General features: G+C 36.1%; 4 protein-coding genes, 2 long non-coding RNA genes and 1 pseudogene across 7 annotated transcripts; 4 read left to right on the forward strand and 3 right to left on the reverse strand.

Moving 5' to 3' along the window:
- The first annotated feature begins 10,521 nt into the window (after positions 1–10,521).
- Positions 10,522–14,553, forward strand: LOC132133569 (uncharacterized). Its single transcript, XR_009429173.1, has 3 exons — positions 10,522–10,658; positions 13,973–14,221; positions 14,479–14,553. It is a non-coding gene; the product is annotated as an uncharacterized LOC132133569 (long non-coding RNA).
- A 32-nt stretch (positions 14,554–14,585) lies between these two features.
- On the forward strand, positions 14,586–18,727 carry LOC132133360 (receptor-type tyrosine-protein phosphatase eta). Its single transcript, XM_059546146.1, has 3 exons — positions 14,586–14,739; positions 17,944–18,192; positions 18,450–18,727. Exons 1-3 carry the CDS (start codon positions 14,586–14,588, stop codon positions 18,725–18,727), a joined length of 681 nt encoding a protein of 226 aa, XP_059402129.1.
- Positions 18,728–21,759: 3,032 nt separating this feature from the next.
- On the forward strand, positions 21,760–43,731 carry LOC132133568 (receptor-type tyrosine-protein phosphatase eta-like; annotated as a pseudogene).
- An 857-nt stretch (positions 43,732–44,588) lies between these two features.
- Positions 44,589–92,425, forward strand: LOC132133183 (oxysterol-binding protein-related protein 5-like). Of its 2 annotated transcripts, XM_059545933.1 has the most exons (22): positions 44,590–45,011; positions 74,468–74,624; positions 74,927–75,000; positions 76,321–76,401; positions 77,566–77,667; positions 77,749–77,952; positions 78,030–78,114; positions 78,204–78,366; positions 79,939–80,140; positions 82,537–82,721; positions 82,815–82,896; positions 83,694–83,792; positions 84,043–84,139; positions 84,223–84,321; positions 84,886–84,983; positions 85,076–85,165; positions 85,455–85,591; positions 86,630–86,815; positions 87,964–88,090; positions 88,194–88,296; positions 91,553–91,655; positions 91,753–92,425. In XM_059545933.1, the coding sequence occupies exons 2-22, from the start codon at positions 74,489–74,491 to the stop codon at positions 91,886–91,888; spliced, it is 2,589 nt and encodes an 862-aa protein (XP_059401916.1). In that variant the 5' UTR covers positions 44,590–45,011; positions 74,468–74,488; the 3' UTR covers positions 91,889–92,425. The 2 variants fall into 2 exon arrangements, with proteins under 2 accessions (XP_059401915.1, XP_059401916.1); XM_059545932.1 differs by lacking the exons at positions 88,194–88,296; positions 91,553–91,655; positions 91,753–92,425 and having other exon boundaries at positions 44,589–45,011; positions 74,927–74,970; positions 87,964–88,159.
- On the reverse strand, positions 74,537–75,082 carry LOC132133184 (uncharacterized). Its single transcript, XR_009429136.1, has 3 exons — positions 74,960–75,082; positions 74,720–74,810; positions 74,537–74,639 (listed from the first exon to the last, which is right to left on the reverse strand). It is a non-coding gene; the product is annotated as an uncharacterized LOC132133184 (long non-coding RNA).
- A 16,384-nt stretch (positions 92,426–108,809) lies between the features above and the next one.
- On the reverse strand, positions 108,810–109,913 carry phlda2 (pleckstrin homology-like domain, family A, member 2). The gene is made up of 2 exons (XM_059545763.1): positions 109,319–109,913; positions 108,810–109,137 (listed from the first exon to the last, which is right to left on the reverse strand). Exon 1 carries the CDS (start codon positions 109,867–109,869, stop codon positions 109,345–109,347), a length of 525 nt encoding a protein of 174 aa, XP_059401746.1. The 5' UTR covers positions 109,870–109,913; the 3' UTR covers positions 108,810–109,137; positions 109,319–109,344.
- A 9,994-nt stretch (positions 109,914–119,907) lies between these two features.
- On the reverse strand, positions 119,908–134,800 carry LOC132133761 (nucleosome assembly protein 1-like 4). Its single transcript, XM_059546704.1, has 13 exons — positions 134,758–134,800; positions 134,282–134,339; positions 132,068–132,227; positions 131,563–131,646; positions 131,260–131,391; positions 129,731–129,802; positions 129,507–129,646; positions 127,448–127,593; positions 125,924–125,940; positions 125,357–125,479; positions 125,085–125,117; positions 123,946–123,996; positions 119,908–120,864 (listed from the first exon to the last, which is right to left on the reverse strand). The coding sequence occupies exons 1-13, from the start codon at positions 134,789–134,791 to the stop codon at positions 120,829–120,831; spliced, it is 1,086 nt and encodes a 361-aa protein (XP_059402687.1). The 5' UTR covers positions 134,792–134,800; the 3' UTR covers positions 119,908–120,828.
- Positions 134,801–136,209: the final 1,409 nt, after the last annotated feature.

Below are 136,209 nucleotides of genomic sequence, written 5' to 3' on the forward strand. Positions count from 1 at the left end.
AAGTGAGTATTAGCAAACTGACATATTATACCCAAAGAATCTTCATACAGTGAACTACTAGTGAAATAGATAGATATAATGTTTTTATCTCTCTATCTATATAAAAAATTGGGACCAAAAATTATTCAGCACCTTATAAAGCACCATGCATTGCTTATGTTGTTTTTTTTTTCTGAATTGCTAATGCAACCTTTTCACACCACAGTCTGAACAAAATGAAGCATTGCTCGGTAATTGCTCAACAAAGTATTGATAGTTGTATAAATATTGTAACAGTTGTCTGTAGCTTTGGTTGATTGTAATCCATTAAATACATTTCTATCAAAGTTATGACATTATCAAGACAAATTTGTTCTGACACAGTTTAACTATAAGTTATTGTCATATTTTATAACCATTTTAGAAGCAATAGCAAATAAACTGTAATAATGTGAGAAATGTTGAAGGTGTCTGAATACATTTTGGTTTGATTGTATATTTCATTTTTACATTGAAGACTATCCAGTGCTATTTTACATTTAATTATTCGGTTTCTGTACCTGGACACCTACAAACTAAAAAAAAAAAAAAACTGAAACATTGTGTAAATAGCACATCATCTCTGTGTTTTAGGTAAAAATAAATAAATAAAAATAACCATTAAACTAACACAGATTAAATAAAATAACTCATGCATGATCAAATTCCCCGCTGCCGTAATATTAACAGTTTTATTAAAATGCTACCATGTCCTATGTGACGTCTGATTTTATATTGTTTATCAACAGTAACGTTATATTGTTTGGATTAACTAGACGAGTAGACAGACATGAATGTTTATTCACAATCGTACTGAAAATAAGTAAATATTGTTAGCTGATGGTAATTTTTATAAATAATGTCCAAATATTTTATTCATAGATAGATAGATAACATCTGGGGAGAAAAGAAAGGATGTGATGTTCAGAACATGGTAACTACAGTAATTATCCAAGTGGGAAGAGATGCACCCCGTTTGGCCAGGGGTGTTTTTACACCACAGACAAGGTTTGAGAAGGAAAAAATCATTATGAAAATATAATTATATTTTCTTCAAAATGTTCTTCCTAACTTCAGGCCTTATTATCATGTCATATATAACTGTGATGTTCTGTAAGACAACAAACTTTAAAATACTTTTTACTTACTGGTGAAAATCAGATGGTCAACTCTGCTTTTTCTCAGGTAGTACATCGCAGTGTAAGCTTCACAGTGAACATTACTCTCGTCAACGTAGTCCATATCAACAACAAAATATATCTTGACTCCATATAGTGGTTATTTTGGAAAAAATCCCAGGTATTTTGAACAGTAGGATGATAAAAAAAAAAATATGTGCTAATATAAAATTAAATTAAGTAGCCTATATAAAATTGCAAACATCTATCTTTCAGTACTTTTTTACTTAAGTACATAAAAAATTTAGTACTTTTGTACTTTCACTTGAGTAAAATTGAAAAAGGAGTACTTTCACTTTTACTGGAGTAATATTTTACTATACGTATCTGTACTTTTACTCAAGTACTTGATCTGTGTACTTCGTCCACCACTGTATATATATATATATATATATATATATATATATAGATAGATAGATAGATAGATAGATAGATATATTAACTACATTAGGATTTCAGGAGTCATATTTTAATCCCCAAATGTCTGTTATTTTCACTCACAGAGCCTGACGTCATATTGAACCTCACAGCTGATGATATTACAACATCCTCTGTCTTTCTAAACTGGATTAAACCGAATGGTCAAAGCTCCCATTATCGTGTAGAATATGAAGATAAGAATGTGCTTGCTGAAAACACCTCCATCAATATAAATGGTCTGATTCCTGGAGCACAGTACACATTCAAAGTGTTTGCAGTTGCAGCTGATAATGTGACCGAGGGAAGAGCCAATCAGATTTCACTGTATACCAGTAAGAGCTCTGATTGGACGTTTAATCTGAGAGAATCTGCTGAAACTTCATCCTTGAAACCATTTCATATTTACCTGCATTGAGCAGTAAACTGTACAGCAACATCTTAAGACACCAGACTCGCTGAGTCCTGGCCTTATTACATCTGTTTTATCAATTCATAATTACACCATTAATACTTACTCATATTTACAGTCATACTTTATTCAATTCCCCTTTCATCAACATGTATTAATTGCTCTTCTCTCCCCACACAGAGCCAGGTGTGATCAGCAATCTCAAAATTACTGAAATCACAACATCATCTGTGTTTCTGACATGGGATGAACCAGTTGGAAATAGATCTTTCTTTAAAATTCAGTGGATGGGTGATAAAACAAATGGAAATTCAACAACTACAAACACTTCCTATAACATCACTGGTCTGACTGCTGGAGTCAGTTACACAATAAACATCACAGCTGTTGCAGCAGATAACTCAACAGATGGAGAATCAGTGGTTACCTCAAAATACACTAGTATGTTTTCCAATTAAATGTTTCCTGATTTTTCTGGCCAGAAACTCTTATTATTGACTGATTACTTTCATATATATATATATATATATATATATACAGTGGTGGACAGTAACGGAGTAGCTTTACTTCGTTACTGTACTTAAGTACATTTTTTCAAGTATCTGTACTTTACTGGAGTAGTTTTATTTTGAGTAACTTTTACTTTTACTTCACTACATTCCAAAGCATAAGATCGTACTTTTAACTTTACTACATTTCATAAAACATATCGTTACTCCCTATAATATATCACGTGCTCCGACACGCAGAAGCGGTGTCTGATTCATCATGAACGAGTCTTTTCAAAATAAACTTTTAAATCGGATCGCAAATCGCACCAAACGATTCGTTTACGAATTAGAATTATCCGACTGCAGCTGTTCTGGAGTCGACCACTCACTGATTCAAATGAACTGTTTAGTGCGAGTCCATAGAAGTAAGAACCGGGAGATGCTCAGTCAGGACAGTTGACGGGCCACTGCTGCGTGTCGTCACGAAAGCTTATCATTTTCACGTGTTTTTTAATTTACCACTTGTCGATTTAAACATTAAAGCATCCAAACACAAGACACAAAAAAGCTTGACAGAGTAGCTGGTTACTCGCGCGCTGTGTTCGGTACGAACCGAGCTGTCTTCTGTGAAGTTCTCCTTGAAGTCCCTCCTGCACCTGAATGAACAAATACAAATCGCAGTTTGAACAAACAAAAAGATGTGAAAGAGTTCAATTCAGTGCTCGCGGTGTTCTGGTGTTCAGGGCTCACACAGAGAAAGGCGTCTCAAAACACTTGAACACCGAAACTGCTTCTTTTTGCTCTTGTACCGACAAATACATACAAAATATGTCAAAATACCCGCCTTGGAAAGTATGCTCGAAAAATCATTATTTTTTTTCATTTATTTGTCAGTTATTTCTTAAGTGAAAATAAACAGTTGAGGAAAAAGATGAGTTCATCGTCTCTTAAAGTGACCGCGCCTAATTGAGCTACTAGCTGCTGCTGAAAGAAAATTCACTCACTGCTGTTGACTGAATTACTTTGTAGTTTTAACAAAAATGTATGCACAGTCAAACCAAAAAAAATATTCAGATTCATAATTTTTGATATGTATATTTTACTAGTAGGTACAGGACACTAATACATTTATGTAAGTGAGTATTAGCAAACTGACATATTATACCCAAAGAATCTTCATAGTGAACTACTAGTGAAATAGATAGATATAATGTTTTTATCTCTCTATCTATATAAAAAATTGGGACCAAAAATTATTCAGCACCTTATAAAGCACCATGCATTGCTTATGTTGTTTTTTTTTCTGAATTGCTAATGCAACCTTTTCACACCACAGTCTGAACAAAATGAAGCATTGCTCGGTAATTGCTCAACAAAGTATTGATAGTTGTATAAATATTGTAACAGTTGTCTGTAGCTTTGGTTGATTGTAATCCATTAAATACATTTCTATCAAAGTTATGACATTATCAAGACAAATTTGTTCTGACACAGTTTAACTATAAGTTATTGTCATATTTTATAACCATTTTAGAAGCAATAGCAAATAAACTGTAATAATGTGAGAAATGTTGAAGGTGTCTGAATACATTTTGGTTTGATTGTATATTTCATTTTTACATTGAAGACTATCCAGTGCTATTTTACATTTAATTATTCGGTTTCTGTACCTGGACACCTACAAACTAAAAAAAAAAAAAAACTGAAACATTGTGTAAATAGCACATCATCTCTGTGTTTTAGGTAAAAATAAATAAATAAAAATAACCATTAAACTAACACAGATTAAATAAAATAACTCATGCATGATCAAATTCCCCGCTGCCGTAATATTAACAGTTTTATTAAAATGCTACCATGTCCTATGTGACGTCTGATTTTATATTGTTTATCAATAGTAACGTTATATTGTTTGGATTAACTAGACGAGTAGACAGACATGAATGTTTATTCACAATCGTACTGAAAATAAGTAAATATTGTTAGCTGATGGTAATTTTTATAAATAATGTCCAAATATTTTATTCAACCACCTATATATATATATATAGAGATAGATAACATCTGGGGAGAAAAGAAAGGATGTGATGTTCAGAACATGGTAACTACAGTAATTATCCAAGTGGGAAGAGATGCACCCCGTTTGGCCAGGGGTGTTTTTACACCACAGACAAGGTTTGAGAAGGAAAAAATCATTATGAAAATATAATTATATTTTCTTCAAAATGTTCTTCCTAACTTCAGGCCTTATTATCATGTCATATATAACTGTGATGTTCTGTAAGACAACAAACTTTAAAATACTTTTTACTTACTGGTGAAAATCAGATGGTCAACTCTGCTTTTTCTCAGGTACATCGCAGTGTAAGCTTCACAGTGAACATTACTCTCGTCAACGTAGTCCATATCAACAACAAAAATATATCTTGACTCCATATAGTGGTTATTTTGGAAAAAATCCCAGGTATTTTGAACAGTAGGATTATTAAAAAAAATATGTGCTAATATAAAATTAAATTAAGTAGCCTATATAAAATTGCAAACATCTATCTTTCAGTACTTTTTTACTTAAGTACATAAAAAATTTAGTACTTTTGTACTTTCACTTGAGTAAAATTGAAAAAGGAGTACTTTCACTTTTACTGGAGTAATATTTTACTATACGTATCTGTACTTTTACTCAAGTACTTGATCTGTGTACTTCGTCCACCACTGTATATATATATATATATATATATATATATATATATAGATAGATAGATAGATAGATAGATAGATAGATAGATAGATAGATTAACTACATTAGGATTTCAGGAGTCATATTTTAATCCCCAAATGTCTGTTATTTTCACTCACAGAGCCTGACGTCATATTGAACCTCACAGCTGATGATATTACAACATCCTCTGTCTTTCTAAACTGGATTAAACCGAATGGTCAAAGCTCCCATTATCGTGTAGAATATGAAGATAAGAATGTGTCTGCTGAAAACACCTCCATCAATATAAATGATCTGATTCCTGGAGCACAGTACACATTCAAAGTGTTTGCAGTTGCAGCTGATAATGTGACCGAGGGAAGAGCCAATCAGATTTCACTGTATACCAGTAAGAGCTCTGATTGGACGTTTAATCTGAGAGAATCTGCTGAAACTTCATCCTTGAAACCATTTCATATTTACCTGCATTGAGCAGTAAACTGTACAGCAACATCTTAAGACACCAGACTCGCTGAGTCCTGGCCTTATTACATCTGTTTTATCAATTCATAATTACACCATTAATACTTACTCATATTTACAGTCATACTTTATTCAATTCCCCTTTCATCAACATGTATTAATTGCTCTTCTCTCCCCACACAGAGCCAGGTGTGATCAGCAATCTCAAAATTACTGAAATCACAACATCATCTGTGTTTCTGACATGGGATGAACCAGTTGGAAATAGATCTTTCTTTAAAATTCAGTGGATGGGTGATAAAACAAATGGAAATTCAACAACTACAAACACTTCCTATAACATCACTGGTCTGACTGCTGGAGTCAGTTACACATTAAACATCACAGCTGTTGCAGCAGATAACTCAACAGATGGAGAATCAGTGGTTACCTCAAAATACACTAGTATGTTTTCCAATTAAATGTTTCCTGATTTTTCTGGCCAGAAACTCTTATTATTGACTGATTACTTTCATATATATATATATATATATATATATATATATACAGTGGTGGACAGTAACGGAGTAGCTTTACTTCGTTACTGTACTTAAGTACATTTTTTCAAGTATCTGTACTTTACTGGAGTAGTTTTATTTTGAGTAACTTTTACTTTTACTTCACTACATTCCAAAGCATAAGATCGTACTTTTAACTTTACTACATTTCATAAAACATATCGTTACTCACTATAATATATCACGTGCTCCGACACGCAGAAGCGGTGTCTGATTCATCATGAACGAGTCTTTTCAAAATAAACTTTTAAATCGGATCGCAAATCGCACCAAACGATTCGTTTACGAATTAGAATTATCCGACTGCAGCTGTTCTGGAGTCGACCACTCACTGATTCAAATGAACTGTTTAGTGCGAGTCCATAGAAGTAAGAACCGGGAGATGCTCAGTCAGGACAGTTGACGGGCCACTGCTGCGTGTCGTCACGAAAGCTTATTATTTTCACGTGTTTTTTAATTTACCACTTGTCGATTTAAACATTAAAGCATCCAAACACAAGACACAAAAAAGCTTGACAAAGTAGCTGGTTACTCGCGCGCTGTGTTCGGTACGAACCGAGCTGTCTTCTGTGAAGTTCTCCTCGAAGTCCCTCCTGCACCTGAATGAACAAATACAAATCGCAGTTTGAACAAACAAAAAGATGTGAAAGAGTTAAATTCATTGCTCGCGGTGTTCTGGTGTTCAGGGCTCACGCAGAGAAAGGCGTCTCAAAACACTTGAACACCAAAACTGCTTCTTTTTGCTCTTGTACCGACAAATACATACAAAATATGTCAAAATACCCGCCTTGGAAAGTATGCTCGAAAAATCTTTTTTTTTTTTCATTTATTTGTCAGTTATTGCTTAAGTGAAAGTAAACAGTTGAGGAAAAAGATGAGTTCATCGTCTCTTAAAGTGACCGCGCCTAATTGAGCTACTAGCTGCTGCTGAAAGAAAATTCACTCACTGCTGTTGACTGAATTACTTTGTAGTTTTAACAAAAATGTATGCACAGTCAAACCAAAAAAAATATTCAGATTCATAATTTTTGATATGTATATTTTACTAGTAGGTACAGGACACTAATACATTTATGTAAGTGAGTATTAGCAAACTGACATATTATACCCAAAGAATCTTCATAGTGAACTACTAGTGAAATAGATAGATATAATATTTTTATCTCTCTATCTATATAAAAAATTGGGACCAAAAATTATTCAGCACCTTATAAAGCACCATGCATTGCTTATGTTTTTTTTTTCTGAATTGCTAATGCAACCTTTTCACACCACAGTCTGAACAAAATGAAGCATTGCTCGGTAATTGCTCAACAAAGTATTGATAGTTGTATAAATATTGTAACAGTTGTCTGTAGCTTTGGTTGATTGTAATCCATTAAATACATTTCTATCAAAGTTATGACATTATCAAGACGAATTTGTTCTGACACAGTTTAACTATAAGTTATTGTCATATTTTATAACCATTTTAGAAGCAATAGCAAATAAACTGTAATAATGTGAGAAATGTTGAAGGTGTCTGAATAAATTTTGGTTTGATTGTATATTTCATTTTTACATTGAAGACTATCCAGTGCTATTTTACATTTAATTATTCGGTTTCTGTACCTGGACACCTACAAAAAAAAAAAAACAAACAAAAAAAAAATTAAACATTGTGTAAATAGCACAAATAAATAAAAATGAACGAATATACAGATTAAACCATATCAAACAGGGCCCACTGGTACAACCTTCAGCGGGGCCCCGCAAACCCCAGCTAGGGCCCTGGATGTTGCTAAAAGTAATTTATTTTTGTCGAAATTTAGGATTAATTATTGTAACTGAAAATCATATTTAGGTCAAAATTGTCAGTTGTTTGGGAACTAAATCCGCTGTAAAGAGTGATCTATTTAAGCCCACTGAAATGCTCGAGTGCAGACGATGCAGACACATCAATCATGGCCAGCAGCCATATCACCCTGGAGCCCAAGACCGGTTTCCCACTGAAGCTAAGCAGGGCTGAGCCTGGTCAGTACCTGGATGGGAGACCTCCTGAGAAAACTAGGTTGCTGCTGGAAGAGGTGCTAGTAAGGCCAGCAGGGGGTGCTCACCCTGTGGTCTGTGTGGGTCCTAGCGCCCCAGTGTAGTGATGGGGACACTATACTGTCAACAAGCACCGTTCTTCGGATGAGACGTTAAACCGAGGTCCTGACTCTCTGTGGTCAGTAAAAATCCCAGGATGTCTTTCAAAAAGAGTAGAGGTGTGACCTCGGCATCCTGGCTAAATTCGCCCACTGGCCTCTGACCATCATGGCCTCCTAACAATCCCCATATCTGCTGATTGGCTTCATCACTCTGTCTCCTCTCCACCAGTAAGCTGGTGTGTGGTGGGTGTTCTGGCGCACTATGGCTGCCGTCGCATCATCCAGGTGGATGCAGCACACTGGTGGTGGATGAGGAGATAGCCCCAGACTATGTAAAGCGCTTTGAGTGCCTAGAAAAGCGCTATATAAATGTAATGAATTATTATTATTATCATCTCTGTGTTTTAGGTAAAAATAAATAAATAAAAATAACCATTAAACTAACACAGATTTAATAAATTAACTCATGCATGTTCAAATTCCCCGCTGCCGTAATATTAACAGTTTTATTAAAATGCTACCATGTCCTATGTGACGTCTGATTTTATATTGTTTATCAATAGTAACGTTATATTGTTTGGATTAACTAGACGAGTAGACAGACATGAATGTTTATTCATAATCGTACTGAAAATAAGTAAATATTGTTAGCTGATGGTAATTTTTATAAATAATGTCCAAATATTTTATTCAACCACCTATATATATATATATAGAGATAGATAACATCTGGGGAGAAAAGAAAGGATGTGATGTTCAGAACATGGTAACTACAGTAATTATCCAAGTGGGAATAGATGCACCCCGTTTGGCCAGGGGTGTTTTTACACCACAGACAAGGTTTGAGAAGGAAAAAATCATTATGAAAATATAATTATATTTTCTTTAAAATGTTCTTCCTAACTTCAGGCCTTATTATCATGTCATATATAACTGTGATGTTCTGTAAAACAACAAACTTTAAAATACTTTTTACTTACTGGTGAAAATCAGATGGTCAACTCTGCTTTTTCTCAGGTACATCGCAGTGTAAGCTTCACAGTGAACATTACTCTCGTCAACGTAGTCCATATCAACAACAAAAATATATCTTGACTCCATATAGTGGTTATTTTGGAAAAAATCCCAGGTATTTTGAACAGTAGGATTATTAAAAAAAATATGTGCTAATATAAAATTAAATTAAGTAGCCTATATAAAATTGCAAACATCTATCTTTCAGTACTTTTTTTACTTAAGTATTTAAAAAATTGAGTACTTTTGTACTTTCACTTTAGTAAAATTTAAAAAGGAGTACTTTTACTTTTACTGGAGTAATATTTTACTATACGTATCTGTAGTTTTACTCAAGTACTTGATCTGTGTACTTCGTCCACCACTGTATATATATATATATAGATAGATAGATAGATAGATAGATAGATAGATAGATAGATAGATATATTAACTACATTAGGATTTCAGGAGTCATATTTTAATCCCTAAATGTCTGTTATTTTCACTCACAGAGCCTGACCTCATAATGAACCTCACAGCTGATGATATTACAACATCCTCTGTCTTTCTAAACTGGATTAAACCGAATGGTCAAAGCTCCCATTATCGTGTAGAATATGAAGATAAGAATGTGTCTGCTGAAAACACCTCCATCAATATAAATGATCTGATTCCTGGAGCACAGTACACATTCAAAGTGTTTGCAGTTGCAGCTGATCATGTGACCGAGGGAAGAGCCAATCAGATTTCACTGTATACCAGTAAGAGCTCTGATTGGACGTTTAATCTGAGAGAATCTGCTGAAACTTCATCCTTGAAACCATTTCATATTTACCTGCATTGAGCAGTAAACTGTACAGCAACATCTTAAGACACCAGACTCGCTGAGTCCTGGCCTTATTACAATTGTTTTATCAATTCATAATTGCACCATTAATACTTACTCATATATACAGTCATACGTTATTCAATTCCCCTTTCATCAACATGTATTAATTGCTCTTCTCTCCCCACACAGAGCCAGGTGTGATCAGCAATCTCAAAATTACTGAAATCACAACATCATCTGTGTTTCTGACATGGGATGAACCAGTTGGAAGTAGATCTTTCTTTAAAATTCAGTGGATGGGTGATAAAACAAATGGAAATTCAACAACTACAAACACTTCCTATAACATCACTGGTCCTACTGCTGGAGTCAGTTACACATTAAACATCACAGCTGTTGCAGCAGATAACTCAACAGATGGAGAATCAGTGGTTACCTCAAAATACACTAGTATGTTTTCCAATTAAATGTTTCCTGATTTTTCTGGCCAGAAACTCTTATTATTGACTGATTACTTTCATATATATATATATATATATATATATATATATATATATATATATATATATATATATATATATACAGTGGTGGACAGTAACGGAGTAGCTTTACTTCGTTACTGTACTTAAGTACATTTTTCAAGTATCTGTACTTTACTGGAGTATTTTTATTTTGAGTAACTTTTACTTTTACTTCACTACATTCCAAAGCATAAGATCGTACTTTTAACTTACTACATTTCATAAAACATATCGTTACTCACTATAATATATCACGTGCTCCGACACGCAGAAGCGGTGTCTGATTCATCATGAACGAGTCTTTTCAAAATAAACTTTTAAATCGGATCGCAAATCGCACCAAACGATTCGTTTACGAATTAGAATTATCCGACTGCAGCTGTTCTGGAGTCGACCACTCACTGATTCAAATGAACTGTTTAGTGCGAGTCCATAGAAGTAAGAACCGGGAGATGCTCAGTCAGGACAGTTGACGGGCCACTGCTGCGTGTCGTCACGAAAGCTTATCATTTTCACGTGTTTTTAAATTACCACTTGTCGATTTAAACATTAAAGCATCCAAACACAAGACACAAAAAAGCTTGACAGAGTAGCTGGTTACTCGCGCGCTGTGTTCGGTACGAACCGAGCTGTCTTCTGTGAAGTTCTCCTCGAAGTCCCTCCTGCACCTGAATGAACAAATACAAATCGCAGTTTGAACAAACAAAAAGATGTGAAAGAGTTCAATTCAGTGCTCGCGGTGTTCTGGTGTTCAGGGCTCACGCAGAGAAAGGCGTCTCAAAACACTTGAACACCGAAACTGCTTCTTTTTGCTCTTGTACCAACAAATACATACAAAATATGTCAAAATACCCGCCTTGGAAAGTATGCTCGAAAAATCTTTTTTTTTTTTCATTTATTTGTCAGTTATTGCTTAAGTGAAAGTAAACAGTTGAGGAAAAAGATGAGTTCATCGTCTCTTAAAGTGACCGCGCCTAATTGAGCTACTAGCTGCTGCTGAAAGAAAATTCACTCACTGCTGTTGACTGAATTACTTTGTAGTTTTAACAAAAATGTATGCACAGTCAAACCAAAAAAATATTCAGATTCATAATTTTGGATATGTATATTTTACTAGTAGGTACAGGACACTAATACATTTATGTAAGTGAGTATTAGCAAACTGACATATTATACCCAAAGAATCTTCATACAGTGAACTACTAGTGAAATAGATAGATATAATATTTTTATCTCTCTATCTATATAAAAAATTGGGACCAAAAATTATTCAGCACCTTATAAAGCACCATGCATTGCTTATGTTTTTTTTTTTTTTTCTGAATTGCTAATGCAACCTTTTCACACCACAGTCTGAACAAAATGAAGCATTGCTCGGTAATTGCTCAACAAAGTATTGATAGTTGTATAAATATTGTAACAGTTGTCTGTAGCTTTGGTTGATTGTAATCCATTAAATACATTTCTATCAAAGTTATGACATTATCAAGACGAATTTGTTCTGACACAGTTTAACTATAAGTTATTGTCATATTTTATAACCATTTTAGAAGCAATAGCAAATAAACTGTAATAATGTGAGAAATCTTGAAGGTGTCTGAATAAATTTTGGTTTGATTGTATATTTCATTTTTGAATTGAAGACTATCCAGTGCTATTTTACATTTAATTATTCGGTTTCTGTACCTGGACACCTACAAAAAAAAAAAAAAAAAAAAAAAACTTAAACATTGTGTAAATAGCACAAATAAATAAAAATGAACGAATATACAGATTAAACCATATCAAACAGGGCCCACTGGTACAACCTTCAGCGGGGCCCCGCAAACCCCAGCTAGGGCCCTGGATGTTGCTAAAAGTAATTTATTTTTGTCGAAATTTAGGATTAATTATTGTAACTGAAAATCATATTTAGGTCAAAATTGTCAGTTGTTTGGGAACTAAATCCGCTGTAAAGAGTGATCTATTTAAGCCCACTGAAATGCTCAAATGCAGACGATGCAGACACATCAATCATCTCTGTGTTTTAGGTAAAAATAAATAAATATAAATTACCATTAAACTAACACAGATTTAATAAATTAACTCATGCATGTTCAAATTCCCCGCTGCGGTAATATTAACAGTTTTATTAAAATGCTACCATGTCCTATGTGACGTCTGATTTTATATTGTTTATCAACAGTAACGTTATATTGTTTGGATTAACTAGACGAGTAGACAGACATGAATGTTTATTCATAATCGTACTGAAAATAAGTAAATATTGTTAGCTGATGGTAATTTTTATAAATAATGTCCAAATATTTTATTCAACCACCTATATATATATATATATAGATAGATAACATCTGGGGAGAAAAGAAAGGATGTGATGTTCAGAACATGGTAACTACAGTAATTATCCAAGTGGGAAGAGATGCACCCCGTTTGGCCAGGGGTGTTTTTACACCACAGACAAGGTTTGAGAAGGAAAAAATCATTATGAAAATATAATTATATTTTCTTTAAAATGTTCTTCCTAACTTCAGGCCTTATTATCATGTCATATATAACTGTGATGTTCTGTAAAACAACAAACTTTAAAATACTTTTTACTTACTGGTGAAAATCAGATGGTCAACTCTGCTTTTTCTCAGGTACATCGCAGTGTAAGCTTCACAGTGAACATTACTCTCGTCAACGTAGTCCATATCAACAACAAAATATATCTTGACTTCATATAGTGGTTATTTTGGAAAAAATCCCAGGTATTTTGAACAGTAGGATTATTAAAAAAAATATGTGCTAATATAAAATTAAATTAAGTAGCCTATATAAAATTGCAAACATCTATCTTTCAGTACTTTTTTTACTTAAGTATTTAAAAAATTGAGTACTTTTGTACTTTCACTTTAGTAAAATTTAAAAAGGAGTACTTTTACTTTTACTGGAGTAATATTTTACTATACGTATCTGTACTTTTACTCAAGTACTTGATCTGTGTACTTCGTCCACCACTGTATATATATATATGTATATATATATATGTATATATATATATATATATATATATATATATATATATATATATGTATATATATATATATATATATATATATGTATATATATATATATATATATATATATATATATATATATATAGATAGATAGATAGATAGATAGATAGATAGATATATTAACTACATTAGGATTTCAGGAGTCATATTTTAATCCCCAAATGTCTGTTATTTTCACTCACAGAGCCTGACGTCATAATGAACCTCACAGCTGTTGATATTACAACATCCTCTGTCTTTCTAAACTGGATTAAACCGAATGGTCAAAGCTCCCATTATCGTGTAGAATATGAAGATAAGAATGTGTCTGCTGAAAACACCTCCATCAATATAAATGATCTGATTCCTGGAGCACAGTACACATTCAAAGTGTTTGCAGTTGCAGCTGATAATGTGACCGAGGGAAGAGCCAATCAGATTTCACTGTATACCAGTAAGAGCTCTGATTGGACGTTTAATCTGAGAGAATCTGCTGAAACTTCATCCTTGAAACCATTTCATATTTACCTGCATTGAGCAGTAAACTGTACAGCAACATCTTAAGACACCAGACTCGCTGAGTCCTGGCCTTATTACAATTGTTTTATCAATTCATAATTACACCATTAATACTTACTCATATTTACAGTCATACTTTATTCAATTCCCCTTTCATCAACATGTATTAATTGCTCTTCTCTCCCCACACAGAGCCAGGTGTGATCAGCAATCTCAAAATTACTGAAATCACAACATCATCTGTGTTTCTGACATGGGATGAACCAGTTGGAAGTAGATCTTTCTTTAAAATTCAGTGGATGGGTGATAAAACAAATGGAAATTCAACAACTACAAACACTTCCTATAACATCACTGGTCTGACTGCTGGAGTCAGTTACACATTAAACATCACAGCTGTTGCAGCAGATAACTCAACAGATGGAGAATCAGTGGTTACCTCAAAATACACTAGTATGTTTTCCAATTAAATGTTTCCTGATTTTTCTGGCCAGAAACTCTTATTATTGACTGATTACTTTCATATATATATATATATATATATATATATACAGTGGTGGACAGTAACGGAGTAGCTTTACTTCGTTACTGTACTTAAGTACATTTTTCAAGTATCTGTACTTTACTGGAGTATTTTTATTTTGAGTAACTTTTACTTTTACTTCACTACATTCCAAAGCATAAGATCGTACTTTTAACTTACTACATTTCATAAAACATATCGTTACTCACTATAATATATCACGTGCTCCGACACGCAGAAGCGGTGTCTGATTCATCATGAACGAGTCTTTTCAAAATAAACTTTTAAATCGGATCGCAAATCGCACCAAACGATTCGTTTACGAATTAGAATTATCCGACTGCAGCTGTTCTGGAGTCGACCACTCACTGATTCAAATGAACTGTTTAGTGCGAGTCCATAGAAGTAAGAACCGGGAGATGCTCAGTCAGGACAGTTGACGGGCCACTGCTGCGTGTCGTCACGAAAGCTTATCATTTTCACGTGTTTTTAAATTACCACTTGTCGATTTAAACATTAAAGCATCCAAACACAAGACACAAAAAAGCTTGACAAAGTAGCTGGTTACTCGCGCGCTGTGTTCGGTACGAACCGAGCTGTCTTCTGTGAAGTTCTCCTCGAAGTCCCTCCTGCACCTGAATGAACAAATACAAATCGCAGTTTGAACAAACAAAAAGATGTGAAAGAGTTCAATTCAGTGCTCGTGGTGTTCTGGTGTTCAGGGCTCACGCAGAGAAAGGCGTCTCAAAACACTTGAACACCAAAACTGCTTCTTTTTGCTCTTGTACCAACAAATACATACAAAATATGTCAAAATACCCGCCTTGGAAAGTATGCTCGAAAAATCCGGTTTTTTTTTTTCATTTATTTGTCAGTTATTGCTTAAGTGAAAGTAAACAGTTGAGGAAAAAGATGAGTTCATCGTCTCTTAAAGTGACCGCGCCTAATTGAGCTACTAGCTGCTGCTGAAAGAAAATTCACTCACTGCTGTTGACTGAATTACTTTGTAGTTTTAACAAAAATGTATGCACAGTCAAACCAAAAAATATTCAGATTCATAATTTTGGATATGTATATTTTACTAGTAGGTACAGGACACTAATACATTTATGTAAATGAGTATTAGCAAACTGACATATTATACCCAAAGAATCTTCATAGTGAACTACTAGTGAAATAGATAGATATAATGTTTTTATCTCTCTATCTATATAAAAAATTGGGACCAAAAATTATTCAGCACCTTATAAAGCACCATGCATTGCTTATGTTTTTTTTTTTCTGAATTGCTAATGCAACCTTTTCACACCACAGTCTGAACAAAATGAAGCATTGCTCGGTAATTGCTCAACAAAGTATTGATAGTTGTATAAATATTGTAACAGTTGTCTGTAGCTTTGGTTGATTGTAATCCATTAAATACATTTCTATCAAAGTTATGACATTATCAAGACGAATTTGTTCTGACACAGTTTAACTATAAGTTATTGTCATATTTTATAACCATTTTAGAAGCAATAGCAAATAAACTGTAATAATGTGAGAAATGTTGAAGGTGTCTGAATAAATGTAGGTTTGATTGTATATTTCATTTTTACATTGAAGACTATCCAGTGCTATTTTACATTTAATTATTCGGTTTCTGTACCTGGACACCTACAAAAAAAAAAAAACAAACAAAAAAAAAAAAAAACTTAAACATTGTGTAAATAGCACAAATAAATAAAAATGAACGAATATACAGATTAAACCATATCAAACAGGGCCCACTGGTACAACCTTCAGCGGGGCCCCGCAAACCCCAGCTAGGGCCCTGGATGTTGCTAAAAGTAATTTATTTTTGTCGAAATTTAGGATTAATTATTGTAACTGAAAATCATATTTAGGTCAAAATTGTCAGTTGTTTGGGAACTAAATCCGCTGTAAAGAGTGATCTATTTAAGCCCACTGAAATGCTCAAATGCAGACGATGCAGACACATCAATCATCTCTGTGTTTTAGGTAAAAATAAATAAATAAAAATAACCATTAAACTAACACAGATTTAATAAATTAACTCATGCATGTTCAAATTCCCCGCTGCGGTAATATTAACAGTTTTATTAAAATGCTACCATGTCCTATGTGACGTCTGATTTTATATTGTTTATCAATAGTAACGTTATATTGTTTGGATTAACTAGACGAGTAGACAGACATGAATGTTTATTCATAATCGTACTGAAAATAAGTAAATATTGTTAGCTGATGGTAATTTTTATAAATAATGTCCAAATATTTTATTCAACCACCTATATATATATATATATAGAGATAGATAACATCTGGGGAGAAAAGAAAGGATGTGATGTTCAGAACATGGTAACTACAGTAATTATCCAAGTGGGAAGAGATGCACCCCGTTTGGCCAGGGGTGTTTTTACACCACAGACAAGGTTTGAGAAGGAAAAAATCATTATGAAAATATAATTATATTTTCTTTAAAATGTTCTTCCTAACTTCAGGCCTTATTATCATGTCATATATAACTGTGATGTTCTGTAAAACAACAAACTTTAAAATACTTTTTACTTACTGGTGAAAATCAGATGGTCAACTCTGCTTTTTCTCAGGTACATCGCAGTGTAAGCTTCACAGTGAACATTACTCTCGTCAACGTAGTCCATATCAACAACAAAATATATCTTGACTCCATATAGTGGTTATTTTGGAAAAAATCCCAGGTATTTTGAACAGTAGGATTATAAAAAAAAATATGTGCTAATATAAAATTAAATTAAGTAGCCTATATAAAATTGCAAACATCTATCTTTCAGTACTTTTTTTACTTAAGTATTTAAAAAATTGAGTACTTTTGTACTTTCACTTGAGTAAAATTTAAAAAGGAGTACTTTTACTTTTACTGGAGTAATATTTTACTATACGTATCTGTACTTTTACTCAAGTACTTGATCTGTGTACTTCGTCCACCACTGTATATATATATATATATATATATATATATATATATATATATATATATATATATATATATATATATATAGATAGATAGATAGATAGATAGATATATTAACTACATTAGGATTTCAGGAGTCATATTTTAATCCCCAAATGTCTGTTATTTTCACTCACAGAGCCTGACGTCATATTGAACCTCACAGCTGATGATATTACAACATCCTCTGTCTTTCTAAACTGGATTAAACCGAATGGTCAAAGCTCCCATTATCGTGTAGAATATGAAGATAAGAATGTGTCTGCTGAAAACACCTCCATCAATATAAATGATCTGATTCCTGGAGCACAGTACACATTCAAAGTGTTTGCAGTTGCAGCTGATAATGTGACCGAGGGAAGAGCCAATCAGATTTCACTGTATACCAGTAAGAGCTCTGATTGGACGTTTAATCTGAGAGAATCTGCTGAAACTTCATCCTTGAAACCATTTCATATTTACCTGCATTGAGCAGTAAACTGTACAGCAACATCTTAAGACACCAGACTCGCTGAGTCCTGGCCTTATTACAATTGTTTTATCAATTCATAATTACACCATTAATACTTACTCATATTTACAGTCATACTTTATTCAATTCCCCTTTCATCAACATGTATTAATTGCTCTTCTCTCCCCACACAGAGCCAGGTGTGATCAGCAATCTCAAAATTACTGAAATCACAACATCATCTGTGTTTCTGACATGGGATGAACCAGTTGGAAATAGATCTTTCTTTAAAATTCAGTGGATGGGTGATAAAACAAATGGAAATTCAACAACTACAAACACTTCCTATAACATCACTGGTCCTACTGCTGGAGTCAGTTACACATTAAACATCACAGCTGTTGCAGCAGATAACTCAACAGATGGAGAATCAGTGGTTACCTCAAAATACACTAGTATGTTTTCCAATTAAATGTTTCCTGATTTTTCTGGCCAGAAACTCTTATTATTGACTGATTACTTTCATATATATATATATATATATATATATATATATATATATATATACAGTGGTGGACAGTAACGGAGTAGCTTTACTTCGTTACTGTACTTAAGTACATTTTTCAAGTATCTGTACTTTACTGGAGTAGTTTTATTTTGAGTAACTTTTACTTTTACTTCACTACATTCCAAAGCATAAGATCGTACTTTTAACTTACTACATTTCATAAAACATATCGTTACTCACTATAATATATCACGTGCTCCGACACGCAGAAGCGGTGTCTGATTCATCATGAACGAGTCTTTTCAAAATAAACTTTTAAATCGGATCGCAAATCGCACCAAACGATTCGTTTACGAATTAGAATTATCCGACTGCAGCTGTTCTGGAGTCGACCACTCACTGATTCAAATGAACTGTTTAGTGCGAGTCCATAGAAGTAAGAACCGGGAGATGCTCAGTCAGGACAGTTGACGGGCCACTGCTGCGTGTCGTCACGAAAGCTTATCATTTTCACGTGTTTTTAAATTACCACTTGTCGATTTAAACATTAAAGCATCCAAACACAAGACACAAAAAAGCTTGACAGAGTAGCTGGTTACTCGCGCGCTGTGTTCGGTACGAACCGAGCTGTCTTCTGTGAAGTTCTCCTTGAAGTCCCTCCTGCACCTGAATGAACAAATACAAATCGCAGTTTGAACAAACAAAAAGATGTGAAAGAGTTCAATTCAGTGCTCGCGGTGTTCTGGTGTTCAGGGCTCACGCAGAGAAAGGCGTCTCAAAACACTTGAACACCAAAACTGCTTCTTTTTGCTCTTGTACCAACAAATACATACAAAATATGTCAAAATACCCGCCTTGGAAAGTATGCTCGAAAAATAATTTTTTTTTTCATTTATTTGTCAGTTATCGCTTAAGTGAAAGTAAACAGTTGAGGAAAAAGATGAGTTCATCGTCTCTTAAAGTGACCGCGCCTAATTGAGCTACTAGCTGCTGCTGAAAGAAAATTCACTCACTGCTGTTGACTGAATTACTTTGTAGTTTTAACAAAAATGTATGCACAGTCAAACCAAATAAATATTCAGATTCATAATTTTGGATATGTATATTTTACTAGTAGGTACAGGACACTAATACATTTATGTAAGTGAGTATTAGCAAACTGACATATTATACCCAAAGAATCTTCATAGTGAACTACTAGTGAAATAGATAGATATAATGTTTTTTTCTCTCTATCTATATAAAAAATTGGGACCAAAAATTATTCAGCACCTTATAAAGCACCATGCATTGCTTATGTTTTTTTTTTTCTGAATTGCTAATGCAACCTTTTCACACCACAGTCTGAACAAAATGAAGCATTGCTCGGTAATTGCTCAACAAAGTATTGATAGTTGTATAAATATTGTAACAGTTGTCTGTAGCTTTGGTTGATTGTAATCCATTAAATACATTTCTATCAAAGTTATGACATTATCAAGACGAATTTGTTCTGACACAGTTCAACTATAAGTTATTGTCATATTTTATAACCATTTTAGAAGCAATAGCAAATAAACTGTAATAACGTGAGAAATGTTGAAGGTGTCTGAATAAATTTTGGTTTGATTGTATATTTCATTTTTACATTGAAGACTATCCAGTGCTATTTTACATTTAATTATTCGGTTTCTGTACCTGGACACCTACAAAAAAAAAAAAAAAAAAAAACTTAAACGTGTAAATAGCACAAATAAATAAAAATGAACGAACATACAGATTAAACCATATCAAACAGGGCCCACTGGTACAACCTTCAGCGGGGCCCCGCAAACCCCAGCTAGGGCCCTGGATGTTGCTAAAAGTAATTTATTTTTGTCGAAATTTAGGATTAATTATTGTAACTGAAAATCATATTTAGGTCAAAATTGTCAGTTGTTTGGGAACTAAATCCGCTGTAAAGAGTGATCTATTTAAGCCCACTGAAATGCTCGAGTGCAGACGATGCAGACACATCAATCATCTCTGTGTTTTAGGTAAAAATAAATAAATATAAATTACCATTAAACTAACACAGATTTAATAAATTAACTCATGCATGTTCAAATTCCCCGCTGCCGTAATATTAACAGTTTTATTAAAATGCTACCATGTCCTATGTGACGTCTGATTTTATATTGTTTATCAATAGTAACGTTATATTGTTTGGATTAACTAGACGAGTAGACAGACATGAATGTTTATTCATAATCGTACTGAAAATAAGTAAATATTGTTAGCTGATGGTAATTTTTATAAATAATGTCCAAATATTTTATTCAACCACCTATATATATATATATATAGAGATAGATAACATCTGGGGAGAAAAGAAAGGATGTGATGTTCAGAACATGGTAACTACAGTAATTATCCAAGTGGGAAGAGATGCACCCCGTTTGGCCAGGGGTGTTTTTACACCACAGACAAGGTTTGAGAAGGAAAAAAATCATTATGAAAATATAATTATATTTTCTTTAAAATGTTCTTCCTAACTTCAGGCCTTATTATCATGTCATATATAACTGTGATGTTCTGTAAAACAACAAACTTTAAAATACTTTTTACTTACTGGTGAAAATCAGATGGTCAACTCTGCTTTTTCTCAGGTACATCGCAGTGTAAGCTTCACAGTGAACATTACTCTCGTCAACGTAGTCCATATCAACAACAAAATATATCTTGACTCCATATAGTGGTTATTTTGGAAAAAATCCCAGGTATTTTGAACAGTAGGATTATAAAAAAAAATATGTGCTAATATAAAATTAAATTAAGTAGCCTATATAAAATTGCAAACATCTATCTTTCAGTACTTTTTTTACTTAAGTATTTAAAAAATTGAGTACTTTTGTACTTTCACTTGAGTAAAATTTAAAAAGGAGTACTTTTACTTTTACTGGAGTAATATTTTACTATACGTATCTGTACTTTTACTCAAGTACTTGATCTGTGTACTTCGTCCACCACTGGTAACAACCAATAACACATGGTATAACATCACTGGTCTGACTGCTGGAGTCAATTACACATTAAACATCACAACTGTTGGAGCAGATAAATCAACAGAAGGAGAATCTGTGGTTACCTCTAAATATACTAGTATGTTTTCAACTTAAATGTTTTCTGATCTCCCTAGCTGGATATTCATATTGACTTGTGCCATTCATATATTTAAATCTTCACTATGTTAAGTTTTCAATATTCACATATTAATTCCTAAATATCTGTCATTTTTACTCACAGAACCTGACATCATTATGAACCTGACAGCTGATGATATTACAGCATCCTCTGTTTTACTAAACTGGACTAAACCATATGGCCAAAGCTCTCATTACCGGGTAGAATATGAAAATAACAATGTGATTACTGAAAACACTTCCATCAAAATAGATCATCTGATTCCTGAAGCACAGTACACATTCAGAGTGTTTGCAGTTGCAGCTGATCATGTGACCGAGGGGAGAGCCAATCAGATTTCACTGTATACCAGTAAGACCTCTGACTGGATGTTTAATCTGAATAAATCATACTCGGTTACTAAACGTAACCTCGGTTCTCTCTAGAAGAGCGAACGAGTACTGCGTCTTAGCTAAGACGCTACGGGAAAAGTCTCTTTTCACGAAATACTGAAGCAAAAAAATATCCTTAATTTTGTATTTTTGTAAAGCGCATTTGCAGCATGCGCTTCGCGCCCTTCTTGCCACTTCCCGCCGAAACGGGTGTGGCCCAACCTATAAAAGGAGCTCGAAAAGGCTGACTCACCTGATTTATTTCATCGCCGAAGCGAACCAGAGTGAATCGTGCGCACGGCAAAGAACGCAGTACTCGTTCGCTCTTCTAGAGAGAACCGAGGTTACGTTTAGTAACCGAGTACGTTCTCTTACGAGAGCTCTCTCATACTGCGTCTTAGCTAAGACGCTACGGGAACCCAATGTAAAACGCCGTGCGCGCAGGGATCACACACCAATAAACCTGAAGCAACACCCAGGATTTACAGTGCACAGTCACCTGAGGGACTCACAGAGAGTCCAGGACAGAAAAGGGAAAAAGCCCTCCGTCCTATATCTAGCAGCATCCGTAGATGCGGCAATATGACATCACACAGCCGAGGCAAGGCCTGACCAATGTGGCAATGCGGGTCTTACGCAATACTGCCCATATAACAGTCGGCAGCGCATAGCGCTCGTGAACTCAGAATACCGACCACAGCCTTGCTTGCAAGGCGGGGACCTCCAGGTTATAGAACCTGATAAATGTAGACGGCGAGGCCCAACCTGCCGCCATACATATATCCTGCAAGGAGATCCCAGTAGACCACGCCCACGACGAGGCGACGCCTCTTGTGGAGTGTGCTCTGACGCCCAATGGGCACTGAAGGCCCCTGGAAGCATAAGCTAACGCTATGGCGTCAACTATCCATCTGGATAGAGTCTGTCTCGAAACAGCCATTCCCTTGGAACGTCCACCGAACGAGACAAACAGCTGCTCCGTCTGCCGAAAGGCAGCAGAGCGAGACACATAAGCTCTTAAAACCCTGACAGGGCAAAGAAGACTCGAGTCTCCATCCTCCCCTGACACCGGCAGGGCAGACAGGGCAATAACCTGAGCCCGAAACGGTGTGTTGAGGGATTTCGGCACATAACCGTGCCTAGGTTTGAGTATGACCCTTGAGTCATTGGGCCCAAACTCCAAGCACGACTGGCTCACCGAGAGCGCGTGCAAATCACCCACACGCTTCACAGAAGCGAGAGCCAACAAGAATACTGTCTTGAACGACAGATGCTGAAGGCTAACCGATTGGATAGGCTCAAAAGGGGGACCCTTCAAGGCCTCCAAAACCGCCGCGAGGTCCCACATAGGGACTGACGGAGGTCTGGGAGGTTTCAGCCTCCTAGCTCCTCTGAGGAACCTGTGTGCAGGGCTGTGCTTACATGTGGAGATGGGCACTGAGGAGTGGGCATCGTCACTACATTTATAGCACCATCGGCCGTGGCCGGACGAACGTGCACGGGATTTCGTTTTTACAGAAACCACATGACGCGTGTGACATAGTGATTGTGGGCACTGAGGAGTGGGCACGTCTACTATGTAGTGCGCATGATCGACTTGAGTCGCTTTTATGGGCGCGAGCCCTGTGTGAAGGGCTGTGCTTATATGTGGAGATGGGCACTGAGCAGTGGGCATCGTCACTACATTTATACCACCATCGGCCGTGGCCGGGACACCAGAAATTACACCTTTTTCGGGAAATAACTGGGTAGCCGTGATAACGGTTTTCGTGTGCAGGCAAGCGGGCAACCGTACAGGCTTGCGCATTGCAAAAAACGCTGAGACAGTCACAATTCCTGGAACTGAAACAGCGGCACGCTTGGGTGAGAGCTCGGCCACAGCGGAACTCGTACACCTGCGCTTCGATGAAGCAGCCATCGTTAGTAGTGCCGACGCAGCGTCACACAGCAGGCTTTAGATGGCAACACCGCTTTTGCCGCCGTCCAGCAGAGGGCGGACAAAGGTGCGTCGCTATCGCCTGTTCCTCCGGCGGAAGTGAGTGGTAGTTCCTGTTTTTAGCATCATCAGTGTGGAGAATGCTAGTGAGATAGACGAACGAATTCGCGCTGAATATGGAGCGTTCCAAGCCTTCGCCACCTCTTCGTGAAGCTCAGGAAGAAATGAGGCGGGCTTTGAGAAGTACGCTCATCCGAAAGGGAAATACCATCCAGCCGGGAACGAGAGGGGGGGCGCTGGTGCAAACCACTCGCGGCCGAGACTCATCGCGGCCAACACGAGCATTCGCCCCGGCTCCTTCTCGATGTCAGCTCGTCTGCTGGGCTTCTGAGCAGAAGGCACGAGATCCTCGGAGCTCGCCCAGCCCTCACTGCCCGAAGCTAGCAGAGAGCGCGTGTCCTCTTCCCCCGACGCGGCCCTGAGATCGACTTCCTCGGACGACGCGCCGGCAAACAGCGGGCGCTGCCCCCCGGGAAGCGATGCAGGGGGGGGGGGGCGGTGAAGCAGGGCGAACCGGCGAGCTCGGTTGAGCTGAAGACGGTTCCGGAATCCGCTGGAAGCGATGCTATTACGGCGCCTCAGCGCAGCGGAGAATGCAGGCTCAGAGAAAAAGGCCAGGCGAGTCCTCAGAGTCACCATGGCAACAGCTCGCAGTGGGGGCATCCGCCGTCAGCGAGTGCGAGCGCTGCATGATCTTCACCTAGGCAGGAGACACAGATGACGTACCGGTCTCCCTCGCTGAGTGCGGCTCTGACGAGCTGCAGGAAGGCATCTTAAAAAAGACGCGAGCTCTTTTACGAGTGTGTGTCGCAGGGCGAACACACACACATAAAGAACAGCTTGGATATAACAGAATTGAAAGGATATAGGCGCCGGATAGCGCAGCAGGAACGGCAGTGGAAGGCGGCGATGCCAGCAGCTTCAGAATGGCTCGTCCTGCTGATGTGCTTTCTCAGACGGCGCTTGCTTCCTCCGTGATCCAGCGATGCGTGAGCTTCGCTGAAGAGATGAAAAATCAGGTGAGTCAGCCTTTTCGAGCTCTTTTTATAGGTTGGGCTACACCCGTTTCGGCGGGAAGTGGCAAGAAGGGCGCGAAGCGCCCTTATTGGTCTGATGTTGCATCAGCCCGCGCTCGATAGGCTGTGCAGTTGCCGCAGAACAAGCCAATGAGCGAACGAGCCGTCTCGCATATGGCTGTGTACTGCTGCAAATGCGCTTTACAAAAATACAAAATTAAGGATAATTTTTTGCTTCAGTATTTCGTGAAAAGAGACTTTTCCCGTAGCGTCTTAGCTAAGACGCAGTACGAGAGAGCTCTCATAAGAGAACTTCTGGACCTTCAGTCTTCTCACATTTACTTGCTTATTGCAGAAAACTGTACAGCAACATCTTAAGCACCTACAAATTTTTCAAGTGCTTTATGAATTCCTAATTGTATCAATCTATTGTTTTACATCCATCTCTCACAAGCATTTATGATTCGTCCTTCTCTCCTCACACAGAGCCAGATATGATCAAGAATCTCAGAGTGTTTGAAATCACAACATCATCTTTGTTTCTGACATGGGATGAACCATTTGGAAATAGATCTTTCTTTAAACTTAATTGGACCGATCAGAAATTTGACTTGATCAGAAATGCAATAGAAACTACTAACACTTCCTATAACATCACTGGTCTGATTTCTGGAGTCAATTACACATTCTGCATCACTGCTGTGGCGGCAGATCAATCAACAGAAAGTGAATCTGTCTGTATCTCAGCATGGACCAGTAAGTAGACTTTCAAAACATTTGTCCTTTATGTACTCCATGAGCCTAACTTTGGACACACAAACAATTACTATTGTAAAATGGATATGTTAAATCTGTTTTTTTAGTTTTGCTTTTGATTAAATTTCTGAGATTTTAGCATTGCTGCCAACCGAATTTTGCTATATTAGTGGAAGGATGTACAATTACATCTCATTGATGTACCTGGAATATAATAATTTATAATAGCATTGTTCTAACAGTTGCTTTAATTCATTATGACTAATTATTTGCTGTTCTCTCCCAACACAGAGCCAGATATGATCAAGAATCTCAAAGTGACCAAAATCACAACATCGTCTGTGTTTCTGACATGGGATGAACCATTTGGAAATATATCTTTTTTTAAACTTAATTGGACTGATGAGAAAACATCTAATCATGTAACAACCAATAACACATGGTATAACATCACTGGTCTGACTGCTGGAGTCAATTACACATTAAACATCACAACTGTTGGAGCAGATAAATCAACAGAAGGAGAATCTGTGGTTACCTCTAAATATACTAGTATGTTTTCAACTTAAATGTTTTCTGATCTCCCTGGCTGGATATTCATATTGACTTGTGCCATTCATATATTTAAATCTTCACTATGTTAAGTTTTCAATATTCACATATTAATTCATAAATATCTGTCATTTTTACTCAGAACCTGACATCATTATGAACCTGACAGCTGATGATATTACAGCATCCTCTGTTTTACTAAACTGGACTAAACCATATGGCCAAAGCTCTCATTACCGGGTAGAATATGAAAATAACAATGTGATTACTGAAAACACTTCCATCAAAATAGATCATCTGACTCCTGGAGCAAAGTACACATTCAGAGTGTCTGCTGTTGCAGCTGATCGTGTGACCGAGGGGAGAGCCAATCAGATTTCACTGTATACCAGTAAGACCTCTGATTGGATGTTTATCTGAAATAATCTTCTGGACCTTCAGTCATCTCACGTTTATTTGCCTTTTTGCCGAAAACATGTCATGTCGGTAACCGACGAAATTTGAATATCACCTCGATAGACCAATCGGTAAACAATCTACTTTGAGTGTAAACTAAACGAGCCAATGCACATTGGCATGCAATTATTGCATCCAGCTGCCGCTGATCACAGCATGAGTATAATAAGGCAGCAGGTACAATTCATACCAGGTTTTCTCTGAGGAGCCGGGCTGATGACCCGGTGGCTCAGCGGCGGTACAGCAACCATGGCGACAGGACAGCCGAAAGTCTCTGTTCCCTCCTTCAGGGATCAAGGGTTACCATACGTAACCAAGACGTTCCCTTTCAGTCGGTCACTCTCGGCGTCACGTAGGTGACTGACAAAATTGGGATCCCTACCAAACCTTCCTGCCCCTTCCATTGCCCTGTGCGAGACGCCTGCGCCCCTATTAAGTGTAGGCCGGGGCTCGGAACAAGTAGTTCTACTAACCATTGTCAAAGCACTACATCACTGGGTGAGATTGGATAACTCTGGGACAATGTACCCGTTCTGCGTGGAACAGGGACACTGTGGAAGAAATTTGAGGTGTTTAAAACCCTCTTGGGAAGGCAGAAGTCTGCCGGGGAAACACAGGCTCTAAAGCTGTACCGTGGGCTACACATATACGAGTACCGCTTAGGTCTCAACAGTGTTGGGCAGTAACGCATTACTTAGTAAAGCGTTACTGTAATTTGATTACTTTTTTAGTAACAGAGTAATCTAAAGAGTTATAATTAGAGTATAGTCACAAGCCGAGGTCTCTATACGTTACTGCCGCGTTACATTGCTGACAGAATGCAGTGTTTTATAATCAAGAGATAGTAAAAAAGAAGGTAGCACATGCACTGTCAAGTCAAGGAGAGACCTTGTCCTGTGAGACCCGACGCAACAGAGTGCAGAGCATGGGACAAGACTTTCATAGGCGAGTGCAGAGACTCTTGTGTGTGCCGGGTTTAGGAGAATAAAATGATTCACAGGAAAATATCTAAAACAAATAAATTGCTATTCATCTATTGCACAAAAGCAACATGAACTAATATAAAATATAAACGATTAGCAGGCACAAGTGTATGCAGAGTTTCTATGTAGGCTATACGTGTTTGCAGCATTAAACAATGCAGTGCTGAAATTTGAATGCTCACATTTCCTCTCATTATAACACATGAATTGTAGACATTATGAAATATTAATTATGCATATATTTATTGTGTTATAACAGAGATTTGTGAGATTGCGATGAACTGAGATGTCTTTTTGAGATTATAAATGCAGCGCTCTTTGCTTGCATTCTGCCAAACCATGCAGGCAACAGCCGCTTGCTTTAGTTCAAAATAACAGTGTTCTGTGAATGCTGATACTTTAATAACAAATATTTATCGGGAGCGTGTATACTGGGATTTAATAAATTTCATAGAGAAAAAAACTTAATGTAACTAGTAATGTAACCAATTACTTTTTAAAAAGTGATCAGAACAGTAACGTGATTACTTTAGTGAGTTCAGACAGGACCACTTTAGCAAGTTTACTTGAGTTTATTGAACACAATTTATCTTTGGCGGTATGGTTCCTTATGGGGGTTCTTGCTCCCAAATTAATTGAACATACAAGAGCTTAAACATTAACCCCCCGGAACCATCAGCTTGGAAATACATGATAATTAAAGGGTTAGTTCAGCCAAATATTAAATTTATGTCAATAATAACTCACCCTCATATTGTTCCAAACCCGTAAGACCTCCGTTCATCTTCAGAACACAGTTTAAGATGTTTTAGATTTAGTCCGAGAGCTCTCAGTCCCTCCATTGAAACTGTGTGTACGGTATACTGTCCATGTCCAGAAAGGTAAGAAAAACATCATCAAAGTAGTCCATGTGACATCAGAGGGTCAGTTAGAATATTTTGAAGCATTGAAAATACATTTTGGTCCAAAAATAGCAAAAACTACAACTTTATTCATCATTGTCTTCTCTTCCGTGTCTGTTGTGAGAGAGAGTTCAAAACAAAGCAGCTTGTGATATCCGGTTCGCGAACAAATGAGGTGACAAAAAATGTGCCTGCAAGTCATTGCAGTTGCCTAAAGATTCGGATGCAGCCAATAACTTTTCACTAGTGATTCCCCATGGTTTTAGAGGACGATTACTCCTTGTCGCCCCCTGTTGTTCAGAGTATAGTACACCAGGGTTCTTACACCTTCCAAAGTAAAATTCAAGCACTTCCAAGAACATTTAAATTTCCAGCACTTTAGTGTTTCCAGCACTTTACAACTGTGGTAAATTACCTGTTTACATACATACTCTTATCTTAGTTAAAGCACATGCACAGATACAACACAGACATACCTTACTTTGTAACTCATTTGGATTTTTGAAGGCACATTAGCAATTTGCATTGTTCTAAACAAAAATCAGCAAATAGCCAGCAGGCGGCGCATTTGGACCTCTACAAACAGTTTGTATGGACGTCCTTACATTTGAATATCCTTAGATTTTAGTCACAATGACGATTAATGTCGCTTATATTTTTGGTGTGGGAATGACACGTCATATTCATACATCCTTCAATAGGTAATTTTAGTAGCATGAAACAAGATGGTTAATCCATTCGGGATTTAAACATACAGAACCAAGCAAAAACTTTCCTGATTAATGACTGATGATTCCACTGCATCTCGGGACTACACCACAAACTAATTCTTGTTTACATCGTTTCCGCTGTTTATGATGACGATATTCGAGAGAGTTCAGTCCAGTGTGCGCATGATCTGAACACAACTGTAGCGTTCAACGCCATGTGTGATTAATTATAATGCCAATAATACCCACCCTAATGCTGGGGAACCCTGCATGAAGATTATATGCATTGTGAGCCGATCTTAAATGTATACCACAATAACACTTTCATTTTCACTTTTCTCTTTAATCGCGACAGTCTTAAGATTCAGTTTAACTGAGCAGGGAAAATTTAGTTTACCTTTATATGCTCAAAGCACACACTCTCCCATGGAAAACAAAACCAAGCAGACTTGACGGGGCTACTCAAGTAATTAGTTCTCGGTTTACCATAATTTGTAATTTTCGTGCCATCGCTGACTGAAGCAGCAATTTTTTTTAATTAAACCTTGAAAATGCTGCATTAAATTTTAAGCATTTTCAGGGATTTCAAGCACCTGTATGACCCTGTACGACAGCGAACGTGACAACTATAAAGCCTTGTCCATTTGGGAAGATGCTCGCGCAGTCAGTGGAGGCTCGCAAGTGGAGCCAGGCGAAAGTATAAATCCTGCTTGTGCATTGGCAGGTCTAGCACGATATGGTACTGGACACAAGATAAACCTCAATACTGGTCAATACTTATTGACCGACAAATTAAGACAATAGCATTAGCCCTTGTCCAGATAACATTTAGCATTGATACAAGCAAAATTTATGATCTGTACATTTAAGTATCAAGCACTTTATCGATACACTAGCTTGAGCAACAGCATATCACTAATTTAAACACAGTGTGTTGGAAATAGTCAGATAAGTTTAATGAAAGCCTCCCCAATAGATGAGCCTGAGGCAGCAGCCCATTCATATCGACAGCCTTGACAACAGATTAACAAGGCTCGTTGGTAAATTAACTGGTAGTGTTACCAGTGTGGTAATATGATGAAATGCCTAGCAAACATAACTGAACATAACTCATAACTCTTGAATAGCTTGCTTCTTCCAGCAAGGAAGCAGATCTCATGTAAAGTTGTTGGGTCAGTCGTATTAGTAGGCTAAAACTTTGTAGAAGAATCATGGGCAAAGTGTCTATATCAATTGATAGGAGCCGTGGTTGCTCAGATCACTTCCATTCCATCGCTTGACAAACAATGTGGTGAATTCGGTTAAGTTCACGACTTTAAATCTGGTGAGATACTCAGTGGGAATCCTATCAAAAAAATAAACAAACAAAAAAAAAAATGCTGATTTAACACTTCCTATGGAGATGGATTCGCTGTCTGATTGTTCCTGAGCGAGCGATAGCTCTTGCGAGCAGTTTGAGTATTGCAAGCCTTTTGAGCATACTTACTGAACAGTAGTGCCATGTATATATGTCCCATGTCTAATAGGAGAATAGTAGTGATGGGAGCTATTTGAAAGTTGACTGCATAACTGGTCGCTGCCTATGCCTCCATGGCCTAACTAAACGAATGCTGTGCTTGTAAGGTCCAGGCACTCGGCCCAAGGAAGGTATCCGGTGCTGGATGAAGGTTTCCTGCGTGTTCTGTCTTTCAGCACGTATATTTATTTAATTTAGGTTAAACTCAAATCTGACTACATTTTATTATTTAATCTGACTCCATTTTAGTATGACCTCGAATTTAGGTTGGAATTCAAATTGGTTGTACGTCTGTTTCTAATTAGTAGGCCTATTCTTCTGACATTTGATTATTCTAGTTAAACTCTTTAGTTTATATTAACTTGTTCATTCGGGTGCTCGTGTCTCTAACAAGGATTCAACGTAATCTACTAGAGTCAATAATTACAGAGTAAAACAGAATAAAATCAAATGTAACAATTTATTATCAGTCAGGTAAATATGAATTCTGCCAATTACATATCCAATTGAAACACATCAAATCATATCAATACAAAACATCAAATTCTCAAAGATGAATCTAAAAGTAAAATATGCATACCTGACCTTAGAAAATACATAGTATGAAGTGAAGAGACACACAACACACTACGGGCTTTCTGGCTACAGAAATCGCCCTGATCCTTTTGCTGCAATCCTTTAAATACCTCAGAGCAAGACAACATCCCCCGAGATGAAGACAGAAACTAACAATTGGAATTTGATTAGGTCAGGTCCCAGACCAGGGTAGTTTACACCTCAATGGGAACAGAAGGTAATTTACATGGAAGACCCTGGAAAAGGGCACTCCCATTACAGTAATCAAATTATCTCTTAACTCTTAAGATCTGTATCTTTTAATCTACTTTTCTAAGGTTGAGACCATTGTACCAGTTGCCCTGAGACAATACAAGTGACACCAAACATGACTGTAAATATAACTTGCATTAATGCAGAATATTATACTATTGGCAATTCCAGGTGAAACTAAGTAGAGGGAGTGTGATGGTGAGGTGTGAACTGCTAGGTGTGGTGCACCTTCGATGGCACCGTTATTTATGATGGAGGGTATTCAAGAGAGTGTTCAAATGTTAATTATCAGGAAAGTCCTTTAGTTTCTTAGAGAGAAGTCTTCCCTCAGTCCAGACGGTCCGGCTCCAGTCTTACAGTGCTCAATTAATTAGGAATCAGTAATTTGATTACATTTTCAGAGTAACTTGCCCAACACTGGGTCTCAATATGGAACCCAGCCTTCCATGGTTCTCACGGATTCATCATGAAGACCTGGCGCCGGACATTCTGCTGCATCCAGCTGCCTAGGGTGATGGAGGATCTCAACAGGGTCTACAGTATGGACACTCTGAAGTAGTTTTAGCAAGCCAACACTAACTGGGGTCCCTCAGTGCCACTACCCATTTTAGGTGAGAACACAGGAGGATACCGGCTCTACATGCAGGCTACAAAACCTAGTGAACTTGTTAGGGGTAGCCCAGCCCTCAGCTCTACATATATCTAGGAAGATGCAACACTTTTAGTTGAGTGAGCACTCAACCTGAATGGGCAGGGCACACCCTGTGCATGATAAGCCAGGGTTATGGCATCCACAATCCAGTGGGCCATCCTCTGCTTAGAGATGGCATTCCCTATCTGCCTGCCTCCGTAACAGACAAAGAGTTGGTCTGAGGTCCTGAAGCTTTGTGTCCATTCTGCATAGAATCTCAATGCTCGGATGAGACAGAGCAAAGCCAGGGCTAGGTCTGCCTTCTCCAGGGGAAATGCTTGCAGCTTCACCACTTGGTCTTTGAAGGGTGTAGTGGGAACCTTGGGCACGTAGCTGGCCCGGGGTCTCAGGATTTCCTGGGTGTCTGCTGGCCCAAACTCTAGGCAGGAATCGTCGACTGAAAATGCATGCAGAACCCCTACCCTCTGGAGGCCAGTGCTAATTAATCTAATTATTTGTGGCATAGATTCAACAAGGTGTTGGAAACTTTTCTCAGATATTTTTGTCCATATTGACATGATAGCATCACGCAGTTGTTGCAGATTTGTCGGCTTCACATCCATGATGTAAATCTCCCATTCCACCACGTCCCAAAGCTGCTCTATTGGATTGAGATCTGGTGACTGTGGAGGCCATTTGTGACCCTTTTGTGACCCCAAATTCTGACCCTACCATCTGAATGTTGCAGCAGAAATTGAGACTTATAAGACCAGGCATGTTTTTCCAATCTTCTATTGTTACATTTTGGTGAGCCTGTGCATGCGAATTGTGGCCTCCGTTAGCTGTTCTTTGCTGACAGGAACGTCTTCCGGTGTGGTCTTCTGCTGCTGTAGCTCATCTGCTTCAGGGTTTGACGTGTTGTGCATTCAGAGATAATGAGTAACGAGTGGTTATTTGATTTACTTTTGCTTTTCTATCATCTCTAACCAGTCTGCCCATTCTTCTCTGACCTCTGACATCAACAAGGCATGTTTGTCCACACAACTGCCACTCACTCAATATTTTCTCTTTTTCGGACCATTCTCTTAAACCCTAGAGATGGTTGTGTGTGAAAATCTCAGTATATCAGCTGTTTTTAAAAAAGAGTCTGGTTCCAACAACCATTTCACATTCAACTAAATGCATTGAGTTGCTGCCATGTGATTGGCTGATTAGCAATTTGTGTTACCAAGCAATTGAACATGTGTAACTAATAAAGTGGCAATTGAGTGTACGTGTATATATACAGTCCCCTCCATAAGTATTGGAACAGTAAAGACAAAATTGCTTTCTCTGCTGTGAAGTCAAGACATTTGCAAATATAATTAAAAGATGAATATGCGACAAACTACAGAATGTCACATTTTATTATTAGGTTTTTCGACACATACATGTTTTGCCAAAATAAAAAGGACAGCACTTTTAGAGTTCACCCCACTATTTGATGTGAGCATAAGTATTGGAACAGTTAAATTTAAGGCAAATGTAAAAGATTAAAAGCTAATATTTAGTTGCAGATGACTTGCATGCAATCAGAGCAGTGAGTCTGCAACCCATAGACATCACCAGACTCTTGGTTTTATGCATTGAAATTCTTTTCTCCAGCTTTTAATGCAGCCAATTCAAACTGTTGCTTGTTTTGGGGAGTTTCTGTCTTTAGTCTCCTCTTCAGCTGGTAAATTAAATGTTCAATTGGATTTAAATCTGGAGATTGATTTGGGCAATCTAAGACTACATTTCTTTGCCTTGTCCTTGACTGAACTTGCAGGGTGTTTTGGGTCATTGTCCTGATCCAATATAAAGTGCTTTCTAATGAGTTTGGTGCCATTTTTTTGAATATTGGTAGCCAAGATGATTTTGTACCCTTCCAAATTCATTCTGCTACTGCCATCATACATTACGTCATTATTAAAATGAAGAGGTCCTGTTCTAGAGACAGCCATGCATGCTCATAACACCACCTCCACCAAGCTTTACAGATGAGGATGTATGCTTAGGATCATTAGCAGTTTTTCTCCACACTCTCACTTTCCAATCACTTAGATAAAGTGTACTTTTTGTCTCATTGGTCCATCAACTCAGTTCCAAATCTCTACTGGCTCACATCTGTGAAAAATCTTGCCTTTCTATTTTTGGTGCTGATCAGAGGTTTGCATCTTGCTGTGTAGCTTCTGTAATTCTGTGTCAAATTCTTCTGGAGAATTTCTGGAGGTTGTTGGTGATTTTACAGACATGTGTTTTAGTGTTCATTTTCACAGCTTTTATGATTTGTCTGTCATCAACTGCTGTTGTTTTCTCAGTCCATCAGGTCGTCGTTGGTTGCTGATGTGGCCGGCAGTTTCTAAACTCTTGATTTCTCCATGCCTTTTGTTTTTCCTATAGTTCTAATTGACTTCCTCTTTTCTTTTAGCATCAAAATTGCTTGCTTTTCTTTCAGAGTCGGTTTCCTTGTCTTCATCCTGGTTTGTGTGTGTCATCATCGAATGCAAGACTTAGAATGCAGAAGCAATGGCCATAACTGATAAGACACATTCCCTGCTTTTAATATCTGAAGAATTAATGCAACAGGACACGGATGAACACTTTGAAAGACCTGTGAGGCAACTGTTCCAATACTTCTGCTCACATCAGATAGGGAGACTGAAACTCTAAAAGTGCTGATCTTCTTAGCTGGTAAAACATCTCTGTGTTGAATCACCCAATAATACAATTTTACATTCTGTAGTTTTATCTCATATTCATCTTTTAATCATATTTAAAGATTCCACAGCAAACTGAAGAATTTTGTCTTTACCTTTCTAATACTTACGGAGGGCACTGTATATATATATATATATATATATATATATATATATATATATATAATGTTGATTTTCTTTTTGTACAAATCTCAATCAAAAACTCCTGTTACAGAGTAAATTTTAAAGTAGTGGTGTGACTCAATGTATACTTCATTAAAAAACTGTTCTGCATCTTAATTTGTGTTAAAGGAATACTCCGCCCCAAATAGAAAATGTTGTCATTAATTACTTACCCCCATGTCTTTCAAAACAAAAAGTTCCATCTTCTGAAAACTATTTAAGATATTTTGGATGAAAACCAGGAGGCGTGTTACTGTCCCATTGACTGCCATGTAACTTACACTGTCAAAGTAAAAAAAAGTATAAAAGACATTATCAGAATAGTCAATCTGCCATCAGTGATTCAACTGTAACGTTATGAACATTATGAATAATTTTTGTAAGCAAAGAATACCAAAATAACTTTATTCAAAAATGTGTGTCACCTCTGTGTCTCTCCGCATCACCGTAGCGCCATTTTGGAGATTATGAGCTGAACGCAGACAGCTTATGCTCTTCTGTGTCAGAAATAGGGTTGGGTATCGAGAATCAAGTATCGAGTGGAACCGGGACTATCTTTGCGATTTTCCCGGTATCGTTCAAAAGTTTTAATTTCGATTCCTAGTTTCGATTCCTAAAGCTTTAAAGAAAGAGAAAAAAAAGTTTCGATTCACAGTTCGCAGTGTAATTTTTTGAAGTCATTAGGTATGCTGAGACAGATATCATGTGCGTTACAAGCTTCTGTTTGAAAAGAGCGTTCATGTGTATGTGTAGTGTATGTGTGTGTGCAGAAATAAACGATTACAACATTATAGAACAAACCTGAATTAAATTAGCCTATGCACTTTACATATGCATCGCATTTCTCATCAATATGGTTAACAATAAAGATTAATAATAAGGAAAAGAAGCACATCACAAATAGCCTAGTTAAATCCCGTCCTACTGTAGATAAACAGAACATTTCCACTTATTAACTACCTAATCATGTGCCTAAAAGAAGCACAAGTAAAGATATAGGTGCAAACAGAATACAGTGACGTCAACCTTTGTTTTGATAAGCTATTTATATATTTATATAAGTTATTTTATGACACAGAATGAATTGGTGAAACTCATGCATCTAGCGTGAACTTAATACACAAAATAATCATATTGATTCAAGCATTTAACGTTTATGAATTAATTAAATGTCAGTAATGAACAAGACTGCACAAATTATAGCGATCACGAGGAAGGTCCGCGTACAGAAAGTGGATAGTGTACAACACCCCATCAGTTATATTCAGGTCTATAGTGCCACCTGCTGGCACAGTTTTGTAACTTCTTAGAGAAAATTAAGTCGTTATAACGAGAAAACGACTTTGGTTATGTCAAGATAACGAGAAAATTAAGTCATTATAACGAGAAAACGACTTTGGTTATGTCGAGATAATGAGAAAATTAAGTCATTATAACGAGAAAACGACTTTGGTTATGTCGAGATAACGAGAAAATTAAGTCATTATAACGAGAAAACGACTTTGGTTATGTCGAGATAATGAGAAAATTAAGTCATTATAACGAGAAAACGACTTTGGTTATGTCGAGATAACGAGAAAATTAAGTCATTATAACGAGAAAACGACTTTGGTTATGTCGAGATAATGACAAAATATACCAGTATGTAGAATTATAAAAAATATCATTATTCTTTCTCTTTGTACAAATTTCATGCACAGTTCCTGTTACAGTGCAAATACTATATATAGTGTGACAATGTCATTTGAAGTTAACAAGTGCAGATAGGTTTGTGTCTGCCTTTACACATACACACACATCTGGAAACTAACAAGAGGGAGCTGGAAACAGGAACAGAACAAACTTATACACTTCAAGTCCACAAAACATCAGTGTGAAACACAGAATTGATACACTAGCATGTCACTGAGTGATCTGATAGGGCTAATATAATTAATAAAGACTTTTTCCTTTATATTTTTAAACCCATTACAAAATAAACTCCTCCCTGACCTTGATGAACGAACAACAAAAAAATATATATGGAATTAGTTACGACAATATTAGAGGCTTCTGAACTATCTCTTTTGGGAACATTGAAATAATTTTACCATATTCTCATGCAGAATTGGACAATTGGCTGATTGTTGGTGTAGTTTTGGCAGCGATCTGTTTTCTCTTCATCATCATTCTGATTCTCTTCTTCTATTCAAGAAGGTGAGTTGTCATTATATTCAAGAGTAGTGATGATATAGAGTTTAATATACAGAAATCGTCTAGATTTTAGTAACAAATCTCTATTACTTTCTGTTCTAGAAAAACAAAGGAACAGTATCCTGACATCCCTTTACACATTTTTAGGTAATTTTGTGTGATATATTTATTTGGTAATTAATAATTTCTTTCTTCAGGTCTACAGAGATAACAATGTTATCGATTATTATTTCACTTTTTTTCTATTTAATTTAAAATGTTGTAAATTGATCCTTTCCTGTATGTTTTTTGTTTTGTTTCTTGGTATGCAGTAATACTGCTATGAGAATAGATGATTATGAAGAGCAGTTTAAACGGAAGCATGCAGATGGTTTTGCTGAAGAGTATGAGGTACTGATGGGAGATATTTGTAAAGATTTATGATACTTACTGGGATAGTATTATCAAACAGCTGTGCAGACTTAATAGTTATTAATGTCTAGGTCTGAGAAAGTTGTTTGTATTGTTGCAGAAGTTGAAAACTATTGGAATGGCACAGTCAAAAAATGCAGCCCAGGCTATTGAAAACAAGGAGAAGAATCGTGACGGCAGTGTGTTACCTTGTAAGCAAACCAACTATTGCATATTGTACAGAAAAGGCCAGCTCCAATTCCATTAGCTCTCTGCTATGCAAATGAAAGACTCTTTGAGCAGTGCAACTGAAATAAAAGATGTGCTTTCAATACCTTTTTGCATAGTTGTTACTAAATTTTGAAACATCACACTAGGCTTCTAAAGACTGCATGTTCATATGCTGAATTATAGTGCAGAATTATAATGAATACAAAAAAAAAAATGCATGAATATGAAATTCCATAAATTTTACCCAGATGATTCATACTGACACATTGTAAAGAAAAAACAAATCAAGTACATTTTTTAGTTAGGTTACGCGTATGAATGTGGTTCAGATTGAAATTGCAAATTGAACATTCATGAATTTTACTACTTAACATTCATTCATAAAAAGCTTTTGGTCACATGTGGAGAAATACAAATTATAAAAAATTGATGTTGGCCAAAATTAAAAAAAAGAGAGGCACCTTTTGACACCTTTGGATATATTTTATCTTGTTTTTCTTCAAGCTTCATAAAGATATGAAAAGTTTTGCTTGACAGAATAATTTATATTTTATTGATAGTTTTCATATGACGTCCAACCCATACCAGAACACCCACATGGACGGCAAAATAAAGCTTTCCTCAACTGACCACCAGTTATTTTTAGGATGATTGCATTTAGTAGTAATGTAGTAAGACAGTGATATTTAAAGGCCAAATTCAGCATTTACTTCACTGAAGATGCATACTTTGTGCATACTTTGTGCAAGCAGATGAACCCAGAACATAAATGCAATGTCCAAAGTTTAATATTAAATATTTTCTCATAGAACACCATTACAAATAAGAAACTTAATCATTTAGCACATTGCACCCATATTTTGGGCTTTTAGTATGACTGTTTTAAAGCACTTTAAGTGTTTTCGCATTAATTAACATTAGGAATGTACCGCTGTTAGTGATTGAAATATGGCGACAGGTGCTTTATGGATTGCTAATGGCCAAAACTTGCATTTTGTTCACACATCTTTGTTCTATTCTTTGAGAGGTGATCTAAAAACTTTTAATTGTAACAGAAAGAAAACTGACAGTCTTGTGCTGCAATTCTATGGATGTTTTGCCCGCCAGGTCTTTGAACCAGTCACGTGACTGAAAACTATCAATTGCCATTAATAAGCTTTGTACCAAATTTCAGTTTTTTCAATCAGTTTTTTTTTTTTTTTTTTTTTTTACTGAATAACTGTCTGATACTAATTGCATTGTGTTTGCCTTCTTGAGATGATGCTTCAAGAGTGAAGTTATCAAAATGTTGCAGCCCCTTTGATGATTACATCAATGCCAGCTATGTCCCAGTGAGTACATAACCAGAAGAGAAATTGACGTTTATTTCAATTATGTATGTTTTTCAATTTTGATATATTTTGTGGTCAGGGCTACAAGTCAAGAGAAGAGTTTATAGCTGCTCAGTGTCCATTGCCCACCACAGTGGATGAATTTTGGAGAATGATATGGGAGAAGAACGTCTACACCATAGTGATGCTGAACAAATGCAAAGAGAAGGGATGAGTGATTTCAGAATTTAGTATTGAAATATTATTAGTCATGTTGAAACGTAGTGAAATGTGAAAATGTATATGTACAGTAAAGTCAACAAATACTCTGTCATTTTCTCCAGGTAATGAAATGTGAGAACTACTGGCCATCTGGAACTTATAATTATCATAACATCTCTGTGACAACCACCTCAGAGACAGACCTGGAGAGTTGGATCATAAGAGACTTCAGAATAAAAAATGTGAAGCAACACTTCCTGCATCTAATATCTCAATTTCTCTATTCAATAACATACAGAAATTGATGATTTATTTGTTGTTGTTTCTTAAATCAGTAATAATATGATTAATTTATATATAATAATATGATTATGTAGGTGAAAACAGAAGAAACTCGTAACATATGCCAGTTCCACTTCACCGCGTGGCCGGATCATGAAATTCCAGCATCCACTGAAGTCCTCATTGATTTCAGATGCCTGGTAAGAAAACACATGGACCAGTTCTCACGCCACTCTCCAGCTGTGGTGCATTGCAGGTAAACTTACTGAATATAAGTTTTTTTTTTTATATAAACTAGCTTTCATGAATTTATATTACTTTTATGGCTGCAGGAGTATGAAAAGTGGTTATGATCTAAGTGCAGCTTTATAAGTAATATGAGTAGATAAGGAAATAACAACACAAAGATCATTCAAGGCAAATGAGTGTTGCCTGTAGAGTGCAACTGTGTGTAGTAGTAGGTAGAGAGAGCAATGACCTTGTAAAGGAAACAGATCCGTAAAGTCCAAGTGGGAGCCAGACAAACTGGAGATTTTGGCAAAAGTCATTGGATCAAAGCAGAGCTGCAGGATCTGAGGAACATATTGGAACTGGTTGGATGAAGGACCAAAGGGGGCCGGTTGAGCGGAGGACAAAGACTGACCCTATGGGATGGAGAACTAAGGAGAAGCAAGTCGGACAGAAGACCAAGGTGGAGCTAGTAGGATGAAGGGCCAAGGTAGAGCCAGTAGGAAAGAAGACCAAGGTAGACCTGGTAGGATAGAGGACCAAAGGAAGCCAGTGGGAAAGCAGACCAAAGGGAGTCAGGGGGAAGGAGGACCGAGGCAGAGCTGCTGGGACAGATGATCAAGATGGAGCTGGTGGGACAGAGGACCAAGGGAAGCCAGTGGAAAAAAGCAGAGCCTGTTAGATGGAGACCCAAGGTGGATCCATGTAATTGGAGGGCCAAGGGGGAAAAGTGGGATGGGGGACCAAGAGTAGACAGTGGGACAGTGTACCAAGGAGGATCTGATTGGATCGAGGACCAAGGTGGAGCCAGTGGGATGGAAGACCAAGAGGAGCTAATGGTATGGAAAACCAAGAAGGAGCAAGTGGGATGGTGGACCAAGACCAAGCCAGTGAGACAGAAGACCCAGGGAAGCCAGTTGGACAGAGGACTAAGGGGAGCCATTGGGACTGAAGTTGGGGATAGGGGGATAGTGCCAAGGTGGAGTCATACATTCTGATGTCTTTTAATAAGGTAATGTATCAGAAGACCATGGTCAAATTGGCAGGACAGAATACCCTGACTGAGTCGCTGGTTTAGGGAAAACTGGTGGAACTGGAGAATAAGGGAGACACAGGGAGTTTGAAGACCTGTTTGGAATCATGAAATCTGGAGAAAATACTGGAATAGGCTCCAGAAGGACTGGAGTACACTCTGGATGTCATGATCTGGTCTATGAACTTCCACTCACCCACCACCAGAGGTCACCCGCTCACTACATGAACTCTTGCACCACACTAACTGTTGCACGTCACCCTGGACTACAGTTTCCATAATCCATTGCACTAATTACACACATACAGCTGATGGCACTGATTATACACACACTTCTGAATGCACTGATTGCACACAGCTGTAACCCATCACACGTTTACTATATAACACCCACTTAGATCACTTTCAAACTGCCAAGTATTGTTCTGCACATATAGCTTCTAGTTTTCATAGTTTAGTCTTTTCCATGCCTTGCCATGTTACTCGTGTTTTGACCCTTTTGCACTGGATACTGGATTACCCCTCTTGCTTAGCCCTCTGGATATTGTTTGCTCATCAAAGATCCACGCTTGCCCTAGGAATATTCTTTGTCTTGCCCTCTATATACCTTGTTTGCCAGTGTTTGACTCATGCCCGTTACGACCACGTCTCTATCTAATAAATGCTTGCACATGGATCCGCACGTCTCACTACTCATCGGCTCCCACGTTACACGGGAGGCTTCAGGCAAACTGGATTATTGAAATTAAGGTCCTCCTCCACCACTCCCAAAGTGAAGGGGGATCTATTTAATAGCAAGAGCTTACACTTGAGGACCATCCATGAACAGCACTGACTTGTTTAAGCTTGATTGAATAATGCAAGAAGGTAATTTGTCTTAAAAATGCACTGAAATTATCAGACGTAAAAAATCTTTGGTGAAAAAGGTGAGTTGTACAGCCATTATATGCACATTTTTATTACATTATAATGAGATCTTACACAGACAGATTTAACCAGACGTTAAACACAGTGTCCTAAATGAAGTGATGATTGACAATAGGTGAGAAAGGGCACATGAAATAAAAATATGAACGAAAAGTCTAGGAATACTTCAAAAATAAGAGTCCTTTGAAATGTATCAAATTTGCATTTTTTTTCAGTTCTGGAATGGCAACAGGGGTCTTCATTGCCATTGACCACCTGATCTTCCAGATTGAAAGAGACAGTATGGTGGATGTCTATGGAATTGTTACTGATATGCAAATGCACAGGCCCCTCATGATACAGACTGAGGTAATATATTAATATAATATATTAATATAGAGGAATATTACAGGAACAGTACCAGTTAAACTCAACTGACAGCAGGTTACAGTGAGTGAAGCACCTAAAGGGTAGAAGACACTGGAAGACCCTGGAAGAACTGAAATTACTCTTTGTTTTTTATGGGTGTTTATTAGGCTGTAAAACTGTTATAAAGTTTGTGAAATGGGCTCATTCACTTCAAGTGTATCAGTGTAACACAAAATTATGTTAAAGAAAAGTAGAGACAAGTAATTGTGGTCACCAACATTATGCCACAATGTTTTCAATTGAGCTTACCTTTTACTGAAACCAGAATATTCCTTGACATTATTAGTAAGTGTGTACTGACATTTGTTTTAGTACTTCTACTAAACTGCTAATTATAGTAAACAAGACTCATATTTCTTTTGCACTATTTTATGTTGTTTTACAGGCACACTATTCTTACCTCCACCAGTGTGCGTATGACATAATTCGATCAAGAACTGGAACTAACATGGATTTAATTTATCAGAACACAGAAGCACCCCAAATCTATGAGAATACAGCACTAAAGCAATAAAAGGCCCTTGCCGATTGATCAGACAGATTTAAGATTGTGTACAGTACATTTTAAACTTGATTTCAGAATGAAATCCGCATTCTACATTTAGCTGGGTGTAATTTATTTCCTGCACAATATTCAAAACATGAGTAACATTTTCATTTGAATGAATAAATTAAAAAGTTCAATACACTGAAAATGCTGATACACTTGATTATGTAAATATGTCTAAAATCAAAAGATTTGTTTTCATAATTTTATTTTACTTTTCAAAAGATCATATTTGTATAATTTTACATTATATATTCACCGTAACCCCTCTACATTTTTATAAAACATCTATCACTTCTCATGTTATTTAAAAAAAATACATTAGGCTATATATGATACATTTTTATAGGGTTATTTAAAAAGAAAATTGCTGATCAAGATTATTTGCTTGGGATTTGTAATTTATATACTTAATGTTGCACTGAATATCAGCATAGCTATGAATACCTGCACTCTTACTCATTTTATATTGCTTAAATATATTTTATATATAAACTCTATTTTCTTTTTTTTCTTTAATCAACACTTCTAATATAATACATTTAAAAAATATTGACGCCTTTTATTTTTGTTTCAAATACATGACTTGTTCAACCATGGCTTCTATATCTTTTTTGAACATAGTTGTTTGTATGTTTATATGGATCATTTTCTTCTTCTTTCACTAGAGGGCACAAAAGCACTTTTCCTGTCTTTACACCTCATAAAGTTAAGCAGAGAAATCAAGCAGTCATATTTCACACTCAGCTTTATAGTCACTTAAGGAATATTAGCCCTCCCTTTTCCTGCTGGTCACCTGAATTATGCAATATTTTGCTAAAAAAATATTGATAACTATCAGTTAATTCATATCAAATGACAATAAGTGATTTGTAGTCCTGTTAAATCAATCACTAAAAACAACATTAAACAAATAAAGAATCGTTTCATAACCTATATTCAGATTATGGAAATTGTGTCAATTAATTGGGATTCTCCACTTTTTGATAATAAGTAATATTATCAATAACTAATAAGTGTATTTCCATTACCCATTTTTACATTTTGTTACATTATGCCATGTTTAGTTTTTGTTTGTATGCAATAAAAGATCATTGATAAAACGTTTGATATGGACATGTCTTAATATGCATTTCTTAATAAAAATCTGATACTCTTTATAAGTAGACGGGTGAATCAGACAAGAAGGCTAAAAGTTGTGCTGTCCAGCTTGACGTCAGGCTTCACGAGGGTTAAATCCAGAGCACGCGTTTCCACTCTGACTGGTTAAGCGCCTCCTTTCCTCCAAAGGCATTTCCTGGCGTCCGTGCGCGCTCCCGGAATACACAGCTGCACGCCAGCGGTTATGGCATGCTATGGACCGCTATTTTATCTCGCCTTCATCATCCATTTCTTAAAGATGCAAGTGTGCGCGGTAAACTCCCAACTTTCAACCGTATCGCGTTTGGAAAACAGCTTTTAGAGCGGCCTTTCCACATTTGAGACGGCATAAGGCGCGAGCGTTACTTTGTGTCGGGACAAACGGGAGCGTCGCACAGTTCCGTTCCATTTAATACGTGATTGACGGCTGCTGAGGTGTGATCTGAACCCCGTCAAACCCAAACCGAGCCGTTCTAGACCCGATGAAGTCGTTCGGATACGTCTAGATCTCCTGCCACGTTTCGCTCTTCGAGGGCTGAAGTTGCGACTATAACAGAGGTAAGACAAAACGATAGAAATATGAAAATATGACTGTATTACAGCTGCTGTGCTTTGAAGAGGGAAGGAATGATGGGTTGCTGTTCAGAATAAATAACCACAAAGAGCTGCACTGATTATTGGATGTCCTCTGAGGCATCCATCCATCAGTCCATAACCAGCACGAGTCCTTTGCAGCACTGCATTGTTCCGTTATATATTTCATATGTGACACACATTTCACATAAAGTCGCTTGCTGTCCGCCTCCTCCCTTATTTAGACATTATTGAACCGAATCCTATCGGCAAAAAGTATAGAATTGCTGTATTTACATTAAACACTGATGCGTTAACAACTATATTTGTTAACAATATTTCAGTTATTAATTGAAATATTTAAATAACAAAACATTTGTGCGATTAAGTATAAATATTCTAATTGGCAGAGTATCAGCTCAGTTCACTATACACAGTATATTTTATATCATATAATATTTAATTGATTTATAAATTAAAGTAACCTAATGAAGCCATAAAGTATGAGGCCTTTTAGGATTGTTACTTAATTGTTCACCCACTGTATGGGTGAACGCTTTATTGACCAATCAGCATCCATAAGTATAATAATAATATATGCATATTTAATATTTTGTTAACATTATATGAATTATATTCAAGGAATAGTTCACCCAAAGTTGAACATTTTCTGAAAATGTATTCACCCTCAGGCCATCCAAGATGTAGATGAGCTTGTTTTTTCATCAGATTTGGAGAAATTTTGCCTTTCATCACTTGCTCACTAATGATCTGCAGTGAATGGGTGCCGTCAGAATGAGAGTCCAAATAGGCTATCAATAAAAAAACAAAAAAACAACCTCAATAATCCACAAGAAATCCACTCCACTCCTGTCCAGTTCATCCGTTAATATCTGTTGAAGTGAAAAGCTGCATGTTTGTTGAAAACAAATCCATCATTAAGATGTTTTTAACTTCAGCATACCTTAATCCGTAATAATGCTTCCTCCATTGAAAATCTCCAAATTATTCTGATAAAGAAACAAACTCATCTACATCTTGGATGGCCTGCCCTGTGGGTGAGCAAATTCTCATCAAATGTACATTTATGAGTGAATTATTTCTCTAACGTTATTGCTGTTTTTACATCTGATGCTATAAATAGCAACACTTCTGTTTTTATCATGTCACGACCCCGCTGATATAAGCTGAAGTCATTTCATTCACCACCAGCAGTAGGGGGTAAATACTGTGTCCAACTAACCAGAGTTTGCTTGTAAGTTTCTCTTTCATTACAAAGGAAATGTATCTTGAGATAAGCAACGGTAGTTCAACCCTGCTCATTAAAACGGTCGACCGCTAGTTCACATTCAGTACCAGATTGCTCAGACAGAAATCAGTCAGACAGTGATATTTTGGGAAGAGCAAACCAAGAATCAAGCTACTCTAACAGCCCAAGTGTTTGTTCCTTAATTTATTCGTACCCTCCTGTTCCAACTGTGGCTTTTCTCGCTGATAGCTCTTTGTAAGAACTCCAGACAGCTGAATTCTTTTTAAGGAGTGGTTGGCCTTCCTGTCTGAACAGCTGAGCTCTTTAACGTGGTTTCGGATATTAGAGCCAGAGCTGTTGCTGGATTGTAAAAAAAAAAAACCTTGATTGTTGCTTAAATAAGCCATTTGTAAGTCAATTCTCATGAAAAAAGGGAAACAATGTTTGGCTTCGTGACACTATCCAAAAAAATAAAAATATATAAATATACACGTGTACAGTATATATACAGTATATAGTGAAACTTGATAGTGTTAGTTTTGGGCGGGACTATTTGTTTTTTCGACCAATGGCAATTGGTAAGTAGCAATTGTAGGTAAGTAGTTCCTGGTGGATAAAAAAGAAATAAAAAATCGAAACAATTAACAAGTAGAATCCTATGTGTTTTTCTTGTTGATCATCCCGTTTCCCTTGGAAATGTCGTGTAATAAAACTGTTTTGGTGTGCTGTTTCAGACTAACTTCAAGGTAACACGATTGTCGCTTTTATTTTAGCATTATTGCAACATTTTTAACAGAGCTCTGTGTTAATTTGCTTGGAGCTGCTACATTCCAGCAGTGCCAAACTCTTCATATTTAGCCTTTCATCCACAAGTACTGCATTCCAATAGGAACTGCTGATTACTCATGCTTGGCTCATGCTTGAAAGCTTGAAATATGGACAGGTTGTTTCTAGCAATGCATCTGCTTGAGAGTGGTCTTGAGTGGATTTTTAATTAAAATTTTAATTTTAATTAAAAAAAATTTAATGTGCATATATATGCTTTTGTACAGAAATGCAATGCAATGTATTAATCATCTATGTTGAAAGCTTTAAAAGTGTGCTGATCTTTGAGTTTAGGAGTTTAATGTCAGTCATGCTGTATTTGTTTTCCATTGAGTAAAGTAGCTTATGGCATGTTTACGCAGCTATGTGCATGTGTGCACATACACAACCAAACCTCTCTGTCTTCTTCTTTTACAATTCATAATTTGATTTAACATTTACCATGTTTCTTTAACCCTAGAAGTATGAGTGTCGAGTCTCCCATCTTAGCCCATGGGACAACAGAACTCTGTCAATGGAAAAATATGGACCTAAAATCTTGTAGTTGTGGCATTTACCAGAAGCTGCTATACCTGCTAATGTTAAAACCATCCAAATGCAGACCCCTTGGTACATGAATATTTTAAATAGGCTACTATAGATACACCATATGTCATGTAGGCTACCTCATCTATCATTATGAGTAGTTAAATTTTTATTCATTATCCTGTTGAAATTGAATATATCAGCTCATCCTGATATTTATTTCTTAATGCTACAGTCGTAGTGCATTTACTCAAATCATCTAGCACTATGTGTCCAGTAAATGCCTGGCAGGAGGATTTATTTTCTCTTGCCTGTATGCTTTCTTAACCACTTGATTTGTCCATTTTACATGATTTAGATAGCAATGATTGACATCGTCTGTAATTTACAGTGGAAGCTTCCAGATTACTCTTCCTTCCCACATCAAGTCTACATGGCATCAGATGCTCCAGGCTGCTGTTCAAGTTATCTTTGCTTTGACATTCAGTGTATGGAGCTTGGAAGACATCCTGCCCTACTTTCCCTCCTCTGAGGCTGCAGTCTGACTATGTTAAAAGAGTGCATGCTATTCTGCACACACTCACGAGGGGGCTTATTACAGAATGACACAGCACAGTACAGAGAAAGGTGTGGGAAATATAAAGGACATTTAAGACATAGTGGAAAGAGAACAGGAAATGATAGGTAGAACTGGAAAAAAGAACCGAAAACAGAAACGAAATGGATTTAATATCTTACTGCTTTTAAACTGCAAGTTGTGATAACTGCTAGTTCATTACAGTAAGCTACAAAACATTTAGGGTAGATAACCATTTCATGCTACAGTTTTATTCTAGCTAGTTGTTTTAGGTACTGTATCTGCATGCCTGGTCTCAAAAATACACTTACTACATGTGAAATTGTTGACTTAGACCCAAGTGCTAAGGCTAAATGTTTTTTAGCATGTTTGTTATGTTAACACGTGCACACACCTTGCGTATCTGTACATGCTAATTAATGCTAGCTAGCTAGCTGTTTTAAACATGGTGTCTGTGTGAGCTACCTATTTGCAAAGATTCCATGACTTAAACCTATTGCAAAGTCAAAATTCTAAATTAGACCCAAGTGTGATATAGCTCAACATTTCAGACTAGCCATTAGCATGCTTGCTACATTATGTTAACATTTATACCCACAACATATTTCACACAAGTATGTAAACTTAAATGGTGTAAACTGATTTATGCTAACTAGCTAGCTTGACTAAAAAATAGAACCCGGTTGCAAATATTTATTATAGCGAAATAATTATATCCAGCGAGCACCATGGATCAATGTTAGCAGTTAACGTGTGTGCTACATTACATATTTTACTCAAGTATGTAAACTAAAATGCTTTATGCTAGCTAGCTGTTTTAGATTCTGATTCTGCCAATATAAGCTAGTCATAATGATTTCCATCTCTAGAACCTGTTTAGTAAGTGAAATTGTTACATTAGAGTGCAACAGCTCAATGTTTTAGAGTAGCGGGTAACACGCATGCTAAATGACGGTAACACGTCCACAGCATATTTTACACTAGTAAAATGTTTCAAACTCGTGCTTTATGCTACCTAGCTGTTTTAGACAATGATTCTGCCCATAAACCTAGTCATAAAGATTTCTATGACTCTTATTTAGCAAGTGAAATGGAGCAGGAGCGTGATCCAAAATTGGTCACAGATTCAAAGAAACTAAACAGTTCACAGTGTTCCCTTCATGTTATGCCTTCTGGAATTGGAGATCTTTGAGCCGTAGCGGAGAACACTTCCTCAGAGATCGGGCCGTCCTGAGCTTTAATTGGCCCCACCAGATATTCTAAGGTAGCTTACTGTACATAAACACTCCAATCAAGTCTGTACTTAACGCCTGACTGTGCTTCATGAAGGGTAAACAAGTCTGTTCTGTCCTCCTTATGTCGGAAGAAAGCTAAGGGAAAGAAAGAAAAAACAAACATACAAGAGGTGAATTATGAGGAGGACGAAATCCAGGCAGTTGTGCCAAGCTTACATTCAAAGAGCCTGTACAAAGTTATCAAATAGCTATATCGCTAATGTCAAGAAATGTGATTAAAAACCATCAGAGTGATCTCATGTAGCATTGCACACATGCAGAAGGGCGAGGGACGAGTTTCACATAGCCCTGTGCCAGAGGCGCGGATGCTCACCAGCCCTCCCTGCTTATGTTTACCTTGGCAACCAGCGCAGGGTGTAAACAAACACACCAGGTGTGCACCTTTGCAGTGCGTGTGTGTGCGGTTGGTAGGGATGAGTATAAAAACGTCCCGCGGGGAGTTGATGTATAGAAAGAGGTCAGCTGTGCTTCCCCACAAACCATCATTTCAGCAGATAACTCTGATTTCTGTTATGAGCAGCCTGGTTTAAACTGCTGTCTACAAAGTTTCTGTTCTGAACTATTGGAGTTAAATTTATATCTTGTTCTATTACATTGAAAAAATATTTTTTTATAGAGAATTTTTGTAGATCTTGATTGGGTTCTTGAGTTGTTACATAAATCTTTAGAGATTTAGTTTTTAGTTCGTTTTTTCTTTTGCTTATGAAGAATGAAAACATTCATTTTTGTAATATAGCAATGTAAGTGAGCATAAATAATGGTATTCAAAGTGAAATGTAGCCTAATTAAAAAAAAGTCTGAACATGAAAAACTTTAATCATTTAAAAAATGGAGAAACACACACACACACACACACAGTATTTATACTAACCCTTGTATTTTTACTTATATCATCTATATTTTTAAAACAAAAATTGTCAGAATAGGAAAATTCTTAAAATAATCTGAAAATAGAATACACAAACAGTTCTATTAAAATGTTATATATGTTTTAAATAAAACTTTATAATATTCTAATATTATTATTAATGAAACTTTGTTTAAATTTTTTTTTAATCCAAATATTTTATTTATGTATTTTATTATTATTTATTTTTTTACCTATATTATCTAATAAAATAAGCATAGCAACAGTATGCTAATCTAAAGATTTCCATCGTGGTCAGTTTTCATCCATGCATTGATTAACTGAATTGCTGTCATTATTAATCAGCATTACAAACATTTCAATGCCTCGAAGATAAATAACATTTAGTGACACAAAAATTTTGCATTATTTTAGACAAATTGAACGCCATACAATTGATTTTATATTTACATGGAATAATTTAGTTGATGTTTAAAATTTGTTTAAAAAGTTAAAAATCGTTTTAGCCCCCTTGAAAGTCATTGTATAATTCACACACTCAGTGTTTTTACATACGACTCACAGGATTGAGAAATACTTATTTCTTTGCATCTTTTTTTTTTTAATCAGAACTTGCTTTAAGATTAAGCTTATCCCACCCATCGTTTTTCTCTGCTGTTGTTTGCTCGTGACCCCATTTTGAAGGCATTTAAAAGGTTAAACAATACCAGGAACAATGAAGGAGCTGAAACAGTCCCAGTATTGTTAGAACTTGAAGACATTTGGAATCCAGGTTCCACCAATGCAATTCCTCCAGGATTTACTGTCAGCCGTGACTGTATGTTTTGGTTTGTTAGAGGTGTGTGTTCAGTAAATGGGACATTTAATCATTGACCAAGCAAACATGATTTATGTTATGTTTGCAGAGTTTTATAGCACTTGGTAAAGGTTTAACGGATTTTATCTTGATAGACCTAGATTAACTGTGTGATAGGTTAGTATACGGGGCAGCTGACTTGTGAATCCAGTAGATGATCAGAAGTTTATTGAATCTAAAGGTTTTTCCAAACCTGTGGAGCACAAATATAGATGTTTTGAAAAATGTACACAAAAATACAGTGAAAGTCTATGGTGGTCCAATCCTTTGGACTGTATGGAGAAGAAGAAGAAAGAAAAAAAAAAAACAATAAAAATATCTTTCTTTGTGTTTCACAGATAAAATAAGGTTTTGAATTAACTGAGCATGAATAAATGTTTTTCAGGAGTAACTATCCCTTTAAATTAAAGAAGGTCAGTAGGTCTCTTTTAATGTCCCACATTTCTAAACTGATATTCTCACATCACTTTTTAACAAATTAAGATTGTCTTTTGCATTGTAAGAATCATTACAAATAGCAGTTAAAGGAATAGTTCTTTTAAAAATAAAACGCATTTGCTCTCTCACAAACCATTTCAAACCCATATGATTGACTTTCTTCTGAGGAACACAAAAGGAGATATTTAGTAGAATACTCCAGCTGCTCTTTTCCGCATTGTCAAAAAAAAAAAAAAAAAAAAAAAAAAAAAAGTCGATTTTACAAAAATAAATAAATAAATGCTGTTTCTGCCATTTCAAAATCCCACATTTAGCTGGATGATTATTCATTAAAGTTTGTGATCTTGAAAAAAAAAATTTGATAGAAACACTGATGTTTGATTGTAAATCCATTTTAATAATGTGGCTTGATGATTCACTTTAAAGATTGCATCCTTTACATTGTTTGCCATTAGGTGGTGACAAGTGACTGTTTAAAAATGCATTTGTCAATGTCAGTCATTCAAGAGATTAATTAAAGAAATATGTATTATGAGAATAAGTATCTTTATAAGTCAAAATCATTTTGTTCCCCAGTAGATTTGTTCGAAAACGATTATTCATTCAGTAATGAAACAAGTAAATGCGGTGTCCAAAATCGCATACATTCTTGAGTACATACTTTTTTGAAAATTAATTAAAATGCCTACTCTTCTATGAGTACTATGAACGGACAAACTTCTTTTGTCACACACTGTTTTTCGACTACTATAGTAGGGAAGTATGTGATTTCGAATGCAGCCAAAGTCTCAAAGTGGGTGAGTGAGCCATTGATTCATTCTTTCAAGAGATTTGTTTAAAAACACTGATTCATCCAGTCTTTTGGAGTGAGTCATTGAATAAATCACTCAAACCATTTTGTTTTCTATAAATAATTTATTCCATATTATTATTATTATTATTATTATTAATAGAATGCAGCATTTAACTTGTTGAACATTTGGTAAATTACATGCTTTTTTGTTTAGGGAGAAATGTGATCTCTATTTTAAACAACAAAATCATGATTATAAGTTGTTGTTACGTTCTAAGTAGAAAAAAAGAAAAAAAAGTACCTAAAAAGTAGTTCATAAAAATGGTTTGCTCTATTTAAGGTAAATGTACGGTGCTTTTCAGTCCTTTTTGAACTTGACAGCTTATAGATTCGTAATGTATTGCAAAAAAAGAAAGGAAAAAAAGCAGCACAGATATTCTAAAATATATTTGATCTATATTTTGAGAAAGGAAATTATACAGTTTTGCAAAGAAATGAGTAAATGGTTGTTAATTCTTAGATGAACTGTTCAAATCATTATTCACCATGATCCCTTTAGATGGACTCCCAGTGGAGAATCAGATTCAAACAAAGTCAAACCTCACAATGGGGAGCAGAGCAGGTGTTTGACCTCTCAGAGAGGAACAAGATGTTTATAGCTCATAATTCCAACCCCACTAACATTTTAATTGAGTGATCGCCAATATGCATGTTATCTACACTTAGAGCTACATTAGCATTTTCTAAAACCAAAAGACCATGTGTTAATTTTTGCAGCCCAGAGCTGGTTTCTATTGGCCTTGATTCAGTCAATAGCCTCAGAGGACATCAGGATAAAAATAGACATATGCCACTCTGGAAAAGGACACTAAAGGTCAATATCTTGATGTTTTTTTTCCATCACATTGAAGCCAACCATCAGTGATCACGTCCATTAGCATTTGTTCTCTTTCAGGTCAGATTATAAAGCATAACACTTGGGTAATCCCTCCTCTGCTTTAACACTCGAGCTGGTATTTGCAGGATTATTCCATCATTACTTGCACATGTGCAAAACTCATTTGAATCTAATACTGCAGAAAGACTGTTCTTTTTCTGTAGGAAAATCTGGATTTGGGGTCAGTGCTGCATAGGGTTGGGAATCGTTAGAAATATTCCGGTTCCGATTCCGGTTCCATTAAAATCATTAAACAACTATTAAAAACATTGTGGTAACTACTCAATGCTCAATAGTGTTTATTACTTACCGTCAACTTAATTTAAAGGTTGGCAATGTCAAAATTCAACATATTTTACAGTATACATTTTTTGTAGGTTCCGATTCTGGTTCCATTTAAATGAACTATTATTATGTTATTTTTACCATTTTACCTTCATTGAATGTAGTTTTGCTGGCAGGTGGTAAGTAAAGTTGTGTAATGCTAGTCCATCAATCAGCATTTGCTTCAAAGTTATAATTGTTTACACTATCAATAATAATAATAATAATAATTTTGCTTTTCAAGCAGGAATAAGCTGGTTGGCCAAATAGTCCCTTGAGGGCTAAGACACTTGTTAATTTCCCTAAATTAATGAAATATAAACTGTTATACTTCTAACCATGTATACACACTCTCCATAAAGCCTCTATTTTACAAATAATAATGAAGTCAGGAGATGGTGTGATGCAATGAGTGGTTTCCACATTTTTAAACATTTAAAATGGATTAAAATAAATATCTTCTATCACTTTGTTTATCACACTCTTGAAATGACCTGTACACTAAATAATCCATCTCTCATACTTACATGCTTTTAGTGGTCCAAGTTGAAGTCAGTATGTATATTAATGACAATATAATGTTCTTGGTCATGTGTTGCACCAGAACCGTTTTCGGAACCGAAACTTAGAAATTGCTCACGTTTCCGGTTCTTTAAAAAAAAAAAAAAACGTTTCGGTTCTCAACCCTAGTGCTGCATGTGCACATACTCCCTCTGACTCTATTAGACGATCAGAACATCTTATCTGTCTTTTGGCACTTTAATGACTTAGTGAGCCTATTAGTGTCATCAAAACAGGGGAAGTCGTGGCCTAATGGTTAGAGAGTCGGACTCCCAATCGAAAGGTTGTGAGTTCGAGTCCCGGGCCGGCAGGAATTGTGGGTTGGGGGAGTGCATGTACAGTTCTCTCTCTACCTTCAATACCACGACTTAGGTGCCCTTGAGCAAGACATCGAACCCCCAACTGCTCCCCGGGCGCCCCAGCATAAATGGCTGCCCACTGCTCTGGGTGTGTGCTCACAGTGTGTGTGTGTGTGTGTGTGTGTGTGTGTTCACTGCTCTTTGTGTGTGCACTTCGGATGGGTTAAATGCAGAGCACAAATTCTGAGTATGGGTCACCATACTTGGCTGAATGTCACGTCACTCACTCAAAATGTTAAGAAACAGATGCTGTTGAGAAGTTCTCTGCTAATAAGTCATATTTGAAAACTTCGAATATTCGAGCAGTCATCAAAGTCATATTTCACTTTTTCCAAAACCAAAAGAATGATTAAATTTCATTTTATTTCTTAAATATTTTATTTTTTATTTTTAGCATTGTATGTAACATTAATTCTTTATTTTATTACATTTTAATTGTAACTATTTTAACATTATTTTAATTGATCACAAGCACATATGAAAAAGAAAATCATATTTGTAATGTAAAAAAAGCATGCATGGTGGTAATGAGAATTTGGAGAAGCTGATTAATTTTCATTAACAGAATTTATTACATTTATTAAATTAAAGCAAATATTTATAGGATTTTTAGCGTTGTCTGTGACATTATTTCATTACTTGAATTGATTATTATTAAGCACAATCATCATTACTTTAATATGAAAAATCATTTATAAATGTAACAAAAGCATGCATGATGGTAGTGAGAATCTGGAGAAGCTGTGTTCAATTGTAAAAACAGAAATTACATTTTTAAATAAAAAAATGAAGTATATTTTTAGGATTTTTTAAATTTTCTGATTCTCATTGGTTTAATATGAAAAAAAATATATATATTTCTAAATGTAAAAAAAAAAAAAAACAACTAAAAAACCGTACATGATGGTAATTTAGAGAAGCTGTGTTTAATTGCCAGAAATTGTCAGAACATAAACATAAACCTATGTTTTCACAGTTTTTTCTGGTGTATGTTCTCCAGTAATTATAACAATAGTAATGCAATAATATCATAATAATAATTAAGCAATAATTTCTAAGCAAAGTAGAAATGATAATAGTCATCAGTGTAATAAAAGCAGTTGTAGTTAGAAGCCATATTGTTTAATGATTTTATTGTATGTGCATCATATCAGTAGAATGTCTGGATTGCACTGATAACATTCTCTGGATATTGATAACTAAAGGTTGATGAGGTTGAACGGGAAATGGAGTGAAAGAACTAAAATCCTCTAGATTGTACTGGATGTATGAAGGGAATTTGTAAATATAATCCAGACATGTGTAATCAGATGTTAATTATGTATATCGCTGCACTTGTATGCAATTGGTGTTAATGGGGAGGATAAGAAACAAGGTGTAATTTCAGAAACCGGAATAAACTGCAGAAATGAGGTTGTGTGGTACTGCGGGAGAGGGAGGGAGACCTTTTACCAAAGTTTTTAAAATCACGTTCATCTGCTTTGACCTACATAAGACACATTAAAGTCTTTGTTAAATGGAGTGTGTGATGTGATGTTGGGTTATGATGGAAAGACACAGCTGCTCGAAATAGCGCTGAGGTACAGACACACCACCATTAGCTGGTCTCTAATGTACAACACGCCAATGAATAAATGAAACTCCCAGACTAAAACTCGACCTCAGCAGGGGCCACAGTAGGCTAAAACTCGACCTCAGCAGGGGCCACAGTAGGCCTAGTTTCAAAACACAGCTTGTTCTTTACTGGGTGTTTTCTTGAGTATATGTATATGTATATGTATATGTATATATTACATGTGCCGGTATTCGGTAATGCAATATATCACGGTAATTAATATGCACAATATTGTTATCGTGGGCACTTCTAAATACCGTGACTAATTATATATAACAAATTATTCCAAATTTGGAATGCATTTTAAGAATACTATTGTCAGGGATCGAAAGAGAATTATCAAAATAAACAAAAACACAACTGAAACCACACCGAAGGGGAAAAAACAGAATAGCATTCATGCTTACAACTAGAACATAGACAACTAGACTGAACACAGGAAAGCCAGATATCCAAGACATGAACCAGTACATACGTGAGACAAACGAGCCCAAAACAGAAAACACAGGAAGCTTATAAAGGAAAGGCAATCAGGTAAACAGCTGGGACAAATTAAGTCAAGGAATAAGGTAACGAGAGAACAGGTGAGTGGAGTTTAGGGGAAATAGAGTCTAGAGGAAAGGGAGAAACACAGGTGGAACAACTAAAACAATAATGAGATAAGATAGCCGGGGTCAGAAAATAGACAGGAGAGAGCACATGGCACCAAATAAAACACAACACTCACAAAAAGACAGTGTCAGTGACAGTGAAGACTGTGACTACTATTCCCATCAACTGGCCAAAATGCACAACACCGCTGTATGCTGCTTAAAAGATGCCTGTGTGGTCTGATGTAAACAAGCACGCATGAGAAGCACATGGGGGAACACGTGAGAACGCACATTCACTCTCTGACAGCAGATGGTGCTAAGCTGCAGAAAAAAAGCAGCCTTTACTCCGGAAACCCCCAAAATAAAGCAGCTGTGCTACTTTCTAAAATGTATTTAAATAGCCATTCAAATTTGTGGGTTTGCTATGGTGTTCATCACAGCCGAATACTTAAATGTTTATACTTAATAGGCTATTTATTTTCAAACTTTTTTCTTTCATTTTAATCTGGACTACAACATTGATTCTTTATTGTTTGTTCACACTTTACATTAGGGCTTCATTAGTTAACGCTGCATTAGTTAAACTGCCAATTAAAATTTCTTCTGAACATTGATTCATCTTAGGTATTCCAATATGTAATAACACCTTGTTAAAATCGAAAGTTGCAACTATTGTTTAATGAGCTAACATGAACAAAGTTTTTTTTTTTTTTTTTTTTTAACAAAGATTAATAACTTCCATAGCAAATGTAGCTATTGCTCATTGTGAATGTTAATGCATTAACTAAGGGTAACTAATGAGGTCTTATTGTAAAAGTGATATTTATGGGTGCTTATAGTTCTTTAATCTGTGTAAAACTTTTAACTTTATATATTTTTCTGTATTGCTTCATAGTATTTAAATGTCATTTAAATGACCACTTTTTAAAACTTAATTAGAATACCGTGGTAATACCGTATATCGTGATAAAAGCATGAGCAATTAATCACAACAGGAAAATTTGATACCGGCATATCCCTAATATATATATATATATATATATGTGTGTGTGTGTGTGTGTGTGTGTGTGTGTGTGTGTGTGCAATCACAACAAGAAACACTGGAATATCTTGGAAGATTCACTTTATAATGTTATATTTTAAGTAAAAATATAGTTAGTAGAACAATGTAAGAAATGTAGGATAGTGTTTGTGTTGGGTAGAGCTTTTAAGCTTAAAAAGGACATAAAAGTATCACAAAAGCAGTTCATGTGACAATATTTCACATCTTCTGAAGCTGAATATATCTATATATACATTTTATTAATTATGTCATCACATCATTTACTCACGTTATTAACATCTGACATAATTTACTGTTACAAACCTGTGAGAGTTTTCTCTTCTGTTGAGCATGGAAGATTTTTTTACTTTGACTGAGAAGCCATCGTCTTCTATGCGGGGAAAATGCTATGGAAGTCAATTGTTGTCATCAGGTGGTTCTTCATCAAGTTATCGTTAAGTGGTTCTTTGGTGTTTAGCAGAAGAAAAAAAACTTATACAACTACAACTTGAGGGTAGTAAATGGTGACAAAAGTTATTTTTTGGGGTGAACTATCCCTTTAAGTCATTTTTGAACATCTTGAGAGTTCTTTAGGGTAGTGATGTCTCATTTTTTTTAATTAGATGTGTTCATTTGAACAGAACCAGCCTGAAGGATTCATTCAGGAATTAGACTGACGCTTCTGAAGTTTAAATCAAATCAAATTAATTAACATATGGTTTGGAACTAAATGAAAAGTAAATAATATCAGACTTTGAAGAACAGTGATTAAGTCAACTATCCTTTTTTAATAATTTTCAAACCTGAGTTTGTTTCCAGACTTCTTTACGATATGTTTTTGCAGACCCTTTGGCAGTCAGGTCACAGTTTTCAAGGGTTACCCTGGCCTTCAAAAACAAGGAGCTGTAATTGCTGCTTTTCAGACAAGAAAGTAGGACTGAGCACTGTCATCCCCCAGCATGAAGGTACAAGCTGGCCTATGACCTTGTTATTGGTCACGGTCGCCTACGAGGCTGAACACATCATTAGTAGAGCTGAGAGCCTGGAGGCCATGCTGTCGGTCTATTTAAAGTGGCTGCTCAGTGCGAAGCCAGCTAGTGCTTTTAGACTTTCCCCATGTGAGGGCCTGAAAATACCACCCTGATCTCCTTTTAGCAGACTTCAAACTTCAGTCAGACTTGAACACTAATATGTAGGTGTCATCTTTATTTTTGCCTTGACCTGGAGCAGTGTCAGGTCTGAAGCCAGTTAAACCAGTTTAAAATCATAATGGGTTGGGATTTTGAGTTTTTGTCGTGAGAAACCCAGCACCTTGCCCTGGTTGTTTGAAACCGTTTACAACCCCAAAAAAGGCAGTGTTATTTTTGGCCAAGTCAGCATAAAACTAGAGCTGCAACTTGCAGTTATATTGATTGATCGATTAATTTTGCGATTAATCGATTATTCGGTTGATTTTTTTTATTTTGTATTAATTGGATAAAAAGCTATTTTTTCTGTATTTTATGCTTTATATTATGCACTTCAAAGAAACTCATAGTTTAATGTAAATGACCTTATAAGATGCTCAGGCTTTTCCATGCACAGCATATAGATGTGATTCATTGATACTCAAACTCACTATCTGATATCTCCATTATTAATTATTATGGATTTTGTTGCAGCTCTACATGAAACACAGTTTGCATTTTACTTCTGTAATGGGACTTTTTTCTTAGTTAAATAGGTTATTCAATGACAAAAGCCATTTTTCGATTATGAATTATAAATTATGTAAGCTATATGTCACGAGTCATTAATTTTTTTTTTGTCATATCCATTATTTTATTAAAAATACATTTTAAATGCAGTTCATGCATATTTTAAGCAGCCAAGTCTAATACTTTAAGCTGCTGAGGGATGCTGGATGGTGTTTGTAATGGACGCGCACGCTTGGGTTACTATTAACTGGAATGTCCACACAAGATGTTAAAATTGCTCATTGTTGTTGATTTATTTTTAATATATATATTTTTATTTTATATATTGTTGTAGTCTTCATTTCCATATAGGCAAGAATCCAATGAACAGTCAGTAAATCCACCAATCCTTCACCTTTACAATGACTTGCCTAGCATGACAAACAACCTAGCGTAGCGTAGCGTAGCGGTCAAAAACTGTGTACACCTTCCCTCCAGCAACACCTGTTCCCTGAAGGAAGGTTCCTACCTATATATTGTGAACAATCAAGAAAGAGTGACACCTACTGGAACATAACTGTACATAAGACCAAAATGGCTCTTACATACCGGCCCCTAATTGGGATGAATCAATATACCAATTCCCAACACATAACATAGAGCCATAAACAAACATACACACATGATGCTTGTAACAAACCCCTGAACCAATTGACTCATGTAAAAAGCAAAGTTTTGCTACAGGCCTGTCAATAACACTTGACTTAGTTTGTAAACGAACAGAGCGCACAAGCCCCTTCTTGTCAGGGAATGTTTCCAAAACTCTTCCGAGTGGCCAGGATCCTCGAGGTGCCGTTGGATCCATAATGGCCACTATGTCTCCAGATTTAAGGCTATTTTTAATCTTGTTCCATTTCTGCCTCTCCTGCAGCAATGGTAGGTATTCCCTCAACCATCTCTTCCAAAAAAGGTCTGAAATGTACTGAACCTGTTTCCACCTTCTTTTTATGTAAAAGTCATGAACATCAAACAATCCAGGAGATAAGGATGGTTTTCCCTTTAACAACAGAATATGATTGGGATTGAGAGCTTCAAGATCTATTGGATCGTCAGACAATTTGGTGATTGGTCGATCGTTCAAGATTGCCTCCGCTTCACACAAGACTGTATGGAAACTGTCATCATCAAGTGTCTGCTGTTGGAATACTGCAGTGAGAATCTTCCTCAACATGCGGATGATCCGCTCCCAAACCCCACCATAATGGGATCCAGCTGGAGGGTTGAAACTCCACTTAATGCCCTTCTGACATAGCACTCGTTGAATCTTAGCCTGATTCAATGACAAAAGTGCCTCCCGAAGTTCCCTCTCTGCTCCTACAAAATTTGTGCCATTATCTGAAAGAAGATGCTCCACTTGCCCTCTTCTACTGATAAATCGACGAAGAGCATTAATGCAGGCATCTGTGTCAAGAGAATTGGCAAGTTCAAGATGAACAGCTCTACTGGCCAAGCAGGTGAAGATGACACCATAACGTTTCACTGTACCTCTTCCCTTCTTCACCTCTATTGGTCCAAAATAGTCAACACCTGTGTTGGTAAATGGCGGATGGTCTGGCATAATCCTCTCCTTAGGCAGATCAGCCATCTTCTGTCCCATCATCCTCCCATTATATTTTTTACAGAAGCAGCATTCTGCTACGACCTTCCTCACAGCTGAGGTTGCACCTGTGATCCAATACCTTCTTCTCAAAGCAGACAACATGTGATTACGCCCACTATGACCAAGCTGTTGATGTAAATCTTTCAGTATGAGGGTAGCCACATGCTGATCTTTAGAAAGGAGTAGCGGATGTTTTGTGTCTTCTGGCAATGAACCCCGTGTCAGCCGCCCTCCGACTCTCAGAAGCCCATTATCCAACCATGGATCCAACTTATAGATGGTACTCTGTTTGCTCACCGTATGCTTTCCAGAAGACAAAGCAGCAATTTCCCCAGGGAATCTTTTCTGTTGGCAATACCAAATTATAGCTGTCTCGGCTCCCATAAGATCCTCTATCGACAAGGTTTTTCCTCCTGTTGTACCTTTAGCTATTTGATTCCCTTGCTCCAGGACATTCCGTTTATTGGCTTCAGCAGTATCTGACTCTCTCCTCTTGCAAATCCTTCTCAACAACATCCTCTTCAACTTAAGAAACCAGGCAACTGATACTCTAAGTCTCTTCCAATCTGAGAAGTAAGCCATCAACCTATTTGTACCCTTTGGTGAGCCTTGAGTATTTACCACATTGACAAATGCTTCCTTCTTGACCTCAAGGTCCCCAAACGCTACTGCAGTGTCCACCATATTTACAGGCCAATACTCTTCTGGTTTGTACAGAAACTTGGGTCCTTCTATCCATCTGTTGTTCTTGATAAAATCTCCAGCCCTCCTTCCTCTGGATGCATCGTCAGCTGGATTTTCCTTTGTGCCAACATATCGCCACTGTGATGTCTCTGTGGCTTCCCTGATGATGGAGACTCTGTTGGCAACAAAAGTATGAAACCGCTTGTCCTCATTCATGACATACTTGAGTACAGATGTGCTGTCTGTCCAGAAGACTGATTCTTCCAATTGAAGCCTCAGCTCTTTCTTTAGCATCAGATCATTAACGCATCTCTCAACCTTGAATTCAGAGAGTGCATTAAGTTCCTTCAACCACCATGTCCAACCACGCAATATGTCATAGGGCACAGTCTCATCCCATCCAAAGTTCCTCCGGCATAGCTCATGTAGCATGATCTTAGCAGGTAACACTACTGGTGCCAAAATCCCAAGTGGATCGTATACTGAACTGGACACTGACAACATTCCACCTCTTGTGCAAGACTTCTCCTGAATCTCCAGTTTGAACTTAAATGAGTCAGTTTCCGCACACCACAACAAACCAAGAGCTCTCCCAACAGGCAAGCTGTCCTTGTCCAGATCCAGCTCTTTCCACTCCTTGGCTCAACACTCCTCAGGAAAGGTTTGCAGGACAGTGCGCTTGTTGCTTATCCATTTTGTCAGAGTAAAACCTCCTTGCTGACAGAGATTGGAAAGATCTTGAACTAAAGAAACTGCTTCCTCTTCAGATGCCACACTCTTAAGGCAATCATCTACATAAAAATTATCTTTGAGAGTTTGAACAACCTCCTCATGGAATTCACATTGATGATCATCTGCTGTTTTTCGCAACGCAAAGGCAGCGCAACTTGGAGAGGAGACAGCCCCAAAAAGATGGACGGTCATGCGAAACACTTACACTTCTTTTGTAAAATCTCCGTTCTGCCACCACAAGAAATGGAGGAAATCCCTGTCCTCTTCTGCCACCCTAACCTGATGAAACATTGCCTGTATGTCTCCCATGACAGCTACCGACTCCTGCCTAAACCTTAGGAGAACACCAAGCAATGTACTTGTAAAATTGGGACCTTGCAGAAGGACTTGATTTAATGATGTTCCTTTGAATGCCGCACCACAATCAAAAACCACCCGTAGGTTCCTCTTCCTGGGATGACGTACACCATGGTGAGGAATATACCACACCTTGCCGCTGTCTCCTTTCAGCTGCTTAGTGGGCAATTGCTCTGCATATCCTTTGTTAATCATTTCTCTGACAAATGCTACATACCCCTCATAAAACAGCTCGTCTCTCTGAAATCTCCTCTTCAATCCAAGTATCCGCTGTTTTGCCAAAGAGAAGTTGGTAGGAAGATACACATTTTCCCTTTTAAATGGCAACTTCAAGGTATAATGATGGTCCTCAAGCTTGACAGCAATCTCTCAGACAATCTCCAAGAATCTAATATCCTCTCTTGACAATCCTTGCTCTTCTACACCTCGCTCATTGAAGTCATGGTTGAATTATTTAAGCAACATCTCCAGTCTACACACAGAAATCCTGTTAACCACTGCAGAACGGTCTTCCTCCTCAAGGCTGCCTGCATTCAAAGGACCATTGATAACCCAACCTAATGCTGTTCTTATAGCATAAGGGCCATCCCCATGGCTATTTATGACTTCCCAAGGCTCCATCATCTTGGGAGCATTGTTTCCAATCAACAACTCAACGTTAGCCATTATACGGGGAACTTTAACCTTTGCCAAGTAAGGCCACTTGGACAAATCTCCTTTAGATACCATGTTATCAGAACTTACAGGCATTTGTTTCTGTGTGAGTGTTTGTGGAAGCTGATAGAAGATGCGATCATCAATAGCGGATACTTCCAAACCTGAAAGTATGTATGCAGGTACAACTCTTTCCTGTCCCATAGTTTGTAACAGAAACTGCGTTTTCCTACCAGAAAGATTGAGCCGCTGCATAAGGCTTTCTGTACAAAAGGTCGCAGAACTGCCAGGATCCAGGAATGCATACGTCTGGATTGTATGATCTCCCTTACTGGCCTTGACTTGAACTGGTAAGATAGAAAGAAGACAGCAATCCTTTCCGGCCCCTGTATGACCACATGTTTCAGTAGATCCCAAGAACTTGTGTGCCTCTGACTCCTTGGAAGCTTTGTTGTAGTTGGCTGTATTTCTGTCTATATGACGCACAGTGGGATGGTGCTGACTACATATCCTACAAGTCAACCGCTTGCCACAGCTACGACTCATGTGCCCAGCACTTAAGCAACCAAAGCAAAGCTCTTTCTCATTTAGAAATTCCATCTTTTCCCTATGCTTCCTCCCTTTATATTGTGGACAGTACTCCAACAAATGATGCTTAGCACAACACAAACATAATGGCAATTCCCTTCTCACATTCTTAGTAGTTTCCCCAGATTCCACAGGTGCAACGGTAGTGGCAGATATGTTTCCTTTAACTCTGCCTTCTGAACGTAGCTTTGACCGATTAACAGGCCTCATGCTAGTTGGCAAGTCTCTAATATCACCAAACAAAGGATCCATTAGGATACTAACCTGTCTTTCAACAAATTGAACAAGATCTTTGAAAAAAGCTCTGCATTCAGTAGTTTCCAGAATGTTATGTGCAACAACTCACCACTGTTCTCTGAGCTTGAAAGGAAATATAGATATAATGACTCTCATATTGCTTGGCATATTTAACTCCTGAAGGTACTGCAGCTCCTCAGTGACATTGCAACAACCACGCAGAAAGAGAGCATAAGACTGCAAAGCATTAACATCCTCCCCCTTTATTGAGGGCCAAGACAACGCTCTTTCTAAATAAGCAGTGGCGATCTTATACTTATTGCCAAAATGTTCCTCCAATAACTGTTTTGCCTTAGCATAGCCAGAGTTAGGGGTTATGTGAAGACAACTGCGGACCAGCTCCCTAGGCTGCCCCCTAGTAAACTGTTCCAGATAATACAAGGAATCACTATGACTTGCCTTCTCCTCCACTCCCTTTTCAAATGCTCGTATAAATGAAACATAATGAAGAGGATCTCCATCAAACAAGGGAATGTCTCTTGCTGGTAAAGATGTGCAGTGTTGGTGTTGGACAAGAGCTGCTGTTATTTCATTTTGCCTTTGCATTATGGTGACAATGTCACCACCCTGACTCTCAATTTGTGGTTGAGAAATCACATGAGATGCAAGATGTCCATGAGACTGAACTGATGTCTGTTGAGAAATCCTATCGGGTGCAAGACATCCATGAGGTTGCACTGATGCATACTGAAAAACCCTATCAGATCCAAGAGGTCCATGAGGTTGAACTGAATGATGCTGAGAAGTCCTACCAGATCCTTGAGGTCCATGAGACTGAACTGACTGAAGCTGAGAAGTCCTATCAGATCCAACAGGTCCATGAGACTGAACTGACTGATGCTGAGAAGTCCTATCAGATGCAAGCATAGACTGTAAAAAAAGATGGACGACTCGCCTTCGCTCTCTTCCATTGGTCAAAACTGAAGCCGCCAGTGTCCCGATATGGCGCTGACATCTTGGACTTGCGCCTGCGCAGATAGCGATCTAGGGACCAGTTCTGCGCAGTAGCTATGCGCAGTAGCAAGCAGGAAGTAAAGCCTTAAAGCCGCGAAATCAACGGCCCCGCCCCTGTGCCCCGCCCTCACTCTCCCTCGCAGAATGCACATACCGTAATCTGCACTGTTTTGGAAGTGGAGTCCTGCTCCTGTGAACTCTGTCTGCTCCGTTCCAATCCAATCTCATTAAAATAAGGTAAATGCAATCTCCTCAGTCCTCCGAAGATCATGAAAAAAGCCTGTTGACGCTTCAGTGCCTCCTCCAGCTCAGAGAGCTGTCAATCACGACGTCACACCACCGTTTTTAGAGCATTAAATAACTATCTAAAAAACAACTTATTTTAAAAACGAACACTTGAATTTACATTAGCGTGATACAAACTACAGTAAATGACAAAAAACAGCTTCGGAAAAAAGATATTTGAAGGGTAATTTAATTGTTTAGTTGGTCTCGCGTCCCATTGAATAACATGGGGAGGCGGGGTTTATGACCTATACTAGGACCACTCACCAGGGGGCGATCAAGACATTTTGGCTTCACTTGTCAGGGCTTGTGCGGCACGCTTGGATGCAAGAGGTCCATGAGACTGAACTGACTGATGCTGAGAAGTCCTATCAGATCCAACAGGTCCATGAGACTGAACTGACTGATGCTGAGAAGCCCTATCCGATGCAAGAGGTCCATGAGACTGAACTGATGTTTTTCGTAGTATATGCTGGGAACTTGGTCTTTCTAAGTCCGTACATTCCTGCCATGTCTGCTGACAAATGTCCTGATACGACACAGAAGATGCCAAAGGAGGATCCACTACTGATACTTGGTTTTCCATTTTACTACTTACAGCAGATTCAAACTCCTCTGCCATTGGATTCAATATAATTGAGGTAGCTTTCTCCCCTTCCTTTTCCAATTGAGGATGCATATTATAAGAGGCTTTAGAAACACTGTGACATTCAGAGGCCTGTAAAACTGCAAGTTTAGCAGTAGATTCTGCTAGCATTGCCTTCAACTCCAGTTGCTCCTTTTTCCTCTTTATCTTCTGCTCTTGCTCCTCCAAAGCGTGTTTTTTCTTTAACGTTGCCATACGAGCGAGCAGTGCAGCCTTATTTGCCTCAGCTATAACTCTTGCAGAAGAAACACTACTGCATGTACTCGCTTTACTTGAACGTTTACTACCAACATTTGAAATACTATCATGTGGATCAACATCATCACCTTGGCATGCATGACCTCATTTAAAGTAGGCCTAACTTCATTCTCAGCACATGATACCCACATTTTGACTTCAGCAATAAAATCATTATTCACAATCATTTTTGCTTTAAACCATATGTCATGTTTTTCCTTCTCACTTTCAGGTAACATACCCATCAAAGAATCATGAATACCTTTTGCTTCATCACACAAATTTAAAAGATCATCAAAAGCACTTTGTACATCTTTTACATTTGTTTGTTGCATCAGACCTTGCATATTTTTTCTTAAATTGGTAGCTTTAATTAACACAGATTTTCTATCACTCTGTAATTTTTCAACCTTTGCAGCAAATGCTTTAGAAGTTAATTTCACAACACGTTTTTCTTTGTCCGTTTGAACATCAAAGTCATTTAAAGCACTCAACTGTGGCGTTTCCATAGACCTGTGCTCACTTTCAGATGTCTCCATAATACACAGAGAGTCAAAAAACACGATCGAAACTATTGAAACTAGTTCGCAAAGTTAGTTTTTGTCTTTGACGACCAATGCATTGGATTTATGTCCCATGATGTGTACACACAAAGTTAAATGGCCATTCAACATTAAGTAGCGCTACTAAACATACCTGTTCACGTTGGGCGCCATTGTTTAAACACAGCTCCTCTGCTGACGTTTATAGAACAGCTCCGATGTCTTTCGTTGCGCTGATGAATGTCCGTAACCCAGTAGGAGAGACGTGCGTGTGTAATCAACAGTTGCGAACGCTGCGATGTCCTCTTGTCACGATTGCAGCTGACCTTGGTCGTTGGTAAAGTCGATGCGAAGCTCTTCCAATAATACTTTATTCCCTTCGGCCAATTATGAAGCCCCAAAGTCACGTATAGGCTAAACACAGTTCCTTTTATGTCGATATACAGTTTTTGACTAAATGTAAGCGGCCAAGTCTAATACTTTAAGCTGCTGAGGGATGCTGGATGGTGTTTGTAATGGACGCGCACACTTGGGTTACTATTAACTGGAATGTCCACACAAGATGTTAAAATTGCTCATTGTTGTTGATTTATTTTACCGTTACTGGTCTTCATTTCCATATAGGCAAGAATCCAATGACCAGTCAGTAAATCCACCAATCCTTCACCTTTACAATGACTTGCCTAACATGACAAACAACCTAGCGTAGCGTAGTGTAGCGTAGCGTAGTGTAGCGTAGCGGTCAAAAACTGTGTACACCTTCCCTCCAGCAACACCTGTTACCTGAAGGAAGGTTCCTACCTATATATTGTGAACAATCAAGAAAGAGTGACACCTACTGGACATAACTGTACATAAGACCAAAATGGCTCTTACACATATAGTGACTTGAATACACCTCTTCTATAACAAACATGTTTTTAATTTCTGAATTAAAAAAAAAATGAACACAAATTCTTTGCCGTAATCTTTTATTATTTATTGGAAAAATAGATTGCCTGTTTGTCAAGTCTCCTAACTTGATATTTTTATTTTATATTTCAAGGCCAGATCAGGGAGTGAAATGTAATGCTCTAAATGTAACTCTCAAAAAGCTTAATGATAATTATTAATAAATCATTCTTGATAAAAATGGGGTAGAATTACTATTTTTTTTATGTCACTTCAAAAGAAAGTTGCTTCAGAGGTAGAGCAAACTACATTTTGATAAAATACTCAGATTTTTTTTTCTTTTTTTTTTTTACATTTGAAATAACATGCACCAGTTTACATGTACAATAAGATCAGGAATGTGTATTAAGAGCAGTTTTGATTTCATGTTGACTTCATGTTGTCGAAGAAGTAGCATTGACAGTCTGTTACAATTTAACCAACACTAAACCCATTTGTAAATCTAAAAGTCTCCATCGTTTATTTATGTTTTATCCAGTCCCATGTGTTACTTTCTGCTTGAGTGGCAGCTTGGCTTGCACCTCTATAATGGAAATGAGGTCACCACGCGATTCATGTTAGAGAACTTGTCTCGTGAGATACGCCATGCCCTGTCTGCTGTTATGCTGCCAACATTAGTAAATAGGTCATTTGGCCAGGCCTTAAATCCAGTGCTTGGAGTTGGATTAAAAGCCCAGTAAGGATGGAGATAAGCCAGAAACTGAAAGCGTAAATTCAGTCTGGACATGGTCAGTCCATTGATCCACAAACATTCAAAAACACAAATTCACTCAGCAGTCAAAAATAATTTTGTCACAAAGCAAATGGATATTGGATGGGTGAAAACATGGGGTTTCCTTAAGGCTAACACAGAGGCAGCTAGCTGTGAGGAAAGTAAACTACTGTTGTTAGCTAGACAGTGCATCAATTGTGTCCTCCATGTTTTTTTAGGAATCTCTGGGGTCAAAGAAAATCCATAGTTTTATATAAGAATTTGTGGTGGCATTCTAAATGATATTTTAGCAAATTCCAAAATAGATTTTTGGAATAGATCCCATGGCAGAAAAAAGTCTGCTAACCAGTTGACTGCAATAAGAAAACTGTTTTGGTGCAAAAGTTTTGGCACCCCCACGGGATCTAACTTCACTGGTACTTTTACACTGAGATCCATTCATTTGTCATAGCTGAGCAACGTCAACCTCTCTCTGGATTAAGTCTCTTTGCTGGCTTTGTTAAGAAGCGATTAAAGATGTCAGCTGCCAAGATGAAGGGTTGTTTTCTTCTGAAGTCTCAGTAGGGAGTGTTTCGAAGCTGCTGTGGAGTGCCAGACCTTAAATCAGAGTTGTGGGGTCACAGGAGGACGCTGGTTAGACTGTGCTGACAGTGGCTTGGCATCGCTCTTGTGTTTCTGCTCAGTTTTTCTACGATTAATTTACTCAGCTCTGTTTAAAGATTACTGGAATAGATCATAGGGCAGGCATGCAGGGTCGAGACCCTCATCAACATAACAATGGCTGCCAGTTATGAATGGAAACATTTAAACAATGGCTGTATGCTGTTTAAATGAATCAGGCATAGAACATAGAACAAGCCTTTTTTACAGTTTTGGTCTGTAAATATGGAGCCTCCCAAGAGTGTCACCATAAATGAATGGCTTGTCTATAACACATCAGGCTGTTTTTGTGTGAATAATTGCAGTGTATTATTTTCCTGGCATTTTTATTGCAAGACACTGCTGGATCTCTTATACACCAGCTCTTAATAATGTTCTTGCTCGTCTCAATCTAAAATTGAGTGTAGCGTTTTGTTAAATTTAGAATTGCAATCATTATTAGCAATGCCCCTTTCGATGTAGGAAGTGTCACATCAATAAATTAGCTTTTGAAATTCTTAATAAGACAATGAAATGCCTCTTGCTCCATCAGCCAGGCCTTTATGCCACACACAGAGACAAAGTTTCACAAAGTTTTATTTAACATTAGTAACATGTTTGTTTTTGGATTCATGTTCATTTCATATTGTGATTTAAGGACATTTGATGACTCTGCAAATGTAATCTGCTGTAACCATGAAGTAAAATATTTAAGCCTGGAATACATTTGAGTGTACACAACTAATTTTCGAAAATGTTTTTAAATATTTTTTCTAAAATAATATATATTTTTACGCAAATATAATAAATTATTAATTCATAAATATTCATAGATATTATGAGAGACTGATCTTGACACATGACATGGTGTTTTTAATTTATACATTTGCAAAGATAACCAGCAGACCCTGGAGAGGAAGGAAGCAGAGGATCAATATATGGTTTATGGTAGCATCAGGCTGGTTCTTTTGTCTCCAAACTGCCCTCTGCAGGTGGATGAGAGCAGAGTTCCAAACCCTCTCACTGTCCTGGAACCAGTGGTGGATAGCTGGAATGTCAGAAGGCTTACCTGGCCAGGAAAACGAGGGGTTTGGTAGCCGAGTATGCACTGGAAGGGTTTTAATCTGGTGGTGGCTTGACACAGGGAGTTCTGTGCATGCTCTGGGATGCACTAGGGTAGGAGCGGCACAGAAGGCTTTCTTGAGTTGGATGAAGTCATTGGATGCATTGGATGCTGTTTGAGGACAGAGATTTGGCTCAATGTTTCAGTAAGGAGGTTAGAGGGGAGCGTATCTTACTGAAGTTGTTGATGAACCTCCTGTGGAAGTATGCAAACCCAAGAAGCATTGTAGTTCCTTAATGGACATGGATTGTGGCCAATTCTCAGCTGCCTCTACCTTCCTCTGGTCCATGCGGATACCATATTGGTTGATGACATATCCAAGGAAATGGAAAAACTCACATTTCTTGAGCATGAGGTACAGTATAGCTGGAATTCTTGAAGTTTCTGGACGACCTGCATCAGTTGTTGGTGATATTCAGCCTGGTTCCCGGGAATAAATGAGGATATCATCAATGTAGACAGTGACGAAAATGTAAAGGAATTCCCAGAACACCTCGTTCATAAATCACTGGAAGACTAAAGGTGAGTTTGTCAGCCCATATGACATAACAGAGATCCAGGCTCATTATTCTCACTGGTTGCTCTTTTTGTTTTTTGCTACAACATGGGATTAATCAATGCATGCTGATGAACTTTTATCATAATTTATAGTTATATGGAAATGAAAGTGGTTAACATTCAACCCGTTCATTTTCATCAGTAGTATTATTTGTGATTTGATTTTGTGAACGGGAGATCCTCGTTTGCTGTGTTATAAGCCAAACTTCGGACACTTTCACTTTCGAATTTGCGATTGTCTCACGTTTTATGAGAAAAGATAATGGTCTGTTTTGCTTACATCTACACACCTTTCATTTTTTAAGACTAAAACAAAATATGAATTCATTGTTATTCTTAATTAAAAAGCACAACAACAATAAAACAGTATGCTGCAATGGCAAACTAGCTTACAAAATGTTTATTAACAAAAACAAATAGGATGAGGCATGGCAAACACAACATTCTGTATTTAGGGATGTAACCATATGAAAATTTCATACCACGATTATAGTGAACGAAATTATCACGGTTATCAGTATTATCACAGTATTATTAAAATATGCTGGAGGTGTTCAAAAGCAAAATCCCATAAGGATGAGGAGCACAGCTGCCTTGCTGTACCACTGTTTTCCTCACAGTTGCTCACTTCACAGCAATAGCCTTTAATATCATCCTTGGAAATAAATCAATAAAACTTATTCAGATATGCTATTAAATACACATATTTTCTTCAGACATACAAACATTCTATACATATGTATGTGAAAGGAGTATGTAAGTATGTGATAGTAGAAATGTATGCATGTGAAAGGAGAATGTAATGCTGGGTACACACTAGGGCTGTGCGATTAATCGAAATCGAATCGTAATCGCGATTTGAGACATTGCAAATTGCTAATTGCAAAAGCCTGCGATGTGGACGCGATATTATGCATGACTGTCAGCCTTGAGTGGCAGTCTTACTAACTAATAGAGTGAGTGCACCTCCGTTCTCCCCAGTCAGCTCTGCTCTAGCCAACTGTCTAAACTTCCACCATTAAAAAAAAAAAAAAAAAAAAACTCCGGAAAGCAGGAGAGAGACAGAGTGAGATTATGGCGTCTACAGGGGCAGGTCAATAGTTAGGCAAATGAAAACTAAAGAGAAATGTTATGTAACTTAAGCTTTGAAAAGACAGACAACGAACAAAAAAGATAATTTACAAGAGCTGCGTCACAATGCATATCAAGAGCATCCTTTATTGCATGTTCGCTATTCCCCATTCAGAAGATCGCACACACAGCCTGTCTCTGAATGCTTCTCATACTCGCTCCTCTCTTCCCCACGCAGCGTGAATCCAAAGTCACGGACGAGCCGTTCACACTTGCCGCACTCACGCAGCCTGTTTCGTAACGCTCGGTTATATTCTCGCGTGGCCCTGCACCGCAAATCTCCACGAGCGCATCTGGCAGTATGGATGAGGCTTGACGTGCGCTGTCTTTGCCACATCATGGCACACCACACACTATAGGAGCAAAACGGTTGAATCGAGGATTTTTTATCCTCGTGTTTGTGGTCTATCACATTTTGAAAATCTTATAAGATGTAAAAAAATTTTTTGGTGTGTACCCAGCATTACTGTGTGAAAGCCAAAAAAAATGTATGTGAAAGGAGAATGTATGTGTGTGAGAGTGCCAGAGAGTATTATGGCTTGTACGGTCCCTCATAAAAATTAATAGATAAAAATCACTTTACAACTTGGGCACTTTTGGAGTCTTTTGGAGAGGGACAGCACTAGTACTCATTCATTTCCATGTTTTGGAAAAGAGCAGCCAGGATGTTCTTAAAAAAAGTAATAAATAAAAATCTAATTTGGTGTTCCATGGAAGAATGTTTGTCAAATTAATTCTTTAACACTGAAAAAATTGCACATTTGGCATTAAAGGAGATCTCTTTTGTGATTGTCTTGGTTTTTCTTTCTTCTTTCTTCATTCTTCTTGCAGGTGTTATTTTTGTTTAGTCTATTCAGGATGTGTTTTTGTCTCTCTGCAACTCATAGTCTTGTAAACAGAGCAAACTGAACAGCAGCCAGATGCATGGCCAATTTAATCCACCCGCCCTGCCCTATAGCTGTGGCTTTGAGATGTGATTGGTTGAGCCGACTGCAGAGCTCTAGGGAGAGACAGAGAGGTAGAACAGACTTGGTAACTGTTCAACTTATAGACAGCAGCTCCCACACCCCACTCAGACTGACACTGCAGCACAAAGACTATTTTTAGATCATTTTCATGAGAAGGGAGGATGCTGGGAAGTTGATTCAGATGCTCTGCAACTAAAAGCCCATGTTCTTTTCATTTGCTCAGTTGATTAGTGTCATCTTATGTAACCTGAAATCTTTAATTTTGCTACCCTACATTTCAAACCTGAATATTTAATGAATGCATCTAGCAAATTTAGTGAATAACTGCAGGTAAATGATGTAGTTTTTAGGGTTAAAATATTTAAATATACAATAAACTGAAATCATGTCATGTCATGAAATCACTGAAATATATATATGATGGATGGGTTGATGGATAGATATTGGACTAGATGGTTGGATGGATGGAAAGATGGATAATGGGTAATATGATATCATTGGAAGGATGGATGGATAGTGTATTAGATCATTGGATGGATTGATATATGTGTAGCGGGCTAGATTCTTGGATGGATTGATTGTTTGGTGGATGGATGGATGGATGGATGGATGGATGGATGGTGGGTGAATAATAGTGTGTTAAATTGTTGAATAAATTAAATTAATTTAATAAATTGCAGTTGGTCAGTCAGACAAAGTCGGTCAGATTTTGATTCAGATTTAATCAGCAGAAGTATTTTCAGTAAAGGACTGATTCAAACTGAATCAGTCTTTTTGAATGATTTGTTACAAGAATAGGCTCATAAGAGTCATTTGCAAGGAAAACATAACAGAAAGCTTTACGCCATATTTTGTGTTAGGTTGAATTTTTTTGTCTCTTTAGAATCAGTTTAATCTGCAATCTCACATTTACAGACTTCAACTTAATGCACTTATATTCTGTCAGCCGCATGTCTCATTTAGCATAAATCTTTATGTTGCATAAGCTTTCTGGAAGCATTTGCATCCAAGTTGGTGTGGACACTAACATTCGCTTACATCTACCCACTTTGCTTTGATGATTATCTACTATTAGTAAGGAAAAGGACTACATAACTGCTGCATTAATGTTGAGCAGTTATTGCAAACTATATTAACAAATATAAATTAACATTCCTAAACTATATTAACATTGCAAATTTTTCCTCCAGGTTGACAGACTGGCTGGCACAATGAAGGAAGAGAACTTGTTCCGCAGACGGTTCTCTCTCTGTCCCACAGCCGCCACACCTCCCAAGATCGACCCACGTTTGTTGTCTCGTAACCTGTCCTATGGAGGAGACAATGAACTCTACCCGCTCAGCCCAGGTATCCATTCAATTCCTAATTGTGTGGAAACACTAGATTATTAAAGAGACACATGCAAGAGATTACTGCTTCTGAATCACTACGGTCATTTGCACCTGTTTGGGATTCACCCAGAAAGCATTAGCAACCAACTAAAACCCTAGGAACTTTAGCAACCACCAACCACCTGGAAACCACCTAAAACACCTGATAGAAATGCAACAAAATTGAACAAACATTAAAAAATCGTATTGACTCTTGTGATTGATGTTAATGCTGTGTTTGTGTGGGTGTGGGTGTGTGTGCGTGTGTATGTTCTGTAGGTAATGAATTGGAGAGGAACGTTTTGCCCTTACTGAGGGACGAGGTCAGTCCGGTCCGCTCGCCCAGCAGCGCGGTATTTTCAGCTTTCTGTTAACTACGTGCATTAAATATGATGGCATCATAATGCAGATGGGAAAGAAAATAGCCTGTACTCGTGGTTGAAGAGCTTTTCCATAACACACCTGCTACTTCAGCCCACTTACTACCGTATTTTTTGGACTATAAGTCGCACCTGAAGTCGCATCAGTCCAAAAATACGTCATGATGAGGAAAAAAAACATATATAAGTCGCACTGGACTATAAGTCGCATTTATTTAGAACCGAGAACCAAGAGAAAACATTACCGTCTCCAGCCACGAGAGGGCGCTCTATGTCTTCAGTGTAGACTACAGGAGCACTGAGCAGCATAGAGCGCCCTCTGGCGGCTGTAGATGGTAATGTTTTCTCTTGGTTCATGTCAAATTAATTTTGGTAAATAAGTCGCACCTGACTATAAGTCGCAGGACCAGCCAAACTATGAAAAAAGCGCAACTTATAGTCCGGAAAAAACGTTAGTTATTTATTTGTGGAAACTTGGCTTCAAATGCTGAAACTGAAATGTTTTCATTTGAAAAAAAAGATTTCAGACCTTGGATATTACAATGAAAACAAGTTCATATTCATCCTTAAACTACACAATACTAATGTTTGAGGTTTGTTTGATGCCTTGTGAAAAGCTTCCTCTTAGCCCAAAATAATAACACATTTATGTATTTATTCATATATATATATATATTGTTTTAATTATATTTTATTATCATTTTATTATTAGTTAATGCTCAATATTATTTTTATTAACAAAATATTTTATGTTTTATATGAAGTTTACAGTTGATGATCTTTATTACTGATTTTATTGATTATTTGTTGCAAAATAACTTTACTGTTGTTTTGTGTAGATGATTTGGTTTAGAGGCTAATTTGGGTCTAAGAGGAAAGCTGTCTTCTCCATATTTTGGTCTGATCTTCAACTGACACAGACAGCTGCCCAAACAGACCTGCTGCATTTAGCCTGCAGCCTTTTGCTCTTAGTGTAAAAGAGTTGTGGCTGGAAGTAGCTTTCTTTACTTTACAATTACTATATTAATATATTTACTTAACATAAGTTAATATACTTATTACGTTAAGACTTTCTAAAGTCAACATGAAATGGCACAAGCAACCCATTCGACTTCCGTAATGTGATATGTTCTTAAGAAACAGGATATTCATTGAGAAAAAGATATCAAATATCATCATATTTAGTCCGGGATCCTGTATGAAGAAAGCAAACAGTGGCGATTTTGATCTCATGTTGACGTCAAATGAAAGTTAAATGGATATTCAGTTTTGCAATCTCTTCTTTTGCTTCAGTCGGAATCCAGGATGTTTATCGGTTTGGAGAAGGAGTCTTCCTCGCCCACGGATAAGCTGGCAAGGAAAGAATCGCTTAAGGTACGAGAGTTCCTGACCCAGTTTCTCTAAACAGCGTCTTGTTCGCCGTGTCAGTCAACAGGTGGACGGCACTGGACCTGCGTACTGGCACTTCTCTACTAGAGGAAATACTCTGAAACATTTCTGCAAATATTTAATGCATCTTTTCGTCTGGCCTATTTTTTTGTTTTTACTCTGGACAGCTACAAATTGTATCTAAGTAAATTTTGCATGCATGAAAGTTCTGTGGCTAATATTTTTTTTCATTTTTTTCAACTTAAATTTGCAATATATAAAACATCAGCCCCACTTCCTATAGAATACTTTTTTTTTTACAGGAAACACATTTATTTTAGGGGCAAATACATTCTGTCACGAAAAGATTTTATTTTATTTTTTAACCCAAACTATTAAAAAAATTTGAATTGAAATAAAATAAATAATAAATATTTTATTTAAAGTTTTACTTAAAGTTTAAGTTCTGAATTTACTAAAGTACTAAAATTACTAGCTAAAACTGAAAGCAAAATTTGAAAAAGTTAAACTAATAAAAATGACAGTTTCATAACAAAAGTGCTAAAACAAAATAAAACTGAAAAAGTTACTAAGAAAAATATTTATAAAATTCTATAGTATAAATAAAAATAAAATAAAGGCTTTCATACATTTAAATACAGTTCCTAAATGTAACATTTAGATAGAAATGTTGATTTGTTTTGTGAATCTGACTTTATTTTAAATGAGTGACGTTTGTCTTGTCCAATCAGATTGCTTCTCCACAATCTAAAATTAAATCATTAAAGTAGAAACCAAAGGTGGTATATAAGTGGTTTATCTGGTGTATGCAATATGAAGTGACATCTGTGATATTATAAAAATACCCAAACTCTATTCAAGAGGCAACAGATAAATTATTCAATAGAAAGATTTAAAAACGAATCAAAACCTGGAACTTCAAATGGATTTTAATTATGAACGCAAGAGTCCAGTTCATCTAGGTTTTAACTGGTAGCTCCACTGTTGCTGTATTTTTTTAGCTCTGTGATGTCGTTTATGGTGCACTCTTGTGTTCACGAGAGTCTACATTTATTCACAGAATAAGAGTAGACATTTGTCTTACTGCCCACTTGCACCCCCTAGCTGATGATTGAGCAATGCACTAAACCTTGACCTAACATATCTTAGGTTCAGAAGAAGAACTATCGACAGGAAAAGAAGAGGGTTGCAAAAGAGCTGTTCAGTGCACTTAAGGATCCAAGTGTGGTTATTATGTCCAACTGGCTAAAGGTCGGTAAACCTCACTGGTTTTCATTTGAACCATTCGAGTATTTCTCAGTAGCTTTGAGATGTGATTCTGGGATGCATCAGATTCGGGGGACTTTGAAGAGTTGGACGAAATTGTGGTGCATCCTGAAGCCCGGCATTCTCCTGATTTACAAGACGCCCGGTTCAGATCACTGGGTGGGGACAATTCTTCTCAATGCCTGCAAACTCATTGAAAGGCCATCGAAGAAGGACGGATTCTGCTTCAAACTCTACCATCCGCTGGACAAGTCCATATGGGCCATGAAGGTCAGCCCACAGCATCGCTTGAAATGTGACGTTTGCTTGACCTCATCGTTGGGACTGATGGGTTTGTGTTTTTTCAGGGTCCAAAAGGAGAATCTGTGGGCTCCATCACACAACCCTTACCTAATAACTACCTGATCTTCAGAGCAGCATCCGAATCTGATGGTGAGCATTGGCATTTGTCTTCTGTAAAACTGTCTTGTCAGTATGGAGTCCATTTGAGGAGCACAGCCACAGCCTGTGGTTTTCTCCAGGACGCTGTTGGATGGACGCTCTGGAGCTGGCTCTCAGCTGCTCCAGCTTGTCGAAGATGACGGCGAAGAGTGGCAGGGATGGAGATCTGAGCAGCTCCTCTGAGTCCTCACACATACTGCAGCTGCTGCAGAGCTCGCCTCTCACCGACCAGGACCTGCTGCAGTGAGTCTGATCTCCTTTATGTAATTTTTTATTTATAGATCCCTCTTCTTGTCTTCCCATTGTTTTGTTTACCGATTAAAAAGCTTAAAATAGATTTTTGTGTATTTTAAACCTACGTTAAAGTCGTCCAGCTTCACAGTGGTATTGCAAAAATGATTTATTGTTGCTCTTACAAAACCTTTAATGCATTTAATTCTTACTTAATGACTTAATGGACATTAAACGACAACAACTGCATTGTGTCTCTACATGCACAGAACTGTAGAATTGCAACTCAATTTTTACAACACTTTACAGCAAATTCCGCATAATCTTGTTGTATAAGTGTATTTCCATTATATATTTATTATTTATTCTAATTTAGTATAAATGCTAAATGGTTAAATACAAAAATACAGTAAATATATGGTACAGTACTTAGACATGTGATGTTAATATTGTGTGATATAAAATACCATCAGTCAGAGTCAATAGCTATAATCACAGGCATATCCATGACTAATTGTGATTAATCACCATAAATTAATAGCAGGTTTACATGATAATCAAATAATATTCCACTCAGATTCAGTGTATTTAAATGACAGTGTTTCTGAATCGGAGAGGAAGAGAAATAGTAGACATTGTTTGCTAGTGATATCCTTCAGCTGTCAATCATTTGTATATTCCAAACCCCACCTTTTTATAGCTGCTTTGAAGGTCTCGTCCAATCAGCTGTGCCCTACAGGTTTACGTAACAGGGAGAGGAGCAGGAAGAGATGAGCGGAATGTAAACCTAACACCACTCTCAACACACACACACACACACACTCGTACAAGCACGTCAGACAAGCTATAAAGCAGGAAAAACAGCTTTGCAAAACACGTTACTACAGAGCTTTCTGGTACAAACATCAATCCAAACAGGAACTACAGAGGGAAATCACTGTATTTTGACTGTACTTTTTCTGAGGTTTTCTTAGTTTTTTTGTTTACCAGTCTTTGGAGTTTCAAGAATAATATATTCTTGGCAAGGTAAGGACTAATTTTTTGCTTTGTTAGTTAGATGATTCATATTTCTCTTTAGAGATGCGTTGCCTATTGCAGAAATGTAGAAAATAACGTTCCTGCTCGTATAATGAACCTCTGGTGACCATGGTAACGGCCCTGTCAGTCAAATTACTCATGAAAATGGCCATCATGTGGTTTTTTGCTTTGGCAACTAATCTCGACGAGCTTTGAACATGAACCTAATAACAATTCTCACCGAGATAAAGCAGAATAAACAATTTGTATTAAAGAAAATAATAAAAGTTAAAGAATACATAATAAAAATGTTCTTCCTGTGGCTCAAGTGGTAGAGCATTGCGTTAGCAGCGCAAGGTTGTGGGTTCGATTCCCATGGAACACATGTTAGGTAAATAATGTTAGCCTGAATGCACTGTAAGTCGCTTTGGATTAAAACATTTAATAAATGCATAAATGTAAATGTAAAAACCTGTTTAAATGTGTATAGAATTAATAGAATGGACTAATTGCTGCCGAATCAAATCTCACATGGTCATTTGTTTCGTTTGTGTGTTTTTGTTAAAGGTTGAATGACTCCATGTTGGAAAACCATATGGAGAACGACGCCAACTCGGACAAATCAGAGAGGGAGGCGCATGAAGACTCGGACAATGCGGCCAATGAGAACGGTGGCAGATTGACGGAGGAGAGCGATCTGGACCCATCAGATGACGTGTGCCTGCAGGCCACCGCGTTTGTTGAAGAAGCCCATGAAGAGATGGGAGAGGTGATAAATTAATATGGCTTCATCACAGTCTCTGTTTGGTCTGAATGAACTGCTTTGTCCAACAAGAGCTAGTTAATGCGGTGACATTAAACACGGTCATGTCGATGAAGACATGCTAAAACAAAAAGAAACTGTGTTAATCAATTAAAATGTTCCCGGAGGACTTTTCTTTTGGCTTAAACCTAAAGAAATGAATAAAACTTCTGAGTCGGCATTAAACAAGACAACAATTCATTGATTTTTTTTTTTTTGGTTGTTGTTATTTTCAGCAAAAATTTAGTGGATCATGAAAAATGGATGCAAATTATTGTCTGATTTGAAACATATCTGAGAAAAAAATGATTTGCTTAAACTAAAATATGACTAAATTTGATGCGTTAAATATTGGCCAAATTTTTGTTGTTCTGTAAAAAATTGCAATTGAACATTTTAAACAATATGTTTGCCACTGGAACCATTCATATCAGGTCTAATGCACTTAAATTAGTTGAATGCATGAATTACTTGCAAACAATTTCTGTCTCAAAAACGATATGCATAAACTACTGAAGGACCTAACGGACATAAAAGTAATAAAATATTGAAAAAGATTTTGGCACCAAACTGTTTACATCAGGTACAGTGCGATGTACATGACAGTATAATTGATAAATTTTTTTGTAACAAAAACATTCAGGTTAATTTGTTATTCACTGAAGAAAAAAAATGGATGCTGCAGTTGAACATTTTATTGTAGCCTCAAAAAAAATTATTGTAGTGGAATATTTTTGAAAAATGAGTGCCAATTATTTTCTATCTGAATTAGTTTTTTTTTTTTTTTAGAAAAAAATATGAATAAATAAACATTAAATATAAAAAATACCTTATCGACATTAACTTCAATCAGAACCTCACAGAGTTCTGATCAATTTCTGATAGTTTTTGCTATAAATATATATAAAACATCCATCCATATGCACAAAAAAATCTTCCTGAATGCATATAACTTCATGAATCACTCAAATTAGTGCTTTTTTTCAGAGAATTATACATAATAATAAGAATAATTTTTGTTGTGTCATAATTATCACAAAGCATATATATATATATATATATATATATATATATATATATAATAAAATTTGTTTGTCACTTTTTACATAGGATGAAATCCATAGAATTTAGGATCAAATCCGTTATTAAGTTTGTTTTATCTATTTCTGGTCTAGAAATAGCTTTTATATTCTACATGGGGTGGTCCGCTTCATGGTGGCAGCCATTTTGAGATCACATGACCAGCCGAGTATTTCTCACTTTATTTTACTAACCCCCGAATATTAAACAGTTTTCATTGCAGGATAGGTTAATCATGCCTGTGAATGTGATATTTCCATGACTGCATTTTTAACAAAACGTTTGGTTTAACGTAATTCTATATCTACACCAATAGGGGTCAGTATAACATCAAAGAATTATGTATTATTGGCCTGTGAAACAGGCAAAAAAAAATTAATTGGTGCACCTTTAAATCAGTTAATAACACAAGCAACTTTAATGCAAAAGAATATGAATGAGAATAAGTATATTTTACATTCATATTGATGCATTTATCAGATGCTTTTATCCAAAATGACTTGAACTGCATTCAAAGTATATATATAGTCCGTGGTGTTCTGAAATAAGGAAGAAAAGTCCTTTTTTTATCAAATGTAAATTCTTGTCCCAGTCACATGTACTTGGTTAAATAACCATTACTTACACTACCAAAAATATATATTTTTTACATTAACAATGTAATCAATACTCTGATTATTATAGCCAAGTATGAATCTCATCAAGTTGTTTTTAAGCATTTCACATTTATTCCAAAATAATAACTCAAGGCAGTAACCATTTAAATAATATATTTGATTTGTGTACGTAGGTTCAGGTATTCTTTTAATAGTTAACTTTTAACAAGTCGGTTAATCATGCATCAAAGCTTGGTTAATATTGCTCACGGACACAGAGATTTACTAAAAATAATGTTTTCAGGGCATTTCAAGTCTTATTTTGACGTAACAAAGTGGTTATATCTAAGTGTGTGAGTTGTTCACTTTCTTTTTTAAATAAGTCTTCCCTTTAACACCATTATATTGTTCATTCAGACTGATTTGTGAAAGCAGAACGCGCATGAACACAACAAGCTGAGTTTACCGCATGAACCAGTCATATCCAATCATATCGCGGTGGAGGCATCTGTTAAAACTCAATGGGCTCAGGGGAGTCGAGAGAGACGCAAAGTGATTCATGTTATATTTTGATATATTGGCATTTATATATTTTTTTCTCATCCAATATTTTGAGGGGACACTTCCTCCCTTGCCTCCTCTGAAGAAACGCACCTGTATACTGTATATTTTCTGCTGTCATTATAGGTTGGTGAGGCGTCCCAGGTCGAGACGGTCACAGAGGAGAATAAGGGTTTGATTTGGACTCTCCTGAAACAGCTGAGGCCCGGGATGGACTTGTCTAAAGTGGTTTTGCCAACATTTATCCTGGAGCCACGTTCATTTCTGGACAAGCTGTCGGATTACTACTATCATGCTGACCTGCTGTCCCAGTGAGCAGCTCATTATCACTTTACTGAGACTAGCGGTTTTAGCTTTCATCAGGTGTGTTGGAGAAGAGATAATGGTGTATATTTGTGTTTCAGGGCTGTGATGGAGGAGAGCCCGTACTGCAGGATGAAGCAGGTCTTGCGCTGGTATCTGTCCGGCTTCTACAAGAAACCAAAGGCAAGTTTAGATTGAGAATAATGAGCCAGTTCACTGTTTCCATACATGGGTTTTATGCATATTTTGGGATTTCAAATAAAAACACCACCATTTTTTCATGAAGTCTCCTAAGCACATCATTTTTTTATAAAAACTGTAAAAAAAAAAAAAAATGTAATTTGTAATTTTATTTTCCAGTCTTTGGTGTCACGTGATCCTTCAGAAATCAGTCTAATATGCTGATTTGCTGCTCAAGAAACATTTCTCATTATTATCAATGTCGTGCTGCTTCATATTTTTGAGTTATTTCTATGATAAATACTAAGTTCAAAAGAATAAGCGATATTTATTCTAAAATAAAAAAGTATTTCTCATAAAACAAAAATATTAAATAAAATACTATACAGTAAAACGGGATAATTATTATTATGAAGCAAAACAGTATATTTAGTGAAAAATAAAAATGTATACGATTACAAATTCAAATAAAGCCTTCAGTGTCACAGAAATCATTCTATTATGATGATTTTCTTCTCATGAAATATTTTTTAGCTTAATATATATTTTATTTTTGTGCAAGTGATGAATTCTTTTTTTTTTTTTGTTCAAAAGAACAGCACTGAGTTGCTTTCCTGGTTTTATTGTTATCATTTTATTTGTTTTGTAACATTATAAATGTCTTTACTGTAACTTAAGGCATCCTTGCCGAAAAGATGTATTCATTTCTTTAAAAAAGTATACTTCTTAAGGCATGTATCTATCATTAGGGTGTGTGTGTGATTAATATTAACACTAATTGTGCAGTTCGTGTCTTCCAGGGTCTTAAGAAACCATACAACCCTATTTTAGGAGAGATGTTTCGATGCTGCTGGCTGCATCCACAAACAGACAGCTGTACATTTTACATCGCAGAGCAGGTGAGACTCTAGAATCAAGTGGTAACAATTCAAATATCTGACATTGCACTAAATAAAATAAAGATGATCAAACCAAGTGGCATTTTAAAACACTGACATTCAAACAAGCTTGTGGACTCTTTCTGGTTGTCTAAATGTCTGTAGTCTGTAGTCTTCCTCTGCATACATTGTAAACATGACAAGCTCTGTTTGTAATGAGAATGGAAACTGATAAGCTCATGTGATAAGCAGTTGACTTTTGTACTTTCAGGTTTCTCATCACCCTCCCGTTTCAGCTTTCTACATCAGCAATAGGAAGGACGGATTCTGCATTAGTGGAAGCATTCTGGCCAAATCCAAGTTTTATGGTATATAAGGTTCATTCTGCAGTTCAAAGCTCTGTGCTCTTGTTATGTGATGCTGGTTCTAAGTTCAGTGTGATTTCTTAAAGGGAACTCTCTGTCTGCTATTCTCGACGGAAAGGCCAGGCTCTTGTTTCTGACCCGAGATGAAGAGTATATCATCACAATGCCATACGCTCACTGTAAAGGTGATGGACTCTTAGTTTCATAATTAAATGATGTGCTCATTTTTAAATAATGCCTAAAGATATAGTACACCCGTAAATAATAATAAAATGTAATTATTCTTTATCATCAAAGAAACAAAAGCGACATTATTTTATCATTGTTTACTCACCCTCATTTAATTCCAAAAACATATGCTAATATTTTTTAGGATTATTATTTGCTGTTTTTAATATTATTTGCAATGACATTAGGTGAATAATCAACGTATTAAATAATGTCATAACTGTCAATATTTTTTTTTCTTAAACAAATGAAGTCTTTATTATAAAAAGTAAAAAAAAAACATAGACTAAGAAATTCAAATGAAACATAAACAGTTATAAAATAAAAATCATTTATTATAAAAAAAATGGATATTAGATGTAACTGGTGTATTTGTTTTATTATTTTCTTTTTATATATATCATATGCAAATAATATTACTAGTTATTTGCAGCAACATAAGGTGAGTTAATAATAAGAAAACTGTCAATGTTAATGCTTTCGTGAAACATTAATAAATGTAAATTGTCTGTTTCTCACAGGGATTCTGTATGGTACAATGACATTAGAGCTTGGCGGGAAAATCACCATCGAGTGTGAGAAAACACAGTGTTACACAGAACTTGAGTTCAAATTGAAGGTATTTTGGAGACCCAAAGTGAATTAATGCAGCTATTTTAATTTTTTATTGTTATTATAATCTTACAACTGTTGTCTTTTTCTCTGTTCCAGCCTTTTCTTGGCAGCTCTTGCAACGTTAACCAAATTTCTGGAAAGATCCGTATTGGTGAAGACGTTCTGGCTACAGTAGATGGGCACTGGGTGAGAATCCTTTCAAATACTTGCATAAAAAATATATACATTTATACCCTATAAATTCCTAAATATTTTATATAAAATGACATATATTATATATATATATATATATATATATATATATATATATATATATATATATATACATTAAGTATTTTAAGTATTATGTATTTTTGGCTCGTTTCATCAGTAGCTTAAACCTTCAAGTGTCTCTTCAAAGATAAGAGAAGATAAGACGGATCTTTATTGATCATGATTGATCGCAGCAGCTGACAGCACATGATCTCTTTCTCAGGACAGTAAAGTGCACCTGACTGAGAAGAGGACGGGCCGGCAGGAGGTGCTGTGGGACCCCGGTCCAGACATACGGAGACAGCGGCTGAAGAGACAGGTGGTGCAGGTGGACCAGCAGGAGGCGTTCGAGTCTGAGAGGTGCACAAACCCAAAACACCAAACCAATCACAAAAAACACTCAAGACAACAGGGACAGAGAGTGCTGCAAAATAGATTACCCATATGCAGTTTGATTTGTGATTTACCATACACCTTTTTGTTTATTTTAATTACTTGTTTTATTTACTTTTTAAATTGATATATTTTTATCAAATGTATATTAAATATATCTTATGCTATAAAATATATTATTATATTATAAATAATAACTTATTTAAAATAAATGTTGTATTATATACTGTAATATGTTTACATTTTGAAATTGTAATATATTTTCTCTATTATATTAATATGTGATATTAAGTACTATATTTATGGTTAATGCGTTTCTTATTTGAATTTATAAAAATAAATGATCATTATGTTTTTGTATTTTAATGGTTTTATTGGGTATTACATTTTACATATTGATATGATTTGAATAAATAATTGATAATTGTATCTGTGTGTGTTTAACTGACACATATTTATATAATTGTAATGATTTATTGAAAATATTTTTAGGTTTATATAGTTTTTGCTATGCATTTTAATCTTAAAATTGATCAGTTATTGCTTTTTATTTCTAAACCATTTATGTTGCATAAAAGCCACTAAATCTATTTCAGAAATCTGTTCCTTTTTTTTTTTGTTTTTTTTTTCAGAAACTCAAGCTCTGGTAAAACATGTACAAAAATTAAATATTTTCAATGTATATTTTGCCTGCCAAAAAGACGTTGTTGTTGTTGTTTATTTTAGGTGTAGTTACAGATCTCTACCAGCAGGAGCTAAAGTTACTGCTAAAGTTAACCAGTCAAACCTTGATGAAGACTACATTTCACAAATCACTCTTAAATCTCTTTAATCTTGACCTCTAAATCAACTTTGCAAACAATAAGCCTGATTCAAACTGATCTGAACTCTCTGGTTTTTATTAAACCAGATCAAAGAGCTGTAAAATACGTTATGACTAAACAATATTAGCTGTTATTAGATGTTGAGCTTCTAATGGCAAACTGCCGGTGTGTTTTCCTGCAGGCTGTGGCAGCATGTGACCAGAGCGATTCGAGATAAAGACCAGATGAGAGCCACGCAGGAGAAGTTTGTGCTGGAGGAGGCTCAGCGGCAGGAGGTCCGAGAACGAGAACGAGCCGAGCAGCTCTGGAACCCACGCCTCTTCACCTTCAGCACAGACACCAATGAGTGGCACTACAAATACCCAGAGTACATCTACAATAACACACTGAGGCTCTCATCAGTTACCAGACACAAGCGCTACAGAAAAATAATGCGCTTTAAAATAACTAAATTGACATATATGTGTTTTATTTTATTTTTCTGGTAACACTTTACAATAAGGTCACATTAGTTAACATTAGTGATTTGCATTAGTTAACGTGAACTTACTGTACAATGAAAAATAATCTTGGTTCATTTTTTTTTTTTTTGCATTTACTAGTATATTATTCAAATCACAAGTTTTATCTGCTAACATTTAATGGAAGTGAGTTAACAATGAACAATTAATGAATGTTAACAAAGATTAATAGATGTAACGCAAAAGTATTGCTCTTTAATAATGTTAGTTTAGGCAATTATTAATGTTATCTAATGTGACATTATAAAGTGTTACTTTTGAATAATTATTATATATTACTAAATTATGAATTATTGTAAATATTATATATGTATATGTTGTTATTTTATTCAATCATCATCATCATCATCATCATTATTAAATTAAATAACGTTATTTATATTATTAACAATTATATGAAATTTTATGCAGTTTATTATTTATATATACATTATTTATATATATAAATACTATAATGTTATTCATATTTATATACAATTGTATATATTTTTGTTATTTCTTATGAATATTAATTTATTATGTGTATATAAATATAAATATATATCCTGTGATAGATAGATTAGATAGATAGATAATCCTATTTTAATTGATGTCATTTATATTAATTATCATTCAGAAATATTGCAAAAATTTGATTTTAAGCCAAATTAAGTGATGCTCTAATTTCCAATGGTGTATATGTGTAATTTTATTGTAGATTTTATTACATATAATATTTTAAATGTATTTATTGTTATTATTAAATACTATAATATTCTATAAAAGTTTATATATTTAATAAATATTGTTTTTTAATTAATCTTCAGAATTTAGTATTAATTCATGAATTACACAACTTTCATTTATTGTTTTTATAATATAGATTTTTATGTAGAAATCATTGCTTTTATTTTCAAGCATTTTTTTGTTGTTGTTAATAAATGCAAATTAAAAATCCAAAAGTTTGTCAGTATTCCAGTAGCTAATAATCTCCGGGTCCTGATTCTGTTCTCAGCACTAAGCCATGGGACCCCGAGCGCTGTCTGGTGCAGTTTGAGAAAGACGGCATCATCCAGACGAAAGAGAAATCAAAGGGCCAACGCAGAAGCTTCTACAGCCAGAGCTGGGCTGGACAGCAGACGGTGAGTCACGCGGGATGGTTCCTCCCTCAGGTTCCTGAGGATTTATGCAGCTGACCCGCTGGCCCTTCAGGGTGTGTTTGGCTGACAGACATGTGTTTCTCAGGTGCGGGTGAATGGCAAACACAGCCAGCCGTCCAGCTGCAGTCAGAACACAGAGAGCAGCAGCAGCACACCAGAGCCCAACCATGAGTCATCCGACAATGAAGGCAAGTCTTCAAGCCATACACAAACACAGCTCCATCTGTTCCATCTGTTCAAGAGGTGAATAAATAGTGCCTCTGGCAATTAAAATAGTCTGACTGTCTGATTGTGGACTGTTACAGAAGCTTCAAACATGAAAGAGTGTATCAGATCCACTATAACAGACTAAAAATATCTGACTTTATGCTGTACATTACATTTACATTTACATTACATTTATTCATTTAACAGACGCTTTTATCCAAAGCGACTTACAGATAAGGACAGTGGAAGCAATCAAAAACAACAAAAAGAGCAATGATATATAAGTGCTATAACAAGTCTCAGTTAGCTTAAACACAGTACACGTAGCATGGGCTTTTAAATAATATAATAAATAAAAAGAAAACAGATTGAATAGAAAAAGAATAGAGCAAGCTAGAGTTAGAGCTCTATACTGTATATATATATATATATATATTTATACACACACACACAATGTATATATATATATATATATATATTTATACACACACACACAATGTATATATATATATATATATATATATATATATATATACATATATATTAGGGATGTCCCGATCAGGTTTTTTTGTCCTCGAGTCCGAGTCATTTGATTTTGAATAAAGAAGAGCGAAAAAACAGATCCAGGATCTTCAATAAATTACATTTTGAAATATATTCAAATATAAAACAGCTATTTTAAATTCAAAATCTTACTGTTTTGCTGTACTTTGGATCAAATAAATGCAGTCTTGGTGAATAGAAGGGACTTCTTTCAAAAAAAAAAAAACCTTAACAAGCTGACTGTTAGTATAGGCAACTTACATTTTTCTCTAATTTCTAGCTTTTAATTGGCTTAGAAATCTATAAATGCTGGACAATAACAAATAATAATGATTTGTTTATATACTACAAATACTGTTTATCACATAATAATGCAGAATAGTTTCTATACTGTAATAAATACTATGTCAATCAGCACTGCATTTTTCATACTTTATTTATCACCTGCTGGAGATGACTTGAAGAACAATTTATTGTCGTGTTCGTATATTAATGTCTTCGTGTTTGCATAAGTTTCTGTTTTCCTGTGAGCACCACAGCATAGCTGGACGCTTTTGTCCACATTAGGAATTTCCTGATATCAGCGCGAGAGCGCGCTCCGGCTTCGAGTATGAATGAAACACACACTGCATGAGAGTTTAGCGCTCTGTGATGTTCATCTTGCTGTATCCTGAGTCTGAATGAAATATCAGGTCATGCGCAAACTATCATGTCTCTTTGAGTTTGAATCTATATTTATTCACACCAGCTCTTGAAAACAAAGTGATGTCATGCCGCACGCGTCGCTGTTTCTGTGTGGAGTCAAAAGGGTCTAACTCTGTGCCACTGCATAACAAAAGATGTGTTAAAAATTAATGAGAATATATATATATCCGAGTCCTGATCGGGAGGTAACGTCCGATTCCGATCGAGTCTGAAACCACGCGATCGGGCCCGATTTCCGATCACGTGATCGGATCTGGACATCCCTAATATATATGTATATATTTGTATAATAAATTAAAAGAAAATACAAGACAATACTTGAACAAGGCGTTGTTCAGCATGTCCTGAAAGAAAGGGCTTGATCTTCTTGATGTTGAATAAAGCAAATCTGCAGGATCGGACAGTTTTAGCAATGTGGTCTGAAAAGTCAGCTGATCATCAATATTAACTCCAAGGTTTATGGCTGTTTTTGAAGGAGTTATGGTTGATGTGCCTAACCTGATGGTGAAATTGTGATGAAACGATGGGTTTGCTGGAACCACAAGCAGTTCTGTCTTGGAAAGGTTGAGTTGAAGGTGATGGTCCATCATCAAGCAAGATATGTCTATTAGACAACCTGAGATGCGAATAGCTAGCGTCGGATCATCAGGATGGAATGAGAGGTAGAGTTGAGTGTCATCACTATAGCAGTGATATGAAAAGCCATGTTTCTGAATGACAGAACCTAATGATGCCATGTAGACCGAGAAGAGAAGTGGTCCTAGAACTGAGCCCTGAGGCACCCCGGTGGTTAGATGTTGTGACTTGGACACCTCACCTCTCCAAGGTTCTTTAAAGTACAAGTAGTAGGATTAGAAAAAATGAGTTTGGAGACTTCTGCCTCAGAGAGTGAAGAGAAGGACGTGAATAAGTGTATGTTTGTTAGTGATATGAGCTTGACGGATTGTGGTGTGGAAAACTGTGCACTGATGTTTTTAATTTGATTAATGAAAAACGTGGCAAAGTCATCAGCTATTAGAGATGAAGCAGAAGGAGGACAATGAAGCGAGGAAAATGTTTTAAAAAGCATGCAAGAGTTAGATGAATTGTTATTTTTGTTATGGTAGTATGTCATTTTAGCAGTGGAAACATTATTACAGTAAACTAACTGCATTTATGAAAAATTATTTAGACACTTAAACTTTTAAATAACTGAACAAAAACTGATTCAATCCAGAGAACAGCTTGGAAAAAAATAAGTGGCTTTAGAACATTGGCTGATTACACATGATAAAAAAAAATAAATTAAATATATAAATAAAATAATAAAACAATATAAATGTATTCCCAAATTAGCGTTTTACTCTAAAATAAATATATTTGTTGTAGAATAAAATATAAAATATTTATTTTATATATTTAAAATATTTATTTAAAAAAAAAAAAAAAAAAAATATATATATATATATATATATATATATATATATATATATATATATATATATGTATATATATAAAGGGTTTTAAAATAAATAAAAAATATTTACAATTATATTTTATGATATAATTTATATTCATATTTAATAAAATAAAAGGTAAAACAACTAAATTAATATAATATTAATATAAGTATGTAATAAAATATTTATTTTAAAAACATATGAAATATATGTTTTAGATAATTTTATATATTAATTAGATTTATTAGAAATAAAAAATATCCTAAAATATATTTAAAAAAATTAAGATAAATGTAAAAAAAGACCAAACAAACAAAAATATTTATCAGAAAACAACAAAATAAGTATTATAAACTAGTAGATTTTTTAATAAAACTTGCATTAAAAAATAAAAAATAGCATTAGCACTATAAAACTAAATAAATATCTATTTTAAAGCAAATATATATATATAAAATATTTAAAAAAATTTAAAAAAATAAAATAAAATTGAAAACCTATTCAAGCCTTTAGATTGCTTTTTTTATTTGTCTCTATTTGACTTTCTCAGGCTTCATGAAGCAGTGTGCAAGATGCACTAAAGAAGTGAAGGACATCGCCCTCATAGAGGCCTCGGTAGCAGCTATACAGAAAACACAGCAGGACATCCAGAGGCAAGTACAGCCTGACACATACTGCATTCAGCAATATGCTATTCAGTATCATCTATTAATAACACTGATCCCTGCATCTCAATCCCTGTATCTTCAGAAACCTGAGTTCACTGGGTCGTCAGATCACGCGGCACAAGACAGCAGAAGAGAGCAAGTCCTTGAGCGGCCGCCACTATCTCATCCTCTGCATGCTGTTGCTCTTCCAGCTACTCATCAACTACGTCTTCCCTTGAGATGCTGTCACCTAGAGACCATCGCCTAGCAATAAACACAGCCAAACTATCACCGTTACATAGCCACTTGAATGCCCCGCCGTGTTGTTGCTACTGTCTGTAGCCACACCATTAAGCACTAAGCACTTCAATTAGAGAGAAAGAGACTCTTGTTTTAATAAATATGACCGATAATCCTTTCAGAGTGGATATAAAACGCTTTACTGCCACTCTCGGTAACTGACGTGTTCCCTCTTTCCTATGTACTTCTCTTTCTCTGCAATATAGGTCATGTATTTGTGGCATTTTTGAATGCAGTTGATTGGGTTAGTGTCTATGTGTTCGCGTTACCCACAAACTCCTCTTCCATTCATACACCGGGCCTTAATACTGATGCCAAAAAAGAAGTGAAAAGTCAGTGAAGTCCGCCAGTGCAACTTTATTATGCTTTCATGTCAACGACTGACCACATAAATTTGCTTGTTTTATTTGACCAAAACAGTGTTTCTGTATAGAACAATACAAAGAGTAAATGTTTACAAACTTGATTGTACACAACGGAAACCATGCTCTGACACCAAATGTGTTGTGTAGATTTAGATGAAGTTAACAGAATTGGAGAGAGCACTACGATAGCAGAATGAACAATCAGCCATAAGACTGTGGCAAGCTGGTTTTACATTTAATCCTTAAAACGTACCAGTATCTAGTTTCATACTACTGGTTTTATATTTTAGCCACTAGTATCTATTCCATTAAGTACTAGTACTTATTCATTAGGCACTTCTTATTAGCTACTAGTTCTTATTCTTTGCATAACTAGTTCTTATTCATTAGCTACCAGAGCTTATAGTTAATAGTAACTTTAAAGATACTAGTACTTATTCATTAGATACTAGTACTTTTTTCAGCAGCAACTAGTAACCATTATATTGTTACTAGTAACAATTTTTATTTTTTTTTTGCCATTGACTTGTATGGGATCTATCATTCACATATCTGAATAGTATGTATTCCACTAGTGAGTAGTGTTTTTTTTTTTTAATGTTACTAGTAAGAATTCATGTATCACAAGTACTTATTCATTGAATACTATTGATTTTCATTAGATAACAGGACCTACATAGGTACCAGTATCTAATAAAAAGTATGCATACTAGTAGTTATTCATTAGACACTAGTACTTGTGTTTTAGGTGGTAATATATTCTATCTTAACTTTTTTTTTATGTTATGACTAGTCAGAATGGCCACTGTAGAGTTTAATTAAAAATCTTACTAGTAATATTTGGTATAAGTACTAGTATCTAATAAAAGTGTATGGATTGAATAAATACTAGTAGCTCACCAATAAGTCCTAGTATCCAGTAGATAAGAACAAGTATCTAATAAAAGGTACTAGTATTTAAATAATTAGTAGTAGTACCTAATGAACAACTACTAGTATATAAAAAGGTACATCACAATATTTTACGTTACGTTATAGCCAATATAGAGTTCAATTAAAAATCGAAATAGTAACATTTAGAAAAAGTACTAGTATCTAATAAATGTAAATATTTAATAGGTACTAGTAGCATGAAAATAGATACTACATTGTAGGGCTGCACAATAAATCGAAATGAAATCAAAATCGCGATTTGACAGAAGATGTGATTGCCCTGCGTATCTTTCAGTGAAGCACGATTCTGTGATCAGTGGGCAATCAACATCCGAGGTCCAGAGGGCGCTCTCGCAAGTGAAAATTCCAAATACGACCCGCAGAAGAAACCCAGGAAATGCCTATAGCGGTTGCTGAATAAACAGAAAATTTAAATGCTTTCATTGATTCAACGTGACAAATAAACATACAACTACGGCAATACATGGTTTATCTGAGTTCTTATTATTATCATTTTCATTATAATAAAGTATATCTATATCGCAATGCTAATCGACAGCCTTTATCACAATTTAGAATACTATGAACTATGTTGCGTGCATTATTCTGTGTAACAAGCCACATCATCTCACAGAAGGATTTATTTCAAACACCCAGCTGAAATTATGAAGTGAGATTGGAGTAAAAACATTTTATTAAATGTGATATTTTCACGTGCTTTCAGATAGAGCAGCATTTACTACACAGAGCCGTAGTTCACTGAGAAGATACGCAAACAGCTGTCATTATCGCAAACAATTTCTTCAATTTCATAATCATACGATTATATTGTCTGCGATTGTTTTTTTGTTTTTAGCTTGTCAGAAAACTACGGTTCTAATTTACTACTAATTACAGAACCGGCTTTTCTGACAATATGTGCATGACAATTGCATTCGATTAATTGTGCAACCCTACTACATTGTAAGGATTAAATGTTAAAATGGCTTGCCATAATAAGAATATTCATATTCATGACTGTTTGTTGTGCATTGGGTAGGTCAGTCATGATAGGGACACGTGAGGCCTTCTGGGAAGTTCCAGTTCATTGATTTTTTACGTTCAGTAAGGAAGGTGTGACTGAGTAATCGAAAGTGTAGATATAGTTTGGAACATTTGAAATTCAGAATGTATTTATTTGAGCGTTTCACTTGATTTGTTTTATATATAAAAAATTTTATTGTTTTGAACACATTCATTCAGGTTTTCTGGGAGCAAGTACAGTCAAGCATCAATCCCTTTCTCTTCATGAGGTTTTTTGTCTCCTTAGTCGGGAAATATTAAAGTACCAAACTTCCAATTCAAGATTCATATAGGAAATCTGTGCTTGAATGATGCTTGAGCTCCTGAGCCATAGTTCAACCCATTGCAATTTACAATTATTTTTCATTTACTTTTTCCTTTTTTACAGAGCACGATACAATGTTATCTTGTCTGACAATTGAAATGAATGAGATGTCAATGCCTCACTGTTTATTAATGATTGTTGCAATTACAGCACCTCTGTAAAGTTTTACATTTCGACATGTTGCTTTGTCCTTTTTGAAACATTCACATGCACAATAAGGAACACATTTAGATCAGTTTTACAAAGAGTTTTACCATTTTTGCCACTATTTGATCCATAAACTCCCTAAAAGTTTTATATGTATTATATGTAGACAGTGTTGTGTTATTAATTTGAAACAACCCAATAAATGTAGAAAGTCACCTCAGCAACATGGTTAACATCAGAAGACATTAGCAGCATGCTAGCAGTAGGTGCATCCAAAATCGTTTATTATCTTAATCGTCTGAGTACATTCTACATTTGATAAGAAATAAACTTAACATTAACATAGAATGAATGAAATCTAGATGTACTGCTACTACTAGTCTTATTGCTATTGTAATGACGCTTTGGGTTTTGTCCCTTCACTGCCATTCACAAATTATTTCCATATGGCCATATGGGATAGAAAAGTTTCCAATCACTGCGCATTTCAGATTCAGAAATGGTGATCTTTGTTTTCCGTCTACTGTTTTATGAATACTGTGAATTTAACCAGTATACTATATATTAGGGAGGTACACATATTTGAAAGCAACATTAGAACACCTTAGCAACATGCTAATGACCACTCAGAACACCAAAGTAACTGCTTCGCAATGCCCTATCACTCAACTAAACACTAAACACACTAGCAATCATCTGTGCATAAGAGATGGGTAGAAATCTTTTTTTTCTTTTTTGGTTCAAAGGCCTTCACAGTTGGAGTTTTCTTTTTGTTGTCACAGCAGGCAGTCCTAGGGCTTGTCGGGACATGGTAAAAAAGTGTGTAGGCCTATAAAATCCCCTTCCTTCATCCACTTCCTTGAGTAAATGCAGGCCCGTGCATTGAAATGGCAATATTTGCGGTCTGCTGCCTGATCTGTTCAAAGGAAAATAGAAATAAGAGACAACCTGCCTCAACCTACCTGTGGGTATCTATTAAGATTTTCATAGAAACTATGACTGTAGAAAAAGTCTCCAGGCGGAGGTTGGGTGTGTTCTTTTTTTTTTTTTTTTTGGAGTGTATGAGTCAGTGATCCACTTTTAAGCAATACACCATCAACATACAGCTGTAGGTTAGAAGACGAGTGCTATTTTAGTTCAACATCTTATCCATTATCCCTTGGTTTCAGGATGTTATGTTGCACAATGATGTTAATCCAGTCTTTAGGGATACCAGTAGAGAAACGTATAAAGATAAGTTACTCCTAGCCAGCATTTTTTAGCCTTGAGCAGTCTGATAAACATTTAGATGGTAACTGTTTTTTTTTATCTTCATGGTGATCATTGAGTTTATAATGCCAGTTGTCGGCCTATCACGCTGATGGACAAGTCTAGGAGGGACAACAGTAGTTGCAACTACCCCAAGGCCTACAGGCTACATATCTGTGAGTGGGCGCATACACTGGACCTTTGTGCTCTGATACGTGCGGGGGAAGACGGAAACGCTCGGAAAATGCAAGGCTTAATTAGGTCACATGTGTGCTGGACTCTACACAAAAGAATTCCCTCCTCCTACAGCTGTTTAATATGCTTTCTGGGACAACAAAACGTGAACTTAAGATTCGATGCCTGAGGACAAAGTGTCTATTAGATGTTAGAACCTCAGTAGATCCTTTTTAGGTGGACATGACCCATACATGACTGACAGTAGATTGGACGTGGGTGCTTCTGACAGTACTTCTGTAAGTCAAGACCTTTGGAGGCACGGTGGGACTCCTGGGTTCTTACTGTCACACCTTCCTTTGTTAGTGGTTTTTGGATGCTCTTGGCATTACTCCAGTCCCAAGACCTGCAAAGAGTCTTTGTTCGGCTGTAATATCCCCTGAGTAGTCATACATTTGGAGATTTGTTCTTTTGGAATGTGACTTTCCACAAGGTGGTCTGCATTGTCTTCTTTGTGTTGCTATGCCTGTACACAATACACAATGTCCCATTCAAAGATTGTGGTAAAGGGATTTTCTTAGGGTAGCTAGCATTTACTGAATGTTTATGTAAAATTAATAGGTCTAGCATACCCTGATAGTACATGTACATCATGGAAACATCTATTTGACATTTGTTTAAGTGTTTGCTCATCTGCAATATGTCAATAGGACATTTCCTATCAGATGTCATATAGACGTTTAGAAGTTGTCTTTAAGATGTTTATGATTAAGAATGAATGTAAAACTGACTTCTTATGTCTATCAGATGTTTGTACACAGCAGATGCTTTCCAGATGAAGCCATCTTTAACAGACATCTTCCAGCTTTACATGTGCTATCTGGGTAGCATCTTGTAAGTTTCTGGTTGAAGTTCTGCAAGGTGAAAGCCATGAGCTATCATATTTGTGTCCATGAACATTATGTCTAACCTAGATCTTTTCATAAATGATTGGTCAACAGGTTTTCTGGACAACTAGTCATTCTTAGGGAACTTAAGGCCAAGGTCTTGTAGTCCGATTAATGTGCATATACACTTGACAAAATCAAGTTGCAGTTATCAAGACCTGTTTGTTCAGCTACATGATTCAGTGGGTGGAACTGGTGCTTCACATCAAAAAGGTCCTGGCTGACTCAGGAGGTCTTTCTGTGTGGAGTCTGCATGCTCTCCCCAAGTTTCTGTAGGTTTCTTCTGGATTCTCTTGATTTCCCCTCAATCGAAAAACATGCAGGATATGTGAATTGGAAACTAATTTGTCTATAGGTGAGTTGTCTATAGGATGGAGCAGCCATCTGTCCAGGGTATTTTCCTGCCTATGGCTTGAGAGGCTGGTATTGGCTCAAGCATCCCTGAGACCCTACACAGAACAGGCAAATGGAAAATGGATTGTTGGATGTTAGTCCATCTAAAAGTCCCAGCCCAAACAGCAACATAGTGTTGGCCCAGATCCGGCTCACAGTTTGCCAGATGTGGGCCAGATCTGTGCCAAAACTATTAAAGAACCATCCACAATATTAAAGCTAAAAAAGGGAAATTTAGCCTCATTGATGGACAAGTTGAATGTTGGACAACTGATTCAACTGGAACACTAGTCTGAACTCCTGGTCGCTCAGGATAAAATTATCCACTACACTGTTGGAGTGCTGACCTAGTAGTTAGTACACGTGTTTGGAAATGTTGAGCAATGGTGCTTTTGAAAGTGATGCGAGTTTGAAACTGAATTTGTATTTTCCAGAATCCATTCCCCACTTTTCTCGCCAGTTTTGAGAAAATCATATTGAAAAGAAAGTCTGCTTTCTTTCATTTAATAGAAAGTGTCAAACCTTTTATTTATTATGGACCACTACAATGGCTTATAAAGTGAGAGGTGAGAGGGCAGGATACTAAATCTAGACTTAGGTGTGTTGGGAGGACAAGGTGTTGACTAGTTTGGGTTGTTCTTGTGGATGTTTGCCCAGTAATTACCACTCCTGAGCTTCCTCTGAGCCATCTCAGATTACAGAGCACAGGGAGGCGTCAGAATCATGCCTTGACATGTTCACTGGGTCAGAGCAGGGATCGCTTGCATACAGAAACACCCACAACCGTGCTCAGCCATGAATCACAATTTCAGACACATTTACTATATTTTAGTCTACAGAAGCAATAAAAAATCAGTTTGTTTTTAATAGAGACCTTTGTAACCACAGAGTACAATAAGTGACACTGTGGTTTCTGTACAGTATAATTAGGCATAAAAAAACATAATTATTATGTTTGCTCAGATAGGATTTGTTCAAATTCTTAATCTTTAGTAATCTTCTTATTTCTTAATTTTTTGCTGCAAAACTTGTCCTGCAGTGTTTGTGCTACATCACACAGAAATTGCATTTATGCTTTTTCACTTGAATTATCATTAAACCAAAACTGAATTAACACACTATAAATACTGAATCGAAGTTGAAACAATACTCATTCAACATTTAAACAATGCTGATTCAGTGACTCACACATAAACTGCTGAATCAATGCAAATCAATACTCAATCAACATTAAACACACACAGACCTAAATGCTAAATTAATGCTGTATCAACACTGAAAGATTAGATTTGCATGCAAAAAAAAACAACAGAAGTGCTATTCTTTTGTGCATGTTAAAATGACATGTTAGGGTCTATAATCAAACAGGCCTGACTGTCATATCATCAGTCTTGGAAATGCCGCTTGGCCAATCAAATTTAAGGAACAGAACTGATTGTTGTATGATAAAGAATTACACTGCAGTGTTCATAATTTACATTAGATTATCTAGTTTATTCTCACAATTTAATCTAAACTTTTTCTCTCTCTCTCTAAATTTAAGGATTTCTTTTCTCAAAACACAACAACATTTAAAATTTAATAATATAATTTGTCAACATTTTATTTTGACAATTTTGTTGAAATTTAATAAATGTAATCTTGTATTATGATGACTTTAATCTCTTTTTTTTATTCTTTGCCCTAATCCTCCTCTGTAATTATAGGATAAACTGTTTTGCTAAAAAAAAAGTCAGGCCTTAACCTTATGACTACATTTTGTGCATGTTTTCAAGCAGCTATGATGCCGGGGTTAGGTTAAAATGGCTTTTTATTATAAGAAAGGAAATGATTCATTAGTTGAGGGTTTGAACTCTTCACTTTGCAGGAATGGTGGAGCTGTTGTAAAAGACAGCAATTGTCTTTCATTGCCAGTTAGTCATAATCAGGGTATTTTATTATTATAATTATTAATTTTTGCCTTGTTTTCTAGTACAAATATCCCAAAATCCTTAAAATATGTTTATTTGAGAAACAAAATTGCATAATATATCAAAATCTGTTTTCTTGAAACTAAGTCTATGTCCTTAACAAACTAGTAATCAGAACTGCCTCACTCAGCTAGGACTCGAACCCGGGACCTTTTTGCTGTGAGGCAAAAGTGCTGTCTGTTGAGCCGCCACACTTCTACAGCTTCATTGCAAATGTTTTTATTTTTTTATTTAAGATTTAACCTTGCTAAACTTTGCTGCAGCTATACCTAAAACAAAACGTGTAGAAATTCCTTGTAATGAGTTGTCAGCTACCCATATTTCAAAGTACCGCAATATGAGCTACAGTGGGCATCATAAACAGAGCCTCATTTGTCTTCTTCAATCATGGCACCCTGCCTCTCTGTTTCCAACACACTGCTGTGACCTGTTTCGAAAGATAAATGGAGCAGCTTCCTTTAGCAGGGTGGGCCATGACTGGCTGAATTGAGCTTGTCAGATCTTGTTGCAGAACAAATGACTTCAAATGCAGAGCGAACTGCTGTGATGCCTGCAAGAAAAAACACATGATGGTGCTACGATACACAGTCATAATAGCACACCCACAAAGAAAAAGGACAGTACAATACTTCTTATTCTGACTAGTACTTAAAAAAGATAAAGTGTATTTCATCAGTTGTTGTGAATCACATTTTCACAGAGATTTCGACAAAGTTTTTTGAAGGATTTGTGAATGTATAACTGATAAAGATCAGTAGTAATCCTATTACTTATTATAATAAAACATCTTATGTAAGAAGATACAGACCTTAAACTTATTTTATGCCAGCCAGCTGCCAAGAAATAATTTCTTCCTTTTTCATATAGTTTAAGTCACTGTACAAAACTTGATGCACTAGGTAAAACTGAAATAAAAGTAATAAACAATATAATTGATCAACTACTGTACATTAACATATAAAAAAATAAACAATAAAAAAAAAGAAATGGAAAAAGTATAAATAAAAAAATATTTCAAATTATTAATAAAATCTATAACAGTATCTCAGTTAAAGTAAAATAACACTAATCGTTTGACTTATGTTTTATATAAAATAAAAGCATGCAATTTGATTACCTACATTTGCAATAGAGACCTATTCAGGTGCAAATTGTCATGCTGAAAGAGATATCATAGTACCTCAGAAGAAGCTGTGGAGGAATTAAAAGGGTTTCTTAGCACTTGGTCCTTGTTAAGTTTACAGGATGATTAACAAATGGATGATATTCAATACTGTTACTACTCTCATAGGTATTCTATATAGACTAGTTCAAGGACATGTCACAGAGTCTTCAGAGAAGTGACCACAGAAAGAGCCCTAGAGGGACATCTAAAGGTCTGATGGCTTCTCTTACACTTGGTAATGTTGACATTCTTGAATCTACCACTAAAAACAGCTTATCACAGGATGCATATGTAATTATATTGCTGCCTATGTCAGGATTGCTTATGAGTTACTGGCTGTAATCTTTTCTGCATGTACCTGTAGCTCAAACAGTATTGCATTAGGCTTGGATTGCTTGGGTATAACGTTAAAGCTGTGGGTTTGATTCCCAGGTAATTCATGAATAGATCAAAAAGATCACTTGAAAGCAATGTAAGTTGTTATGATAGGGAAATGTCCTCTAAACACTGCATATCAACAGCAAAACCACCCTAATCCCAAATACGGGGTGTAATGGACCCAAATCAACTTACAGCACACATATTTTAGAGACAGTTCAACTGGAATAACCAGCCTTATTCAAGGGCACAGTGCTGATAGATCAATGATTGCATCTTGCAGGAACTCTCAACCCTTTGTTGACAGCCCAGAACTGAACCCACTACAGCAGGAAGTATTATGTTGTGAGACTGTGGGAATGATTTTGACTTCCTGGGTGTATCCAAATGCAGCATGTCAGGACAGGCCTGTGAACTCAACATGCAAGTGAGATTGGGTTGTGCAACATAAAACAAGAATATAATTACATGCTGATCTAATCAAGAAATTGCATTATTATAGGTACAGATCAATATAGTCTGATCAGTACAAACTGTGTGTTCTAGTTCTTGTAATTTTCCTGAAGTGATTAGTCACATGATATTTATGGCGTATGATTGACTAAAAAAGTTCAGTGGTTCTAAGTCAAATTCACATATTGTCAGAGTATGTACTGCATTTGAGAACTTGCTTTGGGCACATATTATAGTACATAGAATATGGTAACATGCAAATCAGCTAATCAACTCAAAACACCTGGAAAAGTTTCCTGAGCCTTCAAAATGGTCTCTCAGTTTGGTTCACTAGACTACACAATCATGGGGAAGACTGCTGATCTGGCAGTTGTCCAGAAGACAATCATTGACACCCTTCACAAGGAGGGTAAGCCACAAACATTCATTGCCAAAGAAGCTGGCTGTTCACAGAGTGCTGTATCCAAGCATGTTAACAGAAAGTTGAGTGGAAGGAAAAAGTGTGGAAGAAAAAGATGCATAACCAACCGAGAGAACCACTGCCTTATTAGGATTGTCAAGCAAAATCGATTCAAGAATTTGAGTGAACTTCACAAGTAATGGACTGAGGCTGGGGTCAAGGCATCAAGAGCCACCACACACAGACGTGTCAAGAGATTTACTGTACCACAGACAACATCAGAGGCGTCTTACCTGGGCTAAGGAGAAGAAGAACTGGACTGTTGCCCAGTGGTCCAAAGTCCTCTTTTCAGATTAGAGCAAGTTTTGTATTTCATTTGGAAACCAAGGTCCTAGAGTCTGGAGGAAGGGTGGAGAAGCTCAAAGCCAAAGTTGCTTGAAGTCCAGTGTTAAGTTTCCACAGTCTGTGATGATTTTGGGTGCAATAACGTCTGCTGGTATTGGTTGATTGATTTTTTTGGAAACCAAAGTCACTGCACCCGTTGCAGATGAGCTGAAGGCCACTGTCAAAGAAACCTGTGCTTCCAGACCACCTCAGCAGTGCCACAAACTGATCACCTCCACGCCACGCCAAATTGAGGCAGTAATTAAAACAAAAGGAGCCCCTACCAAGTATTGAGTACATGTAAAGTAAATGAACATACTTTTCAGAAGGCCAACAATTCACTAAAAATATTTTTTTTTATTGTTCTTATGAAGTATTCTAATTTATTGTGATAGTGAATTGGTGTTTTTTTTTTGTTGTTAAATATGAACAAAAATCATCACAATTAAAAGAACCAAAGATTTAAACTTCTTCAGTCTGTGTGCACTGAATTTACTTAATACACGAGTTTCACAATTGAATTACTGAAATAAATGAAATTTTCCATGACATTGTAATTTATTGAGAAGCACCTGTATATGGGAAGGTTATCAAGAAAGAGAACATTCCTTCAACCCATAACTGAGAATATAGGAACTAGTTTTCACCCTTCCATCTTGCTTCCGTCACATTTCCTCCTGCTTGCTACTTCTTGTCTTCTGTTTAATCCTCCGCTTGCAGTTGCCGTCCTGGACAGCTGCACTGGGTACGATAAACAAGACCCTGCCGGCTCAGAAACAGCTGTGGGGGTGTAGTATTTACAAAAATGTATGTACTGGGGGGGGGGGGGGGGGTGGACTGAACTTGTATGTGTTTGTAATACAATCTTATGCTTTTTCCGAGACCTGAGACATGAGCTGGTGGCAGTAGAGAGGTGTTAGAAAGACAAGACTGACCCTGACATTGCCCAACCTGTTGAAGTTAATCCCCAACCCTCTCCTGGATCCTCTCTGAGCTTCTTTTGGCTCATTAACACTGTCTTTTGAATGAGTCTGAAGATTTGACTTGATCAGCTTGAGTCAATGTGCTTTGTAGATGGCTAACGATCATGCATGCCACTGGTGAAATAACTAATGTATACTCCAGTTGGTGTAGACTCATTTGGAACTGACATTGGCTATCAACATATCTGAGGATGAAAGTGCGCCTTGACGTTATTATTAAAGTATATTTAAAAGAGGCCAACTAGTAAGGGCTATGCAGATAAACCTCACTCCAGAGATGCACTAGTGACGAATGCTTAGAGACTGTCATCTTTAGCATCCTTCAGGAACCTTCAGGATTACTAGAAAGTTACAGGCAGGTAAACTTGATCAGGGCTGGAGCTCCCAATCCACTAGACATGGTGCATAGTGTTTAAGGAAAGCGAACGGTACATTGCAAGTATTCTTATAAGTATTTCAATTTCAGTTATAAAAGTTCTTGTTTTGCGCACACAGACTCGTTCTTCTTTAAGTTGGAGTTGTCAGAACCTGCTGTCTGAATTACTCACATGGAGAGCAATTAAGAAAGCAATTTTTAGTTTGATCCTAAAATTTGACCATTCCTTTGGGAAGTGGGAAGTCATGGCCTAGTGGTTAGAGAGTTTGACTCCTAACCCTAGGGTTGTGGGTTCAAATCTTGGGCTGGCAATACCATGACTGGGGTGCCCTTGAGCAAGGCATCGAACCCCCAACTGCTCCCCAGGCGCCGCAGCATAAATGGCTGCCCACTGCTCCGGGTGTGTGTGCACTTTGGATGGGTTAAATGCAGAGCATGAATTCTGAGTATGGGTCACCATACTTGGCTGAATTTCACTTCACTTTCAGTCACCTTCAGGTTCACAAGAAAAGGTCTTCCAATTGTGTTGGCGTATGTCCTGGATTCCATTGAATCTGTGTGGAATATGAACGTATAAAATGCTTGATTTTTCCGGGTTGATTTTACTATTGACCATGGAGAAGGATACCTTTTCGGTTTCCCATGCAGACTCTTAAATCAAATAACAGTCTGTTCTTGAAAACTCTCTCATGGGAGGAATTTCATTGTCTGCAAACTACAGTAATTGTAACAACAGAACTGCACCAAACATTCCATTACAGTCTCTTTGGGGAGCTTCACAGATAGCCATGTGGAAAAGAGACATTGTATAATCTGAACTGTAGCTCATAAGATCATATCTATTGATTTTCAGATCCAGGATGACTTGACATTTCAATTTACCAACCTGCCCAGACCTTCATTCATTTTCATGCACATCCATTCTGGCAAAAGAATAGAGATATATAGACTAGCTATTGTATCTCGGATACAATGGTGCACATCCTCTGCGGCTGGACCCCTAATGTGCAAATTCCTCCTACGCTTTCACTGTTACAGCCCAGCCGAGCCCAAGTTAAACAGAGGCAACATAAATCATGCTTTTATAAGAAAAGACACAGCTGCTCCTAGCACAGGTGCATGACATTCCCAACCACAGAACAGGACAAAGTGTTGGAAGAGGAAATGAGGTAGTGGCTTGCTTGCTGATTGTGTCTGGGTGAGAGCACATGTGCATTCGTCCGCGAAATAGACAATTACTGCCCCAGGAAATAATACATCACCAAAATCCGTGTACAACCGACCCATTTTTTTGCAGTATCATTGCATTTTCTCTAGAAGAACAAGAGTAGAGTAATCATCAGTCATCAAAACCATGATTATTTTGGTCATTACTGTATATCTCATACAAATGATCAGGGGTTTTCCCTGACTAGGTAACACCCAAGACACCCTGTTTAAGGTTTGCTTTATTTAATTCACAGAAAGCAGGACACCGTACTGCTGGTGGAAAGAAACATATTGAAAAAAAAGCTTGTGCCAGAGACTTTCCACCCAGTCTTAATGCATTTCTCAAAGTACTTGAGCTAAGCTGTAAAAGTGCAAATATATGTAATTTTACCTCAGAGAGATTGTTTCACTTTCTCATTCTCTCTCCGTGGCATTCTAGACAGCTGCAGAATATGATACATTTATGTTGTAGATTTATAACAGCTGTTATAAAAAATTACCACAAATTTTCAGACGCATCAGAGAGTATGTAAGTTTAAAGCATACAAATACCATAATATGTTTGCAGATATTTAAGAAACATGTTACTTGTTTGTCTGAAAAACAATGCTACAGTCAGTTATTCTCCTTTAAAAATGTGTGTTCTGGGCCGGAATGTCAGTCTCTATTTTGGTTTGTGAAACCCGCCCACCGCCAGTTTACCCAATTGTATTGCCAGTTGCTGGAAAAGTCAAATGCCTTGTTTGTGTCGTCAATCTGGCAACCTGCGTGTGCGTCAAGTCTGAGGAGGAGGGGCCGTGTGAAAAAAAACCCTCTCCAATATTTTGAATTTGGACTGCAATACCTAGTTCAACCTCTCTTTGTCAATCCTACATACAGCACCTTTAAGTTATATGTATTGTATGAATTTCAACATAAAATCAGATTTGTAAAAATCTATAATTTAAGGACGGAATGCAGGTGGGTTTTTTGGAATTCAGGATATGTAACATCATATGTGATATAATATATAGATATTCTATAAAATATATAATATCTATAGTGTAACCAAAAAATACAAATACTGAAATATAAGAAATCTATTTAAACTATAAAAACTACATTTGGTAAAGATTTGTGTGAGAAAAATAAAACAATTCTGTGGGGGGAAAATCACTCAAGTTGACCACTTTTATAATGATATTTAGGATGTGGCTCTATACTGATTTCTTTGAAATCTGATCTCACAGGAAGGAACTTGTCAAGTATTTGTCAAACCGAATTTAATTATCAGGTTGCATCTGAGTGTGGCCTGAAGCCAAACATTCAGGTTATTTCAGCACAGACATGTACACACACAAAGAATTAAAGTGCTGCTAAAAATTAAAAAAAATAAATAAAACATGTACAGGACGCATTACATGTAAAAGGACACAATACCTCTACACACACAAACATTTCACTTCTACTGTACAATAGATGAATGACTCCTTTTGCGAGCGCAGTTGAATGCCACTTTAGGAGTTACATTCTTTCATCGGGTCTCTGATTGGCTCTTTTTTACTCGTGCGGTCACAGGTAAAGAATGAGAGGTATGACTCAGGTGAGGGCTCACCTGATTGTGAGGGCAAATTCCCCCTAAAATAATTTTACCATATATGTCTGACATACCTAAAATGTTTCAAATGTGGTAAATATTGACTATATCATACAAGTGGGCTCCTACAGTAAATGATTGATTTTTCACAATAATGGTATATTTACTTTAATCTAACTGAAGAATGAATTGCTGCATGCTGTGAAGAGAAGTTGTAAAGATAATAGAGTATTAATGTCATAATTTTCTAAAAAAGAGATGCACAAATGAGATGGTGCACTTGTGTTGAAACTTTCTAGCGACCATCTCTGATTACGTACAAAGGGAAAATGTCGTTATGGTCCAAACTAAAGGCAGGTAATGTTTCCTCAAGAATCAGTGCGTTGTCATATGATTGAGCACTAAACAATGACTTTGGACTGCAGTAATGATTCATAAGGGTATGGCAATTTTAAGATCAAACAAGTGACTGGTGGGTGCAGCTTATCTTTTAGATATGCGACAAAAGATACATTTCCGGCAGTAAACCCAACCTTAAGTATACAACACTCTGCGGTTCCACCTGCATGACTCTGAAGTTTGATGTTCACAAGTGTTTTATTCTGAGACACAGACCACTGCAACACATAACACACCTCAGGACTGTACATCTGTAAATAGCACATATGCACATTCACAATTGTCTATTGACATTTTATTTTTCTCTATATTTTATTACTGTATTGTTATTTATAATCGATTGTCTATTCTCTTTATTATAAGTGTTTTATTACCTTGAATTATAAGTATGCCAGCACAATGTTTGTACTTTCTGTACTGGAAGCTCCTCACACCAAGTGTGTGTAAATGAATACACTTGACAATAATTCGGATTCGGATTCTAATAAAAAAATTGTGCAGTAAATACAGTAGTAAGACACTCGGGGCTGTGTGTTAATCCTGTATAGCTGTGATTATATTCACGGTATATCACAGCCTCTACACCTTATCTACTCTACTTAGCCTAATCTGTAATCAATGAGTTTATACTTCCTAAAAAAGTAGACCTTTAAGTAATTTCAAGTCTTAACTGTTATAACTAAAAATCATAGATGTGTCATTAATGCTGCTTCCATCCTTCGAAAGCGACTTAAAACACAATAAATAAGACGATCAACTTTAAATAGCTATGACATATGCAGGGTTTATGGTCCCGAGTTATAAATGTCTCCATCCAGATATCCGCACACATCCAGACCTCCAGGCCCCACGAGAGAATACAAAGTGAACCTGAGCCTCCGAGTCTGTCAGGAGCCCATAGCTGAGGGGCCAAATTAGCCAGACATATTTCTTGACTGTATGCTGCTCCTTAGATCAGCGTGTCGCTTTGATCCGTATAGTAGCTGGATACGACTTCAAAGCCGAGCCTCGATAATCTGTAAAGCTGCGTAATTCCACAGAGAGCTCTGGTTTTCTCACTTACTCTATTGACACTTCAACAAAGAAACCTACACTGATAGGTCTACATAACCAAAACCCATATTATTAGTTATTTTGACCCTTTTATGACATGACATGTATATGACATGTAATGATGAGCGGTTTCCAGTTATCACATGACTTATTTGATAAGACCCCGGCGTTTATTGTAGTTTGGGTGGATCACACATTTTGTAATCTCCATAAGGGCAAATGTGAAGATTACAGCCGCAATAAAGCTTTAAAAGAACCTGAAGGAACATCATCCAGCATTTGAGGGTTTTTTAATGAAAATGTTGGTATGTAATAAACGTTTTCAGCGGGTGTGGCTCACAACACAATCATATTGCTATGTTATACAACAGGTCTATTGAGTTTTCATCTGACGCACAATGACGCCACATTTCTGAATGAACAAGCCGCCTCTACTACAAGGGACTTTCCACTCCTTCAAGAAATGCGTGGGTTTCTTTCAGAAATAACTGAAGTTATCATCAAATAACTGAAACATCACTATGTCGATATGGCTAGTAAATCTTCTGGAAACAAATGCTTAAATGTTTTATTATTATTATTATTATGGTGTAACTATTGTTTAAGGACTACAAAACTAGTGCACATCAACGTTATGACATGACAATATTGTAAAATATAATGAATAATGTTTTTAATAAATAAAAAAAGATAAGACTTTTTACTCGCTCAAGAAATGGCTGGTTTTCTTTTGGAAATAAAAAAGCCACAAAATATCAATACTTTTATGTAAATGCTGAAATACCATATTTTTTATAATTAGGACAGTATAACCAACTGTTTAGGTGAAGAGCACAACCAAACTCTCAATTTAAATCAATTAAATTAAAAACAGATTTTCGGATGAATTCGTTAATCATAAATGAAGTCCAAACGCAAACTCAGTTTTATGCAAATTTATTTAAATAAATACATACATCGTGAAATAACTTAAGACAACGTTGGTACTTGCAGCATTCCTTTGTAAAAATAAATAGATACATTTCCACGTACATATCCGAAGCCTTATGGAGGCGCTTAAGAAAGTTCAAGGGTTCAGTCTTGAGTGTTTTTAGGGGGTTTTGCTTGTTGAAATCATTGCCAGGTTTATTCCGAAGACCTTCACAGACCAGCTCAACGTCAGTCCAGACTCAGAGCTCATGAGCTCCGTTCAGTCACGCCGACATGCTCCGCTTTGGTCCAAGCTTCAAGATTCAGTTCGCTGTATCTCTAAATGAATCAAAACAAGGAGAATGCAGCAATTCAGGTTTCCTTCAATTAATAATAGGCTACTATTCATCTATAACCAATGATCTAAACCACACCAATTCTGTCAATCAAGCACACATCTCACACACAACCTTTGTTCAACAAATATCCACATTTCAATAGAAGCTAGTTGGTTTCTCACCATGCGTGGCTTGGATTGGAAACATCTCAAGGTGCTCTAGCCATGCACCTCTCCTGCTGTCCCAGAGAAGTGTCCTCAGATTCCTGTCGTGTTTTAAAGTCCTGAATGGCTTTTCTGTTCTGAAAGTCAATCAGAGCCATTGTGATGACTGCATTCCAGCAGTTCTCCTCGCCTGGGCACCTGAAGTCGATCTCTTTGTTGTCTGTGGTCACGATGGTGAAGTACACGAACTTCCCAGTGCGCTCCACACAGTCCACCTTCCTGATGGACTGCAGCTTGAGCTCTTTGCTCTTGTTCTTCTTCTGGTTGTCCGTGTAGATGTTCAGGCTGTCCGTGGTGAGGACGCAGGTCTTCCTCTTCCAGAACTGGAGGAGGTTGTCGCTCCTCTTCTCCAGCTCGCCCTCCTTCAGGACATGGGAGATCTCCGAGCCCGTCATTTTGGCGGCGCTTTTGGTAATGCTCGGGTTTTGAAAGAAAAGGCAGGAATACGAATGTTCCAGAGCCTCGTATAATCTCCGCTGAAGTCGCCGACCGACGCTGGGCTTCTTCATGCGTGCGTTAAATCCAGGCAGACGTGAGTGAAATGCGGCGGAGACCGGTGACGTTTTATAAGAGACGCCACGTGCGCCCGTCCCTCAAGGACGTCATGACAACTGTTGCTGGGGTGTATGAATGGAAACGTGTGGGCGGCAAACTTTATACCTCTAACAAGTCCAAACTGCGATTCTCATACAATTCAAATGATTTATTTAGACTCCGAGTCGACTCAGAACACTATAATACGGTATTATATAGCCCAATATAACATAATTAATTATTTATTAATACAATTACACACATATTTAAATATATCATACATTTATTTTATTTTATTAAAAAAAACTAACAAGTGTCATACACATGAACTTAAGTCCCAGGATACAGCTCATGAATTTAGTCCGTTTGCTTAGTGCCGTATTTAAAAATTATGATGATGTAACTATTGGTAACTAGTGCACAACCACAATATGACATGAAAACATTGTGAATTATTTATTAGTATTTTATTATAATATTATTATTATTATTTTATTCAAATTATTTTATAAAATAAATATAAAAATAACGAAAAACTAATTCAGAAATAACGGAGGATGTTCTGACAAAAGCTAAAAAGTTATTAATTAAATTAAATTAAATGGTGATTTTAATACAAATCTATACTTTGTTTTTACTACATTTTTGTAATTCGTAAAGTGTATATTAAAAAGTAGCATTTAAAAAAAAGACAGAATATAAAATAGACATCATCATATTAAATATGTAAACATAAGAATATAACAAATGTGACAGACACCCAAAGACAAGAAAATTCACTTTTTGTATTTATTTAATTTTTTTATTATTTATTTATTTATTTTATATCTGACTTCTTAAGTAGCTGGAAATTCAGAATGAGAATTATACATATTTAGAAATAATTTTAATAATAAAAAATATTTAATGAATATATTAATATATAATATGACCAATAGATAGATAGATAGATAGATAGATAGATAGATAGATAGATAGATAGATAGATAGATAGATAGATAGATAGATAGATAGATAGACAGACCGTGTCATGATTTCAATAACGACTCGCTTTCTCAAAGTCAGATTTCAGTTTTGCTTTTATTCATGTCTCATGTACAGTATGCGGATGGACAGTAAGTATTGCTTCATATCATGATGGTTATAAAGCTTACATGTGTATGGATTTATGGGTGTGATACATTATAAGCTTTTACAACTATTCCTCAAACACAGAGCTAAGTGACTTATAAATGAAGTAATATGAGGTGGGAGTGTATGTAAATGTTATATGAAGTCATTCCCTACATTTGGTCTTTGAAAAAAAAAAAAAAAACTGTGACAAAATCCTGACTGGGGTAATGGATTGAAAGTATCATAAATCCTATCAAACATCCTTTGAAGAACCATCTTACCCTTTCCTTTCATTTCCACTCCTCAGTGGGCTCTTTAATGGTTCCAGCCGGGTGTGTGTGTGTGTGTGTGTGTGTGTGTGCGGAGTCATGAAGAGACATGGCATGTCTGCCGGATGACTCACATGAGTCCTGAAACCTGAGGGAGGAGTCCTGCCAAAAAAGGAGTGCTGGGATTTTGCCACCTCATTCTAGCTCTGGCCAGAGGTCACTTCTGGTCCCATCTCAGCCATGTCATAACTGATTTAGGATCAGAGGAAAGCACATTCTTTAGAGGAAGAACTTGTTGCTGCCTTTTACCAGGTTTATTTTCAAACGTTTTGTTTCTAGAGCCCAATATGGGTGCTGGTGGGTGTATTTAGATTTCAGGCAGTGACCTCATTATCCGTGGGAAGTTGTTTCAAGGTTTTGGGACATCAGTGGGATGAGGGTGGGGATCTTGGAAAGGAAGTTTAGACTGGTTTTGGACAAATCTGTTTCAGCAAGTTGTATTTTTCTGGTAATTTCCAAAACGAATGAGTGAGGGTTTGTTGGTTTGTTGCCTTTTGGAACAATTTGGACTTTATACAGAATCTGGTTTAACAAATCAAGTCTGTTCAAGCCCAGGTTATGGCTGCCCTGTTTATGAATAACTACAATGAAGTGATTCATACTGTAATGAGTCTCCACCTTCACTTCACAAAAGCTGAACATAAGTTGCTCTAGTTTAATAGATCAAGCAGCTGTTGCATAACTGCGTCACTGCATATAGTGTGAAAAAAATAAAAAATAAATATTCAATCAATATTTCAATATTTCCTTATGAAGACCGACAAAGAAGAAGTTTGTTGTTTTTAGAATATGAATAGACATTTTCATGTTAAATATTTATAAAATTTAGATTGTAAATAGACAGAAAAAAAGAAATGAATTGTTTTTTATCACCTAAGTAGATAAAAAAAATACATTTGATATATAATTTAAAAATATGTACAGTTATAATATTTAAAATACTTACAATCTAATCATTATTTAAATATAATATCATATAAATAAATACAAAATTGGTTGAGCAGTTTTTATTATACATTGTTATAGAATATACTATTAAAACTATTTTTGTTCATTGAAATAAAGAGAAAAAAAATAATATATATATATATATATATTATGGAATCTATAAAATATAGATATATATTAGATAGAAAAACGTTATTAGAAAATTAGAAGTTGAAGTTCTAAAATTACAAAAACTAAAACACGAGTTTATAATAATTACAAAAGCCTTAAACTAAATTATAACTGAAAATAAAAGTTTAGTAGTTGAAAAATATGATTACATTTGACTTACAAATCAATTCAAATAAATATATAAATAGCACTGTGTTCTAAAAATCACCTTTGAAGTACCATGGAAACTCTTTGGTAGATGAAAATGTACTGTGGTTTATATCAGAATCTTTTAGAACATGCCAGTGGAACCTCTCTAGGACATGAGCTGGCCGAGGTGTATGGAGTGGGAATAGGTTGAACAGAGTTGTGTGATGCTATTATTTCTTATATTTCATTTACTGAGCGCCACAGTGCCACAACAACACTGCAGCTGTTACCTGACGCTTCTCAAACAGGATTCCTCGCCTGTCAAAGCCCTATCTCTGTCAAGAGCGCTCCTCTCCAATTGTTTGGGGCAACTATTTTTGGCATCTTGATCTCCAAAGCTTGATCTCTCGCAAAAAAGCTTCAGCTCTTTCCTCGCACTCGTAAACGTAATGTAGCCCTCTTGGCCGGAACGTACAGCTTTGAGTCCCCATAGATATTCGAAGCATTGTTCAGATAAGCCAGGTCTGACGAGGCCAGAGCAAGTGCTACCATACCGTGGGAAAAACAACAAATGGCACAAACGTCCAAGAGAGGCATGAGAAACTATTGTGAAACAATGCACAGGGATGAGAAGTGCTGACACATATGAGTCAAGAAGCCAAGTGCCATAACAAAGCCTGATAGCTCTTAATATAAACTTAATTCCATACAGGACTCCATAAACAAGCTATTGGCTGACCATAAAAAAATCCAGAAAAATGCCTTGATAAATGATAATAGCCCTTTTGACAAAGCTGTACATTGTATTTCATTGGTTGGACCTACTGAACGAATACAGATATGCCCTTTATATCTCTAATTTGTAAATGAAATGAACAAATGAGGCATCTCGTTCATGATTAAGAATCCACTAGCCTACTGAATGAGAGTTGCTTGTATAGCTTGGCGTCAGCAGTGGAGTCAGTCTCATTATTAAAATGATGTAAGTACATTATTGAAATCAGTTGATGATGTCTTTTTTTAGGATTATAAGTTATGCTAAATAGTTGACTAAATGGAGGAAAGTGAAACATTTGCTTTGACCTTTTTGGTGAATTGTTCAATGATTCAATGATTCATTTAAAAAAAATACTCATGTGTCGCCACCTACTGGCCAACTTTGATTTAGCCTGCATAAAGAGTCAACAAACTCATCCCTCAAGTTATTATTCCTGGTAAATGAATTCACAAGATTCGAGTTAATGGAATTAATCAAATTCCCTGTGAGTTATGCTGAGTAGTGAAAAAGGAGTAAAGACTTATCACGTCTCACTCTATTTTTAGTGAATTCAAAAATGTGTAATAAGACTTAAGTCGTGAAATACAGTGAATCATTTCAGTGATGCAATAACTTGCTCAAAAAGACTCACTTTACTGGCCACCTATGATTTAACCTGGATAAAGAGTCACTAAATGGATCTGTGTGAACTAATATTTTGAGTAAATGGATTCAGAAGTTACAGAAATTAATTGAAATCTCCAAGAATATTACTAAAGGCACAGCATATTGGCAAGAAAAAAAAAAGTCTATTGTCAATAGTGTCAATGTCTGAAGCACAGCTCGAAATCAAAAGGGCAGCCTAGAAACCTGCTGCTCAACATGTTTTTATTACTAAATGGTTATTTATAAGACTGATTCCTTTAAACTGGTTAATATGTTAATTTAAAAAAATATTCTCTTCTCTTTTAAATGAAAAAAATGGAAAAAACTTGCTACCTTTTTCTTGTCAATCTGGATCTTTAATCCACTACAATAATTCCAGCTCAAACTTGCATCTTTGCATGCATGTTATATTGTTATTGCAAAACCAGTTCAATAAGAAAAACATTATTTTTTTCTTAATATGCAAAAGGCAGAGTAAAAAAACGATTGTCTCTGTTTGCAATCAAGCGTTACACCTACTTAACATGCTTAAAGACTGCTCAAACACTCATGCATGAATCAGATAAAGTCTGCTACACCCTCCACACAAATCTCATTCATTTCATTCACGCTCACTGTAACGTTCAGAAAAAATTGAAGTGGCTGTATCTCAGTGTCCTGTGCAAAATATGACTAGAATATGCCTTGCATAGACTTTAATAGCATTTAAATTTATACAAGAACTGATTAATAGCATTCAGAAAGATCATTTGTTTGCTTCAGTTCACACTGACTGCTGTACTTATAATGTTTAGGTGCATGCATGTTCTTTATTATCTCACTCAATATCTCAGTTTTACTTTTTCACAATCCAAATCAACCTTTACATTCTTCACATCTAATATAGCGAAGAGCAGTGATGTTGCAGAATGGTTACTTAAACATTAATTGATGAAAGGATCTGTGCTGGGACCATTTTCATTTTATTCCCAGGTGAAAGTGATTTTTTTGAAGTAACTTATGGAACACACTTAATCATTGGTTAAGCCTAGAAGGCCTGTAAGTTTAGTTCTATTGTAAGTTGCTTTGTATAGAACGTGTCAGGCAAGTAATACTTCACTATTGTTTCAATATGAGCATATAATTAACCCCTGACACATTCATGAATCAACCAAAATTTCAAACTGACTCAACATTTATGTCTAAGATTATCACTGTGAAAGTCACTCTGATGATTCATGAAGGGTGTGCAGATATTAGATAAGTCTAATGAATGATATTTGTCTTTCTACTCTTTTTTTCGGGGGAAAAAGAGATGGTATGATTCACCCAAAAAATAGTTTGGTTATCATTTACTCACTATCATGTTGTTCAAAACCAGCATGATTTTTTTCTCTCTTTTCTTCTGCAGAACCTTTTTTTTTTTATTTTAAAACTTTTTAAATGTTTCAAATGGATTTTAAAAATAAATGCGCTGCAGGTTTCAAAGTGAAGTGCATCACTGTGTTCATTTACTCTCTGATGATGCAGTATTTCAACGTCTAAGAATGGTTTGGTTCTTTTACAGTAAACCGAGATGCAGAAAAAACATCGTTGCATGTGTGTCGATGAACACAGTGCCATGCTTAACTTTCAAACCTGTAATGCTTATATTTAACATATAAATATTATATTTTAATAACACAGGCTTTCGTGATTTGATATTTGCACTAAACCATGTTGTGATATAGTTTTTATTTCTATTTATTGAGCAGCCCCACACTGGACCCTACTGACCTTCATTGTTCATTCTTAAAAATAACGGTTCCAAAAGGGGTTTTCACAGCGATGCAACTGGAGAACCATCTTTGGTCAACTAAACCTCATTTGCAATGGAAAGATTCCATGGATGTTAAAGATTCTTCAATGGGAAATGCCAATAAAGAACCTTTATTAAGAGTGTTTGGACAAAAACCCTGATATTTGCCTTTATAGACAACACATTGTAAACTGTAGTAATCTCAATATGTCATAGAACAAGGGGATCCTTCATCAGCCCTGGGGATCTGGGCTTAATCCCAGGTAAACCTGTGCATTAATGTGGCCCTGCATGGAGACCAAAAAGCACTAGAAATAATAAGACAGAGGTTTATTGTGTTTAAATGTGTGGGAACATACTGTACACAGTAGTAATGTATTTTTATACCCAGTGACGGTAACTGTCAGCAGAGATAAAACAGCATCATCAGCGGCAGCTGTGTGCGGTAATATGGTGGGATGAGCTTTTACATAAACTACCAGATGGAGACAATATGAATAACTGGTATATAGTTTTCCATAACAGAGATCTTAAAAGCACTTCTTCATTGCTTTCAGTATTACAGTGCAGTCATTTAGTGCAGTTGGAGATATGGCGCCTTCTTGCATTATCAGATATCTCCATGCTACAATAAAGCACTTATTTTAAGGCCGCCCAGACCGCAACAGAACACAAATCTCTCTGTTGAGCTCTTAGTGGTGGTTGTTTCCGCTGTGGGACATTAAATGAGCTCACACAAGAGTTTCTGTGGGGGCTAGTCAAGCAAACCATGCAGCCATAAAAGGCAAAGGCAGTACGACTACAAGGGCAACAGGGAGAGTATGTAAGGTCACAGTCAAGTGTGACTTGAGGGAATGGTTTAAGACTTGAAGCTCTTGAGTTTTGATGTGAAGTGGTGTTAATCCACTGAGGACAAACACATGAAACTCAAAGACAAACAGAAGGCATTCTGGGTATTGATGCAAAGGGTTCAACTTTTCATGAATAGGATACACATTGAAGTTCCATAACTTTAAAGTAATACAAAAACACGAATTAGAGCTATTTAAAGTGAGAAGTATTAAATGTTAGATAATTATTAATTCTAACCTAATAGTAACATAGTATGAAAAAATTATTACATAACCATGTTAAAAATCAACCATGTTACTTAATGGGTTCCCCCTTAAAAAAAGGATAATTATGTACAATTGAGACACCCAAGATGTAACATAATTCTGGATAAATTATCTTACATAAAACTATAAATAAAAAAAAAAAAAAAAAACATAGCTTCTAAAAGTGGCAACAATAATATAACTGTGTTAAAAATCAACCCCATTACCATGTGATTTCACCCTGATTGCATAATTTTGGGACACCCAGGAGGTAACAATTTGTGTTAATAATGTGTGAATAAAAAAATGAATAATTATTTAATAAAACAATGAACAAATCACAAAAACTGTTTTAATCATAAAACTCCATAAAATTCAACCCAGTTACAGCATAATTTAACTGATTAATAAACATTGATTATTCTATAAAACTGTGACACATAGGAAGCATCATAATTTCACAAACAATTATCTTACATAAAATTAACATAGCATGCAAAAGTGGCAACAATAACATAAGTGTTTAATTCAACCATGTTACCACATTTTCCCCTAATTGCCTACCTTTGGGACACCCAGGAAAAAATATGTTTTGGAGACAAAAGTATATTGCATACATTAATATAGCATCTACATTTTGCAACAATATGTGTTAAAAATCAACACTGTTACCATATAAATGTTTCCCCTAATTCCATAAAATTCTAATAACCAAAAAGTAACATAATTTCGATAAACTATTATTTAAAGTAACCGTGAACACAGCATGAAAGCTGGCTGTTATCATATAACAGTATTAAATTCAGCCCAGTTGCTTCATAATTTAACTACTTGATAAACATTGATCTTTCCATAAAACCAACACCTAGGAAATAACATAATTTTCATAAACAATTGTTTAGCACAAAATTAACATAGTATGTAAAACTGTCAACAATAATATAACAGTGATAAAATCAACCCTGATACCACATGAATTCCCCCAATTGCATAAATTTGGGAAGTAACATTGTATGGATATGAAATGATCTTGCATAACTTGACATGGTATATAAATGTGGCAGCAATGATATAAGTGCTTAAATCAACCCTGTTACCATATGAATTTCATAAAAGTGTAACACCAAGAAAGTAACAAATTATTTAACATCACAATACATCATTAAAAAAATATTTTTATTTTGGATCATTATTTTATTGAATTTTTACACAACAAACACAGCATGAAAAGTCATTTTAATCAAACAGAATTAAAATGTTACAGGAGTTTTACACCTAAGTAGACATTCCATAAATCCTAAAAATAACAAACATTTGAACCCCTTTGAAAATTCGGAATTATTTTCAGCCATTCAACCCTGTTACCAAAGTTATTGTAAGACAAATGATCGAATAAATATTTTTCTTCCATTTATAGGAAACAATTAAAAAAGCCTTTTCTAACAACCTAATATAGACTAATTCTATATTAGGAGGAACTATTACCCATTATTACATTTTAGCCTTTATTTCTAGAAAAATCACACAAATCAAGGTTTTAAACCAATGTTTCATGATTTTTATAACAGGATTGTAAAAAGGGCAACCTTATATAATAAAGAGAAAATAAAACAGATAAAATAAACTCGAGAGGGAGAACGCAATGGATGTGACATTTCAAACTGTGGGGGCGTTGTTGGAACAACAAATAACAGATTCTTTGGTCTGTCTTTTTATGAAATTGTCCAATCTGTTACAATACATTCATAGCTATAAAATATATTTACTGTACGGCAAAGTTCTTCTTCCATGAGTTTAGGTTGTTGTATGCTAAAAGCGCATATCCACAAAGCAATTTAACGTTATCCCCCGCCCCCCCATAAAAGTGCAGTATGCAGTTTTTGTTGCTAAAAAAAATATCTCTGTAGTGTTGCAAAATTTTATAGTAGTCGGGTGGTCATGTGATCCCAAGATGGCCACCACCGCGAGGGTGGACCACCCTTACGAAAAATAAAACGGCTTTTAGCTTCCTGCAAGGACTTGAATCTCCATCACATGTGGGTTTACATAATCATACATTTGTAAAACTATTATACATTTTCTAGTTGTAACATTTTTGTGTGCATTCTTATCTGATGTTTGCATATGAAACCGTGAGAAGTTTTTGTAACTTCTTTTATGACCTTATTCACCACAAAACCAGAACGACAATAATGTCATTCCAACCGTGCCATGATGATAAAAAAGCAGGAGACAAATTCTGCTCATTCCACTCTGAAGTATTACAAGACTTTGAGATAATTTTGAACCACATCCCCAAACTGCCAAAAGAAACCAGAGCAAAAGGTGCAAAAGTGTGAATGATCCCTCACAGAACCGCTCCAACTTTATGGGTTCTAAACCAGCAGATTACACACTTGAGAAAGTACTAAAAGAATGCCAGGCAGCAAGTATTTCACACAAAGCAGCCTCACATTGGTGAAGCAGTCTCAGTGTTGAGATTCCTCACATAGCTGATGCTTACTGGAATCTGGTTCAATGGGGATCGGTTTCCCGCTCTAATTTCCATCTAATTACACTTACAGAATAATTGTAGACTTCCACAGTCATCTCAAGCATTATATTTCTCTTAAACAGGAGAGAATGTGGTGTACATGAGGTGTGGAGAATAGAAATATCATGTTTAACAGAAAATTTTGATGTTTTTACATGTCCTGAATGGAATGTGAACAGTGCTTACCTGTGCAAAACCCATGGTCATCATGCTAGGGTGTTGTAGGTGGTTGTCAAAGCATTGATATTTGTTTGCTAGGGCATTCTGGATGATTTTAAATGTGGCTATATAATTGTTAGGGTGTTTGGGGTGATTCTAATCATGTTGCTTTGCAGTTGCAAGGGGGTTCTGGGTGATTGGTTACTGACAGCCTACCAGCAGGTTTCAGAGGTATTCTGTTCCTTAAACATGGCTCAATTCTTCCCACTTTATCCACCAGGTGAGAACGGGAAGTCAGAGCAAGAGCACAAAAACAGAGCAAGACTTCGCAGCATCATGTCACAAAACATTTAATAGAATTTTTTTGTCTAGTTTGTACAAAATTGAAACAATGCTTCATTACAAACCAAAGAAGTTCCATATAAGGCTATGGCTCGCACACAGTTCAAATGGAGAGTAAACCTGCAATTTCTTTAAGATCTACTTGGTAACATTCCCGATACTCTAACAGACGCAATTCTGTGCATGACTGCAAGCAATTTGACACATAACCACATGGCCAAATAAAATACTGTTGAAATTCCATGTCAAAGTGCATAGCATGGATATGCATTACGTCGCTCAAAGATGGGAAATTCGATGACGCCCAACCCTGGAGACAAATCAGAAGTATTCTTAGACCACAACCCACATCGTTCGGCTACCATTGACTTAAATGAAAACACTTTCGTAACTACATTGTAACCGCTAAATCGGAAATGTAAGTTATTTCAGATTCATGAAGACAGCAGGTTCATTTTGTTGGCAAAGCAAACCCTGAGTGATGCTACACTGGACGACGCCTGGAGTTCATATCATGACGAGTGTCCAAAATCCTGCTATGTTGCAAAAATGGCCATGGCTGCATATGGACTTTAAGAATTCAAAACACACATGGCATCTTTGCTAGACCCTCTTACACACCAGCTCTAGGCAAACTAAAAATAAAAGAAAAACATAAGTCTTTATACATGTTGCAGGTTCAGTTATGGAGTGCGAAATCACATGACTTATGAATGAGAATACTGAGGTCATCCCTGTTAAAGTAAACAGTAGCGAAATAAACAAACAAACAAACAAACATGCATTTCCTAAACAGCGTTTGGTTTCCTATTGCATTAGTGTGGCGAGTCCATGAGGAAATTAGGCCTATGTCCAAATCGTCATATTGTATGACAGACAGCCGAGTTGTGCCGTGGCTATCTGTTCACCAGTCTTACTGCTGTTTGCACTCTGCAGGAGGAGGGTCTTTCTGTAGGAACACCAAGACAGAGATACAAGATAGAAGGAGAGTTAGGAATATTATTTCAGGCACTGGGGAAGTAATGATTTGCCTAATGATGGTTTGATTCATAACACATGCTTTCTTTGGTAAAAGTGAAGTGTGTAATTTCTGCGCCAATAACTGCATCAAACATAACAGAAAAACTACTGTTTTTGAACAGGTATTGGCATCGCCCTCACCTGCCATTGGTCGGTAATTTGGTTTGTCCCAAAATCACACTATAGAGTGCATTAAGGCTACCCACTTTTTCAGCGGCACTGGATCTGGAAGGATTTTTTCCATTCATTTTTCTTTATTTTTGTTAAAGTGTCATATGCCAACCAACCAGCTAGCTACAAACAGCATTTTAAAATTTTACAAAAAGACAAAGGTACAAGTGTATTTAATGAGTTAAATGAGGGAAAGAACTACGATCCCACGAAGCACTGCGAATGACAATCAAAAAAAAAAAAAAAAAAAAAAAAAAATCGAAATAAATAAATAAATAATTTATTTTAAGTTTATTACAAAATAAGCATTTAAATATTGTAATATTTGTGTGTCTTGAGAGTGTGATGAGACCGACTCGATTAAGTCATTTGCAGTGCTTCAGGGGAGTGGGTGGAGCTCAGTGCATGTTTGGCGGAATTTGGTCATTGCGAGTCTCTGATTGGTTGAATTTTATGCACAGCATCATGGGGTAATGTTTTTCACCAAGAACTCGGCTGTTAAACACTATTATTTAAAACATGAGTTGAAATAATGTAAACTGATGACTACAGCAAAAACATACCATTGATTAACAACTTAAGAGCAGTAGGTCTGTCTTAAATGTTAATCAGTTTTTCCATGGAGAAAATAAATGGCATTTTTACTTCCAAAACCCAACTATTATTACACACTATTAATCCAGAAATTGATAAGTCAGACCACTTAGTATTTTAATGTTAAAATAATTAACACACTTCACTTTTAATGTTAATTTAGTGAGAGTAAGTTGAGAAGTTTAGTCTTAAATGTCATTTTCACACTTTCGTTTGTTTGTTTAATTCAAATTTGACTGTTGCGTCCTCCTGGCTGATCTGCTTTCATAATATTACATAAAAAAACCCTAACATGTCAACATTAGAAATATGAAGAAAGTGTTTGTTTCACTCTAATTGCATTCATTTCCCAATTCACATCTCCAAAAGTTTTTGGCACAACCCTCTTCTGTCATTGCTCGGAAGGTTAGCCCCGCCCCAAAATCACACTATTAAGCTATAAGCCATGTAGACGATAGTATCGTATATCGACTATATCGCCTGTGGCTGATATTTTTAAAGATAGAAAAACGATTATTATTAATATAGGGCTAGTAATACTATCTAATAAACATTAGGGTTAATTTGTTCCATCATTTGTTTTTCCGCGTTTTTACAGTTTTGCGAGTTATAACCTATAACACAGTTTATGAATATGGCATCCAATCAAAGGCGTTCAGGCGAGTCATCGCTAAAACCATAGATATGCATATGTAGATGCCTCATTAGTGACTGCTTCTATGGGCCGCTATACGAAAGCCATCAGCCATATTGGAAGGGTCATCTTGAGGTCATTCAGCATTATTATCAATGAATATTCGGAGATGCCACAATCCTAATGGTTCTGCCCCTCTCTCACATTCTCACCTGTGAAAGGTTTTACCGTTTCTTTGGGAATTTAAATCTCAGCTGTTTTTATAACCATCGGCTGGGCAGGATTGTGTCATCTTCCAATGTTCATTGATTGTTACGGTGAATGACGTCAAGTAGGTCAATGTAAAATGGCGGATGCATCTAAGTGTTTGGAGCTGTCGAATGAGGCATCTACCTATATATAACTATGATTGAAAAAAATCAATAAATTAGCACGATAATATTATGTATCGCAATCTCACAGGCTGACACAAAGAGGATATGATTATGGGGCATATCGCTCAACACTAGTATTGAGCATCAATGCTTTTTATATGAGCAAAAACACTTTCTTCGCATTTCTAGCTTTCAGATGTCAGGATTTGTTGTTGTTTGGTAATGATAAATACTTTCTGAGAATCAACAAAACCTGACATTGGAATTTTAGAAATGCGAAAAAAAGTGTTCATTTCATTTATTTTTATTAAAATTTTTGATTGCAAATTAGACATAATTAATAGAAGTTTAATCCTCCAGGCTGATCGATTTTCAATTGTTTACATTGTTTCAAACTGTGATATGTTTGCAAAATACGTCTATTAGCAAATAATTTTTTTTAATCATACGTAATTAATAAAAGGTATGTAGTTATGCAGCTACAGACTGCACTGAGGTTCACATGAACCAAAATCCACGGTTTTCAAGCAAAAGTTAAAAGCACACAAACCTTTCTTGTGAAAGTGACATAAGAGTGAAAGCAGAGGAGAAAGACTATAATAATGAGGGGAAGACAGTTTAAAAGATAAATGGGAAATAGCACCACATCCCTTCAGGTGTCTCTTACCTAGAAATGCATGAAGTGAGAAATGAATTATGCCTGTAATGGAGAAGTGAGGGGACAAAAACAGGTGTACACATCAGACATGCAGCTGATCATGAAGCATCATACAAGTTAATGTTTTCAATCCAGACCACCTCAATCAAACCAAGATCAGCAATAAGGATCCATTCAATACAGTGATTCAGAAACGACTATGTTTGGAATACAATGCAACTACTACATTGCAGTATGCAGTGTGTAGGCTACACGGTGCACAGCACACAATATGTGCAGTATAAAACTGAGCACAGTGGGAATATTGTATTCCACTATGCAATGCACTCCATGCCAAATGTCAATAGTTGATACACATTAACATGTTGCAAATTTATGATAAATTTGATTAATATTGATTCAATCATTTAAAAAAATCTATTAAGAAACAATAAAAACAATAACATGCTGGTTAATGTGACCTACTAAAATCTCAATGCTTAAAATGCTCAAACGAATCATAGCAAAATAAAAAAATAATATAATAATGAATGATAATTAATAATGCATGATAGGAAAACAGGTGATTTAAATGCTCACCGTGGGATCATAATCTCCCTCATCCTCTTCTTCACCTTCCTCATCCAAGTCCTAAATGACATGCATAAATTTGCTGTTATACTGCAATTGCCCATAAATTTGGACTATTACAGTTTTTCTCAGTCACTTTAATGCATTTCATCTAGTCATTTATACACACCATAAAACCAGTTTCTCATTCTTCTGAACAAGTTGCGATCGCTTTTGTACATTCGTGCAATTAATTACGCACATTTATCTGCAGTTTCCTACATTATCATTTGCTAATGTCATGTTGCTCAAAATGTATTATATAGTTTTCTGTGCAATAGTCTTACCCCTCAAAACATCTAGTCTTTAGTTCATCGTATAAGTCATTAAATGTAAAATGGTTAATCTAGTTGTCATATACTGCCAAGCACACTTTTTATTTTTACACGTTATTATTAGACTTTGGTCAATTTGGCATGAATTGTGCAAGTGAATCTTTACTAATGAAGAGAATGTAGATGATAAACCAATGATAAACCATTTCTCTGAAATAGCTCAAAGGTTCACCTCGTGAATCTTCAGTTGGAAAGCTTATACTGTATAGAGAGGACAACACAAGAGTTACACATTCTGACAATGGACTTATTTTCATCTTTGCGCCCATATTTCTTTTTCCTTTTCGATATCACAATGGCATTGTAAAGGTTTTTTTTTATTATTATTATTATGTTTTGGGTCAGACCACTAGTAAAAGTGTAATGGGGAATTCTATCCAGTCTCTTTCAATCAATATCCCACATAGTTTTGAAATGGATATATGGCATACATAAGCATAAGGAATACTGTTCAATACAGTAGTTTACATCAGAACATCCCTCCAGAGTACACTGTTAAAATGACAACATGACTAAGCAATTTGACTGTCTTATCCGTAAACTATGACATGGCACTGACATGTTCATTGACACAGATATTAATTTTTGAGAGATGAATAAGGATTTTGAGCAAGAGATTGGCTTTTGCAGGTAATTCATGGTGTTTTGCTATTTGTACGAGTTGTTTTGAGAAATGCACTTACTGTTTTGCAAATCTCAAGGATGATTCGAGAAATCATCGCGACTCAGAAAAACTGTATTAAATGATAAATGTGCCTATTAAAGGAACCTTACCTCCTCTTCCTCTTCAAGATCCTCCTCTTCATACTGCAAAACAGCATGGCATTACATATAATTAATATTTAATGCACTTTTTGGCCAATTATTTGTGATTTAAAACTATGTAAATATATATATATATCAATAAAATAACTCGTATTACAATTAAGTGAATGTAAAGCAAATACATACATCAAGATGTATATTAAATATTTTCCTTTATTTCTTTTTTTTTTTATTATAGTCAATCCCAGATTTCCTTGTGATAGTGAAAAGAGCAGACATACACTCTCGTCGTCGTCGTCTAAGGCCTCTCCTGTGAAATAAAGCACAGCTCTGGGAATGACCCGCTCTCGGAAGAAGTGTCCGATCTCAAAATCTGTAGCTAGAGTGCACTCCAAATCTTCATCCTGTACACAAACACACACACACACAATGAGCATCCGGTGGAAGGTGTTTTTTTATTTTTATTATTTTAATAGAAGTAAATTGCTGCATTAAAAACTTGAATGGGTCCTTCATAAATTACAGAACTGAAAATAGCATCTTCGGATGTCATCCTAATGCAACACTTGTTTAGAGATGTTATCGTGCGCCAACTGAGAAATCATTGTGCAATGACTGTGCTTGTGTTTTGTTAAGCAGCCACGTTACTATTCGACGAGCAGAAGCGTTACTGACGCAGAAACTCTCTAGATGTTTCTTGTTGGTGACGTGTTTTCTAAACTCGCAGAGGAGGATTGAGCTGCAGTGTGTGTTTGTGTAGGCAGCCTAAAGACGTGTGCTGCATATGGCCATGATTCAGAGGTTTACAAACACAACAAAACACCGAGAGCGCAGGACGTCTCACTCACCATCCCATCAGCCGACACTAGAAAAGAGAAGAGGAGAAAACTCCATTAATTCTAGCACAAGACAGGTTTTATTTATATAAGCCTGAATCCCACCCCACCCCCCCAAAAAAAGACCAAATAGCAAAATGACTTTTTTTTTTGGTATAATTAATCATTTTTCAACTGAATTCTCATTACATTAATATATCCTGGTTTTGTTATAGTTGTGTACTTATTATACATTTTATGCTAATTAATATAGATTTTAAGAAATAGAGGGAAATATGACCCAGACTTATTCATGACCAGTTTTGTGCGATTCAAACGTGCAAACGCAAGTCGTTTCGTTTTTTTTCCGAGGATCTGATCAAAGTCTGGCCTGAAGGAGACGTCTCTTCAGAGTCTTTCCGGAAATCCGTCGAGCCCTAAAGCATGACATCACTCAGTTATAGCTTAACTTCTGTCGTTTCAGAGCAAGTGGCGCACCTTGGACGGGAATGTTGTGCAGATCACCTCAGCAACAGATGAATTACACACATCCTGTCGATAAGAGCGCCTCTTTCCCACAGTCCGTGTTCAGGACGGGCGGCATTCTTTACCTGCCGCTCCATCAGAGGGGTTGACGGGAAAAATAGCGCGTAAAATGCAAAGCATTCAAAGCTCAGCATTTTTTGAAAAGGGTGAATGAAGTGAAGGAAAAGCAGGTAGATTTTTAAGAAAAAAATAAAATCGTCTCTGTGACACTATGTTGTTTTATCGTTATGTTGTCCTTAATTACTCGCATAATAAATGGTTCCGTCATTTTTGTCTAGACCACTGCTGAAGATGCACACAGATGCTGTCATCACGTTGGATTTCCATTTGTTTGCCAATTGAAAGCTGTAGAATTATTCGATTCACATGATTATACTTTTCACTATCCAAATGTTTCCAATAAGACAGAGATCTGAACGGAGCTCAATGGGAGATTCAGTTATCGAGCGCCTTCTGGACGACGAGAGTTTGTCTTACATACAGAATAGTTAGGAGGAAGAAGGATGTTTGTTCCATCTATTCACACAAAAATAATGGTGTGATGCCCCCTGCTGTTCAGAACACACTGAAAAGTACATTTGCACACAACTATACTATAATTAATCACACATATCCAATCAAAAACTGAATTTCAGAGGACTTTTTTTTACGTTGATATTCCTCATGACACATGTAGCTCAAATAAGAGAAAGATTTGTGCCTGCTTTACATATTTCCATCAGTTAAAATGATGAATTCAATCATTAACCAGCAACTATTTGGCCAAACCAACAAACTGCCATAGCACATAATAACAAAAGCCTTTTCATGGATGTCAAAGCATTTGAAAACAAGCTCAATTTTCTAAATCCAAAGATTTGAGTCTAATTAAATCACACTAAGAAGATCGTATTACTCAGTCTGGGTCACGTTACATTATAATAAATGATGAGATAGGTTTAGTTTTATTTCACTAACTGAGATAACGATTATTCTCTGTTCTTCTTTCTTGGAAACCAGATTTTCTCTCACCTTTAACCGGACTGAAGAAGTTGAAGAATGAGTCCTGTGGAAGCTCTTTAATGACCATCCGAACCGTCCCTGTGCCTTTGTGTTTCTGCTTCTTCTTAACGATTTTGACTGTCACATCTTTGCCTTTTTGCCAGTCAATCTTACAACTATAAAACAATGGCAAGTGCACCAGTTAGAAACACTGGTAATCCAGATTCACGAGAGAACTGAATCGAATGTAATCGCAGAGTGACATCCTCTCATCATAAACAAGCCAGACAAACTGAGGAGCCAGTTATGTCAAATCTGAGCAGTTTTCTTGGTTTTGCAATAATTAAGATTTTTTATATTTTTGAAGGAAGCCTCTTTATGTTCACCAAGGCTGCATTTATTTGATAAAAAATACAGTAAAAAGAGTAATATTGTGTAACAATATTACAATTTAAAATAACATTTTTTTATTTGAATACATGTTGAAGTGTAATTTATTTCTGTGATACAAAGCTGAATTTTTAGCAGCAGTCTTCAGTCACATGATCCTTCAGATATCATTATGATATGCTGATTTGCTACTAAATTATCTATTATTATTGGTGCTCAATTATTAATAATAGTTAATTGTTAAGATTTTGCTGCCTTATATATTTGTTTCTCAGGATTCTTTGTTGTATAGAAAGTTCAGAAGCACAGCATTTATTTGAAATAGAAATCTTTTCTAATTATTAAAGGTACAAATTGTAAGATATTTGCAGTAAAAAATCCAAAAACAACTAAACAGCTGATTACTAACAATATCTCTAATGTTTTCAACTACTTGTAAATCATGAGAAAATTCCCATTCTAAACAGTGACACGGGGCAGTGCAGTCACCTGTCAATGACGTTAGTTACCCTTTGTTACCGCCTTTACTGACGTAGAAACCACATGACAACAGTGTCCTGCACAAATGCGGAAGTAGTGTCTAGCGTCCAGCAAACCACTAGATTGCTTCAAGCAGTTCCTTATTTACTTCTTCTTGCACGTTTTATGGTGGATTTTGTTACTTATTTATGGAACATAATTACTGTTTACCGTCTGCCGCTGGTTCTGTCGACAAGGACAGTTCCCGTAAACGTAAGCGTACGGGCCAACCAAACGACCCAAGAAGAGTTTGGGACAAGAGGAGAGAAAGAGCGAGGATCAATATCTGTTGCATTTTCTAGATGGAGAGAGCTTCGCGACAAACTTCAACTAGAAAGAGATGCCGATCTCGCTTGTGTTTTACTCGACAGGTGAGTTGTTTTCATTCGTATCTTTACAAAAAACATATGCTATCATAACGATCAACAAGATTAGTATTATGGGGCATACACGCCAAACCTGGGGCATCGCGTCTCTAGACCCGTGCGAGGACGCGTCTGATCCATAGTCTGATCGCGTCTTTGCATTGACTTTGTATGTAATCTACTCGCGCAAATCATTGAAACTCGCGTTAAATCCATGATTTATCTTTCCGTGATTGATTTGATTGATGGCCGTCAGCGGTTGGGTAGAAGACAACAAATCCCATCATTCCACGCTCCTTCTTAGCGTCATCAAACCACGCGATTGTTATTGTTTTGGTAGTGCGCCCTCTAGTGGCAGGTCCTACAACCTGTACCTTTAATGTCTTTACGGTCACTTTTGATCAATGTCATGAATCCTTGCTGAATAAAGTATTAATATAGCATATCATGATTTAAAATAAAATATGAAGCCGTTTTCAACCTTGATAATATTAAAATGTTTATTAAGCTGTAAAGCATCATATTATACTGATTTCTGAAGGATCATGTGACACTAAATACTGAGGTAATGATGCTGAAAATTAAGCTTGCATCAAAGAAATTAATTGCTTTTAATAATATATTCAAATTGAAGACACTTAATTGAAACTATAGTTTTTACTCTATTTTGATCCAATAAATGCTGCCTTGTTGCACATAAAAGGCTTCTTTCAAAAACATCTTAATTATTTGAACCTTTTCACTGCTCTATATACTGAAATGCTTTTGGTTAGGATTTGTATCAACGAGCACCATGGGTCATTTCTCCATCGTACCCTTCACAGTCGATGATCTCCGGCCCCTCGAATGAGAACGGATCCTCTGCGTCCGGCTCTGACTTCATCTTGTAAACTTTAGTGAGGACCGAGTTACTGAAGTAGCTGTTGGGCTCGAAGTGGAACTCTAATGTGAAACTCTGTTGTGACACACAATTGAACATTACTAAATCTGAAACCTGTATCCATTTGTAAACAGAAGCCTGTTTAGCTGTTTGACCAACCATCGGCTGTCCAGGCTCCGAAAACTTCACAGTGATGTCCTGCAGGTGCTTCAGGATCGGCTCATCATGATCCTACAGGAAACAGAAAGATCCCAGAATGGTTCATCTTCAGTCGGCACTGATTTCAGGGAGGAATCATTGTGTGATGTGTATTTATAAGGTAAAGCAGAGCTGAGAGAATCCACAGAAAAATCAATGGATGAACTCTGAGGATGCAGACGCTGTACAGTCCTGCTGATCACTAACATAATCACAAGACATTTCAAGAAAATTATACATTAAATGACATGTGATACTGCGTGCACCAATACAAACTCACATATCCTCTATAATATCCTCTATAAGCCTCCTGTCACATCCTGTGTGAACCAACAGGTCAAAGCAGACACTTTCTATAAATCACACATTAATTCAATTATAAAAATGTAATTATTAAATGTATAGCCCCAGCTCTAAAATCTGGCTACAGTAAAACAAACCATATTATACATACCTCTAAGTCTACAGGTGATTATTATTATGCTCATAAAATGTAATTATTATTATTATTATTTACAGAAATTATTGATTTATTATTCGTGTACTGATGTTGTGCATGTCAACAGTCCTAAACCTCAGCAAATGCAATGTAATCACTGTAACTATTCACTGTAATTATTGATTTATTATTTTACCAAATTACTGTTCAGTTCTAATTTCAATTCTAATTAAAACCCTATTTATTTTATTTATTATTATCCAGTGATTCATATTGTGCATAACAGCACTAATGCATGGTAAATTGTAATATTTTATTTACAATAAAACAAAACACATTTGAGAGGTTATTATTCTTATAAAATGTCTAATACTACTACTACTAATAATAACAATACCAGTATTAATAATAATAATAATAAACATGAAAAAAAACATTTGTGTATAAAAACAACCCTAATCTGTGGCCTATAAAGCAAGGTTACTGCTTTATTATTTTACCAAATTATTGTTAAATTCTATTTAAAATTCTAGTTAAACTCCAAATTATGGGTCATTATTATAAATATTATTATTATTATTGCCCAGTGTTTCATGACGTGCATAACATCACAAAAATCTAAGTAAATGAACTGTGCTCCAAGGGTTTATTTTGCTTTATTAAAAAAAAAAAAATACTGTTAAATTCTATTTAAAATTCTAATTAAACTCCAAATTATGAGTCATTATTATTATTAAATGTATAATAATAATAATTGCCCAGTGTTCATGTTAATAACATCACTAAATCAAAGTAAATGACCTGTGCTGCAATGGTTTATTTTGCTTTATCGCACCAATTCATTGTTAAATTCTATTTAAAAATGTACCGTAATTAAAAACCAATTTATCCAATATCTTCACACCATTCTACCATAATTAAACTAAACTCAGAAACTGACCCCAAATCTAGAAACGGTGCTTAGAAAAAAAGTTCCAAAAGTTAATCTGACTGCAATATAAACATGTCACTAGATATTAAGATATTAAGCAGAATTAACATGTGCGTTCACCTGCAGCATTTCTCCCAGCATATCCACACGTTTGAAGATGGTGAGCCAGAACTCCGGGACTCCTTTCGGATCATCGGCCCCAGCTAAATCTGCCTGCTTCTCCTCCAAAGCAGCTTTCTTCTGCAAATCTTCCTGTCGGTCAAAATCTTTTTGTTAAATAGACCGTCATCATCCTCAAATTGGACATTCACGAACTCAGTGCTTCCACAGAAAGGGTTGCCAAGAATGTAGAATGCTAGAAAATTGAAATACGCAATAGATATGACGTTTTTTTTTCCAGTATTCTCACAAGCATCCACTTACAGCGAGCTCCTCTTCCTCCCTGTCACTTTGCCATTCGCATTCCTCATCTGTGGGTTCAATGGTGCTGGCCACAATGTCTCGTCTCTGAACAAAGGAGCAACGTGTTATGTGACATCATCATTTCAAGGGCAGAACACTTGTAGCATTCATTTCGTAAACAAGTGTGTAACACAAAACCAAAGCAATTAACCCTTTCTTTGGACGGGTCTGTAACAGGAAGGCTGACTTCACTTTATATGCATTGTGGGTAAAAGTTGAACTACTAGCTTGTCTCCAGACAAGGAAATGGCTAGGCTTGAATTAAAGCAGCTGGCCATTCGTTCTGCTGGATTTACTTTAGCACTCATATTGATTACGTACAGGCAACGGTAGGGCCTGAAGGTCAACTTTCGTGCTGTAGGTTTGGGAGGGGTTAAATACTGCAGTGAACCAGCTCCAACCTCACTTTGGTACGCGAAGCGTGTTTGAACAGAATGCTTGTTATTACAGAGAGTCATTAGCATGCCTTGTCAAAGATGGGCTGGTAGAGGCCAGCGTACTTCCTCTCCAGCTCATGGACTTCTTCATAGAACTTGGCCTCGATGTTGGCGCTCTGGAGCTGGAGCCTCTTCAGGGCATAGACTCTTCTCTTTACCATCTTGGGCAGGAGCTGGAAATTTACTGTTCTAGATAGCCAAGAGTCAGACAAAGTTTAACAACAGATTTTTACAAGCTTGAAAAAATTATGAAACACATTAAAGAAAGATTGCAGATGTTTACTAACACAAGTCACTAAACTTAACAGATGAAACTAAAGTTTACAGATGCTTACAAAACAAACATTTGCTAAATTTGAAATGTATTAATCTTTACAGATGTTTACTAAAACAAGTCACTGAACTTACCAGGATGAATCTCGTGTTTTGTAAACATCTGTAAAGTATGGCTGGGCGATAAAATGATAACGATAATTAGTGTGAAGTGCTTCAATTCAGCGAATAACAGAAATTACTTGCTGATTGAACTAGTTTAAAGCCAGATGAAACAGGAAAAATTTAACAGAGATTTTTTTTTTTTTAATGAAACTCAATTTTGTAAACATCTGTAGTGTCATAAACTTGAGTTTCATCTAGGGATATGCCGGTATCAAATTTTCCAAATCAGATTAATTGCTCAGACTTTTATTACAGTAAACGGTATTATCACGGTATTTAAATTTAGTTTTAAAAAAAGTGCTCATAATACAGTATAACAGGTTAAAAACTGTTTTTCTTATAACAAAAATAACTGAACATTCAAATACAATAAAGCAATACAGAAAATACATAAAGTTAAAAGTTTTGCACCGATTAAAGTGCAAAAGAACTATAAAGACCCATAGGTATCACTTTACAATAATATTTCTTTAGTTCACCATTAACATTCACAAAGAGCAATAGCTACATTTACTACAGAAGTTATTAATCTTTGTTAAAAAATAAAGGTTTTAGTTCATGTTAGCTCATTAAATAATACAGTTGCAACTTTAGATTTTATCAACGTGTTATTAAATATTGGAATACCTAAGATTAATGAATGTTCACAAGAATTTTTCATTGGCAGTCTGTTACCTAATGAATTAACTAATGTTAAAAATTAAGACCTAATGTAAAATGCAAATTAACAATAATAAAAAGAAAAACTTTCAAACAATTTCTATGTCATGTTGTAGTCCACATTAAAATAGCCTATTAAGACTTAATACTTAAGTATTTGGCACTGTGATGAACATCATAGCAAATACACAAATCTGATTGGCTATTTAAAATTATTAAATATGTTTTAGAAAGTAGGTCAGCTGGTTTATTTGTGGTGTTTCAAGGGTAAGGACTGCATTTTCTGCAGTTTAGCGCCATCTGCTGTCAGAGAGTAAATGTGCTTTCATTCAGCTCATCCCTCACATGTTCCTCCATGTGCTTCTCATGCGTGCTTGTTTACATCAGAGCACACAGGCATCTTTTAAGCAGCATACAGCGGTATTGTGCATTTTGACCAGTTGATGGGAATAGTTTTCTTAAAATGCATTCCAAATTCGGAATAATTTGTAATATATAATTATTCACGGTATTTAGAAGTGCCCACAATATCAATATTGTTTATATTCATAACCGTGATATATCGCATTACAGAATACCAGCACAAGTCTAGTTTCATCTGATAAGTTCTTTAACTTTTTAGTATATGACTGTAAAGATAAACATCTCTCAAATTTACCAAACTTAATTTTATGATCATGAAACTGGTTTATGAAAGTTTACAGACAGATTAACAGATGATAAGCAAGTTTATAACACTTAGGTAATTACAAAACATAAATTTGCTAAATTTGACAGATGTTTATGAAACAATTTAATTAAACTTTACAAATGTTTACTAAAACAAGTTACAGATCTTAACAGCTGAAACTCAAGTTTATGGCAATTGACAGATGTTTTCAAAACAAGACTTTGCTTAATTTTACATTTCTATCAAACAAGTTTACTTCACATACATTTACTAAAGCAACTTGGTACAAAACTTAAAAAGCATTATAACACTTTACAAATGTTTATAAATCCCAAGTTTAGTAAACCTTACAAATGTTTATGAAGAACAAGATTTGAAACTTCCCAGAAATTGTACAAAACTGTACAGATGTGAAGTCTGTGCTTTTCTTTTTCATATTTGTTTTATAAAGTCATGCAAATAAAATGGTGCGTACCTTTCTACTTCTAAGCCCTCTGGTTTGTCGGACTGAGGAGGTTTATTCCCTCCTTTGCCTTGGGGGGAAAAATTAAAGCAATTACATCTGAAAAAATCCCAATGTTATTTTTAGCATATGTATTTCACCAAAAGTGTGTTTATATATCCACAGCTGTCATAGAGATAGATGTATAATAAACCTATTAAACTATTGCATCTTTTATTATTATTATTTATTTTATAAAAATAAAAATAAAATACCACAAAATAACTGCGCTCTTTAGAACACTTACATACTTCTATTCGATGTATATCATAAATAAATTAAATAAATACATTTTATAAATACATAAATGCATTTAGTAGACTCTTTTATTCAAAGCGACTTACAGTGCATTCAGGCTAACATTCTTTACCTAACATAAAAAAATATCATAATATATGTAAATAGTAAATACAGTATATAAATAACACACACACACACACAAAACATACCTTTAGCTTCACTCTTTTCATTTTTTCTATCCATTTCTACACCTCAGCTATTTTGCAAAGAAAGAAAGAATATCATAAGTAAACGACATGCTCAAATTAAAATGTGTCCTGTTCATTAAATTGCAATCACAAACAGTTAATGTATTAATTTATCAGGTTCTTTCTGTATTTATAAGACATCTATGTATGACTAAAACCAGCATGGCTTTAAATACTAAATGATGATTATGATACTGATATGAGTGGTTTAAAAACAAGTGGAGCTGTCAATCATATTTTTTAATAATCTGACACTAACCGTGCATCACAGCATCATATTTCTTATGAATTATTGAGTGATTTAATAACTACTTTTATGCCCCTTTTCCATTTCCCATGAAATAGTGAATATTATATTATGACATTATGTAAGATGAACTGCCTTTTTGGTTCACTGGTGTGGTTTTTGAGAAAGACAACCTCAAGAGAAACTCTGCTGAAGCAGAAGACTGATCAACAGTAATGCACTAGACTGCATGTCTCGTTGCTGTCACTGTGATGTCATGCATGTGTCCAGGGCTGTTAATGTCCCATCATGCACATGTACAGCACATGTATCTGACAACACCTTAACTTGTACAGCTCTAAACCTTACAAAACATTAAGTCATTAAAGCCTTTTAAAATGACATATGTCATTTACAGACCAAGACATATGAGCCACCAGCTTTAATCTCAACGATGAAATCATGTTTTCTTTGACTTACCCCCACGTTGCGCTCCAGAGACCGTCCTCACGCTTCTATCAGACGGAGAAGTGCGGTGGCATGTCGCATTATCCCCAACTCTCATTGGATGGCTGGCTGTCACGGGCCATGTGGGCTGGCCAATCAGAGACGTGCTTCTGTATCCTGAAAGGCCATTGGTTGCGACACTCTGCGTTCGTCAGAAGCGCGCTTGTTGCGCTGCGTACTCGGATCGAAGAGTGCGTTAAGTTCTCAAATTAAGTTAATAAACTTTTACATTATAAACTTTAATTTAATGGTTTATGCATTTAAAAACAGAGAAAAGAAAAACGCTGCATAATGACCTTCACGTATTTAGAAGGCATCTAATGCATTAATATAGGCTATAAATCGGTTTATAAAGTTGTCGTCCAATTAAATGTTTCGTAAATGTTAACGTTTTTAGTGCACTTTTGAATAAAATACAATTCAAGTGTATTCATTTCATATGCAATAAAAGAATAAATAAAAAATATATCCATATGTGGCTTACAAAATACTTTTTTTCCCCTTTATTTTATTATTTTCACACGATATAATGTTACAAACATATATTTTTAAATTACATGTATATATTATAGCAATTTATGTGTGTGTAGTGACGGGAATTTATAATACCTCTTTATAAATAAAGAAATAATAAATACATAAAAATAAAGAAATATCTATATTTAGCTTGCAATGTACTT

This window comes from Carassius carassius, chromosome 50 (genome assembly GCF_963082965.1).
Source record: "Carassius carassius chromosome 50, fCarCar2.1, whole genome shotgun sequence".
NCBI classification, from domain to species: Eukaryota; Metazoa; Chordata; class Actinopteri; order Cypriniformes; family Cyprinidae; genus Carassius; species Carassius carassius.

What these genes read in the sequence shown, in the direction of transcription:
- LOC132133360 (XM_059546146.1), top strand. Translation starts at nt 14,586, where the DNA reads ATGGGTGATAAAACAAATGGAAATTCAACAACTACAAACACTTCCTAT. An exon ending in GGTTACCTCAAAATACACTA is followed by an intron (nt 14,740 to 17,943) that starts GTATGTTTTCCA and finishes TTTCACTCACAG; the next exon opens with AGCCTGACGTCATATTGAAC. An exon ending in TCAGATTTCACTGTATACCA is followed by an intron (nt 18,193 to 18,449) that starts GTAAGAGCTCTG and finishes CTCCCCACACAG; the next exon opens with AGCCAGGTGTGATCAGCAAT.
- LOC132133183 (XM_059545933.1), top strand. Translation starts at nt 74,489, where the DNA reads ATGAAGGAAGAGAACTTGTTCCGCAGACGGTTCTCTCTCTGTCCCACA. An exon ending in TCCGCTCGCCCAGCAGCGCG is followed by an intron (nt 75,001 to 76,320) that starts GTATTTTCAGCT and finishes CTTTTGCTTCAG; the next exon opens with TCGGAATCCAGGATGTTTAT. An exon ending in CATTTTACATCGCAGAGCAG is followed by an intron (nt 83,793 to 84,042) that starts GTGAGACTCTAG and finishes TTGTACTTTCAG; the next exon opens with GTTTCTCATCACCCTCCCGT.
- phlda2 (XM_059545763.1), bottom strand. Translation starts at nt 109,869, where the DNA reads ATGAAGAAGCCCAGCGTCGGTCGGCGACTTCAGCGGAGATTATACGAG.
- LOC132133761 (XM_059546704.1), bottom strand. Translation starts at nt 134,791, where the DNA reads ATGGATAGAAAAAATGAAAAGAGTGAAGCTAAAG. An exon ending in TGCTGGGAGAAATGCTGCAG is followed by an intron (nt 129,803 to 131,259) that starts GTGAACGCACAT and finishes TGTTTCCTGTAG; the next exon opens with GATCATGATGAGCCGATCCT. An exon ending in AGGGAGATTATGATCCCACG is followed by an intron (nt 120,865 to 123,945) that starts GTGAGCATTTAA and finishes GTGTTCCTACAG; the next exon opens with AAAGACCCTCCTCCTGCAGA.